At 40.9% G+C, this 144,179-nt stretch overlaps 4 protein-coding genes across 10 annotated transcripts in view; 2 read left to right on the forward strand and 2 right to left on the reverse strand.

Moving 5' to 3' along the window:
- The window catches only part of C1H3orf38 (chromosome 1 C3orf38 homolog), a 13,740-nt gene extending 4,308 nt beyond the window's left edge, over window positions 1-9,432 (reverse strand). Inside the window, exons 1-2 of the mRNA XM_038376264.2 lie at window positions 9,194-9,432; window positions 4,183-4,403 (exon numbers count right to left, since the gene is read on the reverse strand). Coding sequence (XP_038232192.1) covers window positions 4,183-4,403; window positions 9,194-9,317 — 345 coding nt within the window. The 5' untranslated portion in view covers window positions 9,318-9,432. The remainder of the gene's footprint in view (window positions 1-4,182; window positions 4,404-9,193) is intronic.
- Window positions 9,433-26,143: 16,711 nt separating this feature from the next.
- On the reverse strand, window positions 26,144-89,471 carry ZNF654 (zinc finger protein 654). Of its 4 annotated transcripts, XM_043510275.1 has the most exons (10): window positions 89,289-89,453; window positions 88,462-88,563; window positions 68,409-68,554; window positions 61,241-61,322; window positions 58,972-59,107; window positions 44,823-45,025; window positions 43,781-43,920; window positions 33,171-33,312; window positions 28,016-30,314; window positions 26,144-27,635 (listed from the first exon to the last, which is right to left on the reverse strand). In XM_043510275.1, exons 1-10 carry the CDS (start codon window positions 89,418-89,420, stop codon window positions 27,628-27,630), a joined length of 3,390 nt encoding a protein of 1,129 aa, XP_043366210.1. In that variant the 5' UTR covers window positions 89,421-89,453; the 3' UTR covers window positions 26,144-27,627. The 4 variants fall into 4 exon arrangements, with proteins under 4 accessions (XP_043366210.1, XP_038233188.1, XP_043366215.1 ...); XM_038377260.2 differs by lacking the exon at window positions 88,462-88,563 and having other exon boundaries at window positions 89,289-89,471; XM_043510280.1 differs by lacking the exons at window positions 88,462-88,563; window positions 89,289-89,453 and adding an exon at window positions 80,547-80,551.
- Window positions 89,472-89,578: 107 nt separating this feature from the next.
- Window positions 89,579-96,460, forward strand: CGGBP1 (CGG triplet repeat binding protein 1). Of its 2 annotated transcripts, XM_043510290.1 has the most exons (3): window positions 89,579-89,693; window positions 89,936-90,090; window positions 91,565-96,460. In XM_043510290.1, the coding sequence occupies exons 1-3, from the start codon at window positions 89,653-89,655 to the stop codon at window positions 92,074-92,076; spliced, it is 708 nt and encodes a 235-aa protein (XP_043366225.1). In that variant the 5' UTR covers window positions 89,579-89,652; the 3' UTR covers window positions 92,077-96,460. The 2 variants fall into 2 exon arrangements, with proteins under 2 accessions (XP_043366225.1, XP_038242693.1); XM_038386765.2 differs by lacking the exon at window positions 89,579-89,693 and having other exon boundaries at window positions 89,858-90,090; window positions 91,560-96,460.
- Window positions 96,461-110,408: 13,948 nt separating this feature from the next.
- BTLA (B and T lymphocyte associated) lies at window positions 110,409-131,324 on the forward strand. Of its 3 annotated transcripts, none has more exons than XM_043510303.1 (6): window positions 110,409-110,611; window positions 123,003-123,341; window positions 124,604-124,639; window positions 126,827-126,982; window positions 128,128-128,174; window positions 130,342-131,324. In XM_043510303.1, the coding sequence occupies exons 1-6, from the start codon at window positions 110,524-110,526 to the stop codon at window positions 130,681-130,683; spliced, it is 1,008 nt and encodes a 335-aa protein (XP_043366238.1). In that variant the 5' UTR covers window positions 110,409-110,523; the 3' UTR covers window positions 130,684-131,324. The 3 variants fall into 3 exon arrangements, with proteins under 3 accessions (XP_043366238.1, XP_038269355.1, XP_043366253.1); XM_038413427.2 differs by having other exon boundaries at window positions 123,021-123,341; XM_043510318.1 differs by lacking the exon at window positions 126,827-126,982.
- Window positions 131,325-144,179: the final 12,855 nt, after the last annotated feature.

Here is a 144,179-nt window from a genome sequence, read left to right on the forward strand (position 1 = left end):
ATCTGTACAGAGGAGGACTAGACAGTTATCCATTTGTCGCCCAGGTAGGCATACCTCTCGAACCAACTTTGTTCTTAGGGACATATCCTTTGCTTTCTCTTACAATACAGGCTGGTTTCTTCACTGAATATTTTATGACAAACTTTGTGACAAAAAGATCCTTAATTTTCCAATAAGTTCTAGCCTACTAATACCAAGCCCCATGTTTTGAACAGGAATTAGATCTATATGATGAACTGCTCATTTTTTTGTCTGCATTTGTTGAGTGAGATATCAACAACACACATCTACATCTTTTGGTCCTTGCCAATTAACAGCATTCCTTAAAAGCAGGTCAAGTCAGAAACAAGTTGAACAAAGCTTCTGCTAAAGTCGTGATCATTATCTTCTGAAATCAAGTTCGGATAATAACTTCTGTGTTTGAATTTCATATTTTAGATTAAACATATACTCCAGATTTATGATGCCATGACTTCTCACCCCCACTCCTGCTGCAAGGGGTAAGTGGAAGGAGAAGCCTGACCATAAAGCACAGCTAAATTTCCCATTCTTTCTGCATTTCTCTGAATGAGTATTTAACTCACATTACTTTTACTGTATCTAATTTCCAGTCATGTATCCTTCACTGTCTTAAATATTGCAAGTTGTTTTCACTCTTGCTGCTTTATAGAAAGCTTCCAAAACAGAGTCAAAATAACACAAGCCTTACAATACGGTACATTATTGAGACAACAGAAGAACTAGGGTCCTTAGCAAGTCCCATCTTCTGGGTCTGTCTTTTAGATTGTAAATTCTGTGGGGGCAGTGAGTGTTGTGCACAACAGGAAGCATATTTTTGCCACTTAAACAGTAGCATACGTGCATGACAAATTACTTTCCCCAAGGGAACAAGTGAGCAAAATTGCACATCAGTAGCTACAGAGCTCTTTGATACTCAGGTTGATGACCATTATGTCTCTGAGTCACATAACTGCTTAATAGTAATCATGGCCACCTCAAGTTAGAAACGTTAGATCCAAGAAGAACGATAAACTAGAAAAACCAAACAAAAGTATTTTGCAAAATAAAATGAGGAGGAAGTTCAGATCACACACAAACTTGTTGATAATGAGGCATATCTAGTCACATCATATTAAGCAGAGGTTAGAAAGAAGTTTCAGAAGAGAGACAATTTTTCAACATCCATCGTGCATTTCACTCTCCACTTTCCATAGATACCAGAAACGGAAAGGAAGATTGCTGTTGGCTTGCAAAAAGTTATTGGAGCATCTAACCAAATGATTTGTCATGTGAGCTGTCACTTAAAAACTAAGGGCAGCAGTGCTGTTTTGGTGCTATTGTTGCTTGGCAAAGCTGGAGAAGAACAGCTTAAAAAAAAAAAAAAAAAAGAGAGGCACAGTTTATTTTCCCAACAATTGAGACTAAACTTTCAGAACACTCCTCAGAACATTTGCGACCTTGAAGTTTATGGCGCTTCCCACATCCATTAACTTTGTGGGAGTCAAATGTTCATCTTTAGACTTATCCAGACTCTGATGTACTATTTCGTCTTAATTTGTAACCTGATTCCACTCATTGCAATTCAAAGTCAAGTGTTGTGAGGAAGACAAAACACGGTAATTATGTACTCAGATACCAATGAACAAAAGGCATTTTATCTATCAAGATAGTTACAGAATTTCCAGATATGAGATTCCGATGTGCAAATATGAGAGGATATTTTTTTTTTTTTATTAAGTGAAGCTTTTAAACCAAGAAAAATTTCAGTTCCACTACAAACACAAGAAAACACAACCATCCTGGTGCAAGTGCTGGAGGAACCAACTAGGGGCAGAGCCCTTCTTGACCTGCTGCTCACAAACAGGGAAGAATTAGTAGGGGAAGCAAAAGTGGATGGGAACCTGGGAGACGGTGACCATGAGATGGTCGAGTTCAGGATCCTAACACAAGGAAGAAAGGAGAGCAGCAGAATACAGACCCTGGACTTCAGAAAAGCAGATTTTGACTACCTCAGGGAACTGATGGGCAGGATCCCCTGGGAGAAAGGAGTCCAGGAGAGCTGGCTGTACTTTAAAGAATCCTTAGTGAGGTTACAGGAACAAACCATCCCGATGTGTAGAAAGAATAGTAAATATGGCAGGTGATCAGCTTGGCTTAACAGTGAAATCCTTGCTGATCTTAAACACAAAAAAGTAGCTTACAAGAAGTGGAAGATTGGACAAATGACCAAGGAGGAGTATAAAAATATTGCTCAGGCATGCAGGAGCGAAATCAGGAAGACCAAATCACACTTGGAGTTGCAGCTAGCAAGAGATGTTAAGAGTAACAAGAAGGGTTTCTTCAAGTATGTTAGCAACAAGAATAAAGTCAAGGAAAGTGTGGGCACCTTACTGAATGAGGGAGGCAACCTAGTGACAGAGGATGTAGGAAAAGCTAATGTATTCAATGCTTTTTTTGCCTCCGTCTTCATGAACAAGGTCAGCTGCCAGACTACTGCACTGGGCAGCACAGCATGGGGAGGAGGCGACCAGCCCTCTGTGGAGAAAGAAGTGGTTCGGAACTATTTAGAAAAGCTGGACGAGCACAAGTCCATGGGGCTGGATGTGCTGCATCTGAGTGCTAAAGGAGCTGGTGAATGTGATTGCAGAACCATTGGCCATTATCTTTGAAAACTCATGGCGATCGGGGGAGGTCCCGGACAACTGGAAAAAGGCTAATGTAGTGCCCATCTTTTAAAAAGGGAAGGAGGAGGATCCGGGGAATTACAGGTCAGTCAGCCTCACCTCAGTCCCTGGAAAAATCATGGAGCATGTCCTCAAGGAATCAATTCTGAAGCACTTAGAGGACAGGAAAGTGATTAGGAACAGTCAGCAAGGATTCACCAAGGGCAAGTCATGCCTGACTAAAATAGTTGCCTTCTATGACAAGATAACCGGTTCTGTGGATGAGAGGAAAGCAGTGGACGTGTTATTCCTGGACTTCAGCAAAGCTTTTGATACGATCTCCTCTTGCCAGCAAGTTAAAGACGTATGGGCTGGATGAATGGACTACAAGGTAGATAGAAAGCTGGTTAGATCGTCGGGCTCAACGGGTAGTGATCAATGGCTCCATGTCTAGTTGGCAGCCGGTATCAAGCGGAGTGCCCCAAGGGTCGGTCCTGGGGCCGGTTTTGTTCAATATCTTCATTAATGATCTGGAGGATGGCGTGGACTGCACCTTCAGCAAATTTGCAGACGACACTAACCTGGGAGGAGTGGTAGATACGCTGGAGGGTAGAGATAGGATACAGAGGGACCAAGACAAATTAGAGGACTGGGCCAAAAGAAATCTGATGAGGTTCAACAAGTCCAGAGTCCTGCACTTAGAACAGAAGAACCCCATGCACCGCAACAGACTAGGGACCGAATGGCTAGGCAACAGTTCTACAGAAAAGGATCTAGGGATTACAATGGACGAGAAGCTGGATACGAGTCAACAGCGTGCACTTGTTGCCAAGAAGGCTAACAGCATTTTGGGCTGTATAAGTAAAGGCATTGCCAGCAGACCGAGGGACGTGATCGTTCCCCTCTATTCGACATTGGTGAGGCTTCATCTGGAGAACTGTGTCCAGTTTTGGGCCCCACACTACAAGAAGGATGTGGAAAAGCGTCCAGCAGAGGGCAACAAAAATGATTAGGGGACTAGAATACATGACTTACGAAGAGAGGCTGAGGGAACTGGGATTGTTTAGTCTGCAGAAGAGAAGAACGAGGGGGGATTTCAACTACCTGAAAAGGGGTTCTGAAGAGGATGGATCTAGACTGTTCTCAGTGGTAGCAGATGACAGAACAAGGAGTAATGGTCTCAAATTGCAATGGGGGAGGTTTAGGTTGGATTTAGGAAAAACTTTTTCACTAGGAGGGTGGTGAAGCCCTGGAATGAGTTACCTAGGGACATGGTGTAATCTCCTTCGAGGTTTTTAAGGTCAGGCTTGACAAAGCCCTGCCTGGGATGATTTAGTTGGGGATTGGTCCTGCTTTGAGCAGGGGGTTGGACTAGATGACCTCCTGAGGTCCCTTCCAACCCCGATATTCTATGATTCTATTATCTCAGTTTGGCTGAGAAAAAAATGTCAATGAACTTACAAGCAATAGTTGTTCCATATAGGCAATATTCTTAGGTCTTTCAGAACGTAAAGCTCACCTGTTTATTTGGATTAATATCCTCTGTCTCTGCAACACGATCTGTCAGCTGCCCACTCCAGTATTGCTTTGCATGATGAATGAGCTGGTGTTTTTCAGAACAAGGTGGAACCACAACTCCTTCTTTTGCCAGGTATTTAAAAATTATTTCTCGATAGACTTTTCTTCGTTTCAAGAGTTCTTCTACACTTTGACTGTAAACTAAAATTGCATGAATGGCTTCTGGAAATAAAGAAAGTTAAATCAGCAACTGCTTCTCTCATTAGAAAAACAATGTGTTGATTTTCCGACTAAAGTAAAAATTTCAACTTGAACATTTTTCTCAGTGATGACCATTATCAAACTCATGCAAATATAATTGAAAGGCATTCAGCAAGCCATATGCATCTGTTGCCTCAATGGCCTAACAGAAACTGATCCTTGAATCAGACCTAACTGGCTGAAACTAGAGCTGAAGAGTTTGTTTGGGGGCCGAATTGAAGATCCCCAAAAAATCAGTTGAGTTCAAACCTAAACTAATTTGTTTTTAAAAAACTTTCCTCACCAAAAAGAAAACCTAAAATATATATATTCATTTTGGATTAAACAACACATTTTTGTACTCAAAAGGATTTCCCCTCCCCACCCAGTTTTTGGGTGTTTACCATCATTTTGGGTGTTTTTAGTAAGTAAAGCTAAGTTCCTAAACAAAACATTTTAAAACAAAAAGTCAAAAAATTGACTATACAGTTTTATAGTCAATACAGTTTGATTTTTTCAAACAAATTCTCTTTTTTCCAGCCAGAACTATTCACCAAATTCCTCCCTAACAGTTTTGGTGCCCTGAAATTGCATTTTTGGGCAAACTGACTATTTCCTGGAAAAATAATTCACTTGGGTCTAGATGAAATTCAAACCATGCAAAACAGAGATAAACGCTTATAGGCTGTGGAAGCAACTTGGCTGTAACAACTCCACTGGCTCAAACTCTCTGCTTGTATACATTAATCATATATGTAAGCAGAGGGTCTTGCTGGAGCCCCCAGTTCTTTCTGGATGTCCAGTGACTGCCAAGGGACTTTATTTGAGCTTGTCAAAAAGGATAACCCTTTTAGGATGTTTAACTTGCCACTCACAGAATGTGCTCCAAATGGGGCTACACTTTCAAGTGATCTGGAAACTCCAGCTGCTGCAGGACACAGCAGCCAAATTATTTCAGGCAAAGGGAGTCCTGCACATGTTCCCTGAGATGCATTAGCTAACAACTTACTTTGGGTTAACATTTAAGATGGCTTTGACCTAAATTATTGAGCTCTTGATACCACAAACTTCCTCCCCCCAAATGATACTGCAACAGTTGTGATCACTTGAATCGAATCTAAAGTCACTTCCACCATTGGTTTGACTAAACCTGGATCTGATGTCTTTCAGAACACGCTGCAAGGCTCCTTTGTGTTCCCAGGAAAGGAATAGTATAGATACAGGGTTGAAAGAGAGGAAAATTTAACAGAATAAATGGCCTTTTATGGTCTTTCTTAACAGTTGAGTTTTTAATCAATGTATAATTATTTTACTAGCCTGGATAGATACTTTTTTCTGTGAGGTTACAGTCAGAAAAGTACATCTTCAAGAAGGAAATCCTAATGTTCTAATAAGAAAAGGAGTAGTTGTGGCACCTTAGAGACTAACAAATTTATTAGAGCATAAGCTTTCGTGAGCTACAGCTCACTTCGTCGGATGCATTTGGTGGAAAAAACAGAGGGGAGATTGATATACACACACAGAGAACATGAAACAATGGGTTTTATCATACACACTGTAAGGAGAGTGATCACTTAAGATAAGCCATCACCAGCAGCGGGGGGGGGGGGGGGGGTGGAAGGAGGAAAACCTTTCATGGTGACAAGCAAGGTAGGCTATTTCCAGCAGTTAACAAGAATATCTGATAGGTTTCAGAGTAGCAGCCGTGTTAGTCTGTATTCGCAAAAAGAAAACGAGTACTTGTGGCACCTTAGAGACTAACAAATTTATTAGAGCATAAGCTTTCGTGAGCTACAGCTCACTTCATCGGATGCATTTGGTGGAAAAAACAGAGTTTTTTCCACCAAATGCATCCGATGAAGTGAGCTGTAGCTCACGAAAGCTTATGCTCTAATAAATTTGTTAGTCTCTAAGGTGCCACAAGTACTAAGAATATCTGAGGAACAGTGGGGGGTGGGGTGGGGTGGAGAAATAACATGGGGAAATAGTTTTACTTTGTGTAATGACTCATCCATTCCCAGTCTCTATTCAAGCCTAAGTTAATTGTATCCAGTTTGCAAATTAATTCCAATTCAGCAGTCTCTCGTTGGAGTCTGTTTTTGAAGTTTTTTTGTTGAAGGATAGCCACTCTTAGGTCTGTAATCGAGTGACCAGAGAGACTGAAGTGTTCTCCGACTGGTTTTTGAATGTTATAATTCTTGACGTCTGATTTGTGTCCATTTATTCTTTTACATAGAGACTGTCCAGTTTGACCAATGTACATGGCAGAGGGGCATTGCTGGCACATGATGGCATATATCACATTGGTAGATGCGCAGGTGAACGAGCCTCTGATAGTCTAATGTCTGCTTGCCCTCAACGACTTCCCTATTTACATTTTATCAATTTATAATACATTTACCAGCCAGTTCTGTAAACTCAAATTGGGATTTAAAAAGCTGTGTTCTTTCTACCTCACATGTCAACAATGCAGATTTCTAGAATCAGAACATAGATGGTGATTCTGCCAGCAATAAACAGGACACAGAGTTCAGTGAGATTCGCCTTCCATAAGCCATTACAGGTGTGAAGGCTGATGAAAGTATAAATGTTTATAATGTACAATAAGCAAATATTTAAGATCCAGGGGGACGCACTGTGCGATGTAGGAAGGTGCCATTTTTAATATATAATTTTTCTGACAGAAAGCACATTACTATTGGAAACCCTTATTTTTCATGGTTTTATTGCTCAGTTAGGAAATATTACAAGCTGAAACTTGGCCTTTAAAGAAGTCAAAGTAGCCAATTCTAATTTTAGCTGATGTTACACATCAAGCACTTTAGTATTTGATTCAGAACACCTTATATTTAGGAAAAGACTGTTTAGTTAAAGCTAACTTTATTTATCCTTATTGTATTCTACAAGTACTACAAAAATCCTTAAGTTAAAGCAAAGCAAAACAGTCAAATAAAAATGAGTCCTCAAAGAGGGATGGAAGATGTACAAATGAGAGATACTTTGCCCTATGGGCTAGTAACTTATTTATCACCTGACTGTGCATGTTTCTTTCAACAACTCAGAGTAGAAGTTATTCATGCCAGCAGCAGCTGCATTAACTGGTGTTTCAGTGCACCCTACCCCTCCTCCCCTCTGCTCCTTTTTTTTTTTTTTTTTTTTTTAAAAAGGACATAGAACTTACATGACACACACACTACTTCATAAAGTATGAAAAGGCATTTCATTGTTAAACACAGAGAACAGTAAGCGTTGACTATTTTGGTACTTTGTTCAGAAGTCTGAATGCCTCTCAGAAGAGTTTTCAGAGTAGCAGCCGTGTTAGTCTGTATTCGCAAAAAGGAGTACTTGTGGCACCTTAGAGACTAACAAATTTTGGAGAGGAAGATGATTTAAAAACTATTTCTCCCCCCCACCCCACTGTTTCTCGTTCTTGTTAACTGTTCTTGTTAACTGCTGGAAATGGCCCACCTTGATTGTCACCACAAAAGGTTTTCCTCCTTTCCCGCCCCTGCTGCTGGTAAGAGCTGATCTTAAGTGATCACTCTCCTTACAGTGTGTATGATAAACCCATTGTTTCATGTTCTCTGTGTGTGTATATCAATCTCCCCTCTGTTTTTTCCACCAAATGTATCTGATAAAGTGAGCTGTAGCTCACGAGAGCTTATGCTCAAATAATTTTGTTAGTCTCTAAGGTGCCACAAGTCCTCCTTTTCTCCTGCTTGTGTAGAGCCTAGCATAATGGAATACTGATGCTCCTTGGATACCACCACAATACGCTACTAAAAAACAGACTCAACCCACAGAAAGATCCATGGAGGAAAGAGGCTCTAAACAGGGATACAATCAAATCAAGTCTCGAGGGCTCACACATGGTGTAATTTTTGGGCTACAAAACCGCTATGGCATTTACCTAATCAAGGAATTATGAATTATTAATTTTCTTTGAAAGTAGCAACGACTCCTGGGGCACCTTACAGACTGACAGACGTATTGGAGCACAAGCTTCCGTGGGCCACGAAGTGGGTATTAGTCTACAAGGTGCCACAGGACTCTAGGCCGCTTTTACAGATCCAGACTAACACGGCTAGCCTTCCCCACCCATTTTCTTAAAAAAAAAAATACCAGAAATCTACTTATCAAATGAAAAAGAAAATCTAGAAAGTCCGTTCCCCCCCCCGCCCCCGGTGTTTCCTATTTCAACACCGCATCATGCCCGAGACGCCCAGGCACCCGAGCGACGCGACTACTTAAGAGAGCGGCATGAAGTCAACGGCTGGGTAACCAGGCCGCGGTGAGAGATCACAAGGGCTTTCAGCCTCGCCCCTGCCCCCACCCCCGGTGAGGGAAGCGAGGCAGCGGCCTGGCCAAAGCCCAAGAGGCTTTGGGGGCTAGTCTCGCCGAACAAGGCCGGGGGGGGCAGGAGCGCCTGGGGACTCGGCCTGCGGCAGCGCCCAGGAGCCCGGGCCGCCGACCAGGCCCCGCTGCCCGACACGCGAGAGCTGAGCGGCGGCAGGAGCCCGGGGCAGGCCCCCAGGCCTTGAAGCCCAAACCCCGGGGAGCCGCTTCAGTGGGCGGGGCGGGGCGTTGGCGGCTCCGGGGCAGGGGGCGGCCACTGACCCACCCAACCCGGCAGCGCGAGGCGCCCCGCGACCCCCACGCCCAGGGCAAGGCGGGGCCCGCCTGGACAAAAGGGGCGGGGCTAGCGCTAGGGCCCGCCCCTCCCCGCGGGGCCCCCCCCTCAGCACCGCCCCGCCCCGCCCCGCCCCGCCCACCTTGTCGGCTCTGCGGCAGCACCAGGCGGTTGGTGATCGTGTCCGTCAGCGACGTCAGCTCATCCGTCTCCAGAAGCTCCAGCAGCGCCCGGCACCCGGCCCGCTCCCGCTCGCTCAGCCCCATCGTCCGCCCAGCGGCAGCCGGCGCCGGGCCGTAGGCAGCCCCCGCGCTCCGGGGCTCGCGCAACCCTGACGACCAGCCGGCGGAAGGAACGAAGCTTCCGCTTCCTGCCTCAACAGCCCCTCATGGACCGCCGAGGAGCAACAGCTAACGGGGCCCGGCTGGAAACAGGCACCTCCCGGCACTGTGGTTCCGCCCCTTTCCTAAGCCCCGCCCCGGCGGCCACTAGCTGCCGGCTGGGGGAAGGAGCTGGCGGGGGCGGGGTGTTGGTGCTTTCCTAGGGGAGGGGAGACGATGCAAACACCCCAACCCTGACCCCACACCAGGGCAGCTTCTGCCGCAGGCTCAGCGTGATACACCCCCATGGCGCCTGCCACCCCTAGGGGCATGAGCCTCAGCCGCTCTCTCTGCCCAGAGAGTAGAGGTTTGAGGACAAAGGGCAGGTCGACGCTGCAGCGCCAGCCCGATGCTGTGCAGGAGGGGGGGGGGGGGGGGAAGAAGCCACGCCTTTGGCTGATGTAGTTATCCCGACCTAACACCCCCCTAGAGACAGTCCTGGCCGCGGACGAGCTTCTCCCAGCAGTATAGCTACCGCCTCGCAGGGAGATGGGTTAACTACGCCAAGCAGGGAAGCTCTCCCCTGAGTAAAAAGAAAAGGAGGACTTGGGGCACCTTAGAGACTAACACATTTATTAGAGCATAAGCTTTCGCGAGCTACAGCTCGCTTCATTGGATGCATTTGGTGGAAATTTATCCGATGAAGTGAGCTGTAGCTCACGAAAGCTTATGCTCAAATAAATGTGTTAGTCTCTAAGGTGTCACAAGTCCTCCTTTTCTTTTTGCAAATACAGACTAACACGGCTGCTACTCTGAAAACTCCCATGAGTGTAGGCGCATCTTTACTTGGGGCCTGGCTACATTTGCACTTGTAGAGCGCTGGGAGGTAAACCAGTCTTTAGAGACTGCAGCCAGGAAAACGCTGCCGCGTGTTTACACGCTCAGCTGGAAGCGCACCACCATGGCTACATTAGCAGGTCTTGCAATGCCACAAAGAGCAGTGCAGGGTGGTAGCTATCCCAGCTTGCCAGTGGCTGCAACATGCTTTTCAGAGGCCCCGGGAGGGGGAGCGTGACAGGGAGTGTGGTGTGTGTATGTCGAGGGAGAGAGAGTGGGTTTTGGGGGAGCTGAGAGCATGTCAGGAGGCTGTCTTGTAAGTTCAGACAGCAGCAGACCCCCCCCCCCCCGCTTCCCTCCCTCTCTCAAAGCAAGCAGCATTCCTCAGTAATGGTTCCTTTGTCCCAAAGCTGATAAGCAGCCAGCTATCAGAAAGGGAGCTTTGAAAGGGCATATAAGCATTCCTACAGCAAGTTCAAAACAATGACAAGAGTGGCCACTTGATTTAAGGGATTATGGGACATTTCCTGAGGTCAATCAGAGCACAATAATGCAACACCCACCTTGACAATGGTGCTCCAGCGGGGGGGGGGGGGGGCACAGCCAACGTTATTCCACTCGCTGAGGTAGAGTATCAGCAGCGCTGTAGCCTTGCCCGTGTGGACGGGTAGCGAGCTATTGAACCCGGGGCTCCTTCTTGTGCTGTAACTCACAAGTGTAGGCAAGGGAGTAGCACAGGCACACAGCTGGAGCACTGTATATGGAGACAAGCCCACATATTCTCCTCTCAGAGCTTTTGTTTACGGGCTGAGTTCAGTTCTGCACAAAGACAATAGGCAGGCACTCCCTGTGCCACTTCCCTGGGAAGCCAGAGGGTAGTCCAGACCCCTGCCTGACTCTCAGCTGAATTCTGCTATAGCTACACACAAGGGCTTCATACCACAGTGGTATTTTTTTGGTCACGTGGCTACTTGTCCTGGCCCTTAGGAGGAAAGAGCGACCTAATAATCGTAGGCTTTGAGGTGGCACAGTGCAACCTCTCTCTCACTTGTTTGGCTTACTAATTCTTGGTCATATGACCAGGGTCTAACTGATCACCATGCGTAGGGTGGGGAAGGAATTTTCCCCAGGCCAGATTGGTAGTGATGGGGGGGAGAGAAGAGAGAGGGGTTGCCTCTCTCTGCACTTTAGGTCACTTGACAGAATTTAATCATTTTCTTGCCCTTGCAGGAGCCTTGGGCAGTGGTGCTTCTCGGTCCCTACTGGTCTCTACCTGTTGCACAGAATAGTTTAGTCTCCTGGGGGTTGTACTACTTCTGTGTTCTAATTTCAGAGGTTGGGTTAGTGTGCAGGTGGTAGTGGCCTCTAACATACAGAAAGTCAAACTTGCTGATCACGTGATCTCTTCTGGCCTTAACCTTTATTCATCTAGGTCACTTTGGACCTAACACTGATTTCAAGCTTCTCCTTTCAGGTATAGGCTCCATACCCCATTATTAGGAAGATGCATTATTGCCAGGGATTGGTAAACTAAATTTTTAATCATACAAATCATTATTAAACATTAGATCATCTTGCATTTAGAGAGCATCTTCCATCCACATCTATTCCACAATATTTTCCCTACACATTTGTACAATTATATATACACACACAGGAATCACGTCTTCAATAACTGAAATTCAAGTCTCTGGGTAGAAATTGATAAACTGGTAAAATAGGAATATATGGTATCTTAATGTCACCTTTTCAGCACAAATGAAAACCATATGCAATGGTTTTGCTAGTTTAACCCAGTCTGATGATGAACAACTTAACTATACTAGCTCATCAGCTCATGTTTAATTACTTCAATTACCTTCTTTTTTGCCTCTCAGACATCGATGTTGCCTTTTCCATTGTATACAAAATGCCACTATCTTCCTTCCACTCATTTTCACTATGTCACATTCGTGTACCTCAGTATGCCACGCTACCAAATGGGTTAATTTATGAAAACAATTAGAGATCATTGGATGAGTTGCAAAGTACTATGTATTATAATCTGAGGAGGATGCCTTTTGACTATTACAGAAATTGGGCTGTATGTGCCAAAAGCAGGAACAGTGGTTCTAACCAGGTAGTGCAGTCATCCATGACAGAACCAAAACAGAAATATAGCTCTATGAATAAACTGATTATCTGGTCATTATGGGAAGAGCACTCAATCTTCTATAGTTTAAGTTGCAACGTTCTTCCTGCTAAAGAATGAATTGCAACTCTACACTATTTAACCTAGTTTATTAGTGCATGTTGCTCTTCAGATGCTTTGGAGAGCCTGTGTAGATTGTACTGTATATTTATATTCTGATGACCAGCCCTTGACACAAACAAGAATTATATATACGATGATGGTTGAAAAAAAATCAGGTTTGAGTAAAGAAATTCCAGAAATTGATGTTTTTATGGTTATAACTTGTTAATATTGCACATGAACTATGTTGCATAGTACAGGTTAAATTATAGACATATGGTTATAATTCTATAGCTAAGGCTTTTACTCCCTTTCCAGATAAATTTTGAAATCTCCTGCTACTTTACTTAAAAAAAAAAAAATCCTTTCCACCTTAAACTTCATATGTGTGGGCTCTACCAAGAGAATTTGGTAAGTAACTTGGGGGTTATCTAGATGAGGTATGGAGTTATGGGACCTTTCAACAAGTAAAGTGTACGTACTTAACTGTTTTGTAAAACAAAGAGGTAAAATATAAAATGAGGTTTATTCATTCATCATGTATGAGATCTAGTTCTCATGACGTCGGGCACAAAATTTGAGTACAAGTATTTTGAGCATTGACCACCCATCATATAATGGAAGGTTTTATAAGGTTTTTAAGTTTTGACCCATTTGGGTCTCAGAGTAAGGCGACCCAGTGCTTTACATGCCACCAGCCAGTACTGGGTCGCGACCCGAACTTTGAAAAACACTGATTTACACAACCTTTCACAATTCTAACAAAATACTTTGAGAAGTCAGTCTATGCAATTTTCAGAAATGTTTTTAATTACTTTCTAAAAAAACCTAAGAAATTCTCAGAAGAGGCATTGACATAGAGCTGAGAATTTCCACTACAAACTGTACCGAATAAAGTTATTACAAAAAACAAGCAATTGATAACTTGGAAATTAGTAATTAAGATTGCACAGCCAAACTTTGTGTAAGAACATAATATAATCTGTATAGCTCCTCCCATGTTCAAAGCACATACATTAAGGACTCTTCAAAGCCTTGCAAAGTAGACATTGTTGAAGCCTGAAGGCAAAACTGGCAGAGAAGTTAAGGGATGGCCCTAGGCCACAGAGGGAGTCTATCAGAGGCCGAATAAGAACTTGAACCTGATTCCCAGTCCTGTGTTCATGCCAGCAGAACAACATCCTTCTCTATGTAAGGTAATCTGTTTACACCTGTCCATAAACCATTCGTCTTACTCAAGATGTCTGCTATAAGCCACACTCCCTCCCTGTCAGGTTACCTGTTTCCCTGTGCCCTCTCTTTCCTGGGGGCCTAAGCCCCTTTCTATCCCTTTTTGGATAGCAGTAGCTGTCTTCACCAATAGCTACCATATGAGGAGATAAGTCAATGATAAAGATAAAGTCAACTGGGAGATTGAGGAGGCTGCCAACTAGTTTCCTCTTCCTGTGGGATCAGGAGAATCAAAGTCTTCCTGCATTGGGTAATTGGGATGTACACAGGGATTTGCCAGCTTTGTCCAACCTCTGCCATTTCTGCTCTGATTAGGCTGCAACATAGGGGAACAAAGTAAATGATGCTAGTACTGGACAGCATGGGATGAATCATTTGATAATTGTCCTGTTCTGTTCATTTCCTTTGAAGCACTTGACATTGGCCACTATGGGAAGACAGGATACTGGGCTAGATGGACTATTGATCTGACCCAATGCCAATTCTTATGTCAAATGGTAAGGGAAAAACCTTGCAGCCAGATCTTGGTTCTTTGCTTCAGTAGTAGCCTCCTGTTGGGCTCCCGCTACTATTGTGGGGACAGGATTTACTGTCCTTATGTTAATGTTTTATCCTCTACCTATCTGCCATCAATCTACCTACCCGCAACAGCCAATGACCATAAGTGATCTACGCTTCCCATACAAACCCTGAACTACCATACTGAAAATATAATGAAGATAAAGAACTGGCACTGAGATTAGTTATCAGGATCAATACTGGAGTGACATTATTTTTGGCTCCAGTTGGTCCAACATTACCTTTTATTACAGTAGATAAAATACCTCCCCTCCCCTTCCACATATTTGTGAGCCAACTCCGACACACTTGGATCTTCCAATCCTATTGCCCATTAACACAGAAGTTCACCACTTCTCTCTCCATTTATCAGTATAATCCAAAAGTACCATTTCTTAGCCTACATTCTTTGATTTGATGAGGAGTCTCACTTACTCATTAAAATATGCAGTCTTAAATACCACATATTCTGATTCCAGTACCACAGTGAGCTGAATTTGGACCATGAATTTCCTAAATTTTTTTTTTTTGCTTTAAAATAACTACAGTATTCTCAGTGCTATTTTTCTAGATATCTTTTTACAGCCTTATCTAAATTTATCTGTAAATAAATGAAGATTGATATTTAACAAGGAAAATAAATACAAAATATTGTTCTGTGGTAAGTAAATATTGTGATTTAGCAGTTAACTTTTGTGTGTTTGATTTCTCAACTCAGTGCTGCCTATATTTTTGATTTTAAACTTACCTTTTTTCCTGAAAGGGAAGAGTGCGGCAAAAGGGTTAACAACCAAGCCTTAACTGAAGACAGTTGACATAATATGAAAAAACAACAGGCATTTCACCTATGTCTCAATGTGCTTCACATGTATTATCACTACAGGTCGTCCAAACTCGGGATTTCTGTTCCACAGGAAATTACATTTTAAAATTTCCCTTCCCTTCATCCCAAATCAGAACAAAAAGTTAAATTTCCTATCAAATGAAATTTCAAAACATTTTTTTCCAACAATGTCAAAGCATTTCATTCAGATTTTTATATTAAAAATTATTATCTTCCACAAACTGGAAATTTTAAAAAATAGTTTAGGAAATATTTAAGTGACCTTATTGAAGTACTCAGAAATGTCTCGATACTTTTTCATCAAAAATATAAACAAAATTAGTATGCTCCTGCAAAACATTTCAGTTTCATCAAATCAGCATTTTTCCATGGAAAAGTGTTTCCTCTGAAAATTTTCAACAAGTTCTATCACCTTCTTACAGAATAGGAAATGGACTCAGTAGCTTGCCAAAGTACACACAGGAAGTAGCTCACGAAAGCTTATGCTCTAATAAATTGGTTAGTCTCTAAGGTGCCACAAGTACTCCTTTTCTTTTTGCGAATACAGACTAACACGGCTGCTACTCTGAAACCTGAAGGAAGTCTTTTGACAGCTATTAGAAATAAATCCTAAGTCTTCTGACTCCTAGACATAGTTTAGATATAGTTATATCAGGTTATAAACAGATAATTAAAGCAGTACAGTAATACAGTACAGTATTGTATGAATACAGTAATATCAATATAATGGTACTTATATTTACATGAATAAGGTATGGAGAGATAAGAACCTTTATACGCACTAAGGTCTCTATTGATTTAACTACATACATTTCTAAACAGATTGTGTTTGTACCACTCTAACACTAAACATAGACTAATCCTGAGTCTAGACAAGGGAATCTTCCTTCACCTTAAACCACTCTAGGTTAAAAGCAATAGGAAGAAATCAAATTGAAAATTCTAATGCACAGAAATCCTAAATCTTAAATAAATATTAAAAATATTAATAATGTGATAATAAAAGGCATTGTCTACCCTGCAGACTTCGTAACCTTCCATTAAGTTTTACTTAGACAAGTCAGATGTCTTCAAGTCTGCAGGGCCTGACAAAACACATCCTAGAACACTTAAGGAACTGGTTAAGGAGATCTCTGAGCCATTAGAAATTATCTTTGAGAAACTGTGGAGAATAGGAGAGATCCCAGAGGACTGGAAAAGGGCAAATATAGTAGCTATCTATAAAAAGGGGCATAAGGACAATCCAGGGAACTGTAGACCAGTAAGCTTAACTTCAGTACCTGGAAAGATACTGGAGCAAATCATCACTTTGTGAGCACCTAGAAGTAAGGTGATAAGTAACAGTTAACATGGATCACATCAAACCAACCTAATATCCTTTGACAGGGTAACAAGCCTTATAGATAAGGGGGGAAGCAGAAGAAGTGATATATGTATACATTAGTAAGGCTTTTGATATTGTCTCACATGACTTTCTCATAAGCAAACTAAGGAAATATAGCATAGAGAAACCTACTATAAGGGTATGTGCACACAACCGGTTGGAAAACTATACTAAGTAGTTATTAATGGTTCACAGATGAGCTGGAAGGGCATATCCAGCAGGATTCCACAGAGATTTTTCCTGAGTCCTGTTCTATTCAATATCTTCATAAATGATTTGGATAAATGGCAGAGAGAGGACATTTTAAAAGTTTGTAAATAATACTGAGATGGGATGGTTTGCAAGCACTTTGGGGAACAGGATTAGAATTCAAAATGATCTGCCCAAACTGGAGAAATGGTCTGAAGTAAATAGGATGAAGTTCAATGAGGACAAATGCAAAGTACTTGACTTAGGAAGTAACAATCAATTGCACATATAGAAAATGGGAAATGACCGCCTAGGAAGGAGTACTGCAGAAAAGGATCTAGCAGGCATGGTGGATCTCAAAGTAAATGAGTCAACTGTGTAATTCTGTTGCAAAAAGAGGAAACATCATTCTGGGATGTGTCAGCAAGAGTGTTGTAAGCAAGACAGGAGGAGAAATTCTTCCACTCTACTCAACACTGATAAAGCTTCAATTGGAGTACTGCATCCAGTTCTGGACACCACACTATGGGAAAGAGGTGGACAAACTGAAGAAAGCCCAGAGGAGAGCAACAAAACAAGTCTAAAAAACATGACCTACGAGGAAAGATTGTTTAGTCTGGAGAAGAGAAGACTAAGGGAGGACACGATAACAGTCTTGATACATAAAAGGTTGTTATAAAGAGGAGGGTGATAAATTGGTCTCCTTATCCACAAAGGTCAGGACAAGGAGCAATGGACTTAAATTGCAGAAAGGGAGATTTAAATCAGACATCAGGAAAAACTAAGTTGTTGAGCACTGGAACAATTTACCTATGGAGGTTGTGGAATCTCCGTCATTGGAGGTTTTTAAGAACAGTTTAAACAAATATATCAGGAATGGTCTAGATCCTGCCTCAGTGCAGGGGACTGGACTAAATGACCTACTGAGATCCTTTTCAGTCCTACATTTCTTTGATTAGCACAAGTTGTTTGCTATATACCATGCCCAAATTTTGTTTAAATCTATACCTACTTTATGAGTCTTTTCACTGTCAGGGCAGCATAAAGCAGCATTAGTGTAAATTAGAATCGGGTTCACAGTGTATAAAAGCAGCATTAACTCATCCACTTTGAGCACATCATACACGTTTCACAACAACAACAAAAAGAGCTACAGATTCAACTGGAAAGGCAGGAATAGAAAACATTATTTATGTGCAAATGAGATGACTGCTGTTGAGACCTTCATTTTTGTACTTCCATACAGTTAAAATTAACTGCAGTCTTAAGGTTGCATTAAGAGATGGTTCTGCACAGTAATTTTCTTTAAACTATATATATAAATGCTCAATAATGTTCGCATTTAAATGTTTCCAGCTGGGTGCGGATACTTACATCTAACTTTAAAAAATGAAAACTGATTCTGAATATTGTAGAATTCAGCAAAAAAAATTAAGATCCCATAAAAATCAAGTGATTTCTGGTCTTTCCACACCCATAATTTTCTTGTTCTGATAAAGACACTTTTTTCAGGAGAAGATTATGCAGTGTGTTAATAAGATAGTCATCTTCCTCACGCATACCGCTCCAGCAACACTCCATCCTTGCCTAATCTCACACAGGCGCTAATGTGCATTGGTGACACAAAGTAGGAAGAACTTCTTTAAATTCTTAGATGACCATTCAGCATGCTCATGTTCAGAAGTGATTTTTCTAGTGTTTATAGATATTTAAAAGGCTAATTTAAAAAAAAAATAAGCAAGGGCAGTATTCCTTAGCAGGACTATGTCAATACCTACTCACTAACCCAGGGTGGGCAAACTATGGCCCGGGGGCCACATCCAGCCCTTCAGACACTGTAATCCGGCCTTCGAGTTCCAGCCAGGAAGCATGCGGCTCCTGGAAGCAGCAGCATGTCCTGCCTCTGGCTCCTACGGGTATGGGCAGCCAGAGGGCACAGACACTGCTCCTGCCCTAAGTGCTGCCCCCACAGCTCCTGTTGGCCAGGAACTGTGGGGGCAGCACTTGCGGGCCAATGAAAGCTGTGGGGTGTTGCCTGCGGATGGGGCAGCATGGAGACCCACCTGGCCATGCCTCCACATAGGAACTGGAGGAGGGACATGCTGCTGCTTCTGGGAGCTGCTTGAGGTAAGCGCTACCTGAAGCCTGCACCCCTAACCACCTCCTATGCCCCAACCCCCTGCCCTGATTCCCCTCCCGCCCTCCAAACCCCTCAGTCCCAGCCTGGAACACCCTCCTGCACCCCCAACCCCTCATCCCCAGCCCCACCCCACAGCCTGCACCCCTAGCCTGAGCCCGCACCCCAGTCCGGAGCCCCCTCCTTCACCCTGAATTCATTTCTGGCCCCACCCTTGAGCCCGCACCCCCAGCTGGAGCACTCATTGCCTCCCACATCACACCCCCCAATTTCATGAGCATTCAGGGCCTGCCATATAATTTCCATACCCAAATTTGGCTCTTGGGCCAAAAAGTTGGCTCACCCCTGCTCTAACCTCAGCTGTTTCTGCTGTAGCCCTCTTAAAATAACTTATTTTTCTAAATTTTTCCAACATGAAAAGGATCTTTCCCCCCCACTTGCCCAAACTCAAAATTGACTATAAAGACTTTGCTCATACTTTACATTAAAAATGTCTTCGGCTAGTGACCAAGAATGCAAAACATGTCCAAAGGTGAAAGCTACGTAAAATTATTAACCTGTAAAAACAAGCATGTGTTGAAGAAACTGTGTTGAAACTTTGAAGTGCACTTGTGCTCTGAAGAGTAACTACAAATAGCACTCTTATTAAACAGGTAATTCCTGTTCTTATTGAATCATATCTACTTAAATGGTCAACTTGTCATTTATTCCTGTTGACGCTGCAAAGCTTACTCAGATATAGACTAGCATTGGACTTAATACTACTAATGCATGAAAATGAATATAGTTCCAAATGTAGAAAAAAACACTGCTGTTTCATGTGTACATCCCCAGTGACGTCAATAAGGTTGCATAAATGTATCTGAGGGCAAAACCAGGCTTGTAGTATGGTATCAGTTACTGGTGGTTATGTTTGAGAAGAACCCAGCTTGACTCGGATGCCAGTTAGAGAGCAGACCTTGTAATTTGGAAAGCTTTTTATTTGAAAACTAAACAAATTTGATCTGGAAGTTACTGAAACTAAACAAATATTGATCTTGTCAATTTTACAGTCGCCTGGTAGAGTAAGCATTGTACTTTACAGTGGGTACAATCAGGGACTACAACAAATGGCGCAAGTGCAAAATTTTAGAATATTACATGGGAACACATTTAAATCATACTGGGATTTACATTAACCTTCTCTTTACCGTTTTGTTATTCTATATGAAATGTCCCAACAAAATCTGTCATATATATATCAATCCACATTGTTTATATTAATACCTTATTTGTTGAAACACTGTACATCATCTGCAACTATGTACTGTTAAAGCTCAAGATACACTACTTTGTTACTATGCCAAACTTAATTTACAGACTTAGCTTTTTCATATTCATTTTTAAATTGACCTATGTTTATAGCAGCCAGATTCTCCTGACATTCTATTATCCATTTTTCCAGTATCAATGTTAATAGGCAATATAGAACACACTTTCAAAAACAACCTCCTTCATTCTATCAAGCCTGGCTTTTGCTCTTTTCACAACATGAAATCTAGTCTTCTCAAAGCCATTCATGGTCTTCTATCTACCTACCCCACCTCCTACATCCTTTTTCAGATCAAGGCTGCATTTAACATTATCCTAACTTTCTCAATATCTTTGATACTTTACTAATTGTTAAGAGCTCCACTCATCCAAAACTCTACCACCTTCACCTTCTTCTTTGACTCAGATCTCACAAGTTATGATGCAAGTTATTTTCCCTATAGTAAATTCATCCAAACTACCATGCAGTCATCTGAATAGGTCATGGGCATGTCTGTCTCCAGAATATAGCCCATATGAAACACTTCGGTAGCCCTCTTCTGAGACTGGTTATTCAAGCCTTCCTCTGACCTTCAGACAAACTCTGTAAAGACATGAGTGAGTAACTTCCTTTGTACACATGCAGAGAATGTAAATACCCGGCTCCCATTCTCAGATATCTATACTAACTTCCTTTCTATTTCACAGCATTAAGGGAAAGATCTACTCAAAGATTCTCCCATTTGCCTCCAATTCCTCAATCTCTTACTTTCCTGTACATTACCAATGTTCTTTAAAAACTGGCTTTTCAATAGCCTTGCCTGCTGAAGCAGCCTTTCGTTGCAACCGATTTAATTTCAAGGCTATTCATATCTCAGGATTCATTCTCTCTGGTGTATAGTTCTTTCCTTACCTACAAGTCAAATCTTATTCACTTATCCTATTGGTTAACCTATGGTGATTCACTCTCCCTCATTTAGTATTCAGTTACCAGGCAAGCTGCATCTTAGTCCGTTTTTGTTCCTCAAGCGCACGTGTCTGGTGACAAACTTGGCTTCCTGCACCTCTCTAGATGGAAATATACAACCCTACACTGGATATCTTGGCCGCATCCCCCATTTCACAACTATGTTAATCTGACTGGCCTAAATAAGTAGGACCCTTGTAAGTTTTTTTCTTCAGAATCCTGTGACTGGTTGTTTAAAATGACAAAAACCAGCTTCTTTAAAACCAAGCATTATTTCTTCACCTAAATATACACAGCATGTAGAGCAAAAAGTAAAAACAAATGTCTACATGCATGACATTTCCCCTTACCTAATCCTTAATATTTCATTGTAAATGTTAATATGTTTCATCTAGACCAGCTACGTCCATCTCTAACTGGTAGTAGTGTGAGTGCATGTGTGTGATGCTCTGCACGCTTGTCAGCTCTCACCTACTCACTGAGCAGTCAAGCCCTGCCTCACCCACCACACATACACTTCCCAAAGGAAACTTCAAGGTTTTGGATCCTCTTTGATCCTAGGCTTAGCCATGGGAGAAGTAAGCCATTCTATTTTGGATGGAGCCAAATAATTGGCATTCACCAATAAACCCCTTCCCCATGTTTTTCCTCAAGGATTCTTATCCATTTGTCATTATTTTGTCTTTCCTGTTAGGTTCATTTAACAACCCTTTTGATTCAACTCTATGCACTCAGGCAGGATATCACCACACAGGTAATCTGAGAGGTATATGATTTGTAAACACCAAACAAAAAGCCCCAACACATTCTCCATATCACCACTTTTCACCTCTATATGCCACAAGTTTGGTTTGTACTTGCACAATATACTCTTATCCAAATCTTGTGTTTGCACATACAAGTGCTTCAATGTAGACACTCACTACCGGGTGGGAAAGGGTTCTCCCATTGCTATAGTTAATCTGCATCCCCAAGAGATTGTAGTGAGGTCGACAGAAGAATCCTTCCATTGATTTTGCAAGTCTACACTGGGGGTTAGGTTAGCATTATTACCTCTCAGGGGGTGTAGGTTTTTCACACCTCCGAGACACAAAGCTAGGCTGATAAGTTCCTAATGTACACCATCCCATCGACCAGGGGTTCTCAAACTTCATTGCACTGCAACCCTCTTCTGTCAACAAAAATTACTTTATGATCCCAGGAGGGGGACCAAAACCTGAGCCCGCTGGAGCCCCACTACCCCATGTCGGGGGGCCAAAGCCTGAGCTTCACTGCTCCGGTGCAACCCACTTTGGGATCCCAACACACAGTTTGAGAACCACTGCCATAGACAGACTGAGGAGTGCTGATTTAGTTTTGTATGGATGCTATACAATATAGAATCACACTGCGTGCCAAGTAATACTAGATACTGTGGTCAAATAATTTTATCAAGCACATTCCCAAAGAGATCACAAGCTCACTTAATATTAACAACAAAGACAATGTTTTATTGAACAAATCTATGTACAGTACAAAAAGGTTTTTTAAAATGAAACACTACTGTTGATTTATTGCAGTTTGATGGCTCAGTTTTAATTTGTACTCTTATATAAATGAAAAGTAAAATAATTTAACATTCAACAAGGAAGTACTAATTTCCTTTCTTGCTGAACCTTTAATAGCTTTTACAAATTAACAGAGTCCCAAAATGCATACATTGCATTTAGTCAGAAAGATGTTATACAGTACCAAATAAATTAAAAAAAAAAAAAAAAAAACACTACCCCTTAAAAGTCTTTCATCCATACCACTGATGTTAAACAATACAAGTAAATGAGTACAGCTGAACCTTCATTGTGATATTAAAACCACAAGTTTGTTATAAATTATCCAAACTATACAATTTATAGGTTTTTTTTTAAAAATGAATATGGCTAAATAACCCAAGTACCAGTAACCTTTCCCCACAGATATGACCATTTTCAACCTACTTTGCACAATTATTTGTGGAGGGTGCCTATCAAGCAGCAACTTTTGAAAATTAGAATTTACATGACCGTTACAATGGAGTGTGTTCAAGTAGTAACAGATGAGCTCTAAAAAGCTAACTGCCAAGTCAAACCAAGTTTAGTCCACTTGGAGGAAGACGATTAAAATATGATAATCTGCACAAAAAGCACACAGACCTTGATCCAGCAAAGCACTTAAGTGCATGAATAACTTTAAGCACATCAATACTGCCATTAACTTCAATGGGACTATTTGCATGCTTAAAGTTGCACACATTCTTTGCTGGATCAAAATCATTCATCAGTGTTGGAGTATGTGTATTTTAAATCAATCAATATAACACTTAGTCTTGGAAAAAAACAAAACCTAGATTTGGAACTTTTTTAAACCCTAAAAATTGCCAACTCAATTTAAGATGGTCGCTTAAATGTCTCTGAATCCCATAAAGCATGTATAATAATCCCACACATTAGATATATATTTTATTTTCAAATTATAGTTGCTTAATACTTCAACTGAGTATGCCAACAGGTAACATTTTACAGAAGGGACAACAACATGTCTTTTGAACTAAAATCTGTACTTCAAAAAGTTACCTGCCACTTACTCCTTTAAGTGTTTGCCTAAGTGAAATAAAAATCTAGATTTTTAAAAATTATATATACACTGAACACCTGTGATATAAACAGACTGTGTGCAACACAAGCATCTTTAAACAAAAAATGAGTTTAACAGGTAGAAAAATTATGGTCACAGTTTTATGCATGTACATAGATGCGCATAAACTACACACTTTAAACCAAGAAAATACAAATCCCTATCGTGTTTTTGAAGCAACACGTGGCGCTTTAGTACCGGCAAAAAAGCATCAAAGATTAAGTACACTTAAAGATTTAATATTTTTTTTAAATCCACTGACCAAGTTTTCATGATTTAATACTCTAAAATAACCTTTGTTTTTTCCAGATGTATTTAAGCTAAAACTGAAGCTAAAAAACAAAGACGAGCCTGGGAATATTCTAAAGAAGATAACCAGGTTCTTAAAAGTTAGTTGGGTAAAAACTTTACAGTAGGTAAGTATGGAAATACATTTGATTGACTTGTTCCCTTAGTTTCATTTATTTAAAAAAAACTAATAAATTTTATACACATGATGCACTTTATCTTGTAAATATAAAACAAAAAATGTGTTCTTTGGTGCCTCAAATGTCATGCAGGCTTTCTAGAAGTGCCCCAGTCATTGGTATTAATGTAATGCACACATAGCTGTGATCATAATTTTATACCCTTTTACTTTTGGCCAAACCCAAGTTAGAGAACCATTTTCTAGGATTCAAGAAGTAAGAATCTGAGTTAGCATTCTTTTTTCCCCTAAGCAAGGGGAAAAGGAAGGAGAAGTTATATGAACATTTGATTTTACAGAGGATTACTAGCAGAGTCATTTTTCAACTATAGTGTTTTAAGTGTCAGATATTTAACAGCATACTTTACAATGAAACCTTTCTGTGTTTGCAAAAGTGAGTTGTTGCTACAATGAACAGATCCTGTATCCATATTTTTAATTGGTATCAATTCTCACATAATCTATTGAGTAAGTGAGCCAACTGCCTTACTGTACTGTACACACATTGTGATGAAGTGAGCTGTAGCTCACGAAAGCTTATGCTCTAATAAATTTGTTAGTCTCTAAGGTGCCACAAGTACTCCTACACATTGTGATGAATCACTCAACGAGCAAACTAATTGAGCTGGGAAAGCCCTTCTGTATTGTCCTAGGTTACTGTGAAAATCTGACTCATGCCTCCTGTTTTTAATCGATAGCTTCTGCCTCTCTGAATGTACCCAACCTTCTAGTTAACAGCACCAAGCAGGGTCTGAAATAAACATATGGTTTGTGTAATCTACAAAACAAGGTAGCATAGTGTGGGGGTAATTTTTCATTGCAGTTGAAAATCTGAGCACTTGCAACATTCTCCTTCGATGAAAAGTCTACTCCTGGGGGAATTCTGCGCCTGTGTACATGCACAGAATTTATGTCCACGGCAGATTTCTTTGCTTCCCTGCAGAAAAATGACTTTCTGACAGGGAAGCAACAAGAACAATTATAAGACCCTGCCTAGCAATATGTTTCGAGTGCCCAGGGCAGCCAGCAGAAAGGTAAATCACTGTGGGGCAGGGGGCGGGACTGGGGAAGCCCCGGATGGTGGCACCTACCCTGCGTTGGGCTCAGTTGCCAGTCCCAGCCGGGTTGGAGAAGACGGGACTTCCTCTTCCCCTGCATGGCATCTGGGGCCATGTCAGACCCACCCCCAATTTCTACCCTGGCTGTAGGAAGCTCTCAAAACTCTCCCCTCTGCGCTTCCTGAGCCCATTGATCCTCAGCTAGGGGGCGGGGGGAAAGGGAGGTTAACTATACAGGGAGCTGCTGCTCCCCCATTCACACAACTCCTTTGCATCATACCCTCAGACCCTCCCACCGACCCTCCCGCCCCAGAACCCACTCCCTCTGCACCTAGACAACCTCGACAAACCACCAACAGCTGGATCCCCACCCCACTGAGCTCCACTCCCCCAGCATCTGGACCCCCTGCCAAGCCTCCCACACCAAAATCCCCCTGCCAAGTTCTATTCCCCCCCAGACCCCCCTCCACTGAGCCCCAACCACCTTCACCCGGACCCCCTGGCAGAGTCCCATTACTGTTGCACTCAGAACCCTCCAAGCAGCCCCTGTGCATCCAGATCTCTTCCACACCCGGATCCCCCACTGACCTGCCCGCACCCAGAAACCTCTCAACCCAAACCTGGATCCCCACACACTAAGGCCCTCCACACTTGGATCCTGCCTGGCTGAGTCTGCCTGCCCACACCTGGTGCACCTGGCACAGAGAGACAGGGCCCTGGGCTGTTTCTGGGGCAGATCCTGTCCTTGCACTGTGTTACGGGTGGGCGCAGCCTCATCGCCGAGTCTGTATCCCAGAGTGGAGGGGGAGCTGCACAGTGATCTACCATCTCCATGCAGCCAGTGGCCTGTGCTCCCCAATGCCATGCTGGAGCCTCCACATTTATTTCACAAATAAAATTTGCAGATTGTTAATATATTGTGTGCAGATATATTGTGTGCAGAATTTTTAATTTTTTGGCAGAGAATACCCTCATGAGTAAAACTCAGAAATACCTTTTTGTTTTGTGTGTCTTTAGGTCTGTTAGGTGACATATTGAAACTTTCCATCCTTACAGACTCATTCTGGATGTCACTTTTACCAGCAACCTTTTGCTGGCCAAAGTACTTAAACACTTTGATTTAAATTGCTGAGCTCTTTCATTGGTTTCTGATAAGGACCACCACGTTTTTCAGAGAGACTGCTACTGCTGGCAGTACTGTGTTTTAAGGTTGATCTGTTAACATTTTCCCATTCCTCCTTTACATGACAGAGCATTACTTGGTAAATCAAAACTCAGTGCTGTATCAGAGGGATGCTGAGTGGGTATAGAAGTTTCTTCCTGATCTATTTTTGCTAATAACTGGCATTCTTTGCTTTGTTCTCTGTTGTTCTATCTTCATTTAACTCACATTTTTGAGAAAAAAGCATCTCTATTAAATTTTGTCCATAGTCATACTAAGAATTGAAGGACCTTTATATTTGGATATTATTTTAGCGCTATACGCCAGCTCAATTTCATCTTTCTTCACTCAGGGCATACATTTTTTAGCCTCAATCTGTATGGGTTAGTACCAGCAGCTGCTGTACACATACTACTTGTGTTAAATCTCACAGTGCCTGTAATGGACTTTTTATTTAACATTTCCAAAAAGTCAGTATGTGTAGTTTTGCCATATACTTTAAATGGGCTTTTAAGCGCATCTGAATTGTGTCTTGTACAGCTGATATATCTAATATCAGACTGTATATTCTGTATTTTAACTTTTTCGCTTTTGGAACACACTGTCCATCTTAGACATCTCTCTACACTCTTCATTTTGGATTCTGAACACAAGTTTATTAAATGAGCTCCATGAGTTTTCGTTAAAGACACAAACTTTGAAAAAAGAATGTCCACTTCCTCTATCAAATTTTTATCCATACCATGAAAATAAATGTAATGTCTCTTTAAATTCAATTTTTAATAATGTGGAGTGACACCCTTTGAACATGCATGGATAGGAAGGGTTTCTCTTATTAAAACCTTTTAATCCAGCGAACAGGTTACAGTAGTGTTTCTTTCTCTAAGGCAACAACCACTTCTCTTCTTGGCCTGCTCAGCCGAGTGTTTTATTTTTCTTAAGTGCTCATGCCAGACACACTGTGCTGCTGTTCTTTGATCATACACTGGGAATTCATGGGGCTTTCTGGATAACTGGTACTTTGGGGAATTTGTAGCAACCTTTCGGGACTCAAAACCTGCACAGCTCCTACTATTCCTCTGTGAGTTCTATCTAGAAAATGTGCTTTGTCTTTTATCAAGATCACATTTTTCTTTAGTAATCTGAGTCTGCTTTATGATTAAGGCCATCTGGGAAACAGCAAACTGATGCTTCTTCATGTAGTGTTTTCTCACACCACTCCTCAATTGATACATCTTCCCGCAACATTTAATCAGGCACCTGTAAAATAGATTAAGTTTGTTAGGTTTCATTTTGTTCCCATGCAAATGGTACTTTAAATTGGAATTTTGCTTGAGTTTGTCAACATGCCTAGTTTTGAACTTGCAAGTAGAAAATGCATAGATTAAACTACCCAAGACTATCTTGTCTGAATGCTCTCTCATCTAAGCTGTCAGCTGATTTTCAACTCATTTTTTTCCCTAAACATTTAGTTTGACTGAGTTTATCTTCCGGTTTATTAAAATACTTGGGTTTTATTCAGGTCATTACCACTCAGTCTTTTCTTAAATCTGCTCTGTCTTGAAGCCTATTTCCAAGGACCATTTCTCTGTTAGTTTCCATCTCTAAACATATGCATCTAGAAGCACTGTAAGACTTACTTTCATCATCTGAATCGAATCCAAAGAGCGTCTGACATTTCTTTTGTGCAAGGTGAGCCTCAAGTGCTTCTGAGTTACAGTAGGTGATCAGGCAGTTCCCACATCTAAATCTTTCTGCTGATTTGCTACAAGCTTTATCTTGCTCAGAATGGGCATCTATTTTATCAGTTAGAGTTTTTCTACGTTTTGGCATGCTAATGTATCGTTCATCAAGGTAACTTGGAGGCAACGGTCTAACATACGGTTTTGTCACAATTAAGCCATATGAAGTATTTTCAGTTGTCTGATTTGGTTTGGAAGGTGACTGAGAGACTGCAGCAGTATTGTTTTGTGGTATATCATTGCAGTTCTGTAAAACTGGTAAAGACCCATTTTCTGTCCTTGTTTCATCTGCCACTCTGTCCAAAGCTGCCTCTGATGAAGCTGAATAAGTCTGCTCCAGTTCCATGTGCCCATTGACCAGTTGGTCACGAACATTACAGTTTTCAGAATTTGGCTGTACTATAGGCATCTTTTGGTCTATCAAGCTAAAAACTGTAGCAGTAACATCAGATGAATTTTCACTCCCATTCTGAATTACATTATATGCTTTCTTCTCAATACTCTGGATATACGTCTTTGGTTCTGTAGAGTCTTTCCTTGCCTTCCAAGTTGGAACCGGTAAATCTACAGCTTCTTTTTCACTATTAGATGCATCTTTTTCTTGAAAACCACAAAGTGACTCTGATAGCGTATCTGACGAATATTTTTCATTTACTTCAGAACACTCTGTTTTGTTTAAATAATGCTGAGCCTCATGTTCATACAGCAAAGGAAGCTCTTCAAAAAGCTCACAGCACTCTGCAAAATTGCACTGAGCTTTAAAAACACTGTGACTTTTTGTATGTTCTGCAAGCTCAGTGGACAGCTTAAATCTCTGATTACAGTTAAAATGTAAACAGAAGTAAACATTTGGATATACGTGTCGCTTCAGGTGGTCTATGAAATGCTGAGAATCTGCAAACTTTCTCTGACAGAACCGACATTTTCCTTTATTCCACTTCATTATATGCTGTTGCACCTTCAGATCAGTTGGGTGAGCTTTTCTTGCATGTTTATTGAGAAATCTTATCTTTTTAAACACTCTAATGCAACTGTTGGCAGGGCACTTGAAGTTACCTTCTTGATCCATAACATCCAGATCCTTTTGAGAGCACAGAGCTCCATTTACTTTGTGAAGTATAGGAGACTCTTGACTCGGGCTATCGCCACCGTCAGGCAAACTCTCCGTAGTTACAGGTTCAAGAGTATTATTTAAACAGTTGTCACAACTGCCATTTTCAATAACATTATCCTGTTTGCTTACATGATTTTCAGCCACATCCAATTCCTGGTCATGATTTTGTACTTCCGTATCAGTACTTGGAACTATTGCAGCCTCTGGTTCATTATCTTTAGAACAGTTAGAATTCCCATTTTCAAAAGAGACCGATGCATGAGAGCAATTTACTTCACTTAAAGCAGGGGTTTCCTGATCATCATGATGGGTAGCAGCAAGATGCTGTCTTTGTATTTTCTTGACATGATTCCTTAAGTGCTTCAGCATGATTCCTCTTTGCCTGAATTTCCTACAGCATATTACACATGAAAAACTTCCCTTTTTCTGGTGAGCCTGTGCATGCCTTACAATGTGACCACCAAGAAATTCCCTGTTGCATAACGCACAACGGTGTCTTGGTACATTATGATCTATTTTAGATACCCCAAGAGCTGCATGGTTCTTTCTGGCATGACCTTTAGATTGGGCTTCAGAGGGGTCTTCAGGGTCAAGCTCCCCATTACTTAGATCTGTTAAAGAGACAACTTCTTCACTCAAAGCCTGATGTTCCATTGGCTTCTCTGTATTAGCAATAGAATTTTCCAGTGTACTTTCACCTAAGCCAACAGATGCTTTATCCCCCAACAGTGATAAACAATTCTGCTTGATCATCAAAAAATTCCAAAACTCAGGATCAAAAAACAAACCTTTTTTCAAAATTGGAAGCAATTCAAAACGTACACGGTTCTGAACAGAACTAGTGTGCTCATTATACTCTTCATCTGCACATTTATATAGATGTTCAACAGTGTAATACGATTCTAAGGTGCGCTCAAGAAAAAAGATAGACAGCGCACAAATTCTGAGTATCTCCAAGTCATTTGGCAAAAAATGAGCAATTGTTTTATATATGAGACATTTCATGATTGGATCATCACGAAGGTCCAACTGCAGAGCACATCCACATATTTCAACACAAATCTGCAAACCATCTTCTCCAACCTGCAGAAAAGAAATTAAGATTAATTTTACATCATCCCCTGCTTTTATTGTTGGCTTGCGACAGAGGCATGTTTGAATGCAAAATAAAGCAGGAGCAACAAACAAAAATTCAGTTCTAAAACAATACTTCAATTTCAACATAACTTTGTATTAAAATATTTCAAAGGTAAGTAGAATTCAGAAGGCATCTCAGTTGCAAAGTCCTCTAAAATCAGATTTTATTAAATGATATATAAATAAACCAATAATATAAACTACAGCTATGCCGAGCATAACATTTGGTTTGCACTGCAGGCTGCATATCTAGTGCTGTCAACAAAGCTTCAGATACTTTTGTACTGCACACTTCTGTAATCAAAGAGACAGCAGTGTTTTGGTTAAGGTTTGCTGAAGCTTGGGCTCTCTAATTCTGTCTCCATTTTGACTCATTTAACTTGTACTGCATAAAAAATGAAAACTACAAAATTTTTCAAAGGTGATAAATGATTTTGGGTGCCCAACTTGACTCATCATAATGGCCTGACTTTTCAGAAATGGTGAGCTATCACCCTGAAAAATACTAAATCACTTGAAATTTAAACTAGGCCCTTAAGTGAAATTTATAATTAACATGTGTTTCTGAAAATTCCTCCTATCTGAGATACAAGATATTTTGATAAAGGAAAAATTTGGGAACAAGTTTTTATTATAGCTATATGTTGCATACCTCTTCAATATCTATGTATTAACAAGTATATACATTTCACATATTTGTTGGGACATTTAAAAATCTAAATGGCACTTGAGTGTTTAGTTCAATCTTACTAACAGCAGTACTAGATTAACCTAACCACCAGGAATATTTTTTGGAGTATTTACTTAGAGTCAAGACATGGTGAACATAGTAGAATTGTTTCACTTGTGTACAACTATACTGTAACGTTAACAAAATAGGTTTACTATGATTCAAGTGAAAAAAAAAAAACTATTACACTCTTCATGCACCTAAGTCTCAGAATGCCAGGAAGACCTAATACATTTCCATTACTATAAAATCTGCTGTCAGCTGTAAAGTTAGTCAGATATTAGTTGTGGAATTTGAGCTATTTGGCACACTAGGATATGCAATGCTGCACTTTATTACAAACTTCTGAGAGACATGGGAAAGCATATAGGACAAGTACTGGTTGAACCTGGTACCAAATGCCATCAAATGAGTGTCTAGAAGTACAATGGGTTTTAGCATCTTGGTTTACTCTATTAGCTCTTTTGCATGGAGCTTGTAGTATTTTCTATTTTCCAGGATCCAGGCTTGATTAATCATCCCTCAGGACACTGCCACTATCATACAAACTCAAGATTCATGTTAAAAGAAATAGATCTATACCTTGGCTAAAGAGAAAAAGGCAGAGAACCAATTAAGTTTACCATGTCTTCTGCTTAGAACCTTGTTTAGCCAAAAGTAATACCACATTAAATAGTCCAATTCTTCAGCAGATATATTGCCAACAAGGCTACAATTAATCATGTCAGTTTCTTAATTCAAGGGATCTCAAATGTACATAGTGTGGGACTTGTCTTAGTAGAGGCTGCCTCATAGATCACACTTTCTCTCATTTGAGACTGCATGGGTCATCAGCTCTCCCACCGGCAAACAAGTAACATCCCTCTGTCAACTGCAGCAATTGCTTACATTGCAAAGGAGTATTAGAAAAGCATTTAGAGTATTTTTAGCTCCTTTTAATACAAACAAACAATGAAAACAGCACCATTTTAACCAGCCAGATGTTTGCAGACCACCAGCAAGTACTGCAGGAGCCACTTGTAGTGGATGGATGATAGTTTGGCAACTACTGATTTAACAGATAATACCTCCCTGGAGACCATTCAAAAATCTCTATTCGCCTCCTGAATGGTAAATATATACAGCTTGCTTGGGGAAAGTACTTCAAAAAGCTTTAGAGGATGTGCTTTTCTGGAATTAGGATGCCAATGGACACAGGACAGATATGAGAGGCCCAGTGAAAGCCATTAACAATAAATGGTGGTACATTTAATCCAAGGGGAAAGCAATTCTTGGGGGGAAGGGGAAGACACTATTTAATCAAAATGACAACTGAATCTCAGCCACAATGAAGAAAACCCAACAAAAATACTGCAAAATGATCTTACACTAATCTTGATCCAATACTAAAGAAATCAGCCATACCCATCTTCTAGGTGAGAAATATAAGTCTACTATGTTCTCATTCCCATTTTCTTTTGTAAGTCTACAGATGCTTTGATCATTTAGATCACTGGAAGTTTAACTCCCCTCCGTGTGCTACAGATAAGTTACTTGTATTGATCTATTGACACGTATTGTGTTGTAGTATCCCATTATAGCTTATTGTAGAGTGGCTGTTGCTGAAGGAACTCCTAAAGGTATCTGATTTCTGCATGAAAGCATGTGTTACTATTGTTACAACACTTAAGATTATGAGAACAGTAATTAAATTAGAAAACAAGTAATTTTTCTTTTTCTAGTTTGTTTACTTTGTGCATTTATTTATTGTAATGTTGCCATTTCTGTTGTGTCAATTTCCTCTTTTATTTATGTGGGCTCCTCCCAACCCTATAGAAATAGGAGAGAAAAACAACTTAAATAATAGGAAAAAGTGCATTTGTAAAACCACAACAATGGAAAAGGGAACTCGTGGTCATACGAGGTACCCAGAATTTCTTTTAGCTAGTTTTTTGGGTCTTGACTTAATTTGAAATTACTGTTGTCTAGCTATCCCTTCTTTCCCCCTTTGCTGCAATAGACCAGCACACAAAAAAATGAGGTAGCAATGACTAAGTTAAATTGTTAATACAAGAAAAAATACCACCACTTACTTCATCCTTAATGACTTTCATGAAAGGGAAAATTACTCTGACATTCGTAGCTATCCTTAAAAGTTGGTAGCACTGATCAACAAATACTTGTTTTGAAGGGTTAGATTTAAGCTGCAGTTTACTCCACATAAATATCAGGTCCCTATAAATATAAAACAAAACAGCTTTGTTAAGCTATGGTTGAAATAGAGCTGGCCCTAAGCAAAATGTGTTTCTATATGCAGCTTGACTATGAATATTGTTTGCATGCTAGTAATTCTGTAACTATAATCATATTTCACAGTTAAGAGCAAAGATAATTAAAACCACAAATATATACATGAAGTTACATGATGAAAAACGTCATTTTTAAAGCATCTATGGTATACCCTATCACAGACCAACTGCAATATGCAACAGAAGATTAATGCATCCAGCTTAGTATCACAGAGAACTGGACAACAAAACAAAAAAGCTTATAGCATTTACCCTTCCTTTCCCAAGATTATAGAGAAGATGACTGTCAAGATGGCCAGGCCAATAATATTCTGGGATTAAATTACATTTACTGTAAGGTGGGGAAGCTTTCAGGGGCACAAATGTCAGACACAAAATGAAAGGATGGTAGGGACACGCTCTCTGGTCCATTCCATTATTAGAGGAAGCCTATGGGTTACCATTTAGAAGATATTGATGTTTTCCATGTGCATGTCTGTCTTACTATTGTACTGTCCTTTTCTGACAAGTGACATCTTCTGTACTATGCAATGTTGTTGTAGCCATGTCGGTCACAGGATATTAGAGAGACAAAGTGGGTGAGATAATATCTTTTATTGGACTAACTTCTGTTGTGAGAGAGAAGCATTCAAAAGTTTGTCTCTCTCACCAAGAGAAGTTGGTCCAATAAAATATTACCTCATCCAGCCCGTCTTCTGTACTAGCCCTTTTAGCCTGTAACAGGTATATGGCAATATCAGGCCATCTGTTGAGGATTCATGGTAGGGGAAGTCTCTGGCCTGCGTATTCAGGATGAATATAGGGGGAAAAAAAAAAAAAAGTTTCCTGCCTTCACATGCAGCTTGAAGTCTTTGATGTTATACATCCCATAGCTGGGTGTAGGGGGAGTGGAATCTTGTGAAGATGGAAATGAGGTCTGTACCATCTTAGTGGACAGCCCAGTGAAACTCTAATGAGCAGGTACATTTGCAATTTACAGGATCCTATTGGGATCCAGGAAGTGGGAGGGCGGAAGCCCACCCACTGCTAAGGGGTCCCCCCCAGCCTAAGGGGGAGATCCACAGGACCTGGAAGCCAAGTGATTTCGGGGGCCAACTAATAAAACAGGATAGTAGGCAGAGTTTTCACAGGGATACATGCTTCACAGTTGAAAACTGGTAGAGCACCTGGGCAACAGGAAATAAAGACAATTTCTTCCAACTTTAACTATGGAGTCACTGCTGTGACTTCCTGACAGATGGATTCAACATAAGATACCTTTCAAAAGAAAGAAGTCTAAAAATCAAGTATTAGGCACCTATACCCCAGAAAGAGGTTCTTGAACACCTCTAGAACAAACCTAAGCAGCCACCCTGTGATGGGGCAGAGCCCCACCCCGAGAAAAGGGCTGAACCAGGCCAGAGAGGCTGTGCGAACCAACAGCCAATCAGTGAAGGCCCGGAGAGAGCCAATCAGGGCGGGGGAAGGGGCAGCCAATCAGGACCAAGCAAGGTCCTATATAAAGGCTGCCCAGCTAGGGAGCAGGGCAGTCTCTCCCTGACTGGCAAGGGAGGAGGACAGGCTCTTGAGCAGAAAGGTAGCACCTTGGACAGAACAGTGCTGGGGAAGGGCAGAAGGAGTTGGGGAGCTCCAGCCAAGGAAAACCCCAGGCTGCAGGCCTTGCTACAAAGGGCTGAGCAGGTGCATAGGACCAAAGAGGAAGAAGCCCAGGGACAACAGTTTGACAAGGGGAGAGAAGGAGGGCAGACAGGCTGGCACTATAGGGTCCCTGGGTCAGGACCCAGAGTGGTGGGTGAGCATGGGTCCCCCCCCCTTCCCCCTTGTACTACACATGGCTGAGGAGGAGCGTGGCCTGATTGCATGGATGCCTGTTGCATCCTGCAACAAAAGGGCTCGACTTTGAGGCTGCAGTTGGCCACTAGAGCTGGTGTAGACAGAAGACTGCTAATAACACCAAACCCCCGGAAAGGGGTGAGACTGGAGCAGTGGGCACTGCTGGATGGCAGTGTCCTGAAAAGGATGCCACCGAGCGGGGAGCAACGCAGGTCCCCAAAGCAGCAGAGCCGATGAAGGGCAAGGCACCACACACAAAAGGTGCTCCATGACTGGACAGAGCTAATTCCTGGAGCAACCAGCAGGAGGTGCCAGCAGTGGGGAGTCCTGACCCCATCACACATCCTTAGTTAAAGAATTACATACAACTACCTTCCAAATCTCATGAATTTAAAAAAAGAGCCAAGACTGGTTGAATCTCACACTTTTATGAAATGAGCCTTGTCATGACCAGGTTGCAGTTCTGCCAGACTAAATGAGATGTGATCAGGCCATTTGGATTTTTTTTCCTAGTGAATCCCACAGAACCTAGTACTTGGTATAAAAAAACCAAAAGGTTTGGCTGACTTTTTAATCTGTGCCAGATGCAAGTCTAGCAAGCTGTTTGACATCAAGCTTCTGAAGAACAGCCTCACTAAGCAGACGAAAAAACATTGCCAGGATTGACTGAATACGGATAGAACACAGACATCACTTGAAAATTTGGGATGCTTCGACAACTCCACGGTATATTTAAAAACACAATATAAGTTGGTTCAGATACTAGATCTTGAATCTCACTTATTCAGAACTTAAGTCACTTCCCCCAGGAAAATTAAGTTCCAAGTAAAACCTGAGCTCACAGGTAGTGGACTAAATTAAAAATGGGCTTTCCTCAGTGTAATCGCATATCCTATCATTGTGTAAGTGCACGAAGCTTACAAAAAGACCAATAATTTTAGCCTCTTTGCATTAGGAACTACCTATACCGTGAAGCCAGCCCCCAAAAGAGAGCCTGAACTGATAACAGCCATTTTTATGCACAAAAATATTGTTCCAACAAATTTCACAGGGGGAAAAAACCTCCTGCCTTAAGGATTAAACAAGATGTATGAACCACTCGTGCTCAACTTTGCCAGGATCATGAATATCTCACAAATACATCAAGACACTTGTAAAGCTTGTAAAAGCACAGAGAAACTGATTATCTTCTGCATAATCAAATAGCTATTTCAACCCTTCACAAACATTAAGGGAAGATGTTCAGAACCTAAACAGCCAAGAGAAGAAAGCTGAGCAGCTTGTGTGGGGCATATAAAAGTATTCATATGGGCTTTTTAGCACAGGATCTTGAAACTTTTCCCCCTCAAATTCCTATGTCCACCAAATAGAATACCCATTGTCAGGAGTTTTCCTGCTATTTATAAACATCAAGGGTAAAATTTTCAAAAGCATCCAAAAGACTCAGGACCCTAAGTCCCATTTTCAAGCCATTTAGTACACAGGAACTTATGTCTAACTGAAAGTGAACAGGATCTAGACTAAGTGGCTTGGTAACTTTTGAAAATGGGACGTATGTTCTTAAGCCACTTGGATGCTTTTGAAAGTTTTATTCCAAGCTTCTATCCTCTCGGGGGCCAGACTGACAAGGCGTGTGAACACAGGATATGGTACAGAGCTTCCCTGGTTCTCTGACCAAGGTGGCCAGACATTCAGCCTGACATGATCAGTTATCACCATCCTTAACAAATGCTGAAAACAGTATTTGCCACTGCAAACAGCATTTGAGGCTGTCTCTCTCTTGACCTAGACCTAAAACCTTTGCTATCCATGTTAAGAGGAAAGGCAAATGTGACTTATTTCCAGTAAATGGAAGAAACATCCCTACACACATACTGGTAACAACACTAGACGTCGATTCTGAATTAGTATAAGTAGATCCCTCTGGTGTACCCTACACAAAAGATACTGAACTAACTACCAAGGAGCCAAAGGTTAACAGCAGATCAGATCAACTGTATTTCTTTCATGTCAAGCAAGTGACCATGACAAATGTCTGGAAACCTGGAAGTTGTGATCCTGTTCTAAGTTTGCTTAGGTCAACATCCTCGTCATCAGTTTGAATCACGACTACTTTGCTATACTTAAAATGGCCGTAGAGCAGTTTTTAAACTAAGGGCTGGGGGAAAGCAGACAAATGCAGAGGACCATATGGTTCAGACATCACTTGGGGGGCGGGGGGGAAATCTATAAATGGAGATTTCCTTTGTCCTAATAAGGATGACAGGTTGGAAGTTGATAAAATACAGCTAGGATCTGATGAGAAACTGTCAAATGAAAAAAGTCCCATTCAATTACATAGTGTAATGGCAGGCAGTTAAAAAGTGACAAGTTTTTCAAGTGCTTCTATACCAATGCTAGAAGTCTAAATAAGATGGGTAAACTAGAATGCCTCATATTAAATAACGATATTGATACAACAGGCAACACAAAAACTTGATAGAATGAAGATAATCAATGGGACACAGTAATACTAGGGTACAAAATACAGCGGAAGGACAGAACAGTTTGTGCTGGTGGGGGAGTGGGACTGTATGTAGAAGAAAGCATAGAATCAAATGAAGTAAAAATCCTAAATGAACCCAGGTACTATACAATCTCTATGGATAAGTAATTCCATGCTTGAGTAATAAGAATAGAGCAGTAGGGCTATATTAAAAACCACCTGACCAGGATGGGGATAGTGACTGAAATGCTCAGGGAGATTAGAGAGGCTATTAAAATAAACTCAATAATAAGGGATTTCACCTATTCCCATACTGACTGGGTACACATCACCTCAGGAAGGGATGCACAGATAAAGTTTCTTGACACCTTAAATGACTGCTTCTAGAACCCACAAGAGGAGAGGCAATTCTTGATTTAGTTTTAAGTGCAGTTTAGGATCAGATCCAAGAGGTGAATATAGCTGGACTGCTTGGTAATAGCGAACATAGTATAATTAAATTTAACATCCGGGGCGGGGGGCGGGGAACACCACAGTGGCCCAACACTGTAGCATTTAATATCAGAAAGGAGGAGTACACAAAAATGAGGTTAGTGAAACAGAAATTAAAAGGTAGAGCACCGAAAGTAAAATCCCTGCAAGCTGCATGGAAACTTTTTAAAGACCCCATAATAGAGACAACTTAAATGTATACCTAAATCCCACAAAGGGTAGGAATAAATGGTAAATTTTCAGAATGGAGAGGGGTAACTAGTGGTGTTCCCCAAGGGTCAGTTGTAAGACCAGTCCTATTCAACTTATTCATAAATGATCTGGAGAAAGAGGTAAACCGTGAGGTGGCAAAGTTTGCAGATGATACTAAACTGCTCAAGATAGTTAAGACCAAAGCAGACTGTGAAGAACTTCAAAAAGATCTCACAAAACTAAGTGATTGGGCAACAAAATGGCAAATGAAATTTAATGTGGCTAAATGTATAGTAATGCACATTGGAAAAAAAAACCCCAACTATACATACAATATGATGGGGGCTAATTTAGCTACAACTAATAAGAGAAAGATCTTGGATAGTTCTCTGAAGACATCCACACAGCATGCAGCGGCAGTCAAAAAAGTAAATGGGATGTTAGGAATTATTAAAAAAGGGATAGAGAATAAGACTAATATCTTATTGCTCTTGTATAAATCCATGGTACACCCATATCTTGAATACTGCGTACAGATGTGGTCCCCTCATCTCAAAAAAGATACTGGCATTGGAAAAGATTCAAAAAAGGCAACTAAAATGATTAGGGGTTTGGAATGGGTCCCATATGAGGAGAGATTAGAAGCTAGGACTTTTCAGTTTGGAAAAAAGAGAAGACTAAGGGGTGGGGGAATATGACAGAGGTATATAAAATCATGAGTGGTGTGGAGAAAGTTATTTACTTGTTCCCATAATATAAGAACTAGGGGCCACCAAATGAAAGTAATGGGCAGCAGGTTTAAAATAAATAAAAGGAAGTTCTTCACACAGTGCACAACCTGTGGAACCCCTTGCCTAAGGAGGTTGAAGGCTAGGACTATAACAGGGTTTAAAAAAGAAGTAGATAAATTCATGGAGGTCAAGTCCATTAATGGCTATTAGCCAGGATGGGTAAGGAATGGTGTCCAGAGCCTCTGTTTGTCAGAGGTTGGAGATGGATGGCAGAAGAGAGATCACTGATCATTTACCTGTTAGGTTCACTCCCTCTGGGGCACCTGGCATTTGCCACTGTCGGTAGACAGGATACTGGGCTGGATGGACCTTTGGTCTGACCCAGTATGGCCATTCTTATGTTATCTTCTCAAATTAAAAAACGTAGCAAGAGAACCAAAGAAGTGCTACCTTGGCTAAACAACAAAGTAAAAAGCAGTGAGAGATAAAAAGGCATCCTTTAAGAAGTGGAAATTAAATCTTCATGAGGAAAATAGAAAGGAGCATAAACTCTGGCAAATGAAATGTAAAAAAATATAATTAGGAAGGCCAAAAAAGAATCTGAAGAACAGCTAGCCAGACTCAAAGTAATAGCCAAAAAAAAAATTTAAGTACATCAGAAGCAGGAAGCCTGATAAACAACCAATGGGGCCACTGGACAATTGAGATGATAAAGGAGCACTCAAGGATAAGGCCATTGCAGAGAAACTAAATGAATTCTTTGCATTGGTATTCACAGTTGAGGATGTGAGGGAGATTCCCAAACCTCAGCCATTCTTTTTAGGTGACAAATCTAAGGAACTGTCCCAGATTGAGGTGTCATTAGGAGGTTTTGAAACAAATTGATAAACTAAACAGTAATAAGTCACCAGTACCAGATGGTATTCACTAAGAGTTCTGAAGGAACTCAAATATGAAATTGCAGGACTACTAAATGTCATCTGTAACCTATCATTTAAATCAGCTTCTGTACCAAATGACTAGAGGATAGCTAATGTGACACCAATTTTTAAAAAAGGGCTCCAGAGGAGACCCCAGAGATTACAGACCAGTAAGCCTGACTTCAGTACCAGGCAAACTGGTTGAAACTATAGTAAAGAACAAAATTGTCAGACACATAGATGAACATAATTTGTTGTGGAATAGTCAATATGGTTTTTGTAAAGGGAAATCATGCCTCACCAATCTACTAGAATTCTCTGAGGGAGGTCAACGAACATGTAGACAAGGGGGATCCAGTGGCTATAGTGTATTTAGATTTTCAGAAAGCCTTTGACAAGGTCCCTCACCAAGGCTCTTAAGCAAAGTAAGCAGTCATGGGATAAGAGGGAAGGTTCTCCCATAGACTGGTAACTGGTTAAAAGAAACAAAGGGTAGGAATAAATGGTCAGTTTGCAGAATAGAGAGGTAAATAGTGGTGTCCCCCAGAGGTCTGGGCCCAGTCCTATTTAACATATTCATAAGTGATCTGGAAAAAGGGGTAAACAGTGAGGTGGCAATTTGCAGATGATACAAAACTACTCAAGACAGTTAAGTGCCAGGCAGACTGTGAAGAGCTACAAAAGGATCTCTCCGAACTGGGTGACTGGGCAACAAAATGGCAAATGAAATTCAATGTTGATAAATACAAAGTAATGCACACTGGAAAACATAATCCCAACTATACATATAAAATGATGCGGTCTACATCAGCTGTTACCACTCAAGAAAGATCTTGGAGTCATTGTGGATAGTTCTCTGAAAACATCTGTGCAATGGCAGTCAAAAAAGTGAACAGAACATTGGGAATCATTAAGAGATAGATAAGACAGAAAATATCATATTGCCTCTATATAAATCCCATGGTATGCTCACATCTTGAATACTGCATTCAGATGTGGTCACCCCATCTCAAAAAAGATGTAAGGTTCAGAAAAGGGCAACAAAAATTATTAGAGGTATAGAACAGCTGCCGTATAAGGAGAGATTAATAAGACTGGGACTTTTCAGCTTGAAAAATAAGACAACTGGGGGGAGGGGATATGATAGAGATCTATAAAATCATGACTGGTGTGGAGAAAGTGTTTACTATTTATAATACAAGAACTAGAGGCCACCAAATGAAATAAATAGTCAGCAGGCTTAAAAAAACAAAGGTATTTTTTCACACAACACAACACACTGTCAACCAGTGAAACTCTTTGCCAGAGGATGTTGTGAAGGCCAAACTGTCACAGGGTTCAAAAAAGAACTCGATAAATTTATGGAGAATAGGTCCATCAATGGCTATTAGCTGGGATGGGCAGGGATAGCGTCCCTAGCCTCTGTTTGCCAGAAGCTGGGAATGGATGGGGTGGATCACTTCATGATTACCTGTACTGTTCATTCCCTCTGGGGCACCTAGCATTGGCCACTCTCGGAAGACAGGATACTGGGCTAGATGGACCTTTGGTCTGAACCCAGTATGGCTGGTCTTATGTTCTTGGGCTCCGAAGGTCCTTAGTCCTCTAGTGTGTCAAAGACTGCCCTCTCCTCCACAACATCTATATGCAGTTGATCCTGGAGAGACCAAGTGCAGCTTTGTGTAAAACACCTATACGTGGGTGTTTTTATTTCAGGCAGGATGCATCTGTATTAACTACATTTGGATCAGCAGACTTTGTTCATTCTTAACTGCAAATTAGACTGATGGCAGCCGAGAGATGAACTGGCTCAGAGGCCATCCTTCTGTGTGAGTGTATGTGAGTGAATGGCTCATATTAAGAGATCTCAGGATAGACCAAGCTTGCTTCAGGTAGAGGTGTGCCACAGATACTGACAATATATGTGGCCATCAGCCCAACATCCTTGCAGATACTTGTTGGTCCTGGCAAATCCTCTTTGGTAGATCCACAGTGCCCTGGATCCTGACTGGGGGCAAGATGATTTCTTGCTACACATGACACAAGCTGAGGCATTCCAGTAGCCTCAGAGAAAAGCCGAGACTTGGAGTACTTTATCTTGAACTTTATGGTCTCCAGCCCTCTAATAATGGCACTGAGATTCTCAGATCTCTTCACAAATGTTGCCCGTGATGACTTAACTTTTTGAGGTCTGAAGAGTTGTTTTGCAATGTGTGTAGCTGAGATGGCGTTTACACTTTAAGCATTTTATAAACAGCACAGTAATTATTTCAGCTGTGGACAAAATTATTTGCCCCAGAACCTTTAGAAAATTCAGAAGCTTTTGCTGCTTCTGGTTAAGGACACCAAAGCACCAAAAAAATGGTAAAGTGTTGCAATTCTGAAGACAAGTGATAAAGCATGAAGCACCTTTACTGGAATTTCACAACTCTGACCCTGAATGCAGAAGCAAACATGAAGATGAGATCTTTGGTTATAGTTTTTACAATTGACTAAGTACAGTGGCTAACCCAAAGATCAATTGTATGAAACTTTTAAAAAACTTAAGGTAAAGGAAACAGAGTTAAAAACAGGTCTGAAACCCAAATAGTAGACAAATTATTCATTTGTAATCATGAATTGTGGGTGAAGTCTGCATTTGTATCTTTGTATGAATGCCAAAAAAATAATTTCAGGTTCAGAATTAATTCAACTTTTTTGCTTCATCATAAGTAGTAACTTTTACATACAAGATACAATACAAACTTTCGCCAGAAAAAATAAAGTTTCCACATAATCTTTGTGAACTCCTCTTTAAAGAGGCAAAACCTTCTCTTGTCTTTCTCATCTCCCTTGATAAGCCAGGAAAATATTGGGATCTGAGGATCCCTATTTCAATCTGATTTTAAACCCTCTTTTGATCAGTCACAAAGCAGATCAGTAGGATTCAGCAAAACTAACTGAATCTTCTTGCTTCACCAACATGTTAGACACACAAACTAAGTGTACTTTAATAAATGTGTCAAATTTTAACTGGTTTAAGGAGAAATTTAAAAAGTAAAACAGATTATTCTCTGCTCAGACACCTTTCAGACCTCAGAGGTTGGAGCAATACTTGTTTTGATGTATTCTAGAGAATACATGTTATCAAAAAAATCTCAAGCCCTATCTTTTCCTCTGAAGGCATGGAGATTTTAATTATGTGAATCTTATCTAAATGGGTACATTTAACTGTGAGATTCTGCAGGTTCTTTGGATTTGTAACACAATAGCCAAGGGAATAAATTAAATTGGAATTAACAAAATTCTCAAACAGCAGATTTTCAGAACAGATTACCGATCCTCGGTTAGATATTAAAGCATACATCCATAGGATGCTGTAGGTAAATTACAATAATGCTGGTGTGGCTATTTAAAAAGCTGGAGAGCAAAATACTTGTGGTGCCAGGAAATTTAGAAGTAGGTTATATTTACTGATACTGACAGTAGTGCAAGTCTCTAGTTTAGACACTCAGCCTTCTGCTGCTATTTTGAAGCTATCAAGTATAATGAATGTAGCATGCATCCACTACAAGAGCTTCCTCCCATGTATAACTATATATAGACAGGTTAGATATGCATAACATGCATACTAGAAAAGAAAGAACAGTTACAACTACAGTTTTAAAGTTTAGCTGCATCTTAAAGTTAAACACACTTCACTTCCATCTTGGCAATAAGCATTTATCTTCTAAGCTCCTTAACCAGAAAGAAAGTATTTACCAGATACAATACATGTCCCCATTTTGGAGCTGTGGGACCAGGAACGATTCACACAGCTGTAAGGCTAAGGTAGTCTTCCCTTCTTTTTCAGTGTTGCAGATGATCTCAATTCCACTCTTGCAATCAGTCCTCAATAAGTGCTATGCAATTAAAATAAGACCAGTTTAGGTAAGTTTGCAAATGCGGGGGGGAAAAGTTGATCACACCTCGCTATACTAAAGTAGTCATTGATATCTCCAGGAATTTCTACTGACAGGGATTCTTTGGCAAAGGTTTCATGTTTTTCTGCAGATAATCATCTAAGACAGGTTGTCTTATGCCCAAATACATTTGTTAGTCTCCAAGGTGCCACAAGGACTCCTCATTGTTTTTGCCGATACACACTAACACGGCTACCTCTCTGAAACCTAAGACAAGTTTATCTGTTAGACGTTATCAGATATTTAGGGTAAAGTTTTCAATGGGATTTAGGGATTAGTACATATAAAACTTCTTCTTTCTAGGCATTGTGTTGCATGTATCCTGGAAGCCCACATGAAAGTTTTAGCTTGATTTTTGACAAATTAGACACAAAATGCACTCAATTGTAACATGTACTATCAATATTACAAGTTTCTCCTACTAAAAGGAGAAACTATGTAGTGCCATTTCACATACCAGCACAAATAGAAAGAAAACACTTTTTTAGAAGTTTAAGAAATTTGACAAGGCAGAAAGAATTAAACTGAAAGTAATCTAAAATTAACCTCTTCTGGTATAGCCACATTGTTATAAAATGTCTCTGAATCTGTTATTTAGAGAATATCTGGGAAAAATTTGTGCCTTCAGGTAGGTATATGTAAACAACCAGTGAAGTCACTAGGAGTTGTAGGTTCAGACTTTAGCCCTCAGAAAATAAATTCAAGTGGATACCAATTAGGTCACCTGCTGTTCAGACATTTGGCTGCAGTATGAATAAAAAGTTTCATATGTTTCTCTTGATTATACAGGAGAAGAGTATAATATATTACTAGAGGCATAAAAATGTACACTGACACAGTACCTCCTGGAATAGCTGATCTTCTACTGGAGACATATAAAGACAGGTGAAAAAAGCTTGATGGAAATACAAATCTTTACTGATTTCTGGATGATTTATGCAAGATTTGATAAGAGCCATTGCCTCTGGGATGCGTTCGCAGGCAATAAGGTATCTGGCACGTAGTTCAAAGAACAGTGGATTTTCAGAGCTTAAATATTTGTTAACTGTATGGAAAAGAAAAATTTAGAAGTAATTAGAATCTCAAGTCCCCATAAAAATATTGAAATTACACACATTTTTACAGGCCTTATCTACAAGTTGTATAATCAACAATCTGCAAATGAAGCCAATCATGTATTTAAAGTACCATATTCAGGTATTTAGCTTCAAGTCTGGAGTGAGAGGAATTACTACACTGACCAAACTAGTGGTCTTACTCATTTAGTATCCTGTCTCCAACAGTGACCAGTATCAGCTGCTTCAGAGGAATGTGTAGTAAACCTTGCAGTAGGCAATTATGGGATAACTTGCACTCACACTTTCTCCCTCCCCCCCAATAGTTAGAGTGTGGCTCATGTCCTGAAGCATGAGGATATATCTCCCTTCCAAAACATTATTCAAAATGTCGAACAATCCTGGATGTTCTTGTTATCCATAAAAATGGGGAAAGTGGGAATGAGAGAAGATAATCAAATATAAATTTAATTTAGTTTCAGTTCACATACTGCATGTTTTAGTTTTTAATACAAATGTATTTTATCTGCTTAGATAGATGGAAAAACTATAGCTTCTGACAACTATTTTTAAGATTGATTTACATGGGGCTCTTTTCAGTAAGTACGGTGGGGCGTGGAAACATTTTGAAGTTGAAATTCTGAACTGTTACAGAGAACTGAATTTAAATAAAAGCTAGAAACTTCCAGAACTGTTCAAGCTCTATTATCCCCGCAAATACATTCCATAAAAAGAAAAGTAAAAGGTAGGGCATTAGTGCAGTATTAAATGACTATCTACAATGTTATGCTGTGGACACCAGATTTAGTGAGTCACACAGCAATTCCAAAGCTAACCTAGATCAGTGGTTCTCAACCAGGGGTCTGGGGTCCCCAAGGGGCGGGGGCCACAAGCAGGTTTCAGGGGGTCTGCAAAGCAGGACCAGTGTTACAATTGCTGGTGCCCAGGGCAGAAAGCTGAAGTCCCACTGCTTGGGGCTGAAGCCTGGGACCCTGAGCCCCTCCATCTGCAGCTGAAGCCGAAGCCTGAGCAACTTAACTTCACGGTGCTCCCTATGGCACGGGGCCCTGGGCAACTGCCCTTCCTGCTATCCCCTATCGCTGGCCCTGGCTTTTATATGCAGAAAACCAGTTACTGTGGCACAGGTGGGCCATGGAGTTTTTATAGCATGTTTTGGGGGGGGTCTCAAAGAAAAAAGTTGAGAACACCTGATTTAGATCACCCCAGCTCTAGAAAATGCATTTCTATTTGAAATTATAGGATAACCTCAGACTTTAGTCAATATATAGTTCTCATTAATATCTCCACAAGCCACAGTTAAGTCTAATTCCCTTACATATCATTTACAAAAAGACAAATTTTTAGATATACAGTTTATTTCATCACTTCATTGCATCAACCCAAGGTGTCCTTTATAATTAAGGCTGAGATTAACTTAATCCTAAAGGTGCATTAAACAGAGTATGTTATGGTTTACTTTCAACAATGACAACCTTACTAGAATAGTACTTATGTGCAACACAACCAAGTTAAAGTTGCAGTAGAAACCTAAGAAGATATTTCTAAAGATATTTAGGAGACTAAAAATGCAAAAAGGCACTTTGTAGACATTCAAAAGCACCTAATTATCTTCAAAAATCTGGTCCCTTGACTGAGTACTCAATTTTCAATCTGAAGAGATTGTACTCATGTTAGATTTTACATTTAATTTCTTCAATTTGAAATGGAAAAAACTTAGGCCTGTTCATAAAAATAGAAAAAACTAAAGCACACGTGTAACATAGCAGATTTTAGATCAAAGCTTACATTAACTTTCTCTTTAAAACTTGAACAGTTTAAGACTCACTCCAGACTACAAAATTTCAGTGTGATGCTTCTAGTTTGAGGAGCATGTGTTACATCCTGTCTGTTGTGTACATTGCGAGTACTCTGGGGCGGAGACTGTGTTTGTTACATGTCTTGGACAATGAGGCTGATTTTTAGAGGTATTCTTAGGTGCTATCAAAACAGAGAAATAGGTTTATCATAATACTGAATTACTTAAGTGTACACAGTTGTATGACAATCTTATGTAACGCAAATAGACTAATTCTACCTCAACTTTAAAAAAAAAAAAATCAAAAAGGTACCTATATGAGAAAGTTATGAGCAAGTGAAAAAGGAGTGGGAAGGATTTAAATGGAAGGCAGAATTCAGGCATGAACTACAGTAGTTACTGCAGACTACCACTAGAACCAAAATCACTGATATTTCCAATTAAATTAAAAACCACTACTTGTGTAATGCTAAATCTGCATTAAAGGTAACCCAACCTTCAGCCACATATTTTACACGCAAAAAAAAAAAGTCCCTGACAAGCTATGAGATTTCATATTTAACTACTACCTCTGCTCATGTCAAAAAGACTGAGCATAAATTATTTGGTACATCATCCATTTTCACTGAGTAATGAATGGAAAGTCTGCAGTACTATTTCAACTTATTTATAGAGTTCCCTTTTTCAGATGATACAGCCATGAGTCACTATGCCCCAGCATCCAAAAGTGAGAGAGTTCAGTTTCACAGCAAGAACCCTTGACTACAGACTGTCACCTAGATGGGGACTGACCACAGCCATTCACTTCTCAGACTTTTAAGTGCTTTTTGGCCGATTAACCCCGCCTGTTTTCCTTTCCTCTCCTTTCTAGCATAGAGGGCCCTACATTCCCAGGCAAGAATATTCATGCTGCTGATCTAAGCCCCAAAGCAACAGATAAATCCTAATTACAGGTGCAATATTTTAACAGGTGTTAATTTAAGAAAGGTAAGACAAAAATAAAATAAAGCATCTATTCTTGTCCAGACAAGGACTATGCAGAATTTTGCTTGAATTTACTGGATGTTCTGATTATAAAGGTTGGTAGCAGAAAGCTTTTATGTCAGAGTCTCTGCCCCTTCCAATTTTAACTCCTCCTGCAATTCATGGCAGGCTGCTTTGCAGACTCAATGGTCTGCCTAAAAGGTCCATGCATCTCTGTATCCAGGAAAGCACTTTTTTTCCCCCCCCAATAGTAAAGCCTAGATCTTTTTCTAAAGATAGCCCTTCTGCATGGCCATCTGGAAATATTGCTGAAATGCATGAGAGCAAGCAACCATTGATTGTCCTAGCCTACTCCTCTGTCTACAAATTGGGGGACCCAACACAGCATAATAGGATTTATTCACACAGTGCACACTGTCCAAGTGATTTTCATAGATGTAATACTTAATGATAAAGCCTAAGTCCATAGACAGATGGACGACAGACAGCAGTCATGGGTTAACCAAAGGCAAAATGGATAAAAATCCATGATTTTAAAAAAAACAGGGCTTTTTAAATATGATTTTTATTTATTTAAATACACGTGCTTTTTAAAAATAAACCTACTTAAAGTTATGACAGCGTATAGAAAGATTTAAACTTATATGATCTATTAAACTAAATACAAAAAATATTAAGCAGTAAGTTTGCTGCCAAGTTTTTTTTTTAAACTATGTATTTAGGAAGTTTTAACCAGTTTACAAATCCTTGCCAAGTAAATATCAGAACAAAACAATTACAAGACTTCACTTTTGTTTAAAGAGACATACAGGAATATAGCCATCGGATCTTTTGATTTAACAGGGTATTACCATATTAGAGTAAGTATCATTATAATACCTATGACATTTCTAGTGATATTAAATTGAGTGAAATCTTTACACACTTAACAGACCAGGTATGTCTATCAAATGTTAAGATCCAAAAAACTGGATTGGTGTGCTGGGGTTTTTTTTGGCCACGTGAATGCAATTTGAGTACTGACAAAAGGATAACCAAATATTTAAGTATCTATCTGTCCTCTGCCTATTTTACTGGATATATAATTGGTGTGAATTTTTCCATAACCAAAACCTCCCATTTTTTGAACCATTCTGCAATGGTTAAGCTATTTTTCTTTTTCCCATGAGAGGCTACTCACAGCTGAGCAGATGAGAGATTAATTCTTCATGTCCTTGTGTGAGACCATTTCCACTAGTCAGCCCCACGAGCATTATCAAAGGATCATTTGGGAATAAATATCCAACAAATTGTGATAGTTACCAATTGTATCCCAATACACTCAAGTGACTGGACATGTCCATGCATAAAATCTCCATTTTCACCACAATTTCACCAACATTTATTCCTGTTCATTCAGTCTATTTATATTTTTTAACTTGGCTGGTGTGAAATAGCACTGAAACAGTATCTTAAATTCATTTTCTTTTATTGTGCTGCAGATTGAGGTTGCTGGTCCTCTTTTCCAGATCAAACCTCATTCCTTTGGCTTGATTTGCATATCCAAATCATTTTCAAAGCATATAGGGATATTTTTTGGTTAGGAAATCTGTCTGCATAGATGGATATAAATTAGTTACAATTTTCTGTTTTCAAATTGACTAGATGCCTTTGCTTCCATTAAAGTTAGCTTACTGTATAAAAGTTTTTTCTGGAAAGCTGATTAACTGTGTCTGACTTGAAAGTACCGGTACCAGGGAAGAGCAGGCCAGCTAAAGTCACCTTTAATCTCTAAATAAGATAGAAAAGTTTATTTACTGAATAGCTGGCCAACCATGTTTATTCCAAGACTCACCCAATCTTTGAAGCTCCTTGGTTCACAATTTGAGTTAAGATCTGGATTATTTGCAATGGGTGTCATTGATGAGGAAAAAACTGATCTTATCTCTAGTTCTATGCAAAACCCATCTAGAGTAGCCTTTGCTAAGATGTGTGTAAATTTCTGGCAGATCTGATTCTTTATTAGTCCATAATAGCCCAGCAATGTTTACACTGCTGCAATTTTCTTGTTCAATACAGACCCAGTGTTTGGCTGGGCTAGAACACCCCCAATCCACTACTGCTTTGAGCTGGCTGGGTTGATAGTACATAGAATATTCTGAACAGCCAGTCCATCATGTTTAATGGGACCATACAAAGTACCTGCTTGGTCTTTTCTGATTCCATATAAAATCTAACATCCTCCTCTGCATTCCTGCTAGGGCTTTGTCTAGATAATTACAGAAAGATTTTGAAATAAAGAAATCCTTGGCAGAATATTCATTCTCACTGTTGCTATTCTTCACAACCAAGGAATTGCATACTTTTTCAGCAAATGAACAGAGATCTGGAGTGCTGGGATAGTGTTTGACATTTAAATCATAGAGCTCTTCTAGGTTGTTTTGAGACTTGAATTCGCAGGTCTCTTATAGAATATGTTGCCCATTTGTAACCAAATGTTTTCTGGAGGAGGAGCTTTTCAGAGTCTGGCAAATTTATAGCTTTATTTTCTTGAAATCCAGACAGTTTCCCAAAGTCCCAAATTTCTTTCAAAAATAATTTTAGGGAAATATTTGGTTTAGATAAAAATATCACTTGCATATACTGCTATTTTCTGATGTGTTCCTGCAACGGATCTATTGTCTGTTATTCTCTGTACAAAAAGCTCCACAGCTAGTGGAGCTGACGTGATTGGAATAACAGAGACTTGGTGGGATAACTCACATGACTGGAGTACAGTCATGGATGGTTATAAACTGTTCAGGAAGGACAGGCAGGGCAGAAAAGGTGGGGGAGTAGCACTGTATGTAAGGGAGCAGTATGACTGCTCAGAGCTCCGGTACGAAACTGTGGAAAAACCTGAGTGTCTCTGGATTAAGTTTAGAAGTGTGTGCAACAAGAGTGATGTCATGGTGGGAGTCTGCTATAGACCACCGGACCAGGGGGATGAGGTGGATGAGGCTTTCTTCCGCCAACTCACGGAAGCTACTAGATCGCATGCCCTGATTCTCATGGGTGACTTGAATTTTCCTGATATCTGCTGGGAGAGCAATACAGCGGTGCATAGACAATCCAGGAAGTTTTTGGAAAGCGTAGGGGACAATTTCCTGGTGCAAGTGCTAGGGGAGCCAACTAGGGGGAGCGCTTTTCTTGACCTGCTGCTCACAAACCGGGTAGAATTAGTGGGGGAAGCAAAAGTGGATGGGAATCTGGGAGGCAGTGACCATGAGTTGGTTGAGTTCAGGATCCTGACGCAGGGAAGAAAGGTAAGCAGCAGGATACGGACCCTGGACTTCAGGAAAGCAGACTTTGACTCCCTCAGGGAACAGATGGCCAGGATCCCCTGGGGGACTAACATGAAAGGGAAGGGAGTCCAGGAGAGCTGGCTGTATTTCAAGGAATCCCTGTTGAGGTTACAGGGACAAACCATCCCGATGAGTCGAAAGAATAGTAAATATGGCAGGCGACCAGCTTGGCTTAATGGTGAAATCCTAGCGGATCTTAAACATAAAAAAGAAGCTTACAAGAAGTGGAAGGTTGGACATATGACCAGGGAAGAGTATAAAAATATTGCTCGGGCATGTAGGAAAGATATCAGGAGGGCCAAATCGCACCTGGAGCTGCAGCTAGCAAGAGATGTCAAGAGTAACAAGAAGGGTTTCTTCAGGTATGTTGGCAACAAGAAGAAAGCCAAGGAAAATGTGGGCCCCTTACTGAATGAGGGAGGCAAGCTAGTGACAGAGGATGTGGAAAAAGCTAATGTACTCAATGCTTTTTTTGCCTCTGTTTTCACTAACAAGGTCAGCTCCCAGACTGCTGTGCTGGGCAACACAAAATGGGGAAGAGATGGCCAGCCCTCTGTAGAGATAGAGGTGGTTAGGGACTATTTAGAAAAGCTGGACGTGCACAAGTCCATGGGGCCGGACGAATTGCATCCGAGAGTGCTGAGGGAATTGGCGGCTGTGATTGCAGAGCCCTTGGCCATTATCTTTGAAAACTCGTGGCGAACGGGGGAAGTCCCGGATGACTGGAAAAAGGCTAATGTAGTGCCCATCTTTAAAAAAGGGAAGAAGGAGGATCCTGGGAACTACAGGCCGGTCAGCCTCACCTCAGTCCCTGGAAAAATCATGGAGCAGGTCCTCAAAGAATCAATCCTGAAGCACTTAGAGGAGAGGAAAGTGATCAGGAACAGTCAGCATGGATTCACCAAGGGAAGGTCATGCCTGACTAATCTAATCGCCTTTTATGATGAGATTACTGGTTCTGTGGATGAAGGGAAAGCAGTGGATGTATTGTTTCTTGACTTTAGCAAAGCTTTTGACACGGTCTCCCACAGCATTCTTGTCAGCAAGTTAAGGAAGTATGGGCTGGATGAATGCACTATAAGGTGGGTAGAAAGCTGGCTAGATTGTCGGGCTCAACGGGTAGTGATCAATGGCTCCATGTCTAGTTGGCAGCCGGTGTCAAGTGGAGTGCCCCAGGGGTCGGTCCTGGGGCCCGTTTTGTTCAATATCTTCATAAATGATCTGGAGGATGGTGTGGATTGCACTCTCAGCAAATTTGCGGATGATACTAAACTGGGAGGAGTGGTAGATACGCTGGAGGGGAGGGATAGGATACAGAAGGACCTAGACAAATTGGAGGATTGGGCCAAAAGAAATCTAATGAGGTTCAATAAGGATAAATGCAGGGTCCTGCACTTAGGATGGAAGAATCCAATGCACCGCTACAGACTAGGGACCGAATGGCTCGGCAGCAGTTCTGCGGAAAAGGACCTAGGGGTGACAGTGGACGAGAAGCTGGATATGAGTCAGCAGTGTGCCCTTGTTGCCAAGAAGGCCAATGGCATTTGGGTTGTATAAGTAGGGGCATAGCGAGCAGATCGAGGGACGTGATCGTTCCCCTCTATTCGACACTGGTGAGGCCTCATCTGGAGTACTGTGTCCAGTTTTGGGCCCCACACTACAGGAAGGATGTGGATAAATTGGAAAGAGTACAACGAAGGGCAACAAAAATGATTAGGGGTCTAGAGCACATGACTTATGAGGAGAGGCTGAGGGAGCTGGGATTGTTTAGTCTGCAGAAGAGAAGAATGAGGGGGGATTTGATAGCTGCTTTCAACTACCTGAAAGGGGGTTTCAAAGAGGATGGCTCTAGACTGTTCTCAATGGTAGCAGATGACAGAACGAGGAGTAATGGTCTCAAGTTGCAATGGGGGAGGTTTAGATTGGATATTAGGAAAAACTTTTTCACTAAGAGGGTGGTGAAACACTGGAATGCGTTACCTAGGGAGGTGGTAGAATCTCCTTCCTTAGAGGTTTTTAAGGTCAGGCTTGACAAAGCCCTGGCTGGGATGATTTAACTGGGACTTGGTCCTGCTTTGAGCAGGGGGTTGGACTAGATGACCTTCTGGGGTCCCTTCCAACCCTGATATTCTATGATTCTATGATTCTAGTGCAAAAAGTAAAGGAGACAATGGGCATCCCTGCCTAGTCCCTCTAATTCAAGAAGAGGAGATTAACTCACAAACTTTGTTGCCAAGTTTTAAGAAAGTCAAAACACTGAATTGGGGAAGTCATGAGGTAAGCTCTTGGAATCAGTCTATAGTACTAAACTTCTGACAGAAGTAAAACACTTATCAACCTTTCGTAACAGTTGTTGCTCATGTGCACACACATCTAGCATTGAATGGACGCCATGTGCACAGTTGCCGGATATATTTCTCTTAGTGGTATCCATAGGGCCGGCCCTTGCACTTATGTGCCGGTATACTGGGCACCGCCAGCCCCGTCCCCTCTCAGTTCCTTCTTGCCGGTAACTCTGACAGAGGGGTAGGAGGGTGGGTCATGGAATGGACATGAGCAACACAACTTGAAGAATAGTTATGAAAGTTTGGTAAAAGTTTTTCTTCAAGCGCTTGCTCATGCCCATTCCATGTTAGGTGACTCACAAGCAGTACCACAGACATGCTGATTGCAACACTGCCCTTTCGAAACTGGCACAGTCCCGGGCCTGCTGGGTGATGGCATAGTGGGACACGAAGATATGAACTGACAACCATGTTGTGGCCCTGCAAATGTCCTGGATTGGTACATACATGAGGAATGCTGCTGATGAAGCCTGAGCTCTCATAGAATGAGCTGTCAGGATGGCTGGACATCCTGCTCCTAGCTAGCCTGGATGCAGGTGATTATACAGGATGAGATTCTCTGGATGACACTGGCAGACTTTTCATCCTGTCTGTCACTGTTACAAAGAGTTATGTTGACTTGTGGAAGGGTTAGTCCTTTCAGTGTAGAAGGGCAGGGCCCGTCAAATGCTATGGTATGCAGCCAGCATTCCATATCGATTCCACGAGGCTTCGGAAAAAAGACATGGAGAAAAGTGTCCTGGCTGTTGCGAAACTGCAATACCAACTTTGGTAGGAAGGCTGGGTGGGGACGTAGCTGAACTTTCTGCTTGAAGAACACCGTATAAGGGGGTTCTGAGGTCAAGGCTCTGAACTTGGAGACCCTGCTGGCCAAGTTAATTGCCATAAGGAAGACAACCTTCCACAAGAGGAACCGTAGAGAACAAGATGCCAACAGCTCAAAGGGGGACCCCGATGAGCCTTGACAGCACCAGGTTCAAGTCCCATGGTGGAATCAGCTCGCAAACCTGCAGGTAGAGCCTCTACACCTTTCAGGAACCACATCATCATCTTGTAGGAAAAGACTGATCTACTGTGGACCAGAGGATGGAAGGCTGAGATGGCTGCCAAATGAACCTTGATCAACGATAGAACCAGACCTTGATGCTTCAGGTGATAGCCCAGGATGGACTGCAGGGACGACCGGCACAGAGAGAATTTCCGTTATGAGGCCCAACAAATGAAATGCTTCCATTTTGCCAAGTAAGTCACATGGGAAGAGTTTCCTGCTGCTTAGCAAGATCCGCTGGACCTGCTCCAAGCAGACTTGCTCTTCTGGGTTCAGCCACACAGCAGCCATGCCATGTAGGGAGGAGAGGTTCAGGTGGGGTAACCGGCCTTGGTTCTGCAAGATCAAGTCCGGGGGTGATGGGAGCCCCAGTGAAGCCGCTACCGAAAGGTCCAGAAGCATGCCGAATCAATGCTGACGAGGCAATGCCAGGGCTATTAAAGTAACCTTTTCCTTGCCAGTCTTGATCTTTAAGAGAACCTCGTGAATCAGGAGTATTGGCGGAAAAGCGTACAGCAGTCCCCCCACAGCCCAGGACAGCAGGAAGGTGTTGGAGAAGGAGCCCTTGCTGAGCAGAAATGATATTTTCTGTTCTGTCTGGAGGCAAACAGGTCCAATTGGGGAGTCCCCCACTTCTGGAAGATGGTGCTGACCACCTGTGTGTGAAGGAACCACTCGGGATGAGAAGAGAAGGACCTGCTGAGGTAATCCACTAGCACATTCTGATCTCCCAGGAGATGTGCTGCCTTGAAGTGGACTGCATGATCCACATAAAAGTCCCACAACCAGAGGGCCTCCTAACACAGGGTTGAAGAGCCATCTCCCCCTTGGTTTTGGTGTAAAACATGGCGGCCATGTTGTCCATTAAAATCTGCCCTACTCCACCTAACAGATGGGGAAAGAATACCTAGTGGGCTAAGCGTATGGCTCAGTTTCCTGACATTTACATGCAAGGAAAGTTCTTCCTGGAAGGAGAGGCCCTGGGTTCCGAGACTGCTGAGATGGGCTCCCTATCCAAGGTCTGAAGCATCCGAAACTAAGGTCACTGAAGGATACAGGGCAGCAAAGGGCACCCCATTCATCACAGACCATGGGTCCACCCACCAAGTCAAAAACACTAGGACAGCCGACGGAACTGAGAGAATCATGTCCAAATGGTGCCTTCGTGGAAAATAGACTCAGGCCAGCCACATCTGTAGGGGTTTGAGATGCAGCCACACATACTGCACTATGTAAATACACGCTGCCATGTGACCTAGCAACTGAGCCACACCCCAGTGGCTGTGAGTGGGTGGGCCCCGATGAGGGGATTAGGTTCGACACAGTTTGGAACCAGGCCTCTGGTAGGATGGCTCTGTTGAGTCTAGCATTGCCCCTATAAATTACCTGAACAGGGATTAGCGTTGACTGTTTCTCATTTATTAACAGGCCCAACTCGTGACAGGTAGCCCATACTAAGCTGACGTTGCACTGGATTTAATCTTGTGAATGGCCCTTAATCAGCCAATCATCGAGGTACGAAAAGATTTGGATGCCTTGTCTCAAGTAAGCCATAATTCCTTGGCCTGAAGCCCCTCAAGATCTTGCACTTGTCTTTGATGTTAGCATCCCTGAGGCACTTAAGACAAGCTGAATGCATGTCGCTCACAGGCATGGTTTTACTGGAGCATGACTTGAAACGTGGAGACTAGGATCTACCCAATCTTTGGGACAAAGTCCCTTAAGATCGGGACAACTATCTATACTTTAACACTTACTGTTTTAACTAAGCTAACTAGAGAGAACTATACATAACAGAAACAAGTCCAAACCACCAAGATCAGAAAATCATACGAGAGCAAGAAGCTGTTTCTGCAACAATCATGGACGGTAAGAAGGAACAGAGGGGGGCCGGTGGCACCTCATATACCAGCGCATAAGCACGGGGCTCCCAGGAGCACTAGGGCCCGACCTGAGACCATTAAGGGGAAAACCTCCAGCAACTGCACGCATGGCATGTGCACACCTAATCAACATGAGCAAGTATCTAAGAAGAATCTCATTTCTTCAACTAGTTCAGTTTGACGACTAGTTCATTCAAAATTAAGAAACCAACTGGGAGTTGAAGAAAATGCAGGAAAACTTGTTTTCCTCTTCCAACCCTTATGAATAAAAACTAGGTGTTGAGATCTATGGGCTCTAAAATCTTGAAGGACGTGGCCAGAAACAACCAGTTCATTAACTACAGATAATACTGCCTTTGATTAGTCAAGTCAGTTTTAAATGCAAATCATGTTTGTTCAACTTTTTGAAACTTTTAATGAATCTAATACCTTTATTGAATAAAAATGTTGCAGTGCTGTTTGTGCATTTTTAAATTAAATCTGAATTCTAACTAGATCTTAATACAAAATCACAAGAAAAGAGTTAATCTAAAATGCATGGTTCGCCATTTTGTAACAAGAAAAATGCAAAAATTAAGAATCTGAATAAAGGTAAGATAAGCTATTTAAATTTAATTAAATGTGTAAAGATAAAGTATCCTCCTGGTTAGCAAAAAGAAGCAGCACATTTAGTAAAGGCTATATTTAGTTGCAAACATGTTTTAAGTTACCAAATAATGACAATAACGAAGTACAAACACAAAACATGATTAAAACTGATTATTTAAATCAAGATTTCCTGCTTGCCGATTTAACTCATGATTTAAATCAAACTACCCTGACCAAAAGTATCCACTGCGGGAGCAGTTTGGTAACATTTAGAAAGAAATATAGCCTAAATGTATTATTTTTGTAGTACTGAATTGCTCACACTAAGGATTGAAAAATCCTCCTATGCTCACTGAAAGCGCTTTCCAGAAGATTTGGGCTTTAGAGGCAGCCAAATTTAAGTAGCAATACATTTTTTTTCCCTTTTTTAAAAACAAGGAGATATTTGCCTGAAAGGAAATAGAAAACAGTATAAGGATGTGCTACCACCTCAGAGATAGATGTGTGAGAGAAAGCCAATAGAAAATATGAGCTAAAATACTTAGCAACAGGAAGGAAGGGAGATCCAGTCTGAAGTCATCTTAGGTAAAATGATCATCTAAAGGCTACAGCTAATTTTATTTTGGGAGAGACAAAGAATCAGGTAGCAGGAAAGCATGATGGGGAAAAGCTTCTACATAAATGACTGACCAGGCAAATCAGAAAATAGATAGCTCTTAGGGATTTATTTATTTATTTATAGCTCTGCATTTATTTTAATTTATTTATTTTGAAGGCCAAGAATTTGGATCAAGCCACCTGAAGTGTCCAAAACTGAAGTGAACATGTTATGTATTTGAGCACACTCAGAACATCCTGTTGATATTATAAAAAGACCAGATCCTTTTGGACTTCTATCACTTCCTTTACCATCTGTTCATTACAACCAGAAATCCTGGTGGAACTTGCAGCGTGATACAAAACTCTCAAATGACATTTCCATCCCACCCATCATTATTCCACTTTCAGACAAATTTACCTATAATGAAAGGTACACTATTGACACCTCTGAAGACCCAAGTCCTTTTGTCCACAGACGAGGTACAGCAGTCAAAGCTTCCCCACATTACCTTACTAAATACCCTCCACTTTGTTCTGGAACCACCATCTATGCTTGAGGGAGGCAACTCAGTTTCCATGGCCTTTCAGTCTTTACCCTCTTAATTAATGCTACCATAAAAGATAGCAATTATAATGTACACACTTGTCCACTGAGTGAACCAGTTTGTCTCAAGAAACTATGGTGACAAGTAAAAATTGGAAAACTAGTAAAAGATGGTGACATCCTTTAGTCAATATCAAATTGAACCACTTTTGAACTAGTAAGGAAGAGGTAAAAAGGTGCTATAGACCACTGCTAGTAGACCACATTCCCTAGGTTAGTAAAAACATTTATTTAAAATAATTTGTTTAATGTAGTTCATAAGGTTGGTGGTGAAAACCTTTCACTAAATCACCTCAAAATCAGTTTTATTTTCTTGTATAAAGCTATGAATACTTCAATTATCTTGATGTCTTGTCTTGATAGAAATTTAAATGAAGAGCTTGCCCCTCCTCCCAAACTATTGTGTTGACAGGTAACTTCCTGGCTCTAACATTATATGTGATTACTTCAATTAAAAAACAGCCTCAGGGTCTCTCACACAACATACATCAGAGTAACTGGCTCATTATTCCCCACAGGGTGAGCTAACAGTGAACAAGTTTTTCAAATTAGTACCTATTATATAGGACACCAAGTATAACATGTATAGTAAATTATATATCAAAAGTACAACTTGAGTACCATTGACACCACACTCTGTCAGTATTGCCCCAGTATGCAAAAGTATTTTATAAAATAATACTTAAACATGCATGTTCTAAACTTTTTAAAATGTGTGTGCGTGTGTGTGTGTTAAATCAAGTACCTAACTCCTGAGATACAGGCTTTGCTTTAAGAACTGCTTGTAATACTGGATCTTCCCATGGCCCTCCATCTCTGATAATTCGAGTCACTAATTCCAGGTTCACATTGCCGTATCTGCTTAGGAGGTTCTGGCATTCCTAGGAGTAAAAAAGTGCATTAGATATAAAACTATCAAGAGGTCTGACAGACCTAGTTTAGCCATTTAATGGCTAAACGTCGTCAAACTTCATAAGAAGGATTTGAAAGTTACTGTACAAGTTAAATATATATTATAAAATATTGTAAACAAGTTTTAAGAAGTATTTATTTTGAGTTAAAACTATGATATCGCATACATGTTGACTGAAGCTATATATTAAGCCTTAAAACGGTACCCATCTAGCTTTTCTGTAATCTACAGGTTATACACAAACCTTGGTAAACATCCTAACAATGCTGTCAACTAAGTCTGACAAGTTTGTGCCATTTCCCAAACATTTGGGAAGCTGTCTTCTAGACTCCAATTAAGAGATATTTAAGTGGCACACATAGTAGGGTAGCTCTTCAGCTTGCATAAATCAGCACTGATTTACAACAGGTGAGGTTTGGTTCAGTCATGCAGTCTATGCTCTGCTAAGTTTATTCACTTCTGCCATTAAAATTAACAGTACAAAAAAGAAGTTATCCAGGAACAATGTGGTGATTCTGGAATGTTCTAAAGCAGATAGGGTTTTAAAACCCTATAACTCTTATCAAGCCAAGTTTACTTACCTCCAAATGTTTACTTATAGTATCTGATAGCAGCAGACACAATTTTCATGCTGCCCAAGTTATTCTTTCCTTGTGATTTACTGGTATAAAATAGCCTTTGCCACCAGCATCAATTAATAGCTTAACACCACAACCTGGTATCAGTCATCCGCCAAAAGAAATAAGATACTAAAACGAAAGTAAGATGGTATCTGATTTCTTTTCAGATCATTTTATTCAACAGGATTTATCTAACATTACATTTTATTGCATACTGAAGTGTCTTTGGGACAATCCATATATTTCATGCAAGCTAGAAAACAGCTTCCAGGCATTTACAATTCACTGCTTTAACGTTCATTGCTGCTTTAGATTATTTTAGCTACTACGTTCTTCAATTCATTCCTAAGTTTGTCTATTATGTTTGGGTGAGATGTGTTTGATGGTCAAGGAACTGAAACTGATTTTCATCAAGACAATTTGCATGTAGGTGTTCAGTTGAAAAACAAATCTTACAAGTTTCCTCATTAAAAAGACCATTTTGACCATTAATGCACTATTAAAAAAAAAAATCAAACTAATGTGTGTCAAAATGCAAAATGACAAATGACAGGCAAATGGTTTAAGTAAATCAAAAATAAAAAGGGACAAACCCAAAAAGCTAAAATAAAAACAATTTAAGAGTAAAGAATAAAAGGCCCATATTTTATCAGTTTCCCCATACATCCCCTCTCTATTTTATAAATTCTTTACAGCAAGGATCAGTCTTAACTTGAATCTGACATAGCAACCATACCTTTGGGTGCCCTAAATATTAGCAAGAAACAGTCCCACAAAACTTAAGCAAAACAGACTACACCATGATATGCTGCATTCTTTAAGTGTCTAAACCAGCCCCACCCAATTCTGCAGCATGTGCCTAGATAACTCATGTCAGATGGTTAACGAGAACATTACTGTACAATTATAAAGCAGTTACTAGATGTTCGCATCCTATAATACCAAACAAGGCAAGTGTGAACACAGCCTAGTCCTAAGCAATAAAAAGACAGTTATGCTTTTTCAGTCCATCTAAAATTGCAGATGAGAAAACTGTAGATTTAAATCATAACCTGGAGCACCTGATTACTTGAATGACACTAAACTCTGGTCAGATACTTAAAGGAAAGCTGTCAGAAATTAGTCTGGTGATGGTATCTGCATTTGAATTTTTCTTCTGTCTCTTAAAGAAATTCACAAAATAGAACCTTATTAATAATCAGTCATCATTACAAAACAAGGATTGTGCTCTAATTTATTTAGGCTTTTGATATGAACAGTAGGACCAATGGCAAGCGAAGTAAAAGATTTTTCCTCTGATAAAATTAGAGAGGGGAAGTGTAAATAAAATTACTCACTATCTTTTTCATTCTACTGAAGTGTTCTACCAATGCTTGCATCCACCAACACTCATGAAAGCATGACTTTCTACAAACAGGTTGATCTTCAAAAACCAAAAATTGTGTTTTACAAACATAGAAGCAAGCAGCAACTGTTATTACCTGGATTGAACCTAGAATATCTTTTAAAGGATCTTCATAGAATTCATCTTTTCCAAAGAACAGCAGCAATTCAAAAAAACTCCTACAAACACAAGTAATGACAAGTCAAAAACCAAACCAAACAAAAGCAAATCATTTCAGCTGTCTTCAGAGCTAGGGATCCTGAAATTATTGGTACTTGGACAAACTACAAAAACTTTATTACAAACAGTATTACATATCACAGCAGTTAAAATATATAGAGTAGTGTTTTCCAAAGAACTTACCATTTGTTTGACTCTGACCCAATTTATACCAATAGTAAGAGCTCGGCAAAAAATGCTCAACACTGAAAATCCCACCCATAATGTTTGAGAGCTATCCTCAGTTCTGCACCACTTAACTCAATGCTTTTGGATGTAAGTGAGAAACTCAGGTCTGGCCCATGTCTAAACCTCAAACTACCGTGTAACTCATAGGATTGTCAAAATCACAGGCATCATGTAAATGAAACCAAATTAAAGAGAGATTTTTACTTCAAGTGTTAACTCAAACAGCTGCTGAAAGCAAGAAAATAGATTGAGGAGTTGATACTTCCTCAAGTTTTGGATCTGAAAATTTCCAGTATGATGATCTCAGGCCACTCTTTTTGCTTGAGAATAAAGGAATGGACCTATCTGATATTTCTTAACACAAACAGAAAAAACCCTTTGGGGACAGAAAGTGCTTTTGATTTCCTTTATATATCAAGATGATGCTATAAAGCAGAACTGTGTACAACACCTTTAACTTGGTTTCTGCTCACTCAAGGCATGTGACGTGGAGATGGAAATTGAATAGAATGAGGTGAAATTGTCTCCCTCCCAGATACATAATGTGCCATTGTAACAAAAACTGCATAATTTATATTTGAAACTCAAAGCACAACACTCAAGAAAAGATTCACAAATTTCTTATTTTCAGATTTTTGAATCTCATTAACAGCAGCTGCTAGATGGGATTAATTTTAATTGCACTGCACAAAGATTTAGCCCTGAGTTACCACTAGTCACAGCTAAGTCTCCATGAAATCCTCTGATGCTGTATTTCTACAAGCCTGAGTATTCGAGTGTAAGAAAAATTAGCAATTTGAATTTTCATAAATGCTAGAATATACTTCCATGATGTATAATTCAAGTCCTTGTGAAACATACAAAACTCTTGTCGGTTAGCCTGATAACTTTGCACAGGATTTTGGGTGATAGAGACTTAACCCTTAACATGTTCCTTTCTATTAAATGTCAAAGTCACAAGTAATTTACTTTCTCAACCACAAGTTTTCCATTCCTTATTTTATCTTCTTACTACATACTTATTAATTGTCAAGGTCATGTGTGATTGAAACTGTTGTACCAGAAAAATGACTAAACAGTTGATAATTTGTTTTATATTGTCTATGGAAAACTTTTTAAGGTGTTTTCAAGAATCATCATGTTTTGTTTTTACAACCCAATGAGACAATTTAGCTTCCTTGTGACAAAATTCAAACTGGCATACAAACGAATACAAAATTGGTAGGTCTTAATTCTGACCTATTTTCACTGCTCCTCCCCTATATTTGTATAGTTTCTATGTCTTGCCCCTCACTCAATCCCTTTCTCACAACAAAATTTAAAATTTCTTTTTGTAAGGAAAACTGCAGAGTAATAAGATACTGTGCTCTACTCACAGCTCAATCCTTGACAAATCCTGCAGTAAGTCAGTCACTAGCTAGAAGTGACCCACTTGCCACTATGTGAGCAGAGAAGTATCCCGTGGCACAGCTCCCACCTCTGCAAGATGCAGACTAACTTCCCTCCTGACACAGAACTGCTGGAGTACAGCTAAGCACTGCTCTGCCACTCCACTCTATCTATTTTAGCTGACCACGTAACTTGAGCAGATTTCTGTAGGGGTCCATTACATCTAGTTCTAAAGAAAAGTCACTAACTTTTTTTTTCAGCACCTTAAAGATAAAAATAAATGTACAGAAATTTACCATCTTAACTGCTAATAAAATTCTGCTATTTGATAAGGCAACAGGACTAAAAATCACCCTCAGTGTTAGAAATCTTGAAAAAACTCTAGCAGAATGGTTCAAAGATATATCAGAGGTTGTTATGAAAAATTAAGGCACCAATGAAGTACCCAGCAAAATAGACAAAGGACAAACGTATTTGGTTTACCATTTATTCAATGCTCCAACAAAGTACATTCATCAGCCAAAAAAAAAAAAAAAAAAAGAATTCTATTTTTTGGGGGGAGGGAATATGAACAGTTAATAGACAGTGTTAAATGTGTAATCATAAATTTCATTCAATTTAATCTAATCATTAGAAACATTATGGGCATTGTAATGATACTCACTAGAACATGTTAAACAGAGATCCAATGACTATATTACTGTACAGTGTCTCAAAACAAATCTTACTATTGTAATAATTATCTTCTGATATTTACATAGCAAGGACGGATTTGTAAACCTGTTAAAACTTCCTAAACAAAACAGTAAAAGAAAAAAATAATGGCTTCCAAAATCAGGTTACTAGTATGAGCAACTCTGTAGCAAAAGGGCTGAGGACCCGAATCATCAATTTGGCTGATTTTAAGATTTGAAGAAAGTTAAATTTCTAGCCTTTGGTGTTCCCAAAGTAACTTTGCCAATACAGTACACCATTGCTATAACAAACCCACTGGGATCCATGCCATTTGTTTGTTATAGCCAGAGGTTCATTATAGTGAAAGAGCCCCACCATCTTGGGGGGAGGGGGGGTACATCTGATAGCTCCTCCAGCGCTGCTTCAGCTATGGGGCTGGAGGTGGGATCCAGGAACCAGGTTTATTATAGCTGAAGGTTCATTATTAGGAACAGTGTTATCAGAGTGTGAAAAATCCGCACCCGAGTGATGTAATTATACCAACCTAACTTCCCCATCTAGACAGCGCTACGTCAACAAGAGGGCTTGTCCCGTTGACATAGCTACCGACTCTCGGGAAGGTGGGATCACTACACCAATGGGAGAAGCCCTCCCGTCGACATGGGAGCATCTTCACTTAAGTGCTACAGTGGTGCAGCTGTGCCAATACAGCGTTTGAAGTGTAAACTTGTTCTAAGATTCTGATCAGTTTCACTCTGCTATTGAGAATTCTTTGGGAGTCAGAGGAATTTCCAAGAATCATGCCCATATTACATGCAGCTCCTGACTGGGAAAGTTATGAGAAGTACTAGGGCAAGATAGCTGAATGATTTATTCAGAGGATGCAAATTCAGAGTAGTATGGGAAAGGGAATAAAGTAATGAAGGCACTAAGCGTATCAGCCACTAAACTCTGGAGCATGGCCAGAACAGCAGAGGTCCTTTCTCTCACACCCAGATAATTTTATGTACCCAAGACCAGATTAAAGCTCCTTTTTCATTAGAGAAGCTAGTGAGAATGGAGCTTGAAGTTTCAGACTGATGCCAACCATGGGTGGTCATGAAATATTAAGGCCCAAACTGGGCTTCTGCGCAAGTCCCAGCATCCTCTGCCTTTGCAGCTGCTGAGGGTAAGAGGGGACTGATCTTAGAACGTACTGGTGGAGACAACTTATCACTGTCTAACACTCTCTACCTGGAACATTTATTCCTCCAACTGTAGGTATCAGATAAACTTTAAGTAGTGAAAATTTCAGAAATGATTATAAAACAGCTTAAAAGTTTTGGTCAATTTAACAGTTCATAAGTTACCTAGAAAATAACCAATTAAAATTCACTTTCTATATTCACTACTTTTGAAATTCAGTTTCTAAAGATCTCCTAAAGTAAAAGCAAATTGTTTTACTCTAGCTTCAACACTAAAACTGACAAAGGAATTAAGGTATGTACAAATGCTAAGAAAATCTAAGGTGAACAGTACAGACATATCTACAATACAGGCGGCACAGCTGCACTGCTGTATGTAGCATGCCATCTTTCCATCAATGTAGGTAATCTACCTCACCAAGCGGCAACAGCTAGGTTGATTAAATAACTTTTCAGTCTACTTAAGTCATTTCTACGCTCGAGGTTACAGCAGCTTAATTACAGTGCTCGGGATATAAATTTTCACAACCTTGAGTGACACAGATAGGTGATCTACATTTTAAACATAGACCAGGCCAAACATACATTTCTGTAAAAGTCATGTTCTTTATAAAGGGAAGTATGGTTGAGCTCTTTCTACACTAAGTTGCACCTAATTCTTCTCTATCCAATGATGAATAAAAAAGTTACTTTGAATTTGTCAAAAAAAATATTTACAGATATTCTACATTAGAATCTCTGTTTTTAAAATGGCATGGTCAATTTTTGCACCTTCATATTAAAAGCTGTAGTGGTTCTTTTGCACAAGGGCCCTTTAATCTCAACCCTAAAGGAAAATTAGATCAATTTTGCTAATTGAAACGACAAATTCTTCCTGCTAACCACAAATTCTCATTGCCAATCTGAAGTGAGATCAGTAAGTTTAAGTCATGTGTCATGTGACTGCTTGGAAAACTACCAGCCTCGGGAACTCTCACACTGCTTGGGAAAGACTACACTAACACTAGCTAATTATGTGTTTATTTGGTTTCTGACTGAATTTGGGATCATCTGCAAATACCTTCATTCTAGTTTTTATTAAAAGTGAATTGCAGATATAAATATTCACATTTCTTCACCTTCAACATGTGCTGCACGCTTAAATCAGCAGGCTCAGACAGCCATTCAAAACAAGACTGAAAACTTCCTTCCCCATAAATCTTTTTACATAAATATCAAAGTTACAGTAGTTAATTTCATCTCTCCTGATGCTCCAAAATGTGATCAAATATACCACACCTTTTTAAATAGGTATCTACATTAGTGTTGTTTATTGCAATTTGCCACACCATCTTTTCAGACAACATAGATGCTACAAGTCAGTGCTTGTACGTGTTTGTTTACCAATGACCTCAGTACACAGCTCCTGCATTAAAGTGAATATAGATGCTGCCTCATTTATTATGAATAGTTAGCTTAGTAAGTGCACAGAGAGAACAGCGGTCCCTGCTCTCAGTAGTTTACCATCTGGTTACCAAGGAAACCCTGCTCAAGTACAGAAAAAGCCCATATGGGGTCAGGCAGATTCCTGTTTTCTTCGCTCCCGCCCCCCCCCCCACCCCGCTTCCCTCCCTCTCTCCTTTCAGAGCTAGGACTTTGTATTATGTGTGGTGTATTTTCCAAAAGACTGAGACTTCAACACCCTTAGGGCTAGAACACTTCAGCAATGTTTCCTTGGTAACTGTTATGCCCCAGAATCATTTTGTGACATCACAGCAAAACTAAGCCAACCAAAGCAGGGTTTTTTTTTTTGGGGGGGGGGGGGGGAATACTTTGTTTTGTGCTCAATGCTCCTAAAATTCAGAAGCTGCGGGGTAAGCAAGCAATTAATGACAATACATTCCCAAACTCATGGGCATAGGTTTAACGTAAGGGGTGATAGATGACTGAAAAACTCATTCCACCCCCTTCTCAGGCAATTTCTGATCAGTACCTAATCTAGACTAGGACAGATACTAAGTCTGGTGTCACCGTTATTTATTATTTGTGTTGTAGTAGTACCCACGGGCCCCACTCAGGATCGAAATGACATTCTGCTATGTGCTATACAGACACGTATGAAGGTATTGTCCCTACTCTGAAACACATTTTTCTTAGAATGTATTTTGTTTTTACAAGATTCACAGTAGCTAATAAGCATCAACTACGAGCCAGGTATTAAACAACTTGAATCATGCTTCAGAAAATAACCGATCTTTCTCTAAAAGGCAATACTATGACTATATTCATTCTACTCTATAGGGGCAAGTAGTTTATCCTCAGGTACGTGACCACCATACTTTGATAAATCTTTTTTTTCTGGTTTCACTCAACAGTTATTCACTTTTAAGAGTTATATTTCCACATAAATCTACTCTACTCTTCAGTTTCACTTTTCTACGTATATCATGAGTGCACAAAATAAAAGCTTCATCTCTCCTGGGATTAGTGATGGTAGTTCAAAGACTAGGTAAAAAAGGTGGGTCTGCCAGCTCACACTGAAGATGCAAGCAGGAGATGTAAAGACCAATAAAGTGTTCCCCTATAGATATTTTTCTAACCCTCAGTTCATGGAGCCAACACAAAACCCACATTGAGATGACTAATTCTGACCAAGTAAAACTAGTAACAAAAACAAACTAAGAACTGTTAAAACCAGAGCTCAGCAAGACAGAGCTGTTCCACCTGCTGGACAAAACAATTAACTCATTTACTCAGTCAAAACTAGCTCTTATTTGTGAAAGCAGAACTCAGTATGCTTTCAAATTTCCTCTGTCCACCTACTGATGACAGGAGCCAATATCTATAGGATACAAGAATTGTTTGTTTTTATTTTGACATTTTCAAGTTTTTGGCATCTACTTTACTGAGTCAGAAAATAAATGTGATGGTGAAAAGGATTCTGTTAGGGCAAATTAGTAGGATAACAAAATCATCAGTTCAAGATGTGTATATTAACCCTAAGCAAATCTTTTCCTCAAAAGAAAAATGTTTTCTTAACTATCTTATGTAACAAACTTCTCCAAAAAGTGTTTTGTTGAAGAATCAGATTTAGAGTCACAATATAAACAGTTTTTTTTCCTGTTACATAAACCTTAGGCCATTACAATAATTTTTAGTTTATTTACTTTTTGCATTTCACTGCTTGGACAACAGAAATGTACCAGTCAATTTCACTTTTGTTCATAGCCATTTATTGCCACAATGCCACAAGGGTTGGTTTGCAAATGTTTCAGGAGAACATAACATTTAAAATGTCAGTGGAAATATAAAATGATCACAGCCACACTTCTATTGTTAATTAGGTGGTTTTGTTAAAAGAAACCGCACAACACTTTCACAAGTTTGATCCGAGCATGTTCTTTGAGTAAAGGTGATATAAAAAGAACGGGCTAAAGTCATCTCTTTCAGAGCTTCCTTTATTTAATTCACCAGGGATAAAAGTTTGGTCTTGTGTATTTAAATAGTAGAACGTAAGACTGCCTTTACAAAACAGGACCTCTTATGACATGCTGCTTTCATTGCAAAAGTAGAACATTAATAGTTATGAAGTTAACTAAGTGGAGTTAATAGGAAAAAGGATGTACTTACAAAGCAAGGCTACTCAAAACGTATTGTACGTGCTCACATTCAGCTGGGAATGATACGCAGGCAGACGTGAAACAACAAAGAGCTGTCTGAAGCACCTGAAGCTGAGGCAAAGGAACCTGCCATCTTCCAGCATAGTCTTCAACAATCTATAGGGAAAACAGTCACAAACCTGTATTACAACTGAGAATGTTCTCTTACGCCAGAAATAGTAAAAAAAAGGTCTATAGTTTAAAGGGGAAAAAAAGGCTTTTAATTATCAGGTTTAATAGAGGATATCAATATAAAACCACAATTCATTCTTCTACGATGCAACCATTTTAAAATGTTTCATATACGTAAATTTTCCTCATGTTCTTTCATTTTGATAAAGCAAAAATATAAAAGAAGCAGCCCTGTCCTCCTTACACCACAAAATATGGACCAAAAATCATTTGACTGTTTTTCAAAAAGCAATGGAGGAAGAATTCTTCTCACATGCATCGATTAGCAATTATGCTCTACGCTTAAATACAAGCTTTTGTTTTGCAACAGAAGAAAAAAAGGTATAGTCTGCAGCCATATTAAGACCTACCACTTTAAATGTCACTAAGAGGAGAGGAAAAAACGGCTGTTTTCTGATTGACATTCCTTATTCCTAAAGTCAAGAGCAAGTCTGGACTTGTTCCTTCAAAGGCACAAATAAATGGAGAATTGGAAGTCTCACCGCTTCCAAGGCAAGGGGGCAGAATTTTAGCTAACGGGCTTTTCTTCCAAATAGACCGGACATTTCAGTTAACTGTTTACGAAATAGCCCAAACAGGATAAACTATGTTTGTTGGTTGGTTGAATGATTAGAAAACCCTTTAAAAAGAAGTTCACATCTTGTGTGCATCATATTTTCTATGTATGTCACATTTAAACTTATTAACTACTCCAGTTTTGAGAAAAAGTAAAATTAAAGAAAGGAAAAATTTGAGAGAAGTAGTTAGAAAAAGAAATATATACTGCTAGCACAACGTACTTTTTCTGCAGAAATGACTCTTTCCTAAATATGAAGTACATACAAGTAAAAATAAAGGGTTTGATAGCTAAATGTATTCAACGTTATAAAACATCTCTTAAGTGCCCCTCAATACAAGCATGAACAGGTTAATGTGCCCTCATGGTCAATTCTTGTATGTTCTGCCAAAGCATTATTGACAACAGGTTCACCTTAAAAATACAAAGAATTCAAGTGTATGTGCGCACACTATATACCCCTCCCTTGATAAAGTAGTTTAAAAACACACCAGTTCAAAGCCTTGGCCAGTTAAAATATGAGGTCAAAATCATCCTTTGTTTAACTCCTCTGCATTAATAGAGTTATCCTAATTTTATTTATTCTGATTTGTGTCTGCATGCAACATGTTTACAACTGTTAATTACTGAAGCTTAAGTAGTCCTGGCTTTTTATATTTTTACACTATTAACATTTGTAAAATGCAGCCCATCCAAACTAAACCCCAAACAATTAAAATTGAGACTGTGGCCATAGTAGGAACACAAAAACTCTTGATGAATCTTGTATAGCACTAAAGCATTACAGTGTTCTAAGCAGGCTTTAGAGAATTAAATTTTTGTTTCAATTTCTATCAGCGTCAGTTTTCACACTTGTGGGAAATTATGGGGAGGGCAGACAATTATTTACTTAAAGTAGATATTGGGATTTAAAAAGTTAAAGCTTTAACCATTAAAACACAAACTATCAACATCACATATCAGAATATACAGAATAAATATCCTTGAATAAAACCCTAGTAAGTTCTTAAGTGGCATTTTTTTTTTAATTTTGCCTATCTAAATTTCTGTTATCACTGATGGAAATTTGTGTTCTGTTATTTTGTGTGTGTACAATGAAACTGACATTTACTGATATTTAATTGATAAAAATCTAATCCTTCCAAGCCTAAAGTTATCAGAAATGAAACTATAATGACATACTACTATATCTAAGACTGTATGCAACACAAATTTACAAATACATCAAACAATATTCCTTAACTGATTAAACTTAGGATAGGTCATCAGCACAATAAAGAATGTGAGATTAAAATGAAGATCATTTAGTTCCCATCCAAGGCCATATCCATGCTACAGTTTTTAGCTGTAATCCCCATATCAGGTAGAAGCATGGCCACATTAACCAGTTACCAATAACGCTGCTATTTGTGTCCATACAGTACCATTCCTGCTACAACAGTATTCATGCATTTACAACTACCATATACTGCCTAACTATGTTCTTCTCAGGGAATCTGGGAAAAACAGAGCAATTAAATGAAGAAAAATGGAATGTTCAGAAAAAACGTACACTCGGTGGCAGTGCATTCAGATGACCTATCACTCTTCTCTCAGCTATGTGAGGACCAACCAGACCAGCTACACAAACATGAACAGAGTATCCATTCTAGGATATAAAAAAAGGCATGACCATTTACAGGAAGCCAGCCATGTGCCACCTACATGTCTGACAGGCAAAATATTGTTAGCCGATTATCATTAACAGTTCTAAATATGCTGTATGCAAATATAAACCATGGTTAGAGCCAAGCCAAAAATGGCAGTGCAGAAAAAAGGGGATGATACCTGGCGGCCAAGGTACAGGACTGATTTATAAAATGCAGATTCAAGTATAGGCTCTGACTCAGGCTGTGTCTACACTGCCACTTTCAGCACTAAAACTTTAGTCCTTCAGGGGTGTGAAAACACACACACACACACATCCTTGAGCGACAAAAAATTTAGCACTGAAAAGCACCAGGATAGACAGCTACCACCGCTCATTTGGGGTGTGGATTTTTGTTTTATTTTGGTTTTTTAAATCGCCGGGAGAGCTCTCCCCCAGCAATAAAGCATGTCTACACTGCGCATATTATGGTGCTGCAGCGCAGTAACGTGGTAGTGTAGACATACCCTCAGACACCTTTAGGCAAATCGCTAGACTGCTCTGTGCCTCAATTCTCAACTGTAAAAAGGGAATATTACTTTCGTGTGTCATAAGTATGCAAAGAATAAACTCCTTTATTTTTTTTGTGGTGAGCAGATGTTACAGTGAATCGTAACACAAACAGCCAAGTAGAATGGATGAAGTCCAAAGCTGTGATGGGGTTCCTTTTCATTTCAGATTATAACACATTCAGAACAGATCGAGTCTAGAAGAAATTGTGTGCGTTTCCTACTTTACTTAAATTAGAGTGGATTAGATGATGGGATATGAAAATTTTCACTTCTGCGCCTCTGGATCAAATCAGTAGTTACCAAAATCCATTCAGACTAAGATGTTCAGTGGCCTATGGGATACGAGTAGGTGGCATCAGTCCTGGTTGTAGCAGATATCTGTCTGCAACATGAACACCTCAGGCACAATTAGAGCCTTTGGCAGATAGCTGAAGGACGGAATAGTCGTGGAAACTAAGCTATGTTTTCAAAATTAAGATTTAGTCACATACAGATCAGGACTGGGATTTAAGGATGGTGTGGAGGGACTTTTTCTGTTTCTACTCTAAGAAAATTAAGATCTTCCATCTCTAGGATATTACGCCAGTACGTTTATTTATACTATTATATTAACTTCTAAAAAATGTCATTCATTTGCAGGTAAACCGATTGTAGTATTACACTCGTTTATAGACTTTGACAGAACTGGCAAAGGAACATATGCATTTTTCACGCTGGATCAGACCAGTCATTTAGTTGCATATCCTGTCTAAAACAGTAGCCAATATCAGTTCCTTCAAAGGAAGGTAGAAGAAACCCCATAGTACCACCTTATGGCATAACATGCCCAGGGAAGGTTTTTTCCCTGACCTCAAATAGTTAAAATTTTGATTTATACTATGAAACATGAGACACTGAATAGCTTTCAATACTTGGGTTTTTTATACTCATTAGATTAATTCTAGATATTTTTGTCATCACTGTAAATGATGTCTGACCCTTTGTGAATCCTCCCAAGCTTCTGGGCTCAGCAACATCTTGTAGTACTGAGTTCCACATGCTATTGTGTGTTGTGAAAAAAGTGCTTTTATCCATTTTGAATTTGCTACCTTTCCATTTCATTCTAATTCACTTAGTCTCCCCTCTATTTGAAAGACTATATATGCGTAAAAAAGCACGAGAGAAGTGAAGTACATATGTCTAGTGCAGGGGTGGGCAAACTTTTTGGCCTGAGGGCCACATCTGGGAATAGAAATTGTGTGGCGGGCCACGAATCTTCACAAAATTGGGGTTGAGGTACGGGGCTGGGGGGGTTGCAGGCTCTGGGGTGGGGCCACAAATGAGGAGTTCAGAGTGCAGGAGGGGGAGTCCTAGGGCGCTGGAGTAGGTGTGGGCTCTGGGGTGGGGCTGATGGGTTTGGAGGGTGGGAGGGGGATCAGTGCTGGGGCAGGGGCATGGGGAGAGGCTCAGGGGTGCAGGCTCCAGGAGACGCTTACCTCAAGTGGCTCCCAGAAGCAGCAGCATGTCCCTTCTTACGCGGCTCCTTATGCGGAGGTGCAGCCAGGAGGCTCTACACACTGCCCCATCTGCAGGCACTGCCCCTGCACCTCCCATTGGCTGTGGTTCCCGGCCAATGGGAGCTGCAGGGGCGGCGCTTGGGGAAGGGGCAGCGTGCAGAGTGGAGGCTCCCGGCTGCCCCTACGTGTAGGGGCTGGAGGAGTGGGGCCATGCGGCTGCTTCTGGGAGCCGCATGGAGCGGCCCCCAACCCCGTTCCCCAGCAGGAGCTTGAGGGCTGGATTAAAACGGCCAGTGGGCCATAGTTTGCCTATACCTGGTCTAGTGTGTCGAGTATGCATTCATCACCTCCTGCCAAAATTCCTGTCCTGCCACCCACCCAAAGATTAACTGTAAATAACCAGCACTCAAGAACAGCGCAACAATCAGAAGGAGACATGCTTTAAGTACAAAGAGTAATATGCTTAGGTACAATCACTATCACAAAATAAAGGAAAAACAAGATCGAAAAGGATGAAATGTGGACAAACAAGAGAAATGTAGACAGGAAGACAGAAGTTAGCTAAACAAAAGGGAAAAACTACAATAGCAGTCCTGTGTTCCTTTTTTCCATTTTTCAATCTACAGTTGTAGGTCTCCATAAGCCCAAATCTATGAAGTTAGTCATTTTCTTCACCCAGCTAACTGGAAGCACCAGTACATGGAGGGAAGAAATATATTGAAGTATTTGTTAAGGAAAGAAATTCCAGACAAGATTGAATATTAGTTTTTTGGCGAAAATAATCCCTATTTATTTTAAACTTGCTTGTATACTTAAAGTTTGAGCTTAAAGCCCTCTCAACAGCTATGCCTCCTATATAAATAACGTGAATTTTTCAAGCTGAATAAGCATGCCATACATTGCGTATCTTGAAACTGTCACTCTACTATGAGCTTTAAAATAAAATTTGGACATACATTTATAACCCAGACTACAAAATGACTATCGGTTTACAAATACTGGAGAAAAGAAGAAAGCTGTAATTCATAGGGTGTACCAAAATTCCTGGACCAAAGAAGGTATCTGCTACCTAGCGTTTAGTTACTGCTTAAAACAGAAAGATTGGTTCTCCTGACTTCACTATTCTGATCAGTTTCTCAAAAAGAAGGACAACTAAATAAAATACCATCAGAGACTGCAGCAGACAAAAAAGCCTGGCTAATCACTTCAAATTCCTCTGTCTGCAAACCCGCACTTTGGGAATGGTACTACTCCAGTACCAACACTGATTTTAATTACAGTAACTGATGACTAATACATGGCCAGGTCAGCTTTATGCTGGAGTAAGGAATTATGGCCCATTTCCACTACAGGTTATTAAAACTGAACTATTTAAGTTGAACTGTAGTTTTAGTTGGAGAAGTTGCTCATTGCCACTCCTAACATACGCGTAGTGTTGTCTGCAAAATGGATGCAAAATTTTCACCCCCGAGTTCAGTACATTTTAGCAGTGAGTGAGCACTTAGTAAGACCTTTTAGGACCCTTAAGAAAGAAATGGGTATTATCTATGTACAAGCAACTTTCAATTAATGAAAACATTGTGAGGCAGCGCCACACCTTCCCTTTGCATGCAGCAGTCTGGTCTGTGCCCATTGTGGATCAGCTTCCTGAAACCACAAGCCTCCCGCAACTTCCAGGCCTTGTTCTCTCTCTGTAGGCACACACTACCCCCAAAAACTCAGAGGATTCCCTGCAGCATCCTTACCCACTGAACTCTCAGAATTACCAGGCTTACAATTTGCAAAGCAACAGTACATTGCAGTTTGTAAGATTCAACTCAGGACCATCATTTTGCGTAACATCACAGCACAGATACATTTATTGTGAAAACAAGAGTAAGTTTCTCATCAAAGAAAAGAGATTTGAGTAATAGTGAGTAAGACTATTGGAAACAAATGGTTACAAATAAAGTCTAACATACTTTCTACAGACTAAATTTAACTAACAAGTTACTCTCTTCTCTAAAGAAGCTTATCTCACCCAAAGTTGTCTCCAGCATTTTCAACCAAGCCTCGTTAAAACAATTATTTAATTAAGCAAAAGCGTTGTCCTCTTATTCCTCAGTGAAGCATGCCTGGGTGTCTTCTCGGCTCCCAAATATAGTCAAGCAAACTTTGGTATGCATTTCAAGATACATTTATCTACCCCATGCTGTGTTGTTTTTTCCCCTTAGTTTCTTTCTTACAATTCTACATTTGTATTCAGTTCAAAGGGGTGATCCAGGGGACACACTGTGAATGCATCCGATGAAGTGAGCTGTAGCTCACGAAAGCTTATGCTCTAATAAATTTGTTAGTCTCGAAGGTGCCACAAGTACTCCTTTTCTTACTGTGAACAAGACAACAGTCAATTTAAACGTAAACAGATAGCTAAATACCTCGTCTGACAGAAAACCTGTTTTTCACCATTGCTCGTGACCAGTACCTTGATAAACTTTAAGAGTACGTTTTCCTGTGCATACACACAACTTCTTATGCAGTATCTGTACATACATTTCACTATACTCATGATCAGTGTAACACGAGCTTTCATTTGAGGTCCCACATGACATCACTTGATGAACTATAATGTACGCACCAGTCTCATGAGATTCCCTCTGCATCACCTTGTCAATTGTCATTAAGAGGTCTTGGTCACAAATTTTTTTAGCCGTAATTTAAGATATTAATTTGAAGAAAAATCTTAACTTGTTAAAGTGCATGCAAGCTAATTCTAATAAATCAAATGCCAGATCATTTCCTGCCCTGCTTCCAATGCGAAAAGCTGCAGGAGGGAACACTTTCCACAGGATTCCTTCACAGAAAGGATTCCTGCACTTTCAGGTGAGGTTTGCCTTCCTCCCATAAAGGCTGAGCAGCTTGCCCCCCAGCCTTAGCCTCCTGTGTAAAGGCCTTGGAGTCTCATGCTGGCCCTATACTCCTGGCAGCATGGCTCGATACAATATTACTACTAAGTGCTGCAAGATAATGAGTAATAAGAATAGTTCCAGTAACCAATAAATAGCAGTATGTAGACAAAGAATATTATCCACAATAGTGTTCTCATTTACTGGTGTTTACAAATTACTTTTTTCATGACGGTGTACTTCAAATTATAATGGAAAATTTAAGATTTGATTTACTTTATTTTTACAGCCTAAATTAAAAATATAGTTCAATTTGTATTAAAAATTTTCACCTATGACTGTGCTGCTTTCTTCAGGAATTAAGAAAAAGACTATTGAAAACATTCTGACTCAGCAGGCATTAGAGATCAAATTCTGCTCCTAATTACACTAGCCTAAATTAAGAGTCAACTCTACTGAAGTCAATGAAATTATTCCACATTGCACTCCTTCACTATGGAGAAAACAGTGTTACAAGATACATGCTAAGGTAAATTTAACATGACAAAACAGAGGCACAGTTTTGCTGAGTTTTTAATTTTTTTAAAAGTAATTTGCGTTCAGTTTACCTACGCTGTGCTGCAGCCGCAATTCTTTTTGGAAAAGTGGCGTATTATTTTTACCTGCTGTTCTACATATAAAAATGAGATATACTGGTTAATCGGTTTTTAATTTGCCAGTCAAAGTAAGTCTCTCCTTTTGTACTTGAAAAAAGAAAAGAAGTAGTTATTGGCTATTCTAAAGAAAAACAAATTATACAACTAAGTTGTCATGGGTGCAGGCCCTTAAGGCATGAAAACTAAGTTTTGCCTTAAAAAAAAGCCATCCAGATGTTCATTGGCAGGGGTATTTTTCTTGGGACAATGTTTTGTTCAGTGAAAACAAACATGGATTTCAATATTAGTGTCATTTGACTAAATATTTATATTGCTGAAAGAGTAAAATCATATTTCCCCTCACGTTATTAATATTAATTTTAACTTTTTTTTTAGGCCCAGTTTGGATTGAGAGCTGCTGACATTTTTATAAAATTGGCTACTTTATACAGAGTAACTGATTTTACAAAGATGAAAGAGGCAAATGCATCTGAGATCACCTCCAAATCAAACAAGAGGGTGCAATGAGATTGCTAGTACTCAGATAAGAGTAGTTTCTAAAACATGAACCATTTTGCTGTCAAAACAATTTAAGGGACAAATGGCATAGGTGGTACAACAAATGCACTATTCACTACAGACTCTCTCCCTTCTAAGTGTATCTAACTCACTTGACATTAAGGCAGAGACAAACTTTGCTAGGATGCAGTTAATCAATCATATAAACAACCAAATATCTTTCAGTATATTCAAAGAAAACTCTTCAACTAAAAACTTTTTAAAAAGAGAAACTACAATTTAAAGGGTTTCAGAGTAGCAGCTGTGTTGGATTCATTCAGTCGAATACAGACTAATGAAGTGAGCTGTAGCTCATGAAAGCTTATGCTCAAATATATTTGTTAGTCTCTAAGGTGCCACAAGTACTCCTGTTCTTTTCACAATTTGAAAGACATTTAAAGTTATGCCAATATTCTTCATATGCATACTTGTGGCTCCACAAATAACTATATCTCAGCCCACTAGAATTATTCTGTTTAATTTATTTTAAAACACACACAGCATTTAAAGGGACACCATGAACAAGAGAAATCGCTCTGCATCTTTTTTTATTACTTCTATTTTCTGTGTTTGACAGCACTTTGCGTACAAGTAGTTTTTCATTTCTCCTATATAAGCAGTTTCCACCATTTGTAAACATTCTTGCAATAGAGAAAAATAAATATTTTTGGACTACAACATGATTATAAAGCCACAAATATCTGCAGAGAAAGTCTGTGATTCTACTTTTAATTCATTTTTCTTTTGTTTGAATAAAGAATTTGTAACGAACCTATTCTAAGCTCAACAGATGGGTGCTTTTGGTATATAAAATACATCTTCATTACAATTCATGTTGTATGACATCATATTGTAGTAAATTTACATCTTTTTAAACACTAAAAATAAAAATCATCCTAATGTAAAATGCCTTCTGCAGGTTCTCACACAAATGCTGTCTCAGTCAAGCAGTGAAATCTTAATGAAAGACGAATATACTGGGCTCAATCATACAACATAAGTAAAGCTAAGATTTCTTCATGCTTATTTTTAGTAACTCACGCACAGGTCACGGGCAAAACCAAAAATTCACAGAGCCCGTGACTTGTCCGTTACTTTACTACAAATAACTGGGAGGCAGGGCTAGGTAGGGGGGAGGAATGGAGTTGGGGGGTGGGGGGAAGAGAAGAGACTGACAGGCCAACCCCTCTCCATGGCAGGGGGGCACATCCCCGACTCCACTGGCTGCCGTGAGAGGCACAGCCACAGGGGGCACACAGCCCCTGCTCCAGAGCAGGCCCAGCTATGGGACAAGCGTTGTGGCCCTGGCTTTGGGAAGTCGCAAGTGGGGGGCGCGTGGCCCCAGCTGCTGCCCCTGGTGAAAGCAGCGGGGCTGGGGTACATGGCCCCTGCCAAGCCCGACACATGACGGGTTCCAGCCCTGGCTGCAGGCCCCCCCCTCGGATGAAACAGCAGGATTGCAGGGTCCTAGTTCCAGCCAGTCCATTGTAGGGCAGGGGTGCAGTCCAGCCTCCTCCTCCCAAAGCCCTAGAAAGTCAGGGAGGTCTGGTAAAGTCACGGAATCCCATGATCTCCGTGACTAAATCGTAGCCTTAAAACATAAGCAATGGTTTTATAGAAACATTTGCTTCAGAAAAAATATATTAATGAACTATTCAAGTTACCTAATAGAAAATGAATTTTTTCCCTAACTTTGGTAAAGGTTGAATTCGCAACCTTACCTCTGTACTACTTGTATATATCCATAAAGTAGTTTTTGATTACATGATCACATGGTATTTCTGCATAACTTCCATAATTTTCCACAACTTTATATATCTGTTTTTCATTTTTGTTATTTTGTTGCATAGTTGCTCAGTAAAATTTCTTTTAGACATTTACGCTAGTTCTCTTACAGTTAATCATGTTGCAACTGTCACCGTCTACATATAATGTTTAACACAATATTTTTCATTCTTTTGGGAACAAATCCTGTTATAGCAGAGATATATTTTGCAAACTGTTTTTCAAAGAAGCAATTAAAAAATATACAATGAAAGCGGTCTTAGAGCATATAGTTTTAACATAACCTAGCTTCAAATTGTCTCAAAGCCAACTGATACTTCTTTGGCATATAGGATATACTTTTACAAAAGACTGGGTAATCCTTCTTTAAAGAGTATTTACATAAAAAAATATACATGATTGTACTTTCACTGGAAAGTTAATATCTGACTTTAAAATAAACAAAACAAAAATGGATTTCCCCCCATAAGGTGAGAATAATTTGTTTTCACACACTCATTAAATATCAGCTGTTTCAGAAGCACCAAAAATGATGTACTTGACAGTTTATTTAATTTAAAACCCGTAATTTGTCAGCACCTCTATCAAAAAGCTAAACCTTAGAATTTTATACCTATAACTGGTTAATCAATATTAAAATATTTTACACTAAACTTATGTTAATAACGTCCTAATGAATCATCAATACCACAGCTCCCCATAAACTGTGCACGCATGTACTTATGCACCTTGCTGGAATGTACTACACACTGAATAGTGAAGTGGTTCTCAAACTTTTTTTTACTGGTGACCCCTTTCACATAGCAAGCCTTTGAGTGCAACCCCCTTTATAAATTAAACAAAAACAAAACAAAAAAAAAAAAACTTTACATGTTTAACACCATTATAAATGCTGGAGTGGGGTTGGGGTAAAGGTTGACAGCTTGCAACCCCCAGTTTGAGAACCCCTGGAATATAGTTCACACAAACGAACTCTTTCAGCAGGAGACATCTACTTTGTAGCTGGGGGGAAGTTGGCTTAGGGGCTCATTTTCCTTCCATGCCAGCAGCCACTGCTGCTCCTGGCCAGGAAGAGAAGGCTGGTTCTCCTGCTCAAAGAGATGCAGGTCCCTTCCTCCAGCATCCATTACTACCCCTTTTTCCCCTCAGCCAGGAAGTGAGAGTTGTAGACACAGGAGTGATTATCTAAGGCTTGACTGCCCCTTCCTACCAGACCTTGTGGGAAAAGAAGAAAAGATTCAAGCTTGACCTTTCCCTAAGCTTGTGGGATAGGAAATAAAGAGTGAAGATCCCAGTGCCAACACTATAGAACAGAAGAGGAAAGAAAATCCTAGCACACAGGTAGTGTATTTTTTTTCAAATCCAAATTACAAGGTCAAGGTCTCGCCAAGATCCAGAACCTCCCCCCCCTTCCCCCAATGCCCACCAGCTCCCCACCCGAAGAGTAAGGTGACCTTATTTCCCTAAACTGAAAGAGGGACACACAGGGCTGGCGCGAGCTGCCTGGTGTTGCCACTCCCCCTCCCTGTCCTAAGTTCCTCTGTGCCCCAACTGAGCCAAGTAGCAGAGATGGAGGCAGAAAGGAAGAGGAATGGGTATGGGCTGGGATCTGGCAGCAAAGCAAGATGTGAGTACTTCCGAGTCAGAGCGAAGAGATGAAGCTATTGGACTATGATCCAGCTAGCTGTGCAATGCCCCTTTGGGAGCTGGGATAGCAAAGGGGCAGGAAGGAATCTCCAGGTAGCAGGAGGGACCAAGGAGACTTCAGATACCAGCCCTACGCAGATGCGGGGAGGCCGGGACATGGCAGAAGCTGACTGGAGGTGGACTAAGGAAGAAAAGAGACTGGTTGGGGTGGGGGGCTCTGGAGACTGGCTCCAAAGGACAGGGGGTGGAGAGCACATGAGGACAGGGTGGGGGGCTCCAGGGACCACTCGTGGCTGAGGTGAGGGGGGCTCAGGGACCACATGAGGGTAGGTGGCACAAGGCCAGGATGAGGGGCACTGTGTTTCACTCGGTGCCCCGGCCCAAGTGGATGCAGCAGAATCCTGTCAGGCGCTTACCAGCCAGGTTGCCTAGGGCCCGCGAGTCGCAGCTCCATGGCCCAGCTGGCCTTGTTGTCTCCAGGGAAAGCAGACAAGAGTTTGAATGAGGGCCTGGACAGCACTGCCCCCAGATTGAGCACGACACCCCACTGCTCCCTGACTGGTCATATTGCAGACCCATTAGGCTGTCTGTGGGGGAGGTGTGTGTGGAGACATCCCACTGCAAACACGGCCGCTTATCCCTGCCCCGCATCACTGTGCTGCTGCTGGTGGGGCTGAGGCTGCACAAACAGCTGCCCAGGGACACCCCTTGCCCCACAGCCCCGCCCAGCAGGGGGTGGAGGCCCTGCACTAGGAAGCAGGCACCAGGTAGCCTTCAGCCCATGCAGTCCACTGGAAAACATCTGGCGGTCCAGATCTGGCCTGCACTCTGCCTATTGACTACTCCTGTCCTAGCAACTTCCCCTGTCTCCTGGTACACAGAAGAGCAATAAGAATAGAGACTCACTAAGGCCTGGTCTACACTACAACATTAGGTCGACCATAGGCAGTTTACATCGACCTAACACTGTACAAATCTATACTAAAAATGTAGATCCCACCAAAGTAACTTGCCCATTACACAACGTAACTCCACGTCCAGGAGAGGCATAGCGCTTAAGTCAATGCAATTAGGTAGACACTGTGTTACTTATGTCGACTATTGCTGCCTTTCAGAAACCATCACACAAAGCCCCACGCTGGCAGTTAAATCTGTGCAAGCACTCCTGGTGAGGACACACACCATCAACACAAGGAGCATGGCGTGGACACGTAAAACCAATTCATTTACTGCAGTGCCTGTATGCCGACGTAACTTAGGTCAACTTAATTTTGTAGTGTAGACTTGCCCAAAGACTGGAGGAAGGACAAGCACTAGTTTGAGAGTGGGAGTAGCCAATTACCAGATTTGGAGGGTGGGGGTGGGTGTACAAGGTCATCAGCAGTTAACTGACTTGGGGATAGGCATAAAGCAGAAGGTGAACTGATGGTTAGGAGAGACAATAGGAAGTAATTGAAGGGGAAAATACTAAACAAGCAAAAGATGAGTGGGCATGACCAGGGGAGAATGTAAACAAGGATAGAAGGACTGAATTCAGAGGAGTGTAAACAGGAACAAGTGAAAAATGAATAATTTGTTAATATGAATGTTAAGAATTAAGGAATTATGCCCACAGGTATTAAACATCTCCTGCGTGATGTTTAGAAATCAGTAGTGACTACAATTAGGCCAGCTTTCTGGGAGAAGTCCCAACAAAACAGCAAACCAAACAAACTGTACCAACGTGGTTCACAGTAATTTTATTTTTCATATTAACGATGATTTGCACAAGGTTTGCAAGTATCTGAGCAAGGAGCCCCGAGTTCTACTACACTAAGTTTCCCAGGCAAGTTATTAAATGGTTGTTTTTCCATTTGTAAAATGGGGCTGCTAATTTACACCCAAATAGTCATTGTTACATAAAGTGCTTATATGAAAAAGGGTTCGTAATGGACATTTTCATACAATCTTTAAAAGTGGCGACAAATCTAAGTTTAGAAGGAGTAAGATTTTCTAAAATTTAAGACCAAAAGAAACAATTTAAACAAAAAAAAATAAAAAGAATCTCATGACAACCTTAAATACACCCGTACAATGCTTGACACGCAGGCAGAACTAAAAAAAGTGAACGTTTATTATAAGAAATGAATTTCATTCGTTTTTATTGACTAACTTGAGAAAAATGCAGCAAATATATAAAGTTAAATGAATTTTTAAATTCCATCGACTTCCAATAATACAACATGTTACACACAAGTTTATTTGCAACATATGACTTTCCCTTAGTAGGTTTCAAACAACCGTATTAGATCCATTTAAAAATAAAATCCAATAACACTTATTCTGAAATTGGCAAAATTAGCTTCTATTGGACTTCTGCATATGAAACAGCCTGAGAATCAGGACTTACACAAAAAGGAAAGCATGTTAACCTGAGTGAGTGGCTACAAGAACTTTGATAGATTTTGCATTATCAGATATTGATACAAGGGGCTGTAACATACATTCTGAGGCCTTGAGAACTACCTTTTTATTATGTGAGAGGGTTAAAATGCAGAGTTATGCATCGGGATTGAGCTCTGCAACTCCCTATAACGTCAGTGAAATTTCAGTGGTTAAATTCCAATGAACAACTTTGAAAAAATATTAGGTATGAGACTCTTGAAGGCCCCCAAACACATGAAGATAACTAGAGGTTGACAAACCCACTATACTAAGTTTTTTGTTGTGTTTTGGGGTTTTTTTGGTGGGGAGATTGCATGTTTAAAAAGTGAACACACTGTTGAGTCTGACTCTCTAGTTTAAACTGAAAACTTTTTTAAAAAGTTGTATTTAATAGAAGGATAATAAATGATTTACCAAAAACAAAAACAACTCAAACATTCACATTTTTCCTACATTATGGACATATCCAATGTCTTTATCTAAATTCCATATGAAAATGAGGCACACACTCAAAACAGATATAGATAAAAACAATATTTAAGACACTACTGTAGCCATTTTATTTCCCGTGAAAAATGCAATAGGTTACACTATTTTGGCCTAAATGCTTACCAAATTATCTTTTTAATTCCTAGCCTTTTATTTTTAAATTAGAAGCACCGACCAAGTTTTTCCAGTAGCGTCTTAGAAGGTTTTACAAACAGTATTTTCAAAATTGCTGCCTGGCTAAAACATATTTAAACCATTAAACCATTTCAGCAAGTAAGTTTTCACTACTAAATTATTATCTGAGAACAGAAAACCATCATAGACAACCTGGCATCTGCAAAAACAAAACAGAACCAAACTGTGATGCAAATGGTGCCACCTCTTTCTGTGCAGGGCAGGAAATCGATGCCACAGTAGAGGATAGCAGGCAATGTTCAGTCCTTACACTCCCTTGCTATTTAAGACCAGTTTTCAGAGTAGCAGCCGTGTTAGTCTGTATCCGCAAAAAGAAAAGGGGGACTGTAGCTCACAAAAGCTTATGCTCAAATAAGTTTGCTGGTCTCTAAGGTGCCACAAGTCTTCCTTTTCTATTTAGTAATCATTTTAGCAACTTTTAAAATAAAATTTAGTATCTTTACACAACTGTATAAACAACTATATAAACTCAATCACAAAATACTAGCTATGATGAACTTGAATTTGTTAACATATATGCTGTAAACTGATCTACAGAGCTCCCTTCAACCAAGTCATTAAATAATAAAAGATTTCCATAAGTATTTCTTAGGAACACAGAAAGTAATCTTCTCAAATTTATGCACATTAAGTGACCTGAAAAAAAAAACAACCAAGTCAGTCACAGCAGTGTTGTGTAACATCAAAATATTACTATGCACTCAGGGGGGCTTACTCACTACACTGATAAGGCATATCACAATACTGTTTTCACCATAACTGCAATGATTTGTCAAGATATTTCCATTTTTATGTGCTTCCACAGTTTACCATTAAAGTTTGTTTTCAAAGCAGCTAACATTGGAAATACTTTCTTTTGCCAGGACAACATCCATAAACACACTAGAGAGCTGCCTTAACCTTCTACTTTAGCCTATTATTTGTCTGGAGCCACCATTTCCAGTTTTGCACCCAAAGGTAACAACTTCCAAATGACTGTTGTCACTGAAAAGAATAAAAACAGAAGTCACTGAAAACAAAACATGCGTTAACGACTTCCAGTTTTGTATGCACCATTACTAGTTTTTGTAAAGTTCTTTCAGATACTCAGTTAGAAAGATGCTATTGAAGGGCCATGTATAAAATATCCAGAAGACTATTTCACAGAGTTGGTCACTTTCAGCCTGTACTGGTATACAGAAGCTTTGAATTAAAGATCTTTAATTTTACAGAGTTAGAAAGTTTGAATTAGATCTTCTATATGAAGAAATCATGCTGTGCTGACATCAACAAAAAAAACAGCAATCCAGGGCACAAAAAAATAGTCTAGAAGCAATCCTTTGCAAGTAAGCCATTGCAATAAAGGAGTGGTCCTAAATGAACAGTGAAATTAACAAAAGTGTTTAAGTCCTTGTATATATGTTTATTGTTTTAAGTTACTAAATACATTCTACAGAGCTTGAAGAGTTAGTTATATACTCCTTTGTTTTCTACCAATTTGGTTAATAAGCACAGACATGTACAAACAGAGATATGCTATAGATCTGTGTATTTTAATACAGATTTAATGGATATGGGTGAGTATTGCAATAAGTCACTCTGGAGTATGACATAATTGGGTACTAGTGCAGGCTACCTAATAAGCTGTCTTGGGTACACTGTGAGGCACAAGACTGAATACCTTCAGCCACCCAAGAAATGCAGCAATTGCCTACTAATAAACAATCTGGATGGCTGACTGATTGAAATATGGCTTATTCACTTCACATTTTTTAAATTTTTCAAAAGCTTTTTTAACATTTGTGTGTAGCTCATAAGCAACTCATTGCCACCCTATAAAAAGGACTTCAGAGTGAAAAGAATAAGAAATTAGCAGGGAAATTATATATACTCTCTCTACTATTCTGAGAACAATTATTTTCCTAACCTTTTATTTTAAAGTTTCCTTGGACTTTTTTTTTTAAAAAATACCCATTCACTATCACCAGAAGCTCATTAACCCTTTCAGCAGCAAGTGTTAACTTGCTTTCTTTTATAAATTTAAGTCCCCAGGTCTGCAGCGATCTCCGCCTACCCAGAGCTTTTGCACCCTGCAGAGCCCCCTCAGAATCATAACCTACATGTAGAACGTAAAGCATCGATACTTCACCTTTCACCCTACAAAGTCTGGCACAAGTGGCTGAAATGGCTATAAACTGCTTCAGAAAAACCACTGTCAGAGAATGAGACAGTTTAAAACTGTCACTTACTACCTCAACCTCCTATTGCCTCCCACTCCCACCAACTGCTGGTTTTGTCTTTCCCCAACATTCCCCACCTCTATTCCACATAATGGGCTCAGGTATTTTGCGAGGAGCTTGTTTTTTTCCCCGATCAGATCCCAGCTGCAAACTATTGTATGCTGGCACACATCTATGACATCATTAAAAAAAATCAAGCCTATTATGTCATTTTAGAGATTCTATGTACCACCACATTAATCCCTTCTTACCCTACTAAAATGTAGGCACACCTATCTAGAAAAGCACTATTTGATATAGAATATACAACAGAGATATTGTCATAACTGCTTCTTCAGCCAATACCTTAAATTGAAATTCCAATACAATGAAGCACACTTCAATGGAGTAAGGGGTTCTTCTGTTCAAACGCATAGTACCTCTTTATAACATATCCCAACCATAAAAATCAGCTGTGTACACATTCCTCAGAGTGCATAGTAGGATTATACCTGGACAAGCAATAATAATATTTGGTGACGCTGATTTATACCACTGTCCATATTAACTTACAACCTACTTATTTTAACAGTTTACTTGCTATTTTGGAAAGGAACAAATAGCTTCCTTTAGACAGTTCAACCTCATAACATCTTTTCTAAGTAATTACCCACACAGCTGCTTTTTCTCTTTGGCCAAGGAACAGGAATATAGTGATGTTAATTAAGTTCCACGCTACCGAAGAACTTTAGAAAGAAGAAGTACAAGCTTTTTTTTATTGGTACAAAAGGGAGGGAGGAGGTTGTGAAGTGGCCTGTCTCTTGGTTGAACTTAACCAGCACAAAGCTCAGATAAGGAGCCTAGAATGTTGTGGTGGGTTCTGAACTGAGTGAAGAGAAGATATTGTTTAGAGAAGGAAGAAAATGACTAAGTGAGAAAAGGAATGCCAAAGTAACATAGCATTTAATAGCAAGATGGAATGTTTCTGAGTTAGTTTTAAAAGGAGAGAACAAATTGAGAGAATGCAAGTCATTGGGATCTAGAAAAAGTAGTAACAGAAAAACAAAACATTTATGTCATCATTCTATATTAGTGAGCAGTTCTGCTGCACGCAGACTGAGGTTGAGGGCTTTTTGCACCACTGTAAACCTCACTATAAATGTTCTGCATTGATTTAATATGGGGCTTGTACCTATGCAGCTTAATCTGTTTCCAAACTATGATAAATCATAGCTGCAAAACCTGCTTTACACAGCTGCAGCTCCTCTATGGTGGGGATTTGGAATAATGCAGCTACACAGGAATAGGTATCCCTTATGCCAGTGGTTTTCAAACTTTTTAGGCTGTGTAATCCTTTCTAAATAGCATGGTCCACCTTGTACCCCCATCTGAGACATGTAATGACCCTAACCGTGATTGGATTCCCAAGTCTTACAAACTAAAATACACTGTCCACCAACATAGGATTTTTTTTTGCATATCTCTTGACAAGAGCTCAAATATCCCAGTGTGAAAACCACTGCCTTATGCTGACAAGCCTTGAGACTCAAGGATACTTTCACAAGACGCCAAGGATTTTACCTTGAATAAGCACACAAATTTGCATTTACTGTTCATCTGGCCAACATTAAAAATCGGATAGAATGAAAACAAGTTCTACCGACACTATTATTTGGATTATTGAAAACTTATATACTTCCTGAAGAAAAAAAAAAATGAATCCTTCACACACTCAAAATTAGCACCCACCTCCACTCTTCAAACAGAAGAGTAAGAGGGTGGGAAAGTTTTGCAAAATCTCTAGCCAACAAAACTGCAGCAAAACCCAACTGTCTGGTGATTTAAAACACTGTATTGCTAATAAAATGAATTATACATTTTTGTATCCAAGTTCCCTCTCTAGTCTTGGCGTCTTCCTGTTGTCTATTTATTCATCTCCCTGTGTGGGTGGTGGGATTAGCATATACAACTATTGCCTCACCAGCACCTTTTTCTGAGGGAAGAGGGTGCATTACAAAACAAGTTTCTCTGGAAAGATTTAAGACCAAACGGTATAATCCTTGGATAAAGACATATACCGTTCCCTGTCAAAATTAAGAAAACCCATCAATTTAAAAGTCACAACTTCTGTCTGAATATTTTTGTCTACTATTATTGCAACCAACAGTTAAATTATTATAATTGAAATATTTGACAGATTTTTCAGTTTGTACTTTTGACATTGTGTGCTGTCAGTTTATGTTTATATGAGTGTCTCACAACAAAGGGGAAAAAGAATGTTTAAACAGAAATATGGCTGTAAATCCACTACCAAACTATTTTTGACTCATTTATTATTTTTATTTATACTACCATAGCGCACAGCACTCAGAGTCATGGACCATGCTGTGCTAGGTTCTGCACAAACACAGAACAAATGGGCAGTCCCTGAACTAAAGCGCCTACAGTCTAAATCTCAATACACTCAACAAATTCCCATTCAACAAAACAACAGGAAAGCAAATTACTGAAAACATAAAATATCCAGCATTCTGGCAATATATGTTGAGAAAATATGGAATTTTGGTAAACGACCCCCCCCCCCCCACGCCCTAAAAAAAAAAAAAAAAAGTCTCCCAGAGCTGTATGTCGGAAGTTTGGAAATGAAATACATTCACGATCATTTTCTAGGCCAGATACTAGATAGCTGGATGGCACTTCAATGGGACAACGCTTCCTCAGAAGGTACTGCCTGGTGTCCAGTTAAAGCATACAGAAAAAACTACCTGCAGTTTTCTGGAAGTAGCTTCCTGCATAGCTAACAAGATGAATGTCGGAGGCAAACCAACCATTATAAAAGGCGTTAAGAAGAGGGCTCTGGTAGTACGGTGGGGGCGACGCTACATTTAGACGAGTGTTTCCTACTGACGGTCCGTGTCAGAAAATCCTCCCCGCCTCCCCCCAGGATCCCCGGTCACACAAAAGCCACACAACCTGTTTGGCCCCCCAGCGCAGAAGAAAACAACTCAGCACGTGCTGCCATTTCTCTGGCCAGGGGGGTGCCAACGCCTAACCTGGGCTGGCTGTACAGCCTCCCACCCCCGCCGCGGCCAGACCCATGACCCCCCCCCCCCCGCCTCCCCGGCCTCACTTCCCCAGCGTAGACACACCCGAGCCCCGGCCAGTCCTCGAGCGCCCAGCGCTCCCCGCCGACCCCACCCGTGCTACCGGGGCAGGCCGCAGCAGAGGCGGGGGGGGGGGGGAGGGGAGAGATCCGGCAGCCAGGGGAGGAGGCCGCAGATCGGACGGGGAGAGGGAGTCGCTCCCAGCCACCGCCGGACACTGCCAGGGCTCGGCCCCAAACTGACCCCTCGGAAGGGGGAGGGCGAGACTGGGCTCCCCGCTCTGGGGACGGGACGACACCTGCCGGACGGGCCCCTTCCCCCTTCGCGGGCCCGAGGGAGGAACCGAAGCGCCCCCCCCGCCCCCGGCCTGTGGGAACCGAAGCGGCCCCAAGACACCGGACCTCCCCCCCCCCCCCAGGCTGGCGGGGGGAGGGGCGAGGAGCGGCCCAGAGGCGAGGCGAGGCGGGGCGGGGCGGGGCGGCGCTCACCTGGCAGAAGCGGCGGCAGTAATACTGGCTACTGAGCGCGGGCGAGACCCCGGCGAGGAGGCGCGGCCCCGCGATGGCCTCCAGCTCCTCACCGAGCCGCTCCGACTCTTGATCGCTCTCGTCTTCCGCCATGCTGCTCCGCCCGCCCTGCGCGTACCGAGCCCCCCGCCCCCGCCCCGACACACCGGACGGCCCGCCTGCTCGCCAGCACCTCACATCCGGCACCTCCCACCAGCCGCGATCTCACGGGCTACTGACCGTGCCAATCATCGATTAACAGGACGGAGGGGGAAAGAGCAGCCAACGATCTTTCACCCTTAACTCCCCCCCTTCGCCCTGTCTCGGATCGCTTGCGTTTGATTGGATGAAAACTATCTTCGTTACTTCGGTTCTGCCTTGTGATTGGTAAGAAGCGAAGTCAATCAATTTCAGAACCCCTTTTTTTTTCCCCCCTACATCTGGTTGGGTTTGATATCTGTCCCTCATAGTGAGCATCCCTCCCCCCCCCCCGCCTCCCGATTGGACGAAAGAGCCCTCAACCCCGAGGTTTTTCCCGCCCCCAACTCTGTAAATGGACGGAAGCTTTGCCCATCTTTTTACAATCTAGCCAGGCGACCAGCCCCTGACCTGTTTCTTTAGGTTAACAGCTCGCGGACTGGAGCAGACGTTGCTAGGTTGCCACGTCCCGCCTACCGCGGCGGGTCGGGTGGGGAAATCGGTGCGGCCGCTGGTTGTGCCGTGCCCGCTCGCCAGGGGGCGGAGATCGGGGGCTGCCCGGCCGGGCCCCGGCCGCCCTGCGGTGGTAAGAGGCCAGATGGGTGGGAGCGGGGAGCGCTGCGCTCTTGGCCCTGCGCGGGGAGCCGGGATCGGCGCCGCCTCCGGCCCGGGCGAGGGAGCTCGCGGCTGGGGCGGGTAACGGCGCCCGGGGGAGGCGGGGGGAGAGACTAGGTTGAAGCGGGTGTTTCATTCCGCGGGGCCGGGCCTGCGGCAGGAGCGGGACGGGCGGGCGACAGCGGGTGAGTGGGTGTGTCGGGGCGGGGGGCTCGCCCCCCCCCCCTGCGAGAGCCAGACACCTCGCCCCCCATCATAGCTCTCCGGACCCCCTGTTGCAGTCTCATTTCTCATCCCTCCCCCAGACACCCACCGTATGCTGCTTTGGTAACAGCGAACAACTTATTTTGAAGGGTTTAGGCCAAACCGAGGTGACATCTGTGCGTTCGTCTCCGAGATGCATCCCCTCGTACTTCAAAAACCTAGGCCCCGCTTTTGCAATGAGATGGATGCAGGTTGTCTATTGATTTCAGTGGGGCCCCTATGAAGGAACAAGGGGTTGCCTGTGCCTGTCTAATGCTGTGATCAGTAGGGCTTTCTGTTGGTAATCCCTTAAAACTCTATTTTCAGACTCTAATTTATAAAGGCATACATACTTGAGATATGAATCGATAGAGGGTGGATATTCTCAAATTAGTTCTGACAAAGGGTCAAGTGTTTCCATTAGCAGTTTTTGGCAATGTCTTGTCAATACTACATTGAGAAGTGTGTGTATTTTCTGGAATAAATTCAAAGGAGGTAAAGAGAATGAAGCACTGTTTACTCTCAAAACAGTAGTTATGCATGAAAATGCAAGGTTTGTCTAATAAAAGTAGTTGGGAAGAAGCTACATTTCTCTAACAGTAAAAATCTCTTCTTAAAGTACACATCTAATTTCCAGTGATGAGCAGTTTGAATTTATTTAAAACTGGGTCCTGTCTCCTCTGCAGCTATAGAAACCTTTGAACATTTTACCCTAGTTCATAAGAAATTTCTGCCTCAACAGAAACCTTTTCACCATGGCATGAGGATACACATTCTTCCATTCATGCAATTTTGTCTCAGCTCCTGGAAATTTGTCTGTTGTTCAAGATAAATACCATGTCAGCCAGTTGGTGTAAACATTTTAAAATAGATAGCTGTCGGTCCTTGTGTCTCCCACAGGCTGTTCAAGGTGACTTATTAACCAAACAAATCTGAATCATAAGTAAAACTCTGGATTCCTCAGACTACTGAAGGATAGTTGGGTGGGATATCTAAATTATCTTGAAGTTTCTATATGTTGTTTCTTGAGTACACGTCTCTCACATTGGCTTTCTGGTAGTCATATCTAGCATGTACAATATTTTGCACACAGTTATATCTAAAGTGAATAAAATACATCTAGATATATAAATGTGGAGCCTAGGCCACTTGACTTGCGTGAATCTGATGTGTATTTGTCTTGTTTTTTAAAAAAAGCATAGTGAAAACAATGGAGCGATTTGGAGTGAAAGCTACTCCTTCCCGTAACCGTTCTAAGACAGCTTTGTATGTGACCCCTCGGGATCGTGTAACCGAGTTTGGGAGTGAACTGCATGAAGATGGAGGGAAATTGTTCTGTACTTCTTGCAACGTGGTCCTGAATCACGTTCGCAAGTCTGCAATCAATGACCATCTCAAGTCTAAAACTCATACAAAGCGGAAGGCAGAGTTTGAAGAGCAGAGTGTCAGAAAGAAGCAGAGGACTCTGACTGCTTCTCTCCAATGCAACAGTGCTACTCAGACAGAGAAAATCAGTGTCATCCAGGACTTTGTGAAGATGTGCTTGGAAGCTAACATCCCGCTTGAGAAAGCTGACCATCCATCAGTGCGAGCTTTCCTGTCTCGCCACGTGAAGAATGGTAGTTCCATTCCACAGTCAGATCAGCTAAGGAAAATGTACCTGCCTGATGGATATGAGAATGAGAACCAGCTCCTCAGCACAGAAGACTGTTGAGGAGAAGAAGATGACTATTTTCGGGATGGAGTATTAAAGTTACATATTGATGGTGTGGTTTATTTTTATATTCATGCATACACATGTGTTTATATATTGGTTTTACAGCTTATTTTGTATTACTGTTGAAATGACAATCTATCACCAAAATTAATGATGTGCCACAGACTCTTGATAATCCTACTGTAGAGTTTATATCCACTGTGATTCAGAACTCATTTTCAAGGTAGGGAACATCATATTGCTGACTATGTAAAGGCCAACCATAACTGTGACATTAACAAACACTCACTTGTGCATGGGAGACTTTCTATGCCAACTCAATCACCAACATGACATCTTCATTACGCAAGAAAAGACCAAACAGTAGGAATTACTTTACTACATCAGACCTATGGACCATCTTTGTCCAGTATTCTGTCTCTGTCAATGACCAGGAATAAGTCCTGTACTGTTAGAGTGCAAAAAGTCATATAATGACCAATTACGTAGTAACCTGCACACAGAAGCAAATTCTAACTGCTGGTAAAGGTTGACTTAGGCCTTGCAGCATGGGGACTTAACCTCCTTTTTAAAACACTTTTATCCTATCTCATGTAACTCTGGATGTTCTTGTCTATCTAAATACCTAATTATGGCTTCACTTTTCTCTTAAAGCAAGGAGTTCCGTAGGTTTGTTACACATCGCATAAAAGAAACAGCAGTTTCTAATCTCAGTTTTAAATTTGCTGTCTTGCAGTTTCAATGCACCTCCTTATTGTAAGATGACAGACTAGTGTCTTTGAGCAAGGTGATGGCCTATGAAACACATGCCTGATCACAGTCACTAATACTGTATTTTGTGGTGTGTTTTCCTAGCATGACAGCAGAAGCAGAACATCTTTTTAATCTGTTAGCTATAAACCAGAACCCAGCTGGAACTGATCAGGACACGGGAGTTGCAGTTCAAGAGCCCTACTTGAGTCACTTAAGCTCTTGCACTCATATCCTTTTCCTGGGTCTTGTGCTTGTTGCAGACTTAGTGACCTAAATGTGTTTTTAAAACAGTTAATGTTGATGCCAAATAGCTCATGTAGCTATGAGGTAAGTGTACCGAAAAGGACGCAACAGTAGAATAAGTGTTATCTGGGTTACAGTTCCTTTTCCAAGCCAGTGCCACATTTACTGGATTGTAAAAAAAGGGAATTACTGTGTTTCAGTAATGTATGTCTCTTTCTCTACATTGTGTAATGCTCAGTCCTTTTCACATATTTTGGGGGAGTTGTGTTATGCCTAAATTAAGTATGGACCACTAAACTTTAGGGTCCAAGAAAGCTCTTGGGTGAGGAGAGAGAGAATATTGTGCAGAGGGAAGTAACACAACTGCCTTTTCTGCCTGCCTCCTCTGGGCTGTGATTCTGTGAGGTGCTGAGCATGTCCTAGGCAGTGCAGCATGCCCTCCACTCACCATAAGCATGCTGTCTCAGTTTTAGCTCCTATTTTGCTGCTTTTTCCCTGTCTTGGTTTTCACTAACTATATTTCTCATTTTTCTTCATTTTGCCCATTTAATTTTAGGGTGCTGACAGTAGCATTAACTAATAGCGCTTAGAGGTGGGGTTGTAGAGGGACACAGATTAGCCTATTAATTTGATTGGTTTCTGCAGCTCGGTAGTGTAAAATGCACATCAGCTTGAAGAGAGGAAAGAGTTTAATGGACTATTTTTATGCAATCTTCAAGAACTTGTCAGATGAATGGCTCAAAGTGTATTCACACAATTTAATCATTTCTTTCTTGCAACTGGTTGCCTGCTGTGCAAGATGTCTTTGTATAGACACAGCAAACTAAATTAATAGCGTGCAGGCAAATTGTTGCACCGGTGCTGAGCCCCATTGAAGCCAGTGAGGCTTGACACAGAGCAATCTGCCCATTCAATATCAATTGCTGGCTTAGGACTTCAGAGAGAAATGGAAGTTGAAATCTTTCTTCTCATCTTGGATGTCTCAGTTTGCCTTCACAAATGTGATTAGCTATGGGATGTGTTTGTTCCATCTTAGGATCATGCATTGCCTGTTTCATATAAATCCTCTTAAGACATGAATATAAGTTACCACTGTCAATAGCCTTTTCTATTTTAAAAAATGATTCTGTTCTTCCATGACAGCTCCTCTTCTTGTTTCAGTGGAGTCATGCTATCTGCACTTCATTAATCAAAGTTAGATGTCTTTGAATTAATTTTCTACTCCATCCATACAGTGGTGGTAGGGTTGAATCACAGAGGGAAAACAGTTGTGAGTATTGAGAAAACAGCTTGAGTATGAATTTTTGAAATCAGTCTTCCATTAAATCAAAGAAAAAAGTGCAATTTTAGGTGCTAGTTTAAAATGACTAATTCTGGCCTTGATTTTTTAAAATCATTTTACAGGCTATTGTTGAAATTAAAGTCACTTTAAAAAGACCTAAACGGAAATGTTTTTTCTGCTCTCCACTATCAAACTAATAAACCCGCTTCAAAAAGCTATGCTAGCATTATGATTAAGGATGTTGGTACACAGACTAATGAAACAAAACAAAAAAAGGCCACTTCAGTCTTGTGTTAGAAGAAAGAAAATGTGACAGACAACTTTGGTAAATAAATTATGTTGTTTTTCAAGTATCTAAGAAGATTACTACAGATAATGGAAAATAAAGCTCTTGATGTAAGCCTTTTAAAACACTATATTTGTCTAATGTGATAAAAATCTGTGGTCTAAAATTAGACTTCCATTATATCAATTTACAAGTTTGATATAGTTCTTCACAGGCGTCCTAGAATACTTCAGTGCCAATTTTTCTTTTTTATGAAAAGTCAGTGCTAGCAGCACATCCTTGGAACAAACCTTAGGCATGTCCAGATATCTTGGTGTCATTATGTTTTCACAAATAGTGTCCAAAATAACAATTGAAATACAGTGGGTGTTATGAAAAGAATAAATAGACATGTTTAATACAAGGCACATACTGTCTATATAAGATAATGGGGGGCTGTATAGTGAAACCTTTTTCAAGCTTCACTGTAGCTGTACTAGTGGAAAAATGATAACCATTTTTCTCTCTTGAAACTTTGGTTCAAAAATACCAGACATCAGTCTGTTATGGCAAGTATTCATAAGCAAAATATTAAAAATACAAATGGCATTCCAGGCAAATTTGAGTCTTGAAAAAGTAAGTGTGACAGACATGTGATATGGTAGAGTTAGGGGACTGCTGCATGTGAGTTAATTTATTATGTTTCTTCTCTAATTCTAATCCAAAATGTGGATTCCATTTTAATCTAAACTGCCTTTGAGACACTCGTTTTCTTTTAAAATTAGAAATGGGTCCCATGCAAAATCCCAGAAAACCCCTGCAAACTTTGTCATGGTCAGATACAAATTTTGCCCTTGTCTAATTACACTTGATTTTGGGGGGAAATTTCAATCAAAACTTCAACTGGAGCTCATCTCTAACTTTCATAAATAAGAGACTATCTTAGGAATTCAGTATTTTATGAAATAGTTTATTTAAAAAATCCCATGGGTTTTCCTTACTTTTACAAGAAATTTGCATTATTTTTCCAAATACTTCCTGCAGGGAGAACTCTTAGTCAGTGGGGTAGGGGGATGGTAGAAACTTCTGATTTTCAATTACCTCTAATATGGTAGAGTTAGGGGGTCTGCTGCAAATGTTTGCTTGTTGTGGTTGTTTTTTAACCTTGTAAATAAACTAGATTAACTAATTGGCATCTAGACACTACTTTGAAATGCATTTTTAAAAGCCAGTTTTCAGAGTAAGAAGGTAGGCAAAACAACATTCCATATTTCACAGTCGTTCGTGTGTTTATGCACCAGGTTTATTGTAGTTTGTTCAGGCAGTTTGTGTGTCACCAGGACACAACCAATTCAAGTTCTTGATTTTTTAAATTTATTTTTTTTTTAGCTCTAATTATTTTAAAAGCATTTAGAAACCTGTAATTTGTCTGGTCATTGTTTCATAGGAATCATGAAACATTTAGCATAGTTGGAGAGAGAATGTTTTTCAATTAAAAGAGAAACTTGGTTCTGCAAAGTGTTGGACAATCTCCTGACAGAAAAACTCATTAGTCTGAAAAGGATTATTTTAGTCTGGGTTTATTTTTTTATTTTATTTTTATTCTTTTTTACTGCTTGTATGGAACTGAACAGTAAAGCACTCCAGTCCTGGTTTGTTTGATACCATATTGACCTAGTTTTAGAGTGTCTCTGGAAGTCTGGCAGTGAGATATATTCCTTGTTTATTGTGTTCACTTTGTACTCATTGCTAACTTTTATTTGTGCAAGCATGTAACCTGAGCACTCATTGTCTTTGTAAGATTTTAAAGTTGTGTGTTGAATTCAATAAATTTTTAAAGCAAAAAAAAAATTGACATTAGCAGCTGTTTGAATGCACCATTACATATGAAGTTCTTGAGTCACAGAAAGCTTGCAGTGATTGCTAAAGAGGCCCTCCTATACCTGTTTTTAAAAGTGAAGATTTTATACTAAGTCAAAATGGCACGGAAAGAGTTGTTTCACAAGAAGTTGATGTTCAAGGACGAAGGATATCCTAGTGATTAGGGTGCTAACCTAGGACTGGAAATGGACCCAGGTCTGCCAAAAGTCACCTAGTCTCCATGCCTCAGTCTGCAGGTGTAACATGTTGATAATGAGTGTTGTGAGGATAACTATATTAAAGATTAAGAGGTGCTCAGATATGGTAATAGGCCATAGATACAGTCCTTTCATTGCGTAAACAAACACATTTATGTATAAACTGCATTATCTTATACAACTTAAATTTCTTCTTTTGTAATGCTATTTATAAAGATTAATACAGAATAAACAGAGTCACTAGATATATAAATACGTCTGGGAATGAATAAAATATTCAGAAGTTGCTGCAGTTCAGTGTCAAGGAAAGGCAGCGGCCTGTCTCTGGAATCCTGAAAGAGGATGGCACAGAGGTTGGAAATGTTACTGACAAGTAAAGGACATTGTCAAGTGGCAACCCCTTTGCAGATCCCCCACTACAAGAATCACACAATTTGCTACATAATCCCATGACTTTCTAATGCAGTTTAACTATTTGAGTGCCTATGCAATAACCTATGAATCAGATGTTTCATCCATGTTTATAAAAAGTCCTACTTCCCCATTATCATCATAGTGTAGTCCTGGTAAAAACAAGTATTGTGCATTGGCTGAAGCGGACCACTTCTGATATGACCCAGGAAATGTTATTTTAATTAGCCTGTGTTCTGCTTTATCTGATAATAAATGGAAAGATTTTTATATTTTGTACTAGTTTTTCATAATGTAATTAAAATAAAAGCAAAGTTAAAATTACAAAAGGAATGCTCTAAGAGCAAATACTTATAATACTTAGTCCTGCCGTTAATGCAGGGAACTGGACTAGATGACCTCTTGAGGTCCCTTCCAGTCCTATGATTCTATGAAAGCCATCCCATAATGTGGGATTACCAGCTAGTGGTTATACCAGGGGAGGTGAGATTGCGCACGCTGATACAAAAAGCCTAGTTTTTATAGTGGTTCAAAAAATTACAACCGTTGCAGTTTTGCTGGTGATAATATTGCAGCAATACAATAATATAATGCAAATCAAACAAACTGCAATATAAAAAAGGAAACCAAAAACAGTGGAAAGTAGGCCTGGCTTGACATGCATAACCGGACATGGGTGAGGCCTCATTTCTTAGGAGACAGGATTAGGGAGGTAAATGAATCAGCAGCCTGGAAACAGAATGGGTTTGCTAATTAGGATACATTAATGGGTTGGTAAGTTAAGAGACAGAATGTCTGTACTAGCTAAGATAAGGGAAGACACTCAAGGAAGCATTTATAATAGACAAGATAAACCTAGAACACAAGATGAGGTACAGAGAAAGTCATGCATGGACAGTGCTTCTATTGAGCATGCTATAACGGGCTGGTTCCTACAAAGTAACCAAGTCAATCCCTAAGTGTGTGATGCTATGTATATGCAATGTAGTGTGTAAATGTACATAAAGGAAGAAGTTTGCTGTGTATCTTTAGATGTATGGTATGCCCTACACCCACCCCCTATGCTTGAGTCTGATCAACTCAGCATAGCTTTGCTGTATGCCAAATAAAGATATCTGAGTGACAAAGTCTGGATTGAACTGATTTCTTGGAAAGCCGAGTGGAAAGAGGTGCTGGCAAGAATCCCAACATGTAAGTTCCTCCTCCTACTGTCAGAAGCAGTCTCTGAAGCATCACCTCCATCTCAACTGAACACTGAGTGAGTTAAATCTAAATGCCTGAATTTAGGTCAGTTGTAAATGTTAAAAATAGTGTGCAGTGTAGTTGTATCCATAGCGGTCTCAGGATATTAGAGAGACAAGGGGATGAGGCAGTATCTTTTACTGGACCAACTACTGCCTCACCTACCTTGTTTCTCTGATATCCTGGGACTGACCTGTCTACAACTACACTGCATACCACAATACAGAAGTTGGGCCAATAAAAGATATTACCTCACCCACCTTGTCTCATTAAAAATAGTAATTAGACAAGATGAAGAATAAAGACCCACAGTCACAAGTATCTCCAGGCCAGTGATGTGTGTACTCCTGGTACCTCAGAAGCAGCCACCATGTTACAAAAGAACGTGTAACTCCATGTGGAAAAGATGTGCGATCAGGGGCAATTTGGTTCTTCATATGATCTGCCAAAAGCTGTTCATACCTTCATGACCCAAGTCTACTAAAGATTATCTTCATCCACTCGTAAATTGAACAGATATTTCAGCCAATCATGAACTAATCAAAGATAGGTTAGTGCCTCATCAACCCCGTGTTATGAACTTCACAATCTATTCCCCATCCCCCCCTGTTTGTTTTGTTGTGGTATAGTAAAGTGCTTCTGATATGTTTCAGAGTAGCAGCCGTGTTAGTCTGTATTCGCAAAAAGAAAAGGAGTACTTGTGGCACCTTAGAGACTAACAAATTTATTTGAGCATAAGCTTTCGTGAGCTACAGCTCACTTCATTGGATGCATTTGGTGGAAAATACAGAGGGGAGATTTATATACACACACAGAGAACATGATATAAGCTCCTTTAGAACCTTTCAATTCCTGTCAGTTTAAGTTTCTTGGAAGGTCATTCTCTTGGCGGCAGTGACTTCAGCTCCTCATAGAGGTCTTTTTTCTCTCGTAATTAATTTTTCTGTTTTCTTTGAAGTACATTTTTAATTCTTACATTGATCTTATTAAATCTGCTACTTTGAGAAGTTGGTCTTCCCTCACGGAGAAACTAATTGCACCACATAAGTTAGCAGGGAGTGTTGCTTGTGCCAGCCAGGAGGGGTCCTGACTTATGTGCTTCTCCTATTATTGCTACTCTCAAGGTTCAAAAACATGAAGATATTGGAGAGTTTTGCCAGTCTTATATTAAGGAGCTAGCACACTGGAGAGAGCATCTCCAGCAAAACTCAGTGTTAAAGAGCAAGGGTATATTTTCAGGGAAGCAGAATTACGAGGCAAATACTTTCTCCTTTTTCACATAGATTAAGGCATAGTTGGTTAGGTGCATTATGAGCAACAGTGCACTTATCTCTGCTAGATTTAGGGGAAGAGACTAGACAGACTACTGGCTTGAGCTGGTGTGTGAATCTTGTCTTCAGCTGAAACACTTAAGAAAAGGAGAACTTTAATTCTGATTTTGGTGTGCACAAAGAGCTAGGTATTATTATTTTTACGCTATTCATAGCAATAGACTTCTCCATCCCAATACTACATAGGAGGAAAAAAGTGAAGTTGGATGACAAAACATACGACAATGTGTAAGCCTCTCAGCTCCTCCTACTTTCGTGGTCTTTTTTAGACTATGCTATTCCGGGCAGGGACCAAGATATATCCAGTCTACAAGACGTGTCAGGAGTAGGCTTCAACCCTGCTCTTACTTTTGAATGTAGTATTGTAAGGAAAATGGCTTTTGGAACTGAACACCTTGGATCATGCCCAGACCAAGGACTCTATACATATTGCTGAATTCATTCTCAAACTTTATAGCATGATATGATTATCATGGGACAGGACAACAAATGACTTTACGTTTGTGTCTTCAAAGCACTAGAGAAAACTGTTGGTACTTCATAAATAAATTGAATGAACATGAGCTCATACTCTCTAGTAACACCTCACTCCCAATGAGTGCATACCAACAACATTTTTAATGGACCTCTAAGCTGTTTCACTTCAGTGAGACACGCTGCATGACTGGGAGAAAATAATGGCTTTAGCTGATCCATTGGATCACCTATGCTAAAGGGGAAAAGTGCACATTCCTACAATTATGCTCTGGCAAGATGGGAAAAATTGATTCTAAAAATTTTAGAGCTATTGAACTTTCTTGTATATCCCTCAGTTTGACTCTTAATGTTATCTATCTCTACTGTCCTTCACTGTGTCAGATAGTTTCTTCATCATGAATCCAATTTTCAAATCCAGCTTTGGAACGTAACAAAAAAATACTGATACCTCCTTTTCTTATATCCATTTTGGTGGACTTTGTAAATACAGTACACTACAAGAATTGGTTTTAAATAACTCTTTTGTTCTTCCACCATTTGTCAAGTTTATATGGCTAAATTGCCAGGAGATAGGATGTCACTACTATAGAATAAGATCAATAATTCAAGTAAGGTATCTTATTAAATATTCAGAATGATTAAAGCATGTTTTCTGTGCAGTCAGCCCCTTCAAAATAACTCCCAAGTCAGTCTAGATTCTAAAAACCCACAAAACTTCTAAGTCACTTATGGAAATATTGTCAGATAAAATTGCCATTCTCAAGTCAAATGAAAATCTGCAGCATAATGCAGGTGTAACATACTCTTGCATCAGAGTTTGACTCAACCAGGAGGGAGGATACCACTCACCTTGCCAAATACAAAGGAAGTTGGTTATATCTACTGAAATTGCTCAATATTAGCGGGGGATGCAAAGTGGCCACAACTGTGGGGCAAGAAGTCGAGGAATAATATATAATTGAGATTTGATGAGATCAGTCACCTTGAGATGTAGCAGAGAAGAGATTTGCAGCTAGTGGTAGGCAGTAGCAGTTTTATTTAGCTTTTGAAAGGACTGTGCTTGAGGGCTTCTGATCAGTCCACATCCACAGTATCTTGTTTATCTCCTGCTTTTCTAAAGCTCCAAGTACAATTATCAATACAGGAACTCCTCACTTAATGTTGTAGTTATGTTCCTGAAAAATGCTACTTTAAGCATTTAATGATAAGTGAATCCAATTTCCCCAAAAGAATTAATGTAAATGGGAGGGAGAGGGGTAAGGTTCCAAGGAATTTTTTTTTGCTGGACAAAAGACCACACACACACACACACACACACACACACACACACATAGAATATACGTTTTAAACAAACAATTTAATACTGTACACAGCAGTGATGATTGTGAAGCTTGGTTGAGGTGGTGGAGTCAGAGGGTGGAATATTTCCCAGGGAATGCCTTACTACTAAATGATGAACTCGCTGAGCCCCAAGGGTTAACATGTTGTTAATGTAGCCTCACCCTCTACAAGGCAGCAGGAATGGAAGGAGGAGACACAGCATGGCAGAGAGAGACAGAGACACACACAATGTGTGTGTGTGTGTGTGTGCGCGCGCGCACGCACGCGTGCCAACTCCATGGATGCTCCAGCGCTGGAGTAGCCACGGGGAAAAATTAGCACCCACCAGCAGTCAAGCTCCCCACCACACCTCACCTCCTCCCCTGAGCGCACTGTGTCCCTGCTCCTCTACCTACCTCCCAGCCCTTGCCGCTGTCAACCAGCTATAGCAAGCTCCGAGAGGGAGGGGGAGGAGGCGGAGGCAGGGATTTGGGGAAGGAGTAGGAATGGGGCAGGGAGGAGGTAGAGTTGGGGTGGGGACTTTGGGGAAGGGGTTGGAATGGGAAGGGGCAGGACAGGGGTGGAGTCGGGATGGGGCTGGGGGCAGAGGGAGGTCAAGCACCCACCGGTGCCAGTAGAAGTAAAGGGGTGTGTGTGTGTGTGTGTGTGTGTGTGTGAGAGAGAGAGAGAGAGAGAGAGAGAGAGACATACATCATGTGTGAGAGAGAAGTGCATTGGCCCTTTAAATATGGTGACCCCACTCTAAGTATACTGACTTTTTAAGTAGATCAGCAAGTTGAGACAGCAGCTGCTGCTAGCCAGCTCTGACCTGAGCCCTGTCATGTCCCGTCCCTGGTCTATGGAGATGGGGTACAGGAGCAGGGGGCAGGACAATTGAGATCAATTGCAAGATCAATTGCCTTGACATCTTCGGAGAGGGCACATAGCTCCAGGGACTGTCTGAGTACCTCCGATGCCAGAGCTAGATAAAGGTCTAAAGACCCTAACCAGTCAGACCTACACACGTCAGCACCGTCTCTTGGCACTGGAGACTGAGACACAAGACCTTCAAGAACGGTGCCAATCGCTCAACCAGACCAACTTTGGGCACTACGGCACCGGCATCAACAGCTCTACCAATGCTGACATCCATTTCAACACCAAGCAAGTCCTCAGCACTGAGAAAGTCCTATACCCCGAAGCAAGTCTTCACTTCCATCTGCTGGCTGCTCAAGAGAATGCACCTCTCCCTCACCACTGATACCTGTGCAGATGCTGATGATGCTCCTCTCTCCTCTCCAAGAGTTCAGATACCCCAAAGACATACTTGTATCTGATATGCCTGAGTCAACACTACTCAGACACGACCTCCCTCCACTTCTGTCCTCCTCTCCGGAATCACACCATTCTTCCTTTTTCCTTCTGAAGATGGCACTGTGCTTTCCCAGCGATGCAGAGGAGGAGGAGGAGTACGTTACACTCTCATACTTGGGACTGGCACAAAAGTCATCCTCTCCACAGCCTCACTAGCCACAATTCTAAATATCCAATTATGAGGCTCTCATGAACAAGTACAATTATCTGAACTATTATAAAATACAGCCTTTCCTACCAAGACCTTCCTCAGGACAAAAAAGAGCAACTCCAGGCCCTCGTGTCTGAAGGACACCTCTCAGCCTGTACAGTTTTACAAGACTCTTTGGACTCTGTGTGGATACTGCTGCCCATTCTATCACAATTGCTGTAGTCATGAAATGAGTGTCATGACTACACCTCTCTGGCCTTCCTAAGGAGGTATAAACCACCATTGAGAACCTACTCTTTGAAGGTCCCAAATTATTGTATCTCCACACTCCCTTAAGGACTCTCGAGCAACTCTCTGCTCTCTCAGTATTTACACACCAGTGCCAAAGAGATGCCTGGGGAAATACCAACTTCCCTCATGACCCCAACCACCACAATACACTCTCCAGTGACACGACAATACTCAACACTGTTGACAGAAGCCCCCTACCAAGCACAGATATACCACTCTTCAAGGGGCTACCTCTCACGCACGTTCGACCAAACAACAATTTTGAAGGGCTGGTTGAGGCCCCCAAAAGCCTCCTCCTGTTCCAGTCACATCTCTCTGACATCCCACCAGTCTGGCGACCGTCCAGCCCCTTTCTTTCCATCATGGCAGCTAATTACCTCGGACAAGTGGGTCCTAGAGATCATCAAGAAAGGGAACTCCATCCCTTTCCTTGCTCTGTCACCTCCCCTCTCTCTCCCAGTCCCCCTTCAGGGACACTTCTCACAAACCCATACTATGAGAATGGAACTGGGAGCCATAAAGCCAGTCCCATCCCAGCACAGAGGGAAGGGTTTGTACTCCCATTATTTATTTATCACAATACACCCTGCCCACATATGGTTCCTCTGATTCATCATGGGGATTGGTCTCTCTCAATACAAAAAGAAAAGGAGTACTTGTGGCCCCTTAGAGACTAACACATAGTCTCTAAGGTGCCACAAGTAGTCCTTTTCTTTTTGTGAATACAGACTAACATGGCTGCTACTCTGAAACCTCTCAATACAAAGTACTGCCCTTCGGAGTCTCGACAGCCCCTCATGTGTGCTCTATGTCCTTGTGGTAGTGGCTGCCTACCTACGCAACGAGGGCATTGTCATCTTCCCATACTTAGATGACTGTCTCCTCAAGACCACATCCAAAACTGATGCCCTGTATGCCGTCCAAATGACAACGGACCTTTTCTTGAGCTTCAGCCTTCGCGTACACCTAGAGAAATCTACACTAACAACCATGCAACACTGGAGTTTACAGTCAATTTTGTATCCAAGGAGAGAATCTGCCCTCACATCTTAGGCAGGACGTGTTTCCAGCTACTCAACCACATGGCAATGGTCATGTTTGTTGTGAAGTACGCTCGGTTACACATGAGGCTTGGCTTCCGGCTTGGCTATGTACAGTCACAGACATAGCCTTCCCAAGCTCCCTATCCCGGCTTATTAAGGTCAAGGACTCACCACTCTGGTGGACACAGTTCAAGAACATCTGTTTTGGGGTCCCTTTCCTTCAACCAGTGCCATCCATGATTCTAACAACTGATGCCTCCTTAATCGGTTGCCTCATACAGTGCAGGGCAGATGGCCCTTAACCGAATCCACCCTACACATCAACCTCCTAGAGCTATGAGCAGTCCTCAATGCCTGCTGATGCTTTCTCCCACTGATTGCACATTGCACTATCAGAATCATGATGGGCAATATTGCCTGCATGTTCTATAGCAACAGGTGGAGTGAGTTCCCATTCTCTGTGTTTGGAGGTCCTGAAATTATGGGACTGGTGTATCCAACATGGCACATACCTTCCTGGATGCCAGAACACCACCCTGGACTCATTAAGCAGGAGATTTTCCCACGATCACAAGTGGTAACTAGATACTTTAGCCCTTCAGCACATCTTCAACCGCTGGGGATTCTCCATCATACATCTCTTTCCCACACTGGAGAATGGCCACTGCCCTCAATTTTGCTCAAGAGCGGGTTTAGGACACAGATCATATTTTTTCCTCATAACATGGGATGCGCTGCTACTTTATGCCTTTCCTCCCTTCCCCCTTCTGTTCCAGGTACTCCACAAGATCCCAGGGTACTGAGCCCATGCCATCCTTATATCTCCGCAATGGCCACAACAGATCTGGTATACTTACCTTATTCACATGATGGTATGCCTGCCAATCTCTCTCCGTCCGATTCTGCGACTTCTTTCACAGGATGCATCCTCCATCCCAATCCACAGCTGCTCCACCTGAAAGCATGGCTCCTCCATGGTTCCAGGATTCAGAAATAACCTGTTTAGAAGCAGTTAAACACGTACTCTTGAACAGCAGGCGTGATACGACTAGATGCACTTACCTCCACAATTGGACTACATTCCAATCCTGGTACACCTCCAGTCAAGTCAAGCTCCATTACTACTTAGCCTGGACTATATTTTACACCTTAAACAATTGGGGTTATCCAGAAGCTCCATTTGTGTGCATTTGGCAACCATCATGACTTTTCACTATGAGATAGATAGCCACTCCGTCTTCACCCACCCACTCATGAAACTGTTCCTGAAGGACCTCCAAAAATATTTACCCTCACATATGGGATCTAACTCCAGCTTGGGTCCCTGACCTTATCCTATGCTTTCTTACTAGACCTCCATTCGAATCAATGGCAACGTGCTCCTAATGTCCATTAAGGAACTCAAGGGGAGGGGGGACAGTCCGACTGCACAGCATTTTATATATGTCCCTCTCATGGTGTGAGATGGGAAGTTGTGCACGTGTGGTCGGATGGGCCTTGCTGATGAAGATCTCCAATCCCAGGTGCAGAGGCACTGCCGCACCTGCAGTGGAGCACCCATAGAGAGACATCTCGAAGAACCTCAGTTATTACATAGGATGAGTAACTGTCTCTTTTAGTGTTTCACAAGCTGTTTTCTAAAAGAAATTCATGTAATTCAGTCATTTACATTTAGAGGCCCAAAAGATGTAGAAAATGTCAGAGTCCAAACAGAGTCCAGAAATGCCTCAGGATTGGCAGATGGTTTAAAAACTGCCCAAAATGGGTCAAAGAGATAATCAAATACCAACCCCCATACAAGTTAATGCAAAAGCCATCACAGGGAGAGATCCTCCACAGTCAGCTTAGTCACCAGCTCCAGTGTGATCCCCAATAATCGTCTTGAGCAATACCACCCAACAATCAACCCCCAAAATACTCCCAAAACCACACACGCTACACAGTCCAGGAGATGTCGCCCCCAAAAACTCACTGCCCATATAACCTAGTTCAAAAAGACCAAATGCTGGTCACTAAAAACTTCAAAAATAGCCTGGAAGACCACCCCTAAACAGCACAAAGAAAAAGAGACTCCCACTGTTCCCTAAAAAAAAAATGTAAAAATAGAGCCTTAATCAGTCCCCAAACACCAAACCCAAATCCAGCTCCAACCCCCCTTCAAAATGCTCCTAATAGCAGAACATTCCTCAAGTTACTTAAAGGATAAACATGACAAAAATTCATCCAAAGAAGTTCCCCAAACCATTGAAATAGCATAAAAAAGTGAGCTAAAGCAAGCCAAAAAGGAACCCAGAGGAGGAGTACAGTGCCTAAGAGTTTGAAAAGGTCCAAGAAGTGCCCAGAAATGCCCAAGAGGGTTTATTTGTTTTATAAAAATATCAGGAAATGATCCAAAATGATTTTTTGTTTTCAGATGGGGTAAAGCAAGCACCCAATAGCAGTCAAAGGTTCCAAACATAGCCCAATGGTAAAGAAGGTGTCAAATCCTATCTAAATTGTATCATAAAAATGTCAAGAACTCATGCGGACCAAAAGTTGCCCCAAAAACCTTACCCTTTTACTTGCTGAATTGTTTGGACAAATAATTTTCAGGCCATGAGTTGCTTGCCAACTGTTCACTTCAGGAAGGTCACTATTTGAATGGTGTGGTTATTCACTACACCATTCAGTGATATTATTTCTCCTCCCTAATTAGATAATTGAAAAGAAAAAAAAAGTAGAAAAAACAGTGATAAAACAGCAACAGCAAATATTACACTTCTAGTATAAACAATCATTAACACTAAAATGCTTAGAATTTTCATGATCATGAGCACTTTCCTTAACATCTTTCTGTCCCACGTAATAATGTGCACTTGCAGTATATTATTTAGTCACTAGATGTCTTGGTGAGCCACATATAATTCTAGATTGGGTCCTGTCACTGGTAGACAAGAGACAAAACTAGTGTTTAAGCTAAGTGGAAGCCTTCTGTTTGTGTCCATAGCCTGTGATAGTTTTCTTTAATAAATGGGTCCTGTTGAGGATGGACTGAGATTCCATATTTCAGAACATTCCTCAAATGCACATGAACAACAAATTACATGGATCGATAAAATCGTAAAAAACTGAGCTAAGCACTTTTTTCATGAACATTGCAAACTGTTTTTAAAATCTTTGATTAGTATTATTCCTAAATATTTTATGCTATTTTTTCCCCACTGAAAGATTGCCTTGAAAACCTGTCTTGATTTAGATCTTCATTAGTGCATCATCTACAAAAAGCAGTCTTTTCATGCTGATAAATGTATTATATGCAGAGCGGACAGTACTGCTTATAGATAAAGTTGCCTTACAATTCCCCTTATAAGACCATGTTTGTTCAGTTGCTTGTAACCATGCTAAAACTTTAACTGTTTGGGCTGAAATTTTCATGCCCGGTATATGTCTCAGGTTGATTTCTTTTTTTTTTTTTTTGAGAAATTTCAGCTAAAATGATTCTGTTGGTTTTGAGACCAAGGTTAGAAAAAAGTAAGTTTTACCCATGTTAAAAAAATTCTTACAATTTTTTAGTTGAGGAGCTCCTGCATCTCCATGCTTTGAAGCAATGTCTTGAATTTGGTGCATCGGTGGGCACGGTCTGGTGCCAGGAATATGCTTTTGGCCATCTCTGTGAAAATTCACCCAATCTGGGTCAATTTATAAGCCATTCAGAAATTGCTGTTCACACACACTCCAAATCTTGTCAGAATTTGGCAGGGAAATTTTCTGAAGATTCCATTTGTACCGAGCATGAGGAAACTTATGGTTGATAAATGCAAAGTAAAGGACATTGGAAGGAAAAAAATATACCACTCATATGCCTTATGAAGTTCTAAAGTACCTGTGTCAAACCAAGAAAGGGACTAGAGAATCACCCTAGATAGCTCAATGAAAACCTCTACTCAGTGCACAGCTCTGGTCACAAAAGCAAACAAGAAGTTACAATGGATAAGAAATGGAATAAAGGATATGATCAGAAATATTAGAATGCCTTTATATAAATCAGTGGTGCTGCCTCATCTGGAAACTGTGTGCAACACTGATCACCCTCTCTCCAAAAAAATATTGCAGAACTGGAGGGAGTTCAGAGAAGTGACACAAATGATCAAGGGCCTGGAAAAAAACTCTTCTCAAGAGAGACTGAAAATATTGAGCGTTCCCTTTAGAAAGGAAATGAATAAGAGGGGACATACTAAAAATATATAAAATAATGAATGGACTAGAGACATTAGACAGGGAATATCAGTTTTCCTGGTGTCATAACACAAGATCTGTGGGAATTTCAGTGGAAGTAAAAGATGGGAAATTCAAAACAGATAAAAAGGAAATACTTTCTCACATATGTGATGGTAAATGTAAAAGGTGGAACTCCTTGCTACAGGAAATCATTGTGGCCAAGAATTTAGCAAGATTCAAAAAGAGATTGAATATTTATATGGATATTAAGAATTTGTGGAGTTGTTATAATTAAATGTCAATGAATGTTTGGAAGGGATTTTAAACCCCCTGGTTAAGGGTTTAAACTAATCTCTAATTATCAGAGACCAGGATGAGCCTATGTGGGGCAGGCAAATTATCCCACATCTGCTACTGCAGGGGTCTTACACCTTTCTCTGAATCTTCTGGTTCTAGCCACTGTCAGAGACAGGATATTGGACTAGATGAACCTTGGGTGTTAAGGTTCGTGATTCTTATGTTCATGCTCCATCCCTTCACAGCTCTGACATGTGACTGGACAATGCCTGTTTCATCTTCACAGAACAAGTGAGTATACTTCATCTCAGGGGCTGATATATATAACTGATGTTTCTACGTGCTGGGGGCCTCTGGATGTTGGAAGTGAGAGCAGGGGGACTATCACTTCTGTGCTTTCAATGGACCCCCTGCTGGCATCTAGGCAGCGAGGAGGTGAAGGAGGAAGCAGATGTAGAGGGAATGGAAGCTTGTGGGAAGTGGCTGGTGGATACAAACAGCATTGGATGGGGGAAGGGACTGTGGGCATATACAGGAGCTGAGGGAAGGGGGTTCTGTGGGAAAAAAGGTAGCATGTGCTCATGTAATTACAGACTGTATCATTATGCATATGTACAAGGGAGCCAAACTGAAGTTGCACAGGCAACCTTAATTCTGGCATTTCCTAAACTGAGTGCTTGACTTTGAAAGAAGAAGTTACTTACCTTGTGCAGTAACAATGGTTCTTCAAGATGTGTGTCCCTACGAGTGCTCCACAACCTGCCCCGTTCTACTTCAGAGTTCTTGTCAATGACTCTGTGGTAGAGAAGGAAGTAAGGGGCAGGGGGCCTTGCCCGTGCATGCTGGCTAGCCTCATGGCATGGCCCAAGGAGGGATAGCGCATGTGCGGTCCTAAAGGCTGCTGCTACCAAAGTTATCAGTTCAGTCGTGCAGGACGCAAGCCAGAAATGGCGGAAGCTCTCTAAAAGTGTGGAGGGGGGCCCCACCGGAACCTGAACTGTGGCCCTGTCCCCCCCACCCCACCTTTCTCCCCAAGGCCCCACCCCCGCACCGCCTCTTCCTACTTTTAAAAGTGATGGGGCCATATCCATGTTCTGGTTCTCCTGATGCCAGCATACCTACAGTGGAGCACCCACAGGGACACTACTCAAAGAATCACCTTAATGTTCCTTTAATGTAGGGGTTTTTTAAAATGTACTATGAAAATAAAATGGAATAAAGAAGCGACCCAAAAGGGTTGGAAAAAGTGTGGGGGAAGAAACACTACTGTGCAGGTGTTAGCTTTGAATTTACTGATGTTTGTAAGATTAAAATCTCAGCCTTAGTGTTGCACTAACCGAGGATTTTCTTATAGTTTTAATTCTGTAGTTCTACTTACTGCACTGAAAAAGCACGCAGGGGAAAAAGAGAAGTTTTGCAGTTCAGAGATTTTGAAAGTAAGCAAGTGGTGGATAATGATACAACCACATAAAAGTACACCACGTAACCTGTCAGATTTTTGCATAGTATGTTACAGAAATCTTCCCCGCCCTTTTCCCCACCCCCAAATCTCCCTCCCTGTCTAAACTTTTCAGTCAAGAGAATCAGTTCAGAGACAACATGGGCAATCACAGAGGGGTGTAAGTATCTACACAAACTGCACTTCTTGAACCTCAGAGGAATCTCTCCCATCTCCACCATGCCAATGAAATGAAGGCTCCTCCAGGCATGCGGGTGAATAGAATTGTACTGCACATCCTTCTTGTGGTGCTATCTCTGGATCACTGTCAGGTTTATGGTAAGATGCTTTATCAATCTAATGTGACTTAAGTTACTAGCCTTCATAGAAAGCCATGTACCCAAGTGATTCTCAGTGTAGTCTGGGTGAGGAGAAATTCAGATTGTGAAACTATGGTCTGCTGGATTATGATGGAATAAGATTCAGGAAGTGAATCTAATAAGGTAAAATAATGAGCACATGGATTATGGATATTAAAACCAGGCCTCTAGATTACTGTCTTGACTGAAATTCAGCTAATTGGTACTGGGATCTCTCCAGTTCCTGACCAAAGCCTCTGCCAGCTGTGCAAGGGTAGAACCCAAGCACCTTGTTAAAGTCCTAAGGTTCTACCAGATGTGGTTTGACCCCAGAGTGCTGCAGAGTGCTTGCATGTCAATACCTAGAAGTTACCAATGTGGCCTCAGTCACATGTCCTAAAAAATCAAGGGCTCTAATTTTCCTCTCACTTTCTGAAGTGAAACTGTTGACTTTAACAGTGGTTCTCCTGATTTTTATCAGTATAAGGGAGAGCTGATCCATGTATTTATAAAGACATTGTGCCTAATTCATCTATGATAATTTTTCTGAACTCAGTGGCATTACAACAGAGACTTTAGCCCATGGTGATTATGGAAAGAGAGGTTCTGTGTTATCTCACAAAGAAGAACAGCCCTTTAAATTTATCCTTTGTGTTCATGGTTAAAAAAAATTTAGTCAACAATGACAAAGATAAGCACATCTATTACAACTGCTTATTGCCTCTCATGTGTTTGCTACTTTTAATTCAGTCTGGATTAGTCCAGTCCATTCCATTTGTCCAAAATAGTGTGAAACAGTGCACATAATATACTGTAAGCATTAAACTGATTTTGAATAGTTATGCTATGTTAACCTTAAAGTTGTATTTCCATCACTGCTATAATTTACTGCAAGGTACATAGTCGTAATATTGACAAAACACTCCAATAAACATAAGACAACAAATTAAGTTAAAGTGTATGTCATTAGCAGTTTAGCCACAGATCATGGGAAAGTCAGAGGTGTGGGGTGAAGGATGTGCCCTGCCTGGTTAGCGATGTGATCGTCTCTACCGCTGACTCAGTGCGTGACCAGATTTTGGCAAGTCACTTAATCTCTCAGTAATTTGTTTTACCCATTTTAAACTAACAACTATCTACCTCAAAGGTTTTGTGAGCTTCTACAGCTACTGACCATCTCCCTCAGGGCTCTGTGGAAGTCTACTCCTCTCTTCTTAAGCTTCCTTGTTGAATTTAGCGTCACTCTGCCATTGCCCACTCCCATTTCTGGCAATGGCCAGTGTCTCAGATAATCACTTCTCTGCCTTATTCCACATGGTCCATGTGCATGGGTCAGCCTCTCCAAATTCATCAGCCAGGCCCCGAGCCTCTCCATATTTAAGTCTTGTCAAAAATCTATTTCTGCTATGTGGGCTATAATGAATCTTGTGTCCATATAGAAAATCCCCGTTTTTGTTCCCTTTTCCTGACTCTACATCTAATGCTGTCTGTCTGTCCTTTGTGAACTCCTCAGAGCAGGGGCCATCCCTTCTTATGTACTTAGAAGGTGCCTTGCATATCATGCATGCAGGCAAACAAATAACAGAAAGGCATCAGAAATATTACACAGTGCTGAAATTTGCAAAAGCAGTCTCCATTAGTGCCCCATGATTTCACACGTTCATAACTTTCTGACACATTTATATTTTGGCTATGAATTTCTTATGCTTGTTCTTCGCCTAAAGGTGCATTTATCTGAAGAGTTTAAGCCAAATTGCTTCAGCCATTTTTGACATAGGACTGAAAATGTTTCCCCACCCCTAACACGGACAAAAACTGACCCCCTTTTGCCTCTACAGAGACAGCTCACAGTTGACACTTGATGTAAGGAGTCCATCAATAAGGAGTGTAGGCTTTCTTAAATTTGGAAAAAGTAGTATTATCTCACAGGCACAAAATGTCAAATGAGTGGAAAAATCTCTGAACGTGCTCAGTATGCCTCTATTATTTTTAGCCTAATAAAACCACACGAACTCTGACATGAAAGTGTATTTTTCCCCACCCAGCCTGATGGGCACAGGAACTGCTGTTCTCAAGCAGCTGCTGAGGCAATCTGTACGGAGAATACTATAAAAGTCTCCCTGAAACAGAGTCCTGCCAAAAGTATTGCCTTAACATCAGGGAAAGGAGAAGATTGGATGGAAAAAATGAAGGACTCATGGTTTTTGACTCTCATACCAGTATGGCTGCATTGTACACTATTCTGCAAATTCTAAACTTCTGTTAAAAAAAAACCCACAACTTATTATCAAGCTGCAGCCAAAGTGATTTCTTTTCATGGTTGACATGACCTTGCAGAGAACTTTCACCAGCCAGAAAACAGCAACGACTATCTATCAGGCACCTCAGTGGAAAGATAATTTCAAACAGTAATTGTTATTGTTATTCACAGGAAAATTTCTCTTTGTAGATAAAGTAGTATGTTGATGAAGCATTAAGAGAGTTCTGATAAAATTAAGCAAAGAAAGGCAAAAAATAAGCATCTAATAACAATATTAATTCAGCCATGTTGCATTTGTGGAATATTTTGTGACTTTTTAAAAAATATCATCATGGATATTTAGCTATATAGAACACTACATTTGTACAACATGACTGAGATAGTTCTGCTGTGGAAACCTTAATGTGTGCACTCATGTGTTTTATCCATTATTCCACTCCAAACATCAAGGAAATCAACTAGAAGAGTGCCTTCTGCAATACTCCTCTCTTTGGTCCCCTTTCCCTGTATTGCAGATAGGAGCAGAAGCAGATTTGTCCACAAATTTCTCTCTCTCTCTCTCTCTCTCTCTTTAAGGTAGCAGATTAGCATAACAAATTAGCAGATGTCACTGCCACCCTATATTCTTTAAACCAGTGGCTCTCAACTTTTCTAACTACTGTGCCCCTTTCAGGAGTCTGATTTGTCTTGTGTACCTCAAGTTACACTCACTTCAAACTACCTGCTTACAAAATCAGACATAAAAATACAAAAGTGTCACAGCACACTAGTACTGAGAAATTGCTTACTTTCTCATTTTGATGATAAACTTATAAAATAAATCAATTGGAATATAAATATTGTGCTTACATTGCAGTCTATAGTGTATAGAGCTGTATGATGTAAGTTAGGTTGACATAATTTTGTAGTGTAGACATGGCCTGAGTCTTTCTAGACTGCCTCTTACCATAGTACCTCTCTCAACACTTACAGCAGTGCAGCTGTGCCGCTGTAGTGGTTAATGAAGATGCTACCTATGCTGATGGGAGAGCTTCTCCTATCAGCACAGTACTCCACCTCCCCACCTCTCCAGCCCTCCCGTTGACATAGTGCTGTCGACACAAGGAATTCAGTTGGTATAACTGCGATGCTCAGGAGTGTGGATTTTCCACACCCATGAACAACATAATTATACGGATGTAAGTTTGTAGTGTAGACCAGGGCTGAGCATATAAAGAGTTTTACGTATCAAGAACACAAATATTCAGAGAGTTGGCAAACTGGTTTTCCAAAATGTAAGATCACCCAATCTCCAAACTTTTGTCCCAAATTTTATGTTTACATGTGATCTTGCGAAGGGGGGTTGGTTTGTGCCCTTTGTTGTTTCTTTATGATGTTTAAATGTGGCTCAGAAAGTTTGCTAAACAAACAAAAATGTTCTTGCTTTTGTTCTGCCTTAGAAATATCAATCATGTCATAGAATTTAAGTCCAGAAGGGATCACCGTATCCTCTAGACCAAGGGTTGGCAACCTTTCAGAAGCAGTGTGCTGAGTCTTCATTTATTCACTCTAATTTAAGGTTTTGCGTGCCAGTAATACATTTTAACATTTTTAGAAGGTCTCTTTCTATAAGTCTATAATCTATAACTAAACTATTGTTGTATGTAAAGTAAATAAGGTTTTTTAAATGTTTAAGAAGCTTCATTTAAAATTAAATTAAAATGCAGAGCCCTCCAGACCGGTGGCCAGGACCCGGGCAGTGTGAGTGCCACTGAAAATCAGCTTGCATGCCGCCTTTGGCACGTGTGCCATAGGTTGCCTATCCCTGCTCTAGACTGACCTCATGTACAGCACTGGCCACCAAACACCACACCGTCTGTTCTTAGAAACTAAACAGCATCAAGTCTAATTAGTACTCAGATGGGAGACCACTTAGGTACTGGAAGATTCTGGAGGAACTACTCTTCCCACCTAGTCAGTACCCCAGAATGGAACTAGGGGTTGCTAGCATTGCTCTTTTCTTTAGATAAAAGGTAAAAGCAAGCTCCTGGCCAGCTATGGTTCTTAAAGGGAGTGATTTTTACAAGAGCATAGGGTCTTGGCTTCACTGTTTTTGACAACAGATTCTTACATGACTCAAATGTAAACTAGCACCAGCTGCTAATTGAAAGATCAGGATGATCAATTTTTAACACAACTAACTCAACTCATGGGTAGAAACTCTAAATGTTGTTATATCTCAATTAATCAGATTCCACCTGCATGATTAATCATAAAAACCCAGTTCTCCTTAATGTTTTCCAGGACAAAAACAAGGATAAACAGTAATTGAATTTCTAATGTAACCAAACAAACAACAAAACAAAATAAAAAAGTAGGGCTGTCGATTAGTCGCAAATTAACTCACGCGATTAACTCAAAAAATGTATCATGATTAAAAAAAATTAATTGTGATTAATCACACTGTTAAACAATAGAATACCAATTGAAACTTATTCAATATTTTTTCATGTTTTTCTACATTTTCAAATATATTGATTTCTATTACAACCCAGAATAGGAAGTGTACAGTGCTCACTTTATATTATTTTTGATTACAAATATTTGCACTGTAAAAATGATAAACCAAAGAAATACAGTAGTATTTTTCAATTCACCTCATACAAGTACTGTAGTGCAATCTCTTTATTGTGAAAATGTAACTTACAAATATAGATTTTTTTTGGTTACATAACTGCACTCAAAAACAAAACAATGTAAAACTTTAGAACCTACAAGTCCACTCAGTCCTACTTCTTGTTCAGCCAATTGCTAAGACCAACACGTTTGTTTACATTTACGGAAGATACTGCTGCCTGCTTCTTGTTTACAATGTCAGCTGAAAGTGAGAACAGGCATTCCCATGGCACTTTTGTAGCTGGAGCTGCAAGGTATTTACGTGCCAGATATGCTAAACATTCGTCTGCCCCTTTATGCTTTGGCTATTATTCCAGAGGACATGCTTCCATGCTGATGATGCTCATTAAAAAAATAGTGTGTTAATTAAATTTGTGACTGAACTCCTTGGGGGCAAATTGTATGTCTCCTGTTCTGTTTTACCCGCATTCTGCCATATATTTCATGTTATAGCAGTCTCGGATGAGGACCCAGCACATGTTGTTCATTTTAAGAACACTTTCACAGCAGATTTGACAGAACGCAGAGACGGTACCAATGTGAGATTTCTAAAAATAGCTACTGCACTCAACTCGAGGTTTAAGAATCTGAAGTGCCTTCCAAAATCTGAGAGGGATTGGAAGGGTGGAGTATGCTTTCAGAAGTCTTAAAAGAGCAACACTCTGATGAGGAAACTACAGAACCCGAACACCAAAAAAAAGAAAAGCAACCTGCTGGTGGCATCTGACTTAGATGATGAAAATGAACATATGTCAGTCCACTCTGCTTTTGATCGTTATTGAGCAAAACCCGTCATCAGCATGGATGCATATCCTCTGGAATGGTGGTTGAAGCATGAAGGGACATATGAATCTTTAGTGCCTCTGGTACGTAAATATCTTGTGACGCCAGCTACAACAGTGCCATGCGAACTCCTGTTCTCACTTTCAGGTGACATTGTAAATAAGAAGTGGGCAACATTATCTCCTGCAAATTGTAACCAAACTTGTTTGTCTGAGTGATTGGTTGAAGTAGGACTGAGTGGTCTTGTAGGCTCTAAAGTTTTACATTGTTTTATTTTTGAATGCAGTTTTTTTTGTCCATAATTCTACATTTGTAAGTTCAATTTTCATGATAAAGAGATTGCACTACAGTACTTGTAAAAGATGATTTGAAATATACTATTTCTTTTGTTTTTTACTGTGAAAATATTTGTAATCAAAAATAATAATATAAAGTGAGCACAGTATACTATGTATTCTGTGTTGTAATTGAAATCAATATATTGGAAAATGTAGGAAACATCCAAAATATTAAAATAAATGGTATTCTATTATTGTTTGAGAGCGATTAATCGCAATTGATTTTTTTAATCACGCAATTAATCACAATTAATTTTTTTAATCATTTGACAGCCCTAAAAAAAGCCTTTAAAGTATAAAGCATTGGAAGGAGGATTTTCCTCATAGTGAGGAAATGTGCATTAATGTGAGTGGAGATATTTACCTCAGTGACACAACAGAAAAAAAAAATCCTTACTTATGAAGAATCCATTCTAGCCAGAAATTAAAGTTTGGATCTCTGCATCCAAAACATTAGAGCAATCAAATAATCTAAAAGAGTCTCTGCCTTTTGCAGTATAAGTTATTAGAGAACTACAAGGAGTAGTTTGATACACAACCAATACATATTTTATAGATTCCTTTGCCCTCTTTGAAGTCTGGCATCTAAGTACTGATTGTGTGTGGCCACCCCTGTTTAGCTTTTCAAGACCGAATTCCACTACATCTAACATCAACAGGCCGGCTTTTTCAAGGCCTCAGCTAATGACTCTTGAATTACCATGCACTCACACATCTACAATATCATTTCTGGAGTTGGTTAGTTACATCACTATTGTTAACTGTTAATAAACCACAGCACAGGAAATAGGCAGAAATGTTCAAGAGATATTCTCACAGGAAAAGGAAGGTGAACATTATTCACTCTTAGTAAAGCTTGTAAGAGCACATATAAACTCTGTATAACTGCACTAGAGTCCAGAGCTTCCCCTTGCTAATGGATACTCCGGTTAATATTAGATGGGTGGGATCTGAGTTACCCAGGAAAGAATTTTCTGTAGTATCTAGCTGGTGAATCTTGCCCATATGCTCAGGGTTTAGCTGATCGCCATATTTGGGGTCGGGAAGGAATTTTCCTCCAGGGCAGATTGGAAGAGGCCCTGGAGGTTTTTCACCTTCCTTTGTAGCATGGGGCACGGGTCACTCGCTGGAGGATTCTCTGCTCCTTGAAGTCTTTAAACCACGATTTGAGGACTTCAGTAGCTCAGACATAGGTGAGGTTTTTCGTAGGAGTGGGTGGGTGAGATTCTGTGGCCTGCGTTGTGCAGGAGGTCAGACTAGATGATCAGAATGGTCCCTTCTGACCTTAATATCTATGTATCTATGTAATAAAGAAAAAAAAGTCTCCCACTTCCTAGGATGCTGTGTTTTATTTAGGCACTTAAACCAAACCAAAACAAAACCCGAAGACTTACCTCAGACTACTTCTTCCCTGAGTCAGAGGCCCACTACTGCTTTTTAAAGAGAACCTGCAAAGAACTTTTCAAAAATTGGCCTTACGCCCCTTAATTTATAAGGCAGGCCTGAAATATTTTTATGGGTTTTTTTTTTTACTGCTTGTTTTTCCACTTAGAAAAACCTGGAATGGCAGGTCTGATTTTCCACTGGCTTTGTGGAAGGGCCACTAGGAGGTCTCAAAGCATATTCATTGTGGGCTCCAGCCATTTAACTGAAGGAGAGAGTATGCTGGATTTGAACAAAGACTTCCTTTATCCCAAGTATTTAGTTATTGCAGTTAAATAGGTATAAACCAAAACCCAAAACTGGAGGAATTTTAAATAGTCTGTCCAAAATTGTCTTCCACTGCAATACCTCAGGTTTCACTCATCTGATTCTCATGATGTCACCATTGCACTAGCTCTCCACTCTTCAATAATATCTTTCATCCTAGACAGGAACTGAATCTTTAACATTAAAAACCAAGCAGAAGTGGCTTTTTTTTTTAAGGTATACACACACACACACACACACGACATTATGCAGTAAAGAAACAAAAAAGGGTACAAGCCCATTTTCTTTTTGCAGATCACTATTAGCAGCAGCTGGATGACCTTGGGCAAGTTACTTCCCTTCTCTGTGCCTCAGTGTCCCCATCCGTGAAATGGGGATAATGATACTGACCTCCTTAATCAAGTGTTTTGAGATCTGTTGATGAAAAGCACTAGATGAGAGCTGGGTGTCATGTTATTACTAAGCCTCGGAAGTGGGCATGGGAGAGCAATCCTTCTGGCCTGTGAGGATTTTTTGCCTCAGTTTTGCCTCCCCAGCTCTCTCATCACTGCAGCAAGCCTGATTGTTGTGGTTTCCTACAAGTGACGCTGAATGAGCAAATAGCAGTATTTGCATTGCAGCCAAGGAGAGCTTCCCACTTCTCTGAACACTGACATCAGACAGGAAAGAAAAGGACACTGCCCATGTTCAACACTTTGTGCCTACAGAGTCCTATTTCTACAAACAAGGCAAAGAGATTGTTCCATAGTGAGGGCTTTCTGCTGCCCCAGCACTTGCTATTGTTCAACTGTTAAGATATAGATGTTTTGTCGTCATAAACACACATGCTTTTTTTAAAAAAGAGGGGAAAACATGAATCACATTCTCCTGGCTGAGAAGCAGATGAAAACATTTTATTCAAACTCAATCTTTAAAAAAAAATCACCTTTTGGATGAGACAAAGTATGAGCACTCTCAATGCAAATGAAAATTTTTGTAAAGTTCAAAGCAAGTGAAACATTTGTGTTAAGCATGGAATGGCTCCTTCTGTCTTAACCGATAGCATTGCAGGGAGTTTACAGGAGGGGAGTTTCCCTCGGTGATCATCTATGTAGGCTGGTTACATTTGGTCTGGAAAACTGAAGTCCTCAATCTCACAGCAGGTATGGCACAAGCAGCAGAAATGCAAGTTTTCCATGTTTCAGTGCCAACTTGCCTCCATCAGACTACTTCTGTGTCAAGAGCTCCCTTTCCTGGCTTTTGCGTGTCAAACCCTGTTCAGGAAGACAGGACTGGATTAACTCTCTTGTGGGCCCGGGGCTATTAGATTTTGTGGAACCCCTGGGGTTTGGAGTGGGGGAGTGGGCTCAGGTCTGGAGCAGGGGATTGGGGTGCAGCTCCAGCTGGGAGGATGGGCTATGGGGTGGGGGAGCAGCAGGAGGTTCGGGGTACACGCTCTGGGTGGGAGTTTGGGTGCAGGAGGGGGCTCAGGGCTGGGACAGGGGTTTGGGGTGCAGATGGGGGTGCCGGGTCTGGGAAGGAGTTTGGGTGCAGAAGGGAGCTCCAGGCTGGGGTAGGAGTGAATGAGGGGGTGCACGGGCAGCTCCTGGTTGGCGGCACAGCAGGGTTCCTTGATCCCTGCTTGCCCTGGCTCCATGCTGCTCTGCTCCCGAGGTGGCTGGCATGTCTGGCTCCTAGGCAGAGGGGCCGCCGCTCTGCGCGATGCATGCTGCCCGTGCCTGCAGACACAGAGCTGTGGAGCTGGCACTGGGGGCAGCACGCAGAGATTCCCTGAATGCCCTTCGCCTAGGGGCCACAGGGGCACATTGGCGAGCCAGCACTCACAGCTCCAGCCCCAGGGGATGGCACTGAGGCTTGGGGACTGGTATCCGGCCCGTGGTGCGGAGACTTGCTGCGGGTCGGATGAAAAGAAGCAGCGGGTCGCAGCTGGCCCCACTTAGCCTGAGGCTCTGGGCTGCAGCCCCTAAAGCCCCTGCATTAATCCGGCCCTGCAGAAGGATAGCTCAGCAACCTCTTTAAGGGCCCAGCTAGGCTCATCCATATCTCTTTGCCACAATCCAGGGTGGTCCTTCCACTGCATCAGGGTATCTTGTCCCATCCTAAATGATTATTTGGGTGATGTCTGCTTTTTAGTTAAAGACGTGGTTGAAACGGAATGTGGTTTTACTAACATTTACAGGAATTAATCTATGTTGTTCTTTAGTTCCCGCTTAGAAGAGAGTCCCCTCAGCTACATACATCATCCCTTAGGGAGTGTTTATGAAATGTTAATTGGGTGATTCTTCCTCAACTAGTAGTGAATGGTGATGTTTTTATTTCTACACCACCATAAAAATGCATGATGATTGGCAGACAAGGAATATACCACATCCCTGCACTGAACAGCTCAAGATCTATGGCCCTATTCCTCCAGAAAAGTCTATGTGGGCAGACCCCCGCGAAGCTCACTGTACGATCAGAATCTAATTTACAACAAGACAGGGAAGTTAATGCTGTTGTGAAAGGGGAAAGAAGAAAGAAAAAGCTACAGAAATAATATAACAATGTTGCTCTTGCTACTGATGCCAAAGTAGTGAGGGTTGCTAAAGGTTTGTGTTAAAGCTGTGTCAAAGGAAGGAAAGACTAGACTGCATAGGCCTCCTAGAAAAATAGATTTTGAAGAGAAAATGGCAGGAGCAGAGTTGGTTTTTGTTACTGACCATGGACAGGTATTTGGATGAAGGATAACACATTTAACATATTTAGGGAAGAGCCATCAAATATGTGCAGTATTAGACAGGCTTACTACAAAAAACTATACAGCAAATTTAACATTCTGATATAGGCATCTGTCACACTCAGTGAGAGCATCGAAAGGGCTGCTAGCAAGGTGTGATCATTGCAGGTATTTCCGGAAAATTATTATAGACGCTTTAATTGTTGTTCTGGCAGAAACTTCTGCTTTCTAATTCTAGCTCTTTGTTTCTATTTTCAGACTATTCAGCCATGCGCAGCTGTTGTGCCCTGCACACTAATAGTCTGTTTGTATTTTCCTTTCCTCAGAAATGGAAGGGTCCGAGCTACAGACAAAGATGATGATCTCACTTTCTGATTTAGGCTCCATTCCTGCAAACACTTTCACATGTGCTTAACTTAAAGCATATAATTAGCCCTATTGAGTTCAATGGGACTAGGACTGCATACATGCTTACAATTATATATGTGTGCGATTGCAGGAGAATATTAAAACAGATTAATATTTCGTAGGTTTAGAACATTAATAATTTATTTTATTCGAAGGCACTTGCTCTCAAAGTCCTCTGTGTGCCTTAAAAAAAGTAATCTGAAAACACAGTTTACAATAACTGGACACCACTATTATATAGTAAACTATTTGAGGCAAAGATTGTTTTTATTTTTATATTCAACACACTGGCAGCACTTTGTCATGACTAACAAAACCACCAACACCTCAAATAAATCCAGAGTAGCAACAAAGTCTGAAAGGAAAAACCTCCCCCCTAAACCCAACACACATAATTGTGTCCTTTCTTCCTGACAAATAGGATTCCAAATTCAGAAGTAAAATGTGAGGGGCAAATTACACAACAGTGGGAGGAAGTGGGTTTAAGGGAATCTAAGCTGGTACCACATTCATATTCTTCCAGATGGTATGCTTAGCAAGTTACTGTAGCTTAGACTCATTCATACATCATCTGTAAGGGCTTGTCAACACAGGGGGAGAGTGGGAGGTTAAATCCACAGCTTTTTGAGTTAATCTGCTTTGACCACACTTGAATACACACAACACAATTTATTATGAGCACTGACTCTACACTTATCACAAACTCTGGATTCTTCTTTCAAAGTGAACTAAACTTTACTGTGAAGTGAGTTAGTCTAGTTTATTGTTTGTGTGCACACAATGCTGCTGCTAACTACTTTGGCAGTTTTTCAAAGGCTATTCCACACCGCTTTGGAGGCGACAGTTACTGACCTGTCTACCTCTGTGCCCTGCCCTACTCTGGAGTCAAATTGATCAGATGTCCCATTCCTTGTTTGGATTTAGGAGTGGAAGACAATGTTGGGGGAGAAATGAGGCCAGATTTAAGATACTTTCCCCCTCTCTATTTTTCGATTAATGCACAAAACCTCTAAGTTGTGTGAGAGCTAAGGGGGCTCTACACATAACACACATAACAGAAAACCACAAAAGCAAGGAAATGAAGAGTTAAGGCATCTAATAGTACATAACTTTTATTTCTCCAATCGGAGAGGCACAGCTCACCAGTAGTGCAGCAAGCATAAACTTAACTCTGTCCCAATTTTGCAGAAACTGCATTTTCCATCAAAAATCATTTTGACAGAGAATTCTTGGCCTACTGTAATGTCACAGCTGGGCTAGATTTGAACCAATAGACAAAAGTTGCATCACATTACCAGTCTTCTGCAAGAATCAGTTCTGTTTCCCATGAGATGAAATATCCCATAATCTGTGCTATATCTTCTTTCAGTGACCCATATAGAAATAATGAGGAGATCCCATAAAAGCAGACAAGGCATAGAATAGTCAATGACAGTCAGACGAGTAATAGTAATAAAGCTATTGGGGGAAGAGACACTGTGAAACAATGATAATCTTTCAGGTTTTTCTTCACTTCCAGGAGACGTGATTGAGAACTGTACTGTTGAACTTCTGGTTACAAGAGGTTACAGATACCCGGGAAAACCTGGGGACTTCCTCAGTATAGAGTGTCCAGTGAAGTACTGCACAGGAAAGCCGGCCATGAACTGGTGCAAGATACAGGACATGTACTGCTTACTTTTGAAAGATGGGCCAACCAGACAAACAGCCTGGAAAGAAGGAAATGTGTTTGTTCTGAACTTTGTACCTGTTCATAAGAACGACAGTGGATTATATCGTTGTCAAGCTACTGTAGGAAGTTTAAGCAGTGAGAGCCATTCAGTAGAAGTTCTTGTTCAAGGTAAGCATTAGAGGATAACTAGTTTTGAGGGAATTTCTCTTTATCAGAACTGATTCTAAAGGTTAAAAACTCATTCTTCCTGGAAGTCTGTTTCTACAGATAAACACACTATTCAGTGGCACAGTAGTAATCCAAGCGGCCTTCTAAACATTCTGACCTCTCCCATTCTGCTCCTGTTAATGTCTGTCTTCCCTCTTTTAATGGCTCTCTTAATGGTCATTAGGAAGAAATCAGGAAACATCCAAGAGGATCAGGAAAAGAAAAACACAGTCATGGGGGGGGGGTTCTAAAACTCTTGGGATTTAGGATGATCCATGAAAGGCCAATCTAGTCATAACAAATATAAGTCAGTCAAAGCCAACGAAGGTCAGGAAAGGGACAGTCTGGTCACAAGCTACCCAAATCAGTCAAAATGCAAAAAGGTGCATGTTATTGGACAAGATCAACACAGTACAAGGAATGAAATGGCTTAGGAGAAAATCATGCTGAAGACAGTTGTCATACAGAGAGTACAAAGGGAGTGTAGAAGTTTGTGCTATGCCTCTTGGAGGCATAGAATACAGTACAGCCCCAGCAGCAAGAGGGATATGCTGCCCTTGGGATCCGGGCTTGGTGCGGTTCCCAGAAACAACTCAGAGGTTTCCTCTAATTCATGGCAGCTCTGCAACCAGAAACTGCTCAGAATGGCTCCGGCACAGTCCTGGCCTAGTCCAGCTGTAAGGCTGTCTTACACAGTGCCTGAACCAGGAGAATTCTCTCCTAGCATGTTAAGGAGCTTTAATGGCCCCTGTTCATTGCTGCAGCAGTGTACATAGGTTGAAGGGATAGACAAAATCCCTCACAGCATTTATTGCTGAACCTTGCGAGGAGGTTTAGCCTGTGCCCAGCTCACACAAGTCTCTTGGTGTGAGCTAAAGTCTAATAGAAAGCGCTGAGCAAATAAGAAAAAAAAAAGTATTCAGAAAAGTATTTTGAAAAAGTGACATAATATATATTTGCAGATTATTCCCTTGGCTGGTTTTTTTAAATGTCAAAGATGACTTTGAATAAAATGTATACTACTCAAGCAGCCTTAGGAAACAAGTTCTGTGCCCTCCCACTAACTGCCTTCTTTCTTGTTTTGTTGTTCCCCTTAATTGAAAGAAGAAGTCATGGAGACTTCACTATAAGATTGCTCTTTGAGTATGGAAAACATAACCGGGACATAAAGTTTACCAAGTTCTCAGCTCAGTTTCAATTCTTCTCCTGTTTTTCTTTTTCAGAAGTGACTACAAACGCCCCTACAAATCCACAATCAAGTAAGTTATGATCTTCTCTTGTAAAATAGGGGAACTATCTAGTATTTATATGACTGTGTGTGGGGAGGGTCATATATTTTTGCACATACTGAAATACTGTTTAACCTCATCACTAAATCACTGTTGCTCACACCATAGCTTGAAAGCTTCACTTGGAACTAAACAGCCATCACCTATGCCAGAATCCCCTGCTGCTGCCCACCCTAATGCATGAATATATCAGCATAAGCGAGACAAAGTGAATTAGACACTCCATCATAGTGTAATAGATTGTTCAGTTCACACTCATTTCTCTCATACTGCGTAATACATGCTACTCATGCTGTTCCAGGAGTCACACTGTATCAGAATTGTAGTCTTTCATTAATTTACAGTGCAAAAGGCACAAGTCACCAATAACAGGTTCTTTTATTCAGGTGACTATTTAAATATTTGTTACAGGAAATGAAATTGGTGAATCACATATATAGAGACATGAAGACTTTATTTAGTACCCAAATGCAAGCAAGCAAGGATAATTATAGTCAAAAAAGTCAGATGAGGATAGAAAAACAATTCCCTACAGTGTGCATATTTACAACCTTATGGGGATCATCATGAATGAAGATGGAAGGAATAGTACATGGAGAAGCACAGTAAGTGGGAGTGATGACAAGGTTTCCAGCCTGATGTTCCAACTAAGGACTGAGTGTACATTTTTTATACATCTTTTCATTACACCCACACATGTATGGGACCATATTTGATTAAGTCTCAGTGCCCTGTCCTTATAAAGCAGGTGTCAAATGCCTGCTATGTGAAAGGGGTCACCAGTAAAAAAGTTTGAGAACCACTGTTGTATAGCATTCTAGGGGGCCAATGTCAGGGTTCAGGCTACTTGCATAGACAATTAGCGTCAATGTATTTCACAATAGTTTTGAAACTATGGGTAAACTTAGTTTTGCTGCATGGTTACATATACCAAAAAGCCCCTAACATGCTATTATTTTAAGTTTAGTCTATTCCTTTGCAGTTTACTTGTTTATCACAGGATACATATTGCTAAAAATTATAATTGTAGGTTAAGTACTTATGCTAAACATTTAAGCTTTATGCTATCTACTAGTCTCTGTTAGGCATTAAACTTCTTGCAAAACCTATTTCGACTATTTATACATTTTGTTCTTCCCTACTTACATTACAGCTTTAATATCCGCATTTATAAGCATGTTAGTTTTTAACTTATAGATTATAATTTAAACACAAGCATAAACCTTCCAAGATCAGTTTGGGGTCCAGGGTCAACAGCATATAAACAACATCTTAAAGAGTGGTTGTGGACAATAATTACCCAAAACCATAATTTATTTAGGCCTATTCAGGGGTGTCACACCTACACACTATGAAGGGCCATACATTATATAACCAATGATGCACAGCTGTGACCTTGTCAACAAAAGAGGATGTATGCACCCTATACATTACATGGGTTTTAAAATAGATATAGGGGGAAATAATCCTTACTATCTTTGTCACTCTCATTTAACATACTGTTCTCTTGAAATATTACGGCAGCAAAGGTACAAAATCTCATAGTTCCCCACCAATCTGACTCCTCTGCCAGACCTTCTACTTTCTAAGCTTTTCCTCCTGCCATCCCTTAAAGGGAACTCAAAACTCCTGAGTCCATAGTTGTGCATCTAGATATGTGGCCTGATTTCCAGAAGTTCTGAGCACCCAGCAGCTCTCATAGACATCAGTGGGAGTTGCTGGGTGCTCAACACTTCTGAAAATTAGGCTAGTGTCAAAGTGGAGGAGCCTGTCTTTAGGAATCCATTTCTGAAAGTCTTGGGCTTTGAGTTTAGTTGAGAAAAAAATAAAATGGAACCTCCCAAGTTAGTTTTTTCTATGCTGCAAAAAGTACAGGAAATGAAAAAGAGAAGAGGAGGAGAGAATCTGGAGCAGAAAAAGGAAGTTTTGAGCAGCCGCAACCCCAATCCCCCTTAGAATTTCAGACAGCCTTTTACCCCTCACTAAATATATTCCTAATGAATACTTCAAAATGCTTGGTTAACTAGCTTAATTCAAGTTACTCTAAAAAATGTGTGGTTAGCAGATTAAACAAATTGGTACATTGAATTTATGAACTAATCGGATGGCTCAGAATAATCCAGCCAACATCCTATATCATGTACTAATAAATCTTAGAGGAATTTGCAGGTGCCACTAATGTCACAGAAGCTCCTCAAGGACCTAGCAGCAACAATAAGAAGTGGATTATTTATGCCCTATCACCTCTGGGGGCATTGTGTCTCCTCATCCTTATCTGGTTATGCCTGTTGTGTTGTCTGCGGTGGCACTCAGGTGAGCTCTCATACCACCTCCTGTTCTTCCTTGTGCTGCTGCGGGCAGAGTCTTTTTTTTCTTCTTTGGTTTCCACTATTTAAAATGTCTTCTTTAAGTACTGTTAAAATATCTGAGTACAATCATCCCCAACTGACAGTTGAGCTAGAACATGGCCAAGGCCTAGCTGGTTACGATGATGATTTTTTGGCAGTTTTATTTGTCACCCGTGCTACTCTCATCTAGCAATAGTGCAATAGTTATGGATAAAATAAGAACCCACCCAAACCTCAAACTCCACTTCTTTAGTAGTTTGAAATGCTGTGATTTGCTCTTTGTCTCTCCCTATCCCCATTTTAGACATTAAACAAGAGTCTTGACCACTTTATCCCTTACTACAGTTCATAAGAACGGGAGAGTTAACCTTGCAGTCCTGATCACACTCCAACTAATTACATTCTGCTTCCTAATTTCCCTTTGTATTAAATTAGATACACTATTATTCTTCCCTTCTAAAATGTAATGTCATGGGCTGTTACAAAGATGCTATCTTCCACCTCAGAAATGGAACCCACAGTTCCACTACATTGTCATTTCAGTGGTGAGAAAGGATGGCTCATTTCCCTTACCTATTTCTCAGTGGCTTTCTGAGGGTTAGTTGGTTAATATTCGAAAAATGCCTTGAGACTTACCAATGAAAGGTGCCGTAATTGCCTACTAGGTGGCTCAAGTTTATCGAGTGTTTTCCATGCCTGATGCCTATGGCTAGTATGTTCTTGTTTATGACTAGAACTGCCTCCCCTCCAGATAATCTAGGAGAATCTCCCCCCGCCTCCCCCCTCAATATACTAGGAAGATAGTATAGTGATAGGAAGATACTAGGAAGATAGTGATAGTGAACTGGCAATTCACATTTTCACATTTCTGGGGCTATGGAGGGACAGTCATATTTCCCAATAAACTGTAGAATATGTTTATTACCCTTTGTCAAAATAGATCTTCCTGGATCCAACCTGGGCATACTCTAACTGGATTTTCATGTTTTGAGGTGTATCCAGTAAGGAAAGGGGTATTTTACTGATGTCCATAACCCTTTTCTACTAGCAGAAAGATAATTCTCACGGTTGTTTTATTGATACACCATCTTCTTTTCTTTTTCTCTCCAGTGAAACCCAAGACAACCCCAGTAACCTCACAGAAGGAAATGAACATGGTGTGTTTGAGCTCTATGCTACCAGGCCTTGTCATATCCTATATTATTGAGTGCTGACAGAGTGCTTAGTATTGTACAAACATATAGGAAGACAGTCCCTAGCTCAAGGAACTAACAGTCTAAATAAAAGACAGAGAATACCCCTCAGTCATGCAACACCACATAGGCTGAAGTTGCAAAGTTCAAGTGAAGTAGTTTTGTTTTATTAGTCCATGTTCTATAGTTGTTGGGTCGCAGCTGTATAAGGACTAGTGGAAGATATCTGCTTTGAATAGGGTTTTGAAGGGACAGAGGGATGACATTTCAAGTATATGGGAAGTGCGGAAGCAGATGCAAAGAGGATACAGATGGGGTTTTTGGGACAGGAGCCTGAAAGGGAAGTGGAATCGCATAGAAACAGAGATCCTGGTAAGGTTGGAGCTGGGTAATGCAGTGAAGGTGAGGACAAGAAGTTTGAACTTGACATGGAAAGTGAAAGAAAATTTTTAAAAAATGTGGCTATATGTATTACCGTAGCAGCTAGGAATCCCAGTCGTGGACCTGGACTCCACTGTGCTAGGTATTGTACAAAGAACAATAAAAAAAAAAAAGACAGACCCTTCCTAAAAGATCTTATTGTCTAAGTATAGGACAAGAGACAATAAATGGGTACAGACAGGTGAGTACCAGGAAACAATGAAACCATATTCATTGTATGACAGGCAATGGCCTCAACACACCAAGAAGCCAGAGGCCAGTGATCCGATCATAGTAGCAAGCAAAGGAAGATAGCGTTAGCAGCAGCATTTTCTGCAGACTGCTGGGGGACTAGAAATGACAGTAGGCAGCCAATGTGGAGTAGATTGCAGTAAGCAAGGTGAGGGAAGACAAAGTGGGAAGGAATGAGAGGGAAGAGTGGATTTCAGAATTGTGTAAGAGGAACTAATAAATTTGGAGAAAGGAGAGACATGGAAGAAAAAAAGGAAAGACAGGAGTCACATTCAATAACTTAAAAGGCAGATATAGAAGATGGCACAGCTGTCAAAGGTGATGGAGAAAAGAAGGGAGGGGGTGAAAAGTAAAGAAGGGGCATTTCAATTTAGTCACTGTGAGCTTGATTTGTCAGTGGAACAGCCCAGAGATGGCGTAAATGTGAGATTGCAATGAGGGGAAGAAGGCAAGAGATTTGTGAATCACCCACCTAGTGATGGTAGCTGAAACTGTGAGACTGGATGACCTTGCCTAGTGAGACTACAGAGGGATAAGTGGAAGGGACAAAGGACAAAACCCTGAGACAAAAGGAGAGGGGAGAAAGGGAGAAGTTACTGGTGGAAAAACAGAAAGATGATTGAGAAGAAGGAGAAAATTGAGGCCCATGGAGGAGAAGTATCAAAAAAATGGTGAGAAAGATGAGTGAAGAAAAATAGTACTTAAATGTGGCCAGCATGAGGTCATGTGACACTTGCATGAACTGTTCCAGAGGAGTTGAAAGATCATAAACCAGACTGCACAGGATTCAACAGGGTGTTACAGGAGAGAAGATTGAGATAGCAGGAACAGATGTCCCACTCAAGGAGGGAGATGGAATTTAGGTGGACAGGCAAGTGGGGTCCTAAGGAGGGTTTCTTTAGGAAAAAATACGAGTGAACTTGTAAGCAGACAGAGTTGATGGACAAGGGATGAAAGAAGGAAAGACAGATTAGGAGATGGAAGGATGGGGACAAATAGAGAGAGTCTTGAAATCTGAGGCTGGATGGGTGATGGGCAGGGAGAGCCATGGAAGTGAGAGGCACAGAACAAGTGAGTTAGGAGAGCTCTTGCAACGCGATGTTCAATTTTACCCTAAAACTGATGAGATCACATGGAGAGAGGGTAAGGGGGAAAAGAAAGGAGACAGAGAGTTTGGGAAGGAAAGTAAAGGTAGAGAAAGGCTTAAAGATTAAATGATTTCTAACTTTATCCCATAATTTGGTGCATTACCCGAAAGTATATTCCAAGGAACCTGGTTGTCCACCTTTGCTCCAACATTTATCCATCATTTTTAATGCAATTTTGAAGTGGTAGAGCCCACCTGAATGAAACCTTATGCCACATCTCTTGTTACATCTCACATGTGTGCTTTGCCCAGCCGACACATATCTAATACTCAGTTCCACACAGAGCTGAACACCATTCTGTTCTCTTGCAGATCAGCAGATCTACATGTGCGCCATACCACACCGATAGGACCACGCATGCCCCCAGTGAAGGATCTACACTTTACTATTGCTCCATGGCTAGCCTGCAGCAGCCATTGGATGACAGCACAATTTATGATAATCATGTCCCTCACTGGAATGGTAGCAGGGCAGCAACTGGTAATGCCTCTGACAGTGCTGCTGTTGATTCCTACCAGCCCTCATCTGAGAGCGAAGATGTCCTTGTTTATGCTTCATTAAACCATTCTAGTATTATAGAAAAGCTCCCGAGAAAGGAACAGAATGTGGAAATTGAACTTACAGAATATGCCACCGTTTGTGTGAAGAAATAGCCCTGGCAATGATATCTCTTTAACTAAGCCAGTACCGTAACGGTTCATGTCCTGCAGTGACTCAAGCATTACAGCAGGAACATAAGTACACCTTCTTCTAAACAAAGAGGAATTCTCATCAATAAAAGCATACTGATTCTTATGATATATTCTGGAATTCACACTTAAGCGAAGCCCATGTTCGTGGTTGGATATTAGCAACCACTTGTTTGTTATCTTCCACATGGATTCATTTGAAGCTTTCATGTTCCAGGAACGCCCCCTGCTCTGATCAAAGCACTGCCCAGAGCAAAGTCAGAGTTTGGACAGGATAAATAAAAACTGAATAATAAAGGTTAGGAGAATTGGAAAAGAAAACAAATGTAAAGGACAATGAGCTATATTAGGTCCACTGGGGAAAATTATGAATTATTTTTGTTGAAGAAAATTTTTGATGATAAGAATTTTGCTTGAAGAACATATTTAAGCATAAGACTTATGCACCACTGGGAGGTGTTCTGTGACTATGAAGAACATATTAACCTGCTACTAACTAAAAAGCAAGCTAATGGTTTTTTTTTGTTTTTGTTCTCAACCAGCAGCCTATCCCCATCAGTTTAGGTGGGGTTATCTAGACAGTATGAAAAAAAATATAAAAGAAAGAGATCATATTTGCAATGACAGAAAAAAAAAATAACTATGTGAGGTTAAAGAGGCAACAAAGAGGAGGAATGTATTGATAAACTGCAGGATACACAAACAGGGTAATAGATGCATACATTAATTTATGCATTTACTGATAAACAGATGTGTTGATAAGACTCATTACAGATGCATGGATGGCTCAGCCTGTTTAGATGGAAGCAGAGACTATAGGTCAGGGTTTCTCAAACTGGGGTTTAGGACCCCTCAGGGGGTCGCAAAGTTATTATATGGGGGGTCGCAAGCTGCCAGCCTCCACCCCAAACCCCGCTTTTTATCCAGCATTTATCATGGTGTTAAATATCTAAAAAAGTGTTTTTATTTTTTTGGGGGGGTGAGGGGGTCGCACTCAGAGGCTAGCTATGTGAAAGGGGTCACCAGTACAAAAGTTTGAAAACCAGTGCTATAGATGAACATGGAATTCATTTTTCTGTGGAAAAGTCATTTCTGTGGAAGCCAAACACCAGCAGTTTGCTGAATGCTGCTGTTAATCTTCTTACACGTAAAATGAACGGCCACCGTATCACCCGATTCTCACACAACTCTACTAGCTTCCCATTTAGTTGAGGATCCAGCTAGAAATTGCCCTAATTTTTAAAAACTTTCTATGGATTTACTCCGACCTACTTCTCTGACACTTTGTTCCTCCCAACCAGACTCTTTTCATGGCCTTCTCCACATCCCATCAGATCATCTCAAAACGGTTGGCGAAAAGAGCCTTCACCCTTCATAGGATTTTGAAAGAGGAGGGTCTATCTGAAACATATTGTCTCCCTTGTTTATATCAACTGATTTCCCTCCACCTCTGATTTCATGTTTAACTGTACTGTTTGTTTATGTAGACAGCCTGGGACACAATTACATGAAAGATATTATACAACACCAAGATGTATTGTGCTGCTGAGGTGATAAACAAACAAGAAAAAGGAGTAAGTGTATATCTACACAGCAAAGAAAAACCTGTGATTGGCTCATGCCACCCAACTCAGGCTATGGGACTGTTTCATTGCTGTGTAGACTTCCAGGTTCAGGCTGGAGCCTGAGATCTGGGACCCTCCCATCTTGTAGGATCCTAGAGTCACAGGTTTTTCTTGCTGTGCAGACATACCCTAAGTGTCAGTTTATTTATTTCCTATAAATATTTAATTTGTGAACAGGCTGATTTTTTATTTATTCACTTTTCCATAACTATTTGATTAACAGTTTATGTGGTCAAATTTCAGCATACAGGTTGTTCACAAATTGTTCCCTTAAAGCAGTGTTTTCCAAACTTGGGACGCCGCTTGTTCAGGGAAAGCCCCTGGCAGGCCGGGCCAGTTTGTTTACTTGCCACGTCCGCAGGTTCGGCCGATCGTAGTTCCCTCTGGCTGCGGTTCGCCGCTCCAGGCCAATGGGGGCTGTGGGAAGCGGCGCAGGCCGAGGGACATACTGGCCACTGCTTCCCACAGCCCCCATTGGCCTGGAGCAGCGAACTGTGGCTAGTGGGAGCCGCGATTGGCAGAACCTGCAGACGCGGCAGGTAAACAAGTCGGCCCGGCTTTCCCTGAACAAGTGGGGTCCCAAGTTTGGGAAACACTGCCTTAAAGTATTCATAATTGGCTTTTCTGGAATTCTGATTGGTTATTTAAGTCACATGATTCTGCTTTTGTTCGCCGACTAAAAGATGGAACTTTTTTGAACAGGATAACAATGAATGATGAGGAATGAATGTTCTTACTCAGGCTTGATCAGCTTTTATTGGCAAGTAAGTGTGGGTAAGTAGCGTACAAACAGCTTTTCTCCAAACACTGGCACAAACAAAAAGCCATTCATGTCAAACTTTGTGAATACAAAGGGGACACCAGAATGCCATTTTAAATTTGAAAGAATGTTTGCAACTTTGGTTTACATCATTTGATCAGCTCTTGCTCGGATACCATGTATCTGATGCAGCAAAAAATGTACTTAGGAAGAAAATTATTCATAGCAATATTCGTATCAACAGATTAGTGCTGCAACAATGAGAGTCTTCTAGCTTGGTTAAAATTCAGACCACAATTCAAAAGGAAGGATGTACTACATCTATCGTTCACAGGGTGCAAGTAACATACCAGATGATTTGTGCTCAAGTTAATGGAAAAGAGAAATGCTTGTATCTTATCTCTGTACTATGTCAGCTAGCACCACAGATATTAACAGATTCTTGATCATTCTTTTCCATTGCTAATAAAGAATATTTATTATTCTTATGATACATTCTTCTGTGTTAATTCCACCTGCCTGAGCTAAATCTGCAACGCTAACAAAGCTCTCATTGAAGTCAGTGGCAGTTTAGCCTGCATAAAGATTACAAGATCGGGTCCTTAGTTTTTAAACAAACACAAGCCATAAATCATTGCTCTCCTTTGTTAAAATAAAGGTAACCACACACAGTTAATTTATTTGCCAGATGAATTTTACTATAAAATGTTCCGTTTTATGCTGAGCCAGATGAAATAGTATCTATCTTATCCTGGGAGAGGGGCCACGGAATTCAATGGGACTATTATGGAATAAGGTACACTCCTTAGGCTTCAGAGTAGCAGCCGTGTTAGTCTGTATTCGCAAATGCATCCGATGAAGTGAGCTGTAGCTCACAAAAGCTTATGCTCAAATAAATTATTGTTAGTCTCTAAGGTGCCACAAGTACTCCTACTCCTTAGGCTGGCAGAAGTGGGCCCCTAAGTGTTCAGTTAATGAAAGTAAAATGCTTTTCATGAGCTACAAGTAACGAGGGTGACCAGATTCCAAGTGTGAAAAATTGGGAATGGGGGTAATAGGTGCCTATATAAGACAAAGCCCCTAATATTGGGACTATCCCTATAAAATTGGGACATCTGGTCACCCTATACATAACTATCACAGGGGGCTGGTTACATGCGTCTTTGGAGTGAGTTCTGCCACGATCATCTCAGGAAGCATGTGAAAATGGGAAACAAACTGCCATTAAATAAGATGCAGGTGCAAGACTGGGAGCTGTAGTTTAGTGTGCTCCCTGCAGCCCCACGTTTGCTTTGGAAAGTAAGATCTCTGCAGATAAACAGGAAGTGCCTTACCACCAAATGTGCTAACTGCAAAAAATAGTAAAAGGAGCTGGCATGCACTTAAAATGGGTTCGTTTTTTAACAGAAGACCAGACATTCTGAAGCAGTGAAATGTAAAGAGCTGAGAGCACCTACTATTTAAGATGGAAATAATCTGTGCAGATAAAATGCAGTCTGCTCAGCCTCCATGGGCCTTTCTTCTCCTGGGAAAGATTGAAACAGATTTCCATTTTCAGTTAATCCTGTAACGTGCCATGGCTCATAATGCAAAACTAGAAGGACTATCCCATTCTCTGGTTCAAGAGTTAGTATATTCTGTTTTAATATCTACAGCACATGCCAATAATTCAATCAATCATTTTTAAGGCTCAGCTGAGAGCTCCAGAGACTGATATACTTTAGTTTTTTAAGGGTATATCTACACTGCAATTTAACATCTGTGGCTGGCTCACGTCAGCTGAATCAGGCTCACAGGGCTCGGGCTATGGGGCTATAAAACTGCAGTGTAGATAGTTGGGATTTCTGGGACCATACAAGCGAGGGTAGGGTCCCAGAGCTTGAATGTCTACACTGCAATTTTATAGCCCTGCACGCCAAGTCCTGCAAGTCTGAGTCAGCTGACACAGGCCAGCCACGGGTGTTTAACTGCAGTGTAGACATACTTTAAGTCAGAGGCACAGCACCAGGAATGCCAGTGCAAGCTTCTTCCAATTTGTCCGACCCATGTACCTCAACCCTTGACTTAGAAGAGCCAGGTCTAAGGGCCAAAGGGTAATTCATGAACTTGTCAAAATATGGTGAGAGAGAAATATGAAAAATGTTACAGACAATGTTTACTTAGCATTCAACTTACACAGCCACTGTAGCACATTAAAGTAGGAAAAGAAGCCTAGGATTCATTCCATACCTGACCATCCTTTCTGAAATACAATGTGAGGCTGTACTGCATATATTAGAGAGACAAGGTAGGCCAGGTAATATCTATTATTGGGTCAACTTTTGTTGGTGAGACAAAACAAGTTTTTGAGCTTACACAAAGTCCAAACCAGAAAAGCTCTGTGTAGCGAGAAAGCTTGTTTCTCTCACCAACAGAATTTGGTTCAATAAAAGATATTACCTCACCCATCTTGTCTCTCTAATATCCTGGTTACAACAACACTGCAAACTGCATATATTATGCATTCTTCTTCTTGATCTTCCTGGTTACTAGCAAGGTTTGTATCACACTTACTGTATAGACTGTGTATTCAGACAATAAGCCAGAAACACACACACAGGAATGTATTTTGCCCTCTGTTACACCCATGAAACTCTGAGGATGTTACAATCAAATCTATGGAGTTGAGCATGTGTGTCAATTAGAGCAGGATTGAACCATCACCTTTCATGATAATTCATTGACCTCATTTGCACAAGAAGAGCTTGTAGTTACAGTATAAGCGATGCCAGGTCATCCTGGGAACAACAGGCATGGTATTCACAAGGTGAATACTTGTGCTTTTAAAAGGATTATGTAGTATTTAACAAATGGGCTTTTAGGTCAGGGAGTAAAATACATATGCCATCTCTTACTGTTTCATTCTCCCTATTCCCTCCCAATCAAAAATTTAGTTCTTTACTAGGAAAAAATAATAGTAAATAGTGAGGTAAGTACTGATTTGCAGATTTGCAGGACCAAAGGTTTGTCAGACTTGGGACTATCTCAAGTGAATCACAAGTTCTGTTTTCTCCCTTGCCAGATCAGGAAGCTCCTCAATTAAGCAGAAGTTCTCTGAGGGAGCAGCAAGCTGTGTCTCTCCATCAAGCTAAGCTGCAATCGTCTCCCTCTTACTATATCCTATCTCTTGTTATTTACAACAAAGAGCAGGCATGAGGTGTGGGAACAAGAGCAATAGCCGAAGATCCCTGAGAAGCAGAGTTTTCAGCTCCCCAAGGGAAGAAGCATCTCAGATTCTTGAACCTTTTGGTTTGTCAGAGAGCAGCCCTTGGTCTGATGCACTGCCAAAGTGTGTCATTATGTTCACAGCATATTCACACAGCAGTTAAATAAACATTAAATAATCTTATTGGACGGTTGCAACATACCTACTTTATTTCTTAGAATTCAGAATCCTAACACAAGAACCCCAAAAAAGAGAGAGACAAAGCAGGCTGCTCCCTGTGAGACACAACTCATTCCGTCTTGCTCTAGGCTAGCTTTCCCAACAGAGCCCCTCATCTGCAGACCCAGAAACCTCTAACCTTTAAAGTGCTAATTTGTAACTTTAACACAGTTTTCAATACACCACAGTAATGTCTGAGGAAGGATGGAGGGCCATGAGGAGAGGGAAACAAAGGATGTCAGGGGACTGGGAAGCCAGGCTCCTCACTGGACTTTCTGGCCTTTGCTGCACTGCTATCCCCCACATCACTGACCCATTTCCCTGACCCCAATTATCAACTAGCTCCAAAGTTCCATGGATCTCCACACCCATCAAAAGTTTTTCCACTGTGAATGGAATAGATAAGGGAAGGGAAGGGATAGAGAACCAGGGAACTGTGGAATAATGCTGCATAGTGGGTCTGTGTACAGTTAGTGCCATTGTGCTGCCCAACTCCCCAGTTCTGTTCCCCACTTTCCCTGCCCACACTGATTCCATTAGTCAAATCTCCAGTCTCTGCTCCTTAGGATGTGGGGAGGGTGTGCAAGAGACTACAGTAGCAGTAAGACTTTAGGGGAGGGAAGAGGGAGTGTCCAGAAGGGGTCACAGGCAGTGGTGAGCTGGAGCTGGTTCGCACGAACCGGTTGTTAAATTTTGAAGCCGGTTTAGAATCGGTTGTTAAAGGGGTGGGCAAACTGTCCACATGCGGCCCACGGGACCGTCCTTTCTGTCCCGCCTGAGCTCTTGACTGGGGAAGCTCCCCTGAGAATTTTTACTCACCCAGCGGCACTCCGGGTCTTTGGCGGCCCTTCGGCGGCGGGTCCTTCAGTGCCGCCGAAGACCCGGACCAACTGAAGGACTTGCCACCGAAGTGCAGCCTAAGACCCGGAGCGACAGAAGGAACTGGTTCTTCAGCTTCTGGCAGCTCATCACTGGTCACAGGGAAGATGCTTTGAAATGGGGATGCAAGAATGTAGAGGGCAGCAAGGCGGACAACCTGGCATGAGCAGAAACACAGGTGGGGAGAGTCTCAGAATTAGGGCTGGGGCTTGCAGGTTGAAGACTTCCCTTAATGGATTTTTAAATAGCAGCAAAATTCCTCCACAAAAACACTACATTAATTTAATGTTAAACTTGCTCAAGAGCGTTTCCTGCCAACACATTAAATAAACAAACCAAACAAAAAAATAATAATCAAGGACAGCACTAATTAAGGCAACGTTAACATCCCCACCAACTTCAATTCAGACATCAGAACACCCAAACCCTCAGCTTTATCAACTGCACAACAAACTTCTTTTCAATTTCATCACACAGCCAGCCACAATACACACTCCCAGTTCCTCACAACTGCATGCAAAGGCAAAACCTGAACTCTGACCTCATCCTTTTCCCATCAATAAACACGATACTGAAGATGCATACCGGGGATCTCTCTAACTGAAACTGGTGTTCCGGCTGCACATTTGAGTGTGATTGGGAAGAAGTCGGTGTGCACTGTGGGTAGTTATATGTTAACATTAAAATAGTCCGTTGTAGGGCTGAGTGCCTGAGTATTATGACATTTGACTTTAAGTCCTATTAGCTGAAGCTGGTATGCACATTTACATTGCCCTAAGTAAAGGAGTACCCGTGGCACCTTAGAGACTAACAAATTTATTAGAGCATAAGCTTTCGTGAGCTACAGCTCACTTCATCGGATGCATTGCCCTAAGTGGTGGTTTCCTTGATTTTTAGCAATTGCGTTGGTAGAATTAAGTCTGATCAAGTGTATTTCCTAAGTTAATGGTGCAAGATAGATGAAATAAAACTAGACTTAACTAAGATCCTTGAGCTCTGCTATTAGATATTTCTCACCCAACTCAATGATAAACTTTGCTGCTTTTCACATTTCCCTATATGCATATGGTGCTTCAGCGAGTTTTAAATCCATATGGCAGTGTTCATAACTAAGCCAACAGGAATGATCTTGTCAAGTAAGATTGTGTGAGGTAAGTATCAGGTCAACCCAGGCACATATTTGTAGTCATTGTGTGGTTGCACATGACATTCTTTTAACCAAGCTCAAAACTTGTGCTGTTTTCTTTGCAGCAGCTTTTGCTTCTTTCTGCTGATTTTTTCCAGAAATATAAAACCTTACACCTGACAATGAATCACAGATAAATTTCCACAACACAGCTGTAAAAAAGGGAGAGAGACACCTTGAGGAAAACATTACTATAGAGCACATGCATCATTGGTATATGTAAAAGGAACATTAGGATGCTGTGGTCGGGAGCTAATTGCAGAAACACTCACTGCTGCATCCCAGCCATACAGTGCTTAGAGAGGCTGTGGTCCAGTGGCCCGAGAACAACACTAGCAGCCAATAGCTCCTAAATTCCAATCCATGCTGATTGGAAGTGTCCTTGTGGCCATCTGCAAGTTACTTAGGCCCAGATACCTCAAAGGTAGTTAGGTGCCTAACTCCCATTGATCTTAATAGAAGTTAGGAACCTAAATACTTTTGAGGATATGGGCCTTAGCCTCAGTTTTCGCATTTGGAAATGTGCATACTATTACTTGCCACGCAGGACTTGCTTACCAGTGGGGATAGTATTAGTTAATGCATGCAGAGTACCTTGAAAATGCTACGTCTTGTTAGAACTCTCATCACTTGTACAGCATTTTGTTCACGACAGCCCTGCGGACATGTTTATTCTGATCCAGACCTGGGATTTTTGTCATCATACTTTACGAAGTCTTTGTATGTTCCATAACCATTCATTAAGGGCCAGATCCTCAGCTGATGTAAATGGGTGTAGCTCCACGGAAGTCAATGGGGCTAGTCTATTTTACATTAGCTGATGATGTGACTCTAGATGTTTAAATTCTATTGACAGATACTGTTTTAACTGAGTACTGTATCATTTCCCGTAGATTGGTATTTGTGGTCTGCGCAGTTCAAGTGGGCTCATTTCCTTCCTTTCTTGCAACTCCCATCTGCTGCTCTGGAACATTGTCTCTCTTGGTCTGATAAGTCAAGTCTTCACTGCAGAGTTAGCTGGGGTGTTGCCCCAAACTGCCCCTTCCATTCACAGAGAAAAACCTCTAACCTGGGTTTGAGAGTGCTTTGAGCCTGTGCTAGCAGTCATGGCTGAGCCCAGGCTTTGCTTCAACCCAAGCTGGCGACCCACCTACTTTGCCATGAGAATGCAGGCTAATCAAGTGCTGTTAGTCCTACAAGACTATCTTACAATTCCATCTGGGTCATATTTTCTTGTCTAGCTCCTCCCTTATCACCTACAGTGGCTCTCTGTTTCTGCTGCACTTTGACAGCATTTCATCCAAGAAATCCTCCTCCCAAGCTGCCAGTTGGCCAGACATTGACACCAGCCTTCTGATAAAGCTGTGATGTGATATCAGTAAGACCCATAATTTGGGGAAATGGATCCACAATGTCATTTTTATGTTAAGTGGACCAATGAAAAAACAGAGAGGCCCAGCAGTCAGTCAGGTGCACAACAAATCATGCTGTAGTTTGCAGATTGAATTCCTTAACAACGTTCTCATTTAAAGTTCCTGCTGCCAAATGCTGTGCTTTCGCCTTCAGAACTGTCTGCATTAATAAGAGGTTTCAGAGTAGCAGCCGAGTAGCTCCACTTGGAAATTAGTCACATAAAGCATGGCTCTCCTGTCACTCTCACAAACAGCTGCTTTGTGCTAGGCGAGAGACAGTGAAAGCACACTGCTAGTGAATTCACAGAGGAACCCAGCTTAATGCACCACTGCAGACCATGGACATCCCACCAGAAATCCTTGCAAGCACAGGCTAGTACAGTCATTGTGGATGCGAGTTACACTGGTCTGGCATGGCAAGGGCTTTTTAGTGGAGATCTGCTGCCCAGGCTCACTCTGTAGTGAAGATATTAGAGATGGGATTTGTTGACCTTCAGAGTATTCTACAAGCCTTATCTATTTTCTATGATTTTAAAAGGATGGTTAAAGTAGGATCATTTTTACTGTACTATTGCAATTTACAGCTTTTTTTCAATCTGTTCATTAATAAGCCAAGTCATTTGTACTGGGGATTTATCCTCCGCAAAGATGTTTAAATAAGTCTGCTCTAGACCCTAAAGCCGTTTGAGATGTATTTTCAATATAGGCAAATACGTATTTAGTGCCTGCCTTGGCCCAGGAGCTGGTCATTGCTATCAGTAGTTGTTGCCTGGAAGAAGTGGCTGACTACAGCAGAGCCATGAGTTTTCTTGAGGAAGCCAGACTTCTTAGGTTAACTATAGTGACAACCTCAGTCATAAAAGGAAAGTAAAATGAAACTGTAACTGTGGTTATGGTGATGATATCTAGCCTCAGCCCATGGCCTGATAAAGGGCATGCAATTGTCTGTTATCTAATGCATGTGGCTGTAAAATCCTTGGTGTCATCTATCAATTTCCTCTTCTCCACGGTCAAGAAAGGTCAGACTTTTACTAATGAAGTGATGACAGTGGTTCTTTATGCCCCTCCTCCCCCATTACTTCTCACTCCTAGCTCATCACACTTTTCTGCAAGGTTGACTATGCCCACAGCTTCCCATTTTAACCATTAACCTTTTATCAACATTAGAGACCATGACAAGAGACAGAGAGCCGTGAGGCTGCAAATGGGGGAAGAATCAGTTGACAGATGGGAGGTTTAATTTTGGAAAGCTACTGGCACATGGTAGAATGAAGGCTGAGCAGAATGGTTTCCACCTCTCCCCTCGCCCCCCCCCCCCCAGTCTCTCACCCTCCAGCATGGTTTCCACTCTCTCTGCACAGCTCTATCATTTTAAATCTGAGCGTAAAGAAAAGCTGAGTCACAAATGTTAAAATACTGTAGCTCCCCCATTTATGAGAGAGAGAGAGAGAAAGTGGAGAGCCACACTCCATACCCTCAACCCCACAAACCCAGTGACACTAGAAGTCTGGCTGGCAAGACACTGACAACCACCTACTGCTCTTTTTAATACCACATTTTAAGGAGCAGCAGCTATTGAGAGAAGCCTCTGCCAGAATGCAGAATACCACAGAACTGGCTGACCTGATGAAAAGAGAGAGAGAGAAAATTTAAATTAATAGAATCATAGGACGGGAAGGGACCTCAAGAGGTCTTCTAGTCCAGTCCCCTGCACTCAAGGCAGGACTAAGTATTATCTAGATCATCCCTGACAGGTGTTTGTCCAACCTGCTCTTAAAAATCCCCAATGATGAAGATTCCACAACCTCCCTAGGCAATTTATTCCAGTGCTTATCCACCCTGAGAATTAGGAAGTTTTTCCCAATGTCCAATCTAAACCTCCTTTGCTTCAATTTAAGCCCATTGCTTCTTGTCCTATCCTTAAGAACAATTCTTCTCCCTCCTCCTTGTATAACAACATTGTACGTACTTGAAAACTGTTATTGTGTTCCCTCTCAGTCTTCTCTTTTCCAGACTAAACAAACCCAGTTTTTTCAATCTTTCCTCATAGGTCATGTTTTCTAGATCTTTCATCATTTTTATTGCTCTTCTCTGGACTGTCTCCAATTTGTCCACATCTTTCCTGAAATGTGGCACCCAGAACTGGACACAATACTCCAGTTGAGACCTAATCAGTGCAGAGTAGAGCGAAAGGATTACTCCTCGTGTTTTGCTTACAACACTTCTGCCAATACATCTTGGAATGATGTTCTTGCATCACTGTTGACGCATATTTAGCTTATGGTCCACAATGACCCCCAGATCCTTTTCCGCAGTACTCCTTCCTAGGCAGTCATTTCTCATTTTGTATGTGTGCAACGGATTGTTCCTTCCTACATGGAGTACTTTGCATTTGTCCTTGTTGAATTTCATTGTAGTTACTTCAGATCATTTCTCAAATTTGTCCAGATCATTTTGAATTTTAATTCTATCCTCCAAAGCACTTGCAACCCCTCCCAGCTTGGTATCATCCACAAACTTTATAAATGTATTCTCTATACCATTATCTCAATCACTGATGAAGATACTGAACAGAACCAGACCTAGAACTGATCCCTGTGGGATCCCACTCATTATGCCCTTCCAGCATGACTGTGAACCACTTGATCATTACTCCCTGGGAACGGTTTTCCAACCAGTTTTGCACCCACTTTATAGTAGTTCCATCTAGGTAACAGGCCTACCCTGTCCTTGATGTTCCTCTTGCTTCTAATGTATTTGTAGAATGTTTTCTTGTTACCCTTTATGTCTCTAGCTAGTTTGATCTCGTTTTGTGCCTTTTTAATTTCCACCCTACATACTTGTGTTATTTGTTTATGGGGGATGAGGGGCTTGATTTAGTACTCTCTCTCAGATGGGTATTTCTGCTGGGTCTGCATTCTGGAGGGGTACTCCTGTCATCAGGGCTATCAGTCCTGTACCTTTCACCAGCACAAAATTCACTGAAAATGTCCCCTAACACACTAAAAAAGTTATCAATAATAATATAAATATAGACACTATGAAATATATCATTACCCCAATGTTTTAGATGAGGAACCTGAAGCACAGATATGTTAAGAACTTCTTTAAGAGCAAGTACATGGCAGGCCTAGAACTCTGGTCTGCTGACTCCCATTTCTGTGTGCTAACCACTAGACTGCACTGCCTTCTTAAAAGCTGTACATTTCAACTTTAAAGCCAAATATATGTAATTTGCAGGTGTTTTGGTCTAGGCCCATCTGTGCAATAAAAAAACCATTTACTGTGGCATTACGAGGTGTTAAGGGCAACATATCAAGGGAGCAGCTGTCCTACAAAACAGATGCACACAGCTTGAAAATCTGTTCCTGAACTGAATGCATTTATGCAAGCACCATATGCATCAGCCTTGGACCTGATTCAGCTGGTAACACCTGGTGAAAGACTGTGGAAAGAAAAGAGGAACTGCTACCAACCTCCAAAACCCCCTATTGTCCATACAGTGAGATGTGAAAACACTCCGTCACTTCAGGAACAAGCTGTAAGTATATCAGTCTGTTGCTTTACCGAAATGTCGCAGGGGATGTACAGACACAAATTACTGATGTAATTTAATTCCTTGGTCTGTGATGGAGTGCTGCAGAACTGTGTGTTTCAGTTTTCAGGAGTACCTGCAAACCTCAAACCTGAGTTCAGATCATCCAGCAGCTCTTGTTTCTGAGTTGCGCTCTCACACTGTGTTTGAACAAACTCAGAAACTCCATGGACACCGCCAAGTAGAAACAAATGATCCCAGCGCTACCGGAAACTAGCCTACGTTCACTGAAGCCTCTGAACCTTCTTGCAAACCTGACCCTATTTTTGGTTTTGTAACATGAATAGCCCAACTCAAATGCATAGCTACTGTTGGGCTACTGCGTCAACAAGTGGGTCTCTAAGCCACACAGACGGACAAGCCGCCATGCAGCTTGGGTTCCAGCTTAGTTTCTTTGATATACCAGGCAGCACATCTACTCTTTACAACACGCAGCACATCTACTCTTTACAACACGCAGACATCTAGTGGCCGAATAATATACCGCAAGTGCACTTACCATTGCAGACAAGTGCTCACTTACCCTTTCTCCCCACAACTGTTAAAGCTACCCATTGAACTGGTTGAAGGTGTGAAAGA

The sequence above is a fragment of the Dermochelys coriacea genome, chromosome 1 (genome assembly GCF_009764565.3).
Source record: "Dermochelys coriacea isolate rDerCor1 chromosome 1, rDerCor1.pri.v4, whole genome shotgun sequence".
Taxonomy (NCBI): domain Eukaryota; kingdom Metazoa; phylum Chordata; order Testudines; family Dermochelyidae; genus Dermochelys; species Dermochelys coriacea.

Excerpts from the sequence above, each read along its gene's own strand:
- ZNF654 (XM_043510275.1), bottom strand. The coding sequence starts at position 89,420 with ATGGCGGAAGACGAGAGCGATCAAGAGTCGGAGCGGCTCGGTGAGGAG. Across the intron at positions 88,564-89,288 it reads ACTGCCGCCGCTTCTGCCAG|CGTACTACCAGAGCCCTCTT; the intron begins GTGAGCGCCGCC and ends CGTCGCCCCCAC. Across the intron at positions 43,921-44,822 it reads AAGATCAGCTATTCCAGGAG|CACTTATTGAGGACTGATTG; the intron begins GTACTGTGTCAG and ends TTAATTGCATAG.
- CGGBP1 (XM_043510290.1), top strand. The coding sequence starts at position 89,653 with ATGAAAACTATCTTCGTTACTTCGGTTCTGCCTTGTGATTG. Across the intron at positions 89,694-89,935 it reads TCGGTTCTGCCTTGTGATTG|CTCGCGGACTGGAGCAGACG; the intron begins GTAAGAAGCGAA and ends TTAGGTTAACAG. Across the intron at positions 90,091-91,564 it reads GCCCCGGCCGCCCTGCGGTG|TGAAAACAATGGAGCGATTT; the intron begins GTAAGAGGCCAG and ends AAAAAAGCATAG.
- BTLA (XM_043510303.1), top strand. The coding sequence starts at position 110,524 with ATGAAGGCTCCTCCAGGCATGCGGGTGAATAGAATTGTACTGCACATC. Across the intron at positions 123,342-124,603 it reads AGTAGAAGTTCTTGTTCAAG|AAGTGACTACAAACGCCCCT; the intron begins GTAAGCATTAGA and ends TTTCTTTTTCAG. Across the intron at positions 124,640-126,826 it reads CCCTACAAATCCACAATCAA|AGGAATTTGCAGGTGCCACT; the intron begins GTAAGTTATGAT and ends AATAAATCTTAG.